The sequence below is a fragment of the Hemibagrus wyckioides genome, linkage group LG26 (assembly GCF_019097595.1).
Source record: "Hemibagrus wyckioides isolate EC202008001 linkage group LG26, SWU_Hwy_1.0, whole genome shotgun sequence".
NCBI classification, from domain to species: domain Eukaryota; kingdom Metazoa; phylum Chordata; class Actinopteri; order Siluriformes; family Bagridae; genus Hemibagrus; species Hemibagrus wyckioides.
In genome coordinates, this window is record NC_080735.1 from 8,629,752 (window position 1) to 8,762,568 (window position 132,817).

Sequence of the window (132,817 nt, forward strand, 5' to 3'; positions counted from 1 at the left end):
GGACAGCAGGAAGGGGAATTATGTCAAAATGCTGTTTGTCGACTACAGTTCAGTGTTTAACACCATAATTCCCTCCATACTCACCACTAAGTTGGAGATCCTGGGCCTTAGCCCATCCCTGTGTCGATGGATCTCCAACAACCTGCGAGACAGACCTCAGGCAGTATGGGTGGACAACCATGTCTCACCCTCACTCACCCTCAGCACTGGAGCCCCCCAGGGTTGTGTTCTGAGCCCCCTGCTGTACTCACTGTACACCTTTGACTGTGTGGCCACTTCCAGCTCTATGACGTAAGGTTGCTGTCAAAAAAGACGTGCATGTACCAGTAAACATTCGTACATATTGGCCTTAGGGTGTGCCTAAATGAATAAAATGTACACAAAAATGTGGTTTTGTAAACTCTCGTATGAGTCAAATCATACATAAAATATGTAGTGCGTGTTTTTATGTGAGAATACTATTCCAAAAAACTAAAAAAATAACTAAAATAATAATAATAATACGAAGCGCAATTTTACACTTGGGGATTCTCCTTTATGAATACGAATTGACAACCATGACTTTACTGTCAAAAATACGTCATGGGCTCGCAGGCATTATGTATCGAGCAGAAGATACATCGATTTCACAAACTGCGCATGCATTCGTTCTGTGTTTGACTTGGAGGCAGCAAGATGGCAGATGAGGAGAGTGCAACAGAGACGGGACGAAATCAGGTAAATAGCTTATGTATCCCACATTGTGTTGTAATATAATTTTCTTACTATATTGGTTTCGGAAACCGATGCAAAGTACATTGTTATATTGGCAAGAAAAACCTAGATAATGTATTTTGGCTCAAACTGTTGGTGAGTTTTAGTGCCGCTAAACTACCGTTGCCACAGCAACAGGCTTAAAAAAAGTTCAGATTGTAGTTATCATGGTGACGATGTACCTGTCTACACTTTGAACGGCAATGTTGCTTTTAAAATCGCGTGTATTTCTTTTCTTTTCTAATCTGGATTCAAAATATCTCGAGCAACCATGGACGCGTTCAAGACAGTCACCAATTAACATGGACATATGTTGACCTGAAGACAGATGTTATGGGTCAACTCGTTGCCAGGTTAACTGGGGACTGTCGATAGACTGCGTCAGTGTTCGATCATGGTGATGACATCAGTTTTTAATAAATATAAAGTATGTTTTTAAATACATAATTAAACCATCCTGCTCTTCTGGATAAACTGTTTGCTTTTAATGCAAAGTGACAAGTGGTCTGAGTCTTTACCTTTCTTTGAAACATATGAAAGATTACAGTTACTGCTCATGTTGACATTTCAGCTAGTTGTAATACATCTGAGTAAAGCTGTGGGGCTGTTTTTGAAAGTTTAATGAAAACAAATATATAGATATTCATTAGAAAAGCTAATTTACATTTTCACAAAAGCACATATTTACAAGTGTATAAAAAAGTACTTTATAAATAAATTAATTTACTGACCTGATATTTACAGGAATCACTGCAGACAGAATTACTAAGACGTCTTGCAGCAAGAATAAGTGAGGTATTGGCTCAACCAAAGTTGGATTTGGACTACTTCCAGTATGTGGTAAATCAGGAGGTGTTTATTATGACATCTGCATCCAGCATTCTTCATATACCCTCAGTTGTTGTGGAATGTATTTTAAGCCTGCAAGGGAAAATTCACACAGCCCTTTGTCAAGGTTGACACTGCGCTCTTGTTATAGAAGTGGGGAGTGGACGAGGGCGTCCAAAATTAAAGGTCTCTGAAGATCTGCTGGCCAACCTAATTGACATGCCTTTACCAGTGTCTTGTATTGCACACCTGCTGGGAGTTGAATCTACCATCTTTAGGCATATGCGTGAACTTGGCTTGTCAACAAGATCTTCATACAGCAACTTATCTGACACCGAACTTGACAATGCTGTGTTGTCAATAAAAATCAGGCTACCGAATGCAGGGTAAAGAATGATGAAAGGTTGCTTGCAAGCAGATGGACACAGAGTTCAATGGGAACACATCAGAGAATCTATGCACAGAGTCAACGCTGCTGGTGTTTTGGAAAGAATGATGCGGCTTGGGTGCATTGTCAGAAGGACATACTGTGTACAGCAGCCTTTGTCTTTAGTACACGTGGACTAAATGAACTAAATTGAACTAAAATGAACTAAATTTTATGGGGGACCACCTAACAAAGGCAAATGTATATACCCTATCATCTTCCCCTGGAACAAACAGTGGCAGACAAAGGTCTGGGTGTGTCTTCATAACTGCCAGCAGGTCATACAGCTGCAGGCCTTTTCTCAGCTGGTCAAGCATGGGGTTCAACTCTCATTCCAAATCTGTGACATCGGTGTTAGACACCTGTATGCTGTCTGAATCACCAGAACAGAGGTACCTGAAGCACCATTCACGCATGAAGTTGGGTAGAGCCATACTAGCCGCTATAACTTCTTCTGCAGTCCTAAATATCAGGAGAGTAAAGAATATTGCATTTCAGTTGAGATAACTTTGCAATGAATATAACTATATACAATAGACGTGGACAACATAATGCACCTGAAGTAGTTGACGGTAAAGTGGATTCTTCCCTTTCTTGTCAGTGCTGCCCAGGAAAAATTTCTTTTCAATCTCAGCAAGCATTTCTGAATAACAAAAATATAGTAAACTGAAAATCTGTCTCTACCAAAAAATGACAGCTTCCAAAATTACAGTGACATGCAGCTGTACCTGTTAGAAATTCTTTACTGAGAGCACCAGTGTCAATGCTGCTTTCCCCAAAAAAAGAAACTTTCACTCTGAATTTAGGGGAGGATTTTTTTTGGCGTTGCCACTGTTGCATTCCTCTACTGAAGATGTCACTTCGAGACACACAAAGGGAAAATGTGCTGCTTTCATCCACTTGGCAACTGATCCAGTTCAAGATATCTTCTGCACTTTAAATTGAAAATATGTATAAAAAAATATAAGTTGATGCTTTACTGAAGGGTAAAAATATTAGACCTTAACAATGATAATAATAATGTGAAAATAAAGCTATGCAAACACACAAATCATTCTGTAGTTATTTGGTTAATTTTTTTCTGGGAGCAATGGAGATTGTGGAGTCTGATGGTAACAGGGAGAGTAGGTTTTACCTTTGAAAGGAATTCATTGCCTTCATGGTCTGCTGTCCTACAGAGATATAAGTGTTACAAAATAATAATTAATAAGCAAACACAGCCTGAGTTAAAATAGTTTACTATTTTTAGTCCACATACCATAATCCACAGTCAGATGCATGAGTCTCAATTACATCAATGTTGAATGCACCTCTGCACACAGGACAATCAGCAGTCTAAAAATAATAACTTAATATATTATACTAGACTAGCAATGTTGGTTATTATAAAGATACATACATAGATAAATCTCACCAGCTCTGCCTTGTTTTCTGGGTACACTTGTGGCAAATGGTCCTGGGTGTAGGCTTCCTAGTAATAAAACACAAAACAGTAAGAAATAACTTCACTGTTTTACTCACAGAAAATTGTACTCAAAATCTGACACCCAAAGATTTAACATACATCCTCAGAAGTGCTGCACAGATCTATATTCTCCTTCCTGCAGCTCTTGATGTGTACTGGAAGAGCCTGAAGTGGAACCATCTTTCTGCAGATGGTGCATGAGGCTTTGGGCATGTTTTCAATTTTTTTGCTTCTGGTGGTAATGGATTAGTGTCAATTTGCTCTTGTAAAGGAGCTATGTACAGTGTACACTTTCCATTCCACTCACACCTTTTAGCTGCTGCCCATTGTATCCATTTGAGTCAGGAGGAATGACAACCAATTTGCGTTGCCCATCCCCACCTAGAAATGGAAAACAGCAATAGTAACAATGGGAACATTTCAATTAGGAAGAGTTGGTGCTTTAGAGTAAGTGTATACAAAAGCAATACATACCTGTGGATTTGTTTAGCAACCAGCCACCAAAGATACTTCCAAGTCCTGGATATGTGTTCAAAAGCAAATCTGTCAACTTGTGTAACACAGTAACATTTCACATGAGGTTACTGGTTCAATATAATAAATAGAATGTATGAATTAACACATTTCATCATACATACACATTTCAACAAAACTTAACTGTAGTGATGCCCAAATCATATCTGTTTAACAAAATAAATAAACAAATAAAACATACCTCTCAATGTGTGATGTTTTCAGTTACTGTTAGTGAACGTTTTCCAAGTCCAGCCAGTACTAGCTGGAGCTCCTCATCTCCTTTGGGTGTCTTTGGACATTGTTTATCAAGCAGAAAAAAGTTAACTAAAAAACTCTTTTGTGGTCATGCATAAGGTGCAAAACGTCTTTTGCCTTTGGCCTCTTTGCGGAAAAGTCCAGGAAATGATCTAAAATATAAAATGTCTGATTACCCAACTATGATACAGTTTTGATACATTTTCGGTTGCTTACATCAGAAATGAGTTAACGATAAAAGGAACACAATGTTTTGCATCCCAAGGATGCACATACCTAGCCATTTCTTGATGCACTGACTGTCCAAAGCCACTGCGCTGGGGCCTCGTTACTACTTGTCCTGTCTGTTGAGGCGACTCTGTTTGGGCTCCCGGGCCCTCAGGAGACTGACTATTTCCCTGTCTGACTGGCCTGACATTCCCTGACGAACTTAGCCTGCTGTTCAACATCAACACAAGACTGTGTGCCGTGTTTAAAATATCCGCTAACTGAACCTGATACAGAAAGAAACTGATAAAGTTGTGTGCCTTAAAACTAAAAACATACTAAAGTCAGAAGTAGGTTATCATCAATGTCATTAAGTCACCGTAAAGCACTGGTCTGGCCCACAATGTAACGGCAACTAGCTTTAAAATGTAGTATTTAACGAGTATTCTATTAGAACAATGTTTAATGAGGTACATAAGCTATTTACCTGATTTCATCCCATCTCTGTTGCACTCTCCTCGTCTGCCATCTTGCCGCCTCCAAGTCAAACACAGTACGAACGCACGCGCAGTTTGTGAAATCGATGTATCTTCTGCTCGATACATAATGCCTGTGACGTATTTTTAACAGTAAAGTCACGGTTGTCAATTCATATTCATAAAGGAGAAACCCCAAGCGTAAAATTGCGCTTCGTATTATTATTATTTTAGTTATTTTTTTAGTTTTTTGGAATTGTATTCTCACATAAGAACACACTACATATTTTATGTATGATTTGACTTATACGAGAGTTTACAAAACCACATTTTTGTGTACATTTTATTCATTTATGCACAACCTAAGGCCAATATGTACGAATGTTTATTAGTACACGCACGTCTTTTTTGACAGCAACCTTACCTCATACAGCTCCACCAACATCGTGAAGTTTTGCGGACGATACTGTGGTAGTGGGCCTGATCTCCAATAACGATGAGACGGTCTACCTAGAGGAGATTAAAAACCTGGAGACATGGTGACAGGTCAACAGTCTCCTCCTGAACGTCAGCAAGACTATGGAGATGATAGTGGACTTTAGAACAAAGCAGGAGAGGAATTACCGCAGTGGAATGACCCCAGTGGAGAGAGTGGACAGTTTCCGGTACCTAGGTATTTACATCATGCAGGACCTGACATGGACCGAGCTTCCTGACCTGGACACCATATACAGCAAGCGGTGTTGGACCAAAGCCAGGAAGATTATGAAGAACCTCAGCCATCCCAACAATGGACTCTTCTCTCTGTTGAGGTCAGGGAAATGTTTCTGTTCCTTGAAGGCGAACACAGAGAGAATGAGGAGGAGCTTCTTCCCGCAGGCCATTCAGGCCCTCAACCAGTACACCTAGAATATGGACTTTCTGGACTTACACCCACACGACATGACATTCTACCTCAGCTGATTGTTGCACATGCAAAAATCGCACTACTTTGTACTCTGCACTACTCTGTACACACAATAACACTCTCACTGTACATCTTTTCTGTACATCTTGTGTGCACACTGCACTGACACTTTACTCCCTGTTCAATTGGACATTTATATTTGCCTTATATATACTTCTACATATACACTATATTGCCAAAAGTATTCGCTCACCTGCCTTGAACTCGCATATGAACTTAAGTGACATCCCATTCCTAATCCATAGGGTTCAATATGACGTCGGTCCACCCTTTGCAGCTATAACAGCTTCAACTTTTCTGGGAAGGCTGTCCACAAGGTTTAGGAGTGTGTTTATGGGAATTTTTGACCATATATATATATGTGTGTGTGTGTGTGTGTGTGTATGTGTATGTGTATATGTGTGTGTCTATGTACACATAGACATATATATATACACATAGACATATATTTGCATATGCATATCTGACACTTGACGTTCAAGTTATTTTCATTTGTGACTTCTACCATTTAATTTTCCCTATATTTGTATGTATTCCCCTATTTTTGTATGTCCACACTTTAAATTTTTCTTTTTTACTCTTTCTTTTTATGTAAGACAGTCGTAAAAAGCATTTCACTACATGTCGTACTGTGTATGATTTCGTATGTGACAAATAAAATTTGAATTTGAATTTGAATAATCTGCAGTTTACTAAGTGTAGTTACTGAATGTTATCAGCTCTCCCCCACAGAGTCCCTCACAGTGTTTCAACCATGCAGGTACTTTATCTCTGACTTCATTTAAGAAAATAGTATGAAAGAACTGTTGGAACGCAGAGATTCCTCTGATCAGACACATCAAATTCAAATTCAAATTTTATTTGTCAAATACATATACATACACAGTACGACATGCAGTGAAACGTTTTTTCACGACTGTCCGGTATGTAAACATATATAAAACAAAAGTATTAAGAAAGAGATCCATAAAAATAAAGATAAAAATAAAACTAGATTATCTTAAAAGTATAAAAATAGAAAATAGAAAATAAAGTAATAATAATATAATAATAATATAGATAAATAAAAATAAAATATGAAAATAGGTGTAAAAATATGAAAATATAGGTACAAGTAGATAAATAATATATATATATATATGTGGCCTTCAGATTAGCTCAAGAACAGTATGCAGAGAACTTCATGGAATGGGTTTCCATGGCCGAGCAGCTGCATCCAAGCCATACATCACCAAGTGCAATGCAAAGCGTCGGATGCAGTGGTGTAAAGCACGCCGCCACTGGACTCTAGAGCAGTGGAGACGCGTTCTCTGGAGTGACGAATCGCACTTCTCCATCTGGCAATCTGATGGACGAGTCTGGGTTTGGCGGTGGCCAGGAGAACAGTACTTGTCTGACTGCATTGTGCCAAGTGTAAAGTTTGGTGGAGGGGGGATTATGGTGTGGGGTTGTTTTTCAGGAGCTGGGCTTGGCCCCTTAGTTCCAGTGAAAGGAACTCTGAATGCTTCAGCATACCAAGACATTTTGGACAATTCCATGCTCCCAACTTTGTGGGAACAGTTTGGAGCTGGCCCCTTCCTCTTCCAACATGACTGTGCACCAGTGCACAAAGCAAGGTCCATAAAGACATGAATGACAGAGTCTGGTGTGGATGAACTTGACTGGCCTGCACAGAGTCCTGACCTCAACCCGATAGAACACCTTTGGGATGAATTAGAGCGGAGACTGAGAGCCAGACCTTCTCGTCCAACATCAGTGTGTGACCTCACAAATGCGCTTCTGGAAGAATGGTCAAAAATTCCCATAAACACACTCCTAAACCTTGTGGACAGCCTTCCCAGAAGAGTTGAAGCTGTTATAGCTGCAAAGGGTGGACCGAAGTCATATTGAACCCTATGGATTAGGAATGGGATGTCACTTAAGTTCATATGCGAGTCAAGGCAGTTGAGCGAATACTTTTGGCAATATAGTGTATACATATTTCAGTTTTTTAATGTTTATCTCTTATTATTATTCCATTTATAAAAGTGTAAGCCAATTTTATTTGTTTTTGGTGTGGTAGTATAGATGGTGTTTTCCTAGTCAGTTTTTGAGGGTTCATTTAGGACTATTTATTAATTTATAATTTGTCTGGTACTCTACCTGTTACATCAACTAATAGGGTTAGCCTGGTGGATTACATGAACAGGGTGGCAATGATGGCAGCAGCAAAGGTGGCCTGGGATAGAATCAAATTCATGGCCTGAATTATTGTCCCAGTCCGCCAATGAACAGAAGCTTAACACAGAATCAGTGAAACAAATACACAAACTTGAATAAGGTGACTAATAAACCAACACAAAACAGGTGAGCATAATCAAGGGGGAAAATGGAACCAACAAAAAAAGATGTTCAGACCCTGTGTGTGTGTGGGCCTTGACATAGCTATCCCATAAAGTTGTGAAGTGCCCAAACTTAACAGGGCCTGGAAACCTGGGTGGAGTGGGAACACAGTGAGGCTAGGGACGGGAGTGATGAACACAGCAAAGTCTGAGAGTGGAGCGACAAACATGGTGTGGCAAGAGAGGGGAGCGACAACGACAACCAAGTGAGGAGGCAACATCCTCAACCAGGCAAGGACACAGAATGATATTTTCAGCCGAGCACAGGTGTTGTATGGCATCTTTGGCGGGACAGTGTGGAGGGTGAGCTCATCAGCTGGCTAAGGCAGGGGGTGATATCCTCTTCAGGAAATGAGGAGTAGAGTAACATCCTCCATGAAAAAAGGAAGCAAATTGACTCCCTCAGTAGAACAGGGAAATGGAGCAGTGTCCTCAGAAGAACAGGGAGGTTAAGAAATGTCCCCTGGAAAATAAAGAAAGCAGAACAACACCCTCAGTGGAGCAGGGAGGCAGAGCAATGTCCAAGGTGGGGCAGGGAGGGATGGAGACAGCTCCAGTCTGGAAGCCTGACCTTGGCCATGAGTTGATCATGGGGGTCACTGAGTCAAATAACCTCTAGTTATTTTAACTGAAGAAATTAAGTGAAAAATAGGAAAAAATAATAATAAAAGAAAAAGGAAAAATAACTTGGTTGCATTATTGTATGTTTATAATCGGGAATGTGGCTGGGGTCTGAATGAAATATTGACATTCAATCTCAAGTTCAAAAAGAAATTATCATACAGCTGTTGACAATGCGATTATTCTCATTAACCCCCCAAAGAGATCAACTGTTTCTGTAGAATTTTCTACTTTTCTTGGTTTCATCTGACTGTTGCAACCATAGTCCACAGAGAGTTTTCACACATGGTATCTCACTTCTGGTAAGATATTGATGAGGAGAGGGGATTAAAAGAATTTGCAAAACATTCAGATGCAGAATGGAACACTGTGAAGGCAATCATCAACAAAGATGGAGCACCAGAGTGACATCATCAAGAACAGGATGTCTTACCAAAATGGTAAATTTTTATCCTTTCATTTTTTATCCAAGAGACCTGCAGCAACATTAAAGGAGTTGCAGAAATATCTAACATGTACTTATGACTCTTTGCATGTATGTGCTATGGGTTAGGTGGCTAGACAGCACATTTCTCACAAAAAACTCGACTAAATCACCTGAAATCATGTGGCCAAATGTGTTATAGTCAGATTAAATCAAATACTAAAGGTACAACAATTCCATAATTCTAAAATGTATTTTCAATTAAAAAATGTGTGTGGCATTGTGGTGACTCCATTATGCTTTTGGGCCACTTGAACTGGGGTTTTTTATCAAAGTGGAGAGAGTCATGAACATCTACAAATAACAACTGATTATACTGCAAAACCTTCAGGTGTCTGATCGGAAGATAGTAAGTAAAAAAAAAATATATATATATATACACCTTTTTAATAAATAAAAATAATTTATTATTACATAATTACAATTTGTTATTAGTACAAATATATTTTGTTATAAAACCTAATATCGAGATTTGGTCAGAATCATGAATGTCAGTTGTATCTATACTTTCATTAAGAAGTCTTGCTACAGAATACAGTATATCTAAATAAACAACTACATGCCAAAATGACCCTTCTGTGAAATCTTCTGCTGTTTCTGTAGATCAGTGTTTTTAGTTCTGAAGGGTCACAACCCATGTGGAAAAGAGGTGTGCTTAACTGTATTGAAAGAGAACTTTTTGTGTGCTTAAAATCTGAAAAGTATACTTTTTAAAAAGTGCACTTGCAGATAATATATTATAACTAAAATTGAAGGTCACTTAAGTGAACTTCAGTAGAGTACACTTTAATGACAATATTTTTGAATACACTTAAGTGCACTTTTTAAAAATGCCCTTTGTAATAATGTCTAATTACATTTTACTTAAACATACATTTTAAATCATTATGTTTTTGTAGTGCTTTAAAGAAGTACATTTATTTTTGGTATGGATTAATGCACAAAAGCACATGTACAATAATTGATTTTAAATGCAACTTAAGTCTGTTGTCCAGAATTAAATTTCTTAATGTATTTTATGTGCTTAGTCAGAGTACAGTTTGTAATGGTAATGTGTTGTATTTCACATCTGTTTTCAAAATAAATAAAAAATCATTAACTTCAACTTCAACTTTCAACTTTGTCATTCATTTTTATGTCACAAGTACGCATATGAACGAAATTACGTTTGCATTACTCACAAGGTAGAGGAGAGGTAAAATAAGTGACGAAGAGGTAGAATATGTAATGAAAATAGAAAGGACAAACTTAATAAAAATAATAGATGAAATAAAATATGAATGAAATATGAATAAGATTACACTGCACATAACTTAGAAGTCCCAAATAAAAATACTGTACATGTACTATGTGAATATCACTAACGAGACTAAAAATAATTTCTATACAGACATACCATTGAATGATATTTATTGCACTTATTTCCCATGTATTGCAGTTTCATACTGTTATATTGTCTATACTGAGTTCAGGATTCTGATGGCCTGTGGAATGAAACTGTTACGGAACCTGGCTGTTCTGCATTTCAGACTGCGGTACCTCCTGCCAGAGGTCAGCAGAGAAAACAGTCTTCAATGGGGGTGTGAGCAGTCACTGATGATGCTGAGGACACGAGACAGGCAGTGTTTTTGTCCAATCTCCAGGACTGAAGGGAGAGAAGTGCTCTCTATGGTGCTTCGGTAGAAAGTGGTAAGAATCGGAGTGAGGAGATGTGATCTTCTCATCCTGCGGAGAAAGTGCAGTCGCTGCTGTGCTCTTTTCACCAGAGACGCGATGTTCTCAGTCCAGGTTAATCTGTCTTAAGCAGAAGACATAGTTGTTTGATATGCAGATTTTTTTAATGATCTCAGTACTTACACAAGAAAACACACACATCCATTTACTGATTACATTGAGTATCTAAAGCACACTTACAGAATACAAAGAATTGTTATAACATTTCTTTATAGCATTTAGCTTAAAGCTCAGTTTCAAGTCTTCATTCCTATAAAAAGCATGTTTCAGATGGTGTAAAACTAGATTCTATAGTATTCTTACCCAATTCAGCAATACTGTACAGACTATTCAGTCCCTTTCTACATTATTTGGGAGAGGTATGACATGTACTATCCTGTAATTTTGCCATTACACATTTACTTTTAAATGAGTCAGTGTTCACAGCATACACATCATTGGTTTCAGACACCTCATACACAAACTTGGATGAAATATTCAATTGAATGTCCCTATACAATGGTCTTCTTGACTTTACAAGCTTCTGCACAACTACACAGCATTTTTTTTCCACCATCACTGTCTGAGGCACTGTTCCTGTCAGTTTCAAAAGAAACTAAGCTCAAGACTTTACACAAGGTCCCATCTTTTAATTCTGCAATAGAATTATTTCTTAATCTTTTCTTTAATCTGCTGTAACCTGCTGCATGATAGAGTGACTCACCGCTTAGGAAACAACTGTAGGATGAACAGTTACACACTATACCACCATTCAGTTCTTCAATGGCAAAGACATGTGATGCACATACAGTGTCAGAAAGAGGACCAAACACCGTGACAATTCCAGTCAGATTTTTTGCTTTACAACTCATGGAATTACTATTTTGAAGTAGGGAGAAGAGGTCTTTTAGTTTATCGTCTATGTTGACTAAACATTTTTCCACTCTTTTTTGCAGACTCTTCCACCTAAGGAATGTCTTCACTATTTGAACAGGGACATGTATTGTCCCGCTGAAGTACTTTAATAAAGTACCATTGAACGATTCAGATGAAAACGCTGATGTTGCCCACAAAGGACCCCAGTTCCTAACACTTTCTGCAAGGTGTGTCAACAGGTGTACATTGAATGACACATGCTTAATACCATACAGTACCTCAAACTGAATCACAAACTTCTTCAGTGCTATTTCTGCTACACTGACTTCATAGAGCTTCAGCTGCTGTTGAAGAAATATATGCAAAGCAAAAACTTAAAGAAACAGGTGGTTCCAATACTTCTTCCTTAGAACACCATTTAGTATAGGCAAAGAATAGGAAAGAAGAAATGACCGCCATTCGGATGCTTTCCAATATTTCCTGTCTTGTAATGGGCGTTCTTGTTATCTCCACTGGAGGTTTTATAGCCAGCAGTTCTTGGTCAATTATGTCTGTTTTCGTGCCTATGTACCACTCTTTGTTGTGATTGGTTGAGTCCAGCCACAGAGTTGCCAGTTGTCGAGTGACACCAAGACAAACAGTATGCTGATATTCTGGGACAAAACCATTGATCATCTGAAACTTTTCTAATCTCATTAATTCCGACGGGCCTTTAACACCCTTGACTGGCAGTTATATATTAGCTGCCATAGCATGTTCATAATGTTTTCTTTCAGATCGGAGAAGAGGCTCTGGTCTTCTATATGGATAAGGACCTCCACCTATGTGATAGCAGAAATCACACCCATATTGTCCATTGAATTGTTTAGTGTTTCTTAGGAGTGGGCAGGCAACTGAGTCAGAGCTACATATTAGTGCATAGACCTTGGAAATATGCTCCAAATATCCAAATCAATCCATCGCTCTCAAGAGAACACAGCTCATTCACAACAGGGGTTAGCAAAACAGACATGGTAGGTTTCTTTTCACCAAACCAAATACATGGCACACATGTATTTTTTTCTGTCCTTTGGCTGTAGTTCTATGACCTGACATTGAATGGGTCACACCTGGTAATTTGAGCTTGTGAAAATGGGAATTCCATCAAAATTCCACAGTAAGCTTATGTCACAATCACCTAATTGCCCATTTTCTCTCAATTTTCTATGTTCAGCTCCAGACTGTATATCATTTAGAACATGTTTCTCAACTGTCATCTGCCTTGACAAAGTTAAACTTGGATTTTCAAGAATGTCTTTGAGTTGTGATGACAAGCTCAGTGCTAGAAAAAAAGCCATTTTTCAGATTAGCATCTGCATCAAATGCTGCCTGACAGACAACACATTCATCTGGCTTTTCTCTCTTGTTCCCAAGTAGTTACAACAAAACACACAGTAAAAATGAGGTTCGTAATGTCCAAACTCACCATAACGTTTGTTAAACAGGTATACTGTTTCTGGTACCAGTCCTGGATAATGTTCATTAAAATTTTTTAAAAGATGTTCTAAGGCAACTCCTGTTAGATTATGTTGCAACACATATGACATCAACAGCAGCAAACTCTGGCCTTTGGTAAGAGATGATCCAGGATACAGCAACTCATCACCGTTATGCAGATCCTAAAAAGGACATGTACAGAGATTTTTAGGCAGTTATTTTTCCATCTTTAAATTAGGTTTTTCACTAATTTTTTTTTGTTAAATGGTCTCATGAGAGGCCCTGCAATGGACTAGCAACCTGTCCAGGTTTTACCCCTGCCTTTTGCCCTATGTGTGCTGGGATAGGCTCCAGCAGACCCCCGTGACCCTAATTAGGAATAAAGTGGGTATAGACAATGGATGGATGGTCTCATGAGAGAAACATCACTATAGTTTTTTTTGCTTGTTGTTTTTTAATTCTTATTTTGATTTTTGAACATGCTGTGGTCCAGACTGGTTTGTCGCTTTGATTTGTACTTACAGCAATTATGGATTTTATCCTTCAATACCCTGAGATTAGAATAGCCAATAAGACATTTCCAGGTTTTGATTCAGAGTGCAGAATCTATTGTGACAGTGATGCTATAATCATTTGCGTTTACCTGTGATGTGCTGCTTTGAGACTCTACAGCTCTCTCTGGTAGTCTCTGGGTGTCATCAGATTGACTGCAATTTGTCTCATCACAGTGAAGCTCAGTTAAAGTTGTCTGTATGATTAATAACAAATAAAACAAATGTCAGTTGTATGTTTTGCATTAAAAATAAAAACACTTAGGGAATATTAAACATAATCAGGTTTGAGAAACACAGGTATGCTCTCTCCCTTTCTCTCCCTCTCTCTCTTTCTCACTCTCACATACACACACACACACACACAGACCACACACACACACACATTTGTTTCACTATATAACGTCTACACCTATATGTACCCATCACAGAAACTTGCAAAACACTAGATTTAAATAAGAACAAGCCTTATTAACTAGTGAGGACCAGTAAAATGTAACAATATCTATTATCATAATACTTGACTATATAATTGTGGACATTTGGCCCTCACAAATGTACTTAAACAATACACACACCAAAAACACAATCATGTCACAATACCTGTGATGTGCTGCTGTTACTACTTCAGTGTGATTTTTGTAAATGTTTCACAACCTGGAAAATTCATTGATATGTATGGGTAGCACCAGACTGACAGAAATTCTCCTCATTGCATGCATGCTCAAATAAGGTTGTCTTTATGATTGTATATATAGAAAAGGACATAATTAGCAACACATCAAATTTTTGATTAAAAAAAAAAAAATCAGTAAACTGTGTCACCAGTTAACACGTAAATACTCTGAGCTAAACGAAAAATACTATGGATCCATTTTGTAAAGACAATGAATGCAAGAACTCATTTCAGATCCTTGTATGTATTACATATCAAAAGATATAAACTGTGAAACATGTGAGATTTAAAGTAACTCTGTCAAACTGCATCTGGGATATTTAAAATTGGAAACATACTCACCCGTAGCACTGGGTTTCTACATGTGGTAAGGGATGACTCATTGTTAAGGGACTGATTTATTACCTACGACAAAAATGAGATAACATTTCTAAGATAAATTTATAACTTATTTGTGTGTATGTCTTTATGAAGTAATTTTATTGCATTTATAAATTATTAACATTAGCATTGTATTAATTGCATAACAATATGTATGAAACAAGAAGAACAGCATAAGTGGGCCTATCAAATAAATAAATAAATAAATAAATAAATAAATAAATAAATAAATAAATAAATAAATAAATAATCTTACCGTTCTATTTGAAATCTGAGATATTAAGAGATATTAGTCAGAGTTACACTCTATACTTTAACATCAACTAAAAGCATTTAGCCTCATAATAATAATAATAATAATAATAATAATAATAATGATAGAACTGAAAAATAACATCATCAACAACCACAACAACAAAATAATAATAATAACAATAATATAATAGTAATTCTAATTAATAATTACCTACCTTTTTTATTTGTAAATACTTGGTTGCCCTTGGTTCAGTGCCATCATCGCTTAGGTATGTTTTGTACTTTCTTTTTGAACGATTCATATTCAGCTGATAACTTACTAATAACAATTTGTAAATTCTTCTTTAATTATCTATGCAAAATAGGCCCAAATTTCCCGGTCAAAGTTTAAATACAAATCATTCAATGAGGAAACATTACGCAATTGGTCACGTTGAGACAGAACGACAAACTAACAATTGTGGGTATTTGAATCCTGGATAAGTCAACATATTTAGGTAAATACTACTATAAGTTTTGATAAAACAATCAATGTAAAAGAAAAAGACGTCAGCACATTCATCAATTTCACGTGAAGTACTTTATTTCTGTGATTTCTGTAAAGTACTTTATTTTGCTGAAACGATTTCGATTTGATTTCCAGTAACGTGGCAAACCAGTAAATTGTTTGGACATAATGAACAAGACTCAGAGGAAAGGAAATGTTTGTCAAATGCTTTAATATAAACTTTTTTGATATTTACACACCCTTCCCCTCCCTCGCATTGTTTCTTTGCATCATGTAAGTCTATGTACCGACTTCAGGTGAACAGTCTTGTCGGAACTTTAAGCTAACATTCAAGAAGTTGGCCACAAACATATTCTACTGAAGTACAGTCGATAACTTAAAATTTAAGAAGTGTATCAAAGTTAGTGCGGAAGTTTATGTTGTGTTTCTGCATTAAAATGTGTCCCATCACCTGCAAGGCCTAGGAAATTAGTTTTGCTGCAAAGTAATGCATTCAGGTCTTTTAAGAGAGCAGCCCTAATGGTAATATTTTGGACTGAAAAAAACTGTAATTTTGCATTAATGCAGAAAAAAGTTGTATTATAGGAATGTGTATTTATCTTAAAATGTCAGGATACAGTTTTTCACTCTAACAGACATATTTTGCTTTATCCCTACTTACAAGGAACATACAGATGTGAAATTTCCTGAAATGATAAGTGATTAAATAATGTAAATTGCCCTTTAGCTTCAGTAATCAGAAACTGTGATCCAACCGTGTGATTCCAGTGCATTATGTTTACATGTCAACTGCTTCTAATTAAGGTTCCCTTCAAAACTTCACATATGGAAGCCTCTACCCTCCGAACGAATCCAAAGAAATCAGCAAAGGTATTTGCATGTGTGCATAGAGGTTTTTATATATATATATATATATATATATATATATATATAAAACATTACATCTAAAACATTACTTTAAAGCAAGCTGGCATTGCTGAATTGAAAGGATTTGCAAAACTACATTTTCTTAAGTAATCTGAAACTATTACTACAAGTATTACTCTTAGAAGTTCACCCTACTAAATGAGTAGTCAACTAGTAAATCAGATACATTCTTTACAGCACTTTGTTACATCACAATCATACAGAAATATTTTGTACTAAGTATCATAGTTATACCTTTGCTTTAACTTAGGACAGCTTTTGCATGTATGGGTGAAGTATTCTTATAATGAATGGAGTCATAAAATTTTCTTGAATTCTTGACCTTTAAACTGCTTTTTGTGCTAAGACTCTGACAAAACAGGCAGCTACACACATAGTTGATGCTCTGAAGGAGGACCTGAGAAAACAAAAATGACCTGATCCTAACACAGCCCCACCACTTTATGACTCTGACTCAGACTCTGACAGAACAGCCATTGATGCAGAATCCTCTCCCATGCAGGAACCACTAAGAAATGTAAGTATTGCAATAACTAAATAATATAAAAGTAATACTTTTATATTAAAGCAAATGCTGAAACTTGTTATTCTGTGTGGACCAGGAGACAGCCATGGACAGAGCCACTTGGGGACTTTCACACCATCACAGATATGCCATTACATATGTCAGCCCGTGACAGCAAAGAACTAGTGTTTATAATGACCTTAGAAACTACAATGACCTAATAGTTCCTCATGGGTCATTGATTGCTGTTGTAGAAAGGACATTAATCAGCTACAGTTACATTATTTTCTGTTTAGTGTCACCCAAATGAGGATGGGTTCCCTTCTGAGCCTGGTTCCTCTCAAGGTTTCTTCCTTTCCATCCCAGGGAATTTTTCCTTGCCACCGTTGCCACAGGCTTGCTCATTAGGGATAAAATAGTCTAATTATAGAATTTAATAATTTATTCTTATTTCTAGTTAATTAGTTATTTTTTATTTTTTATTAATATTTTTCGTTCTCCCCTTCTCTTCTTTTGTAAAGCTGCTTTGAGACAATGTTTATTGTAAAAGGTGCTATACAAAATAAATTGAATTGAATTGAATTATTTTACAGCTTGAGTCAGAAAGCGAGGGTGACAGGTCATCACAGTGCCCAAAACAGAAACCAAGGATTGATGAAGACATTGCCAGTGATTTGAAAGGTATGTAAGATGAAGTGTAGTTTGTTTTATAGTTGATGAAGCAGATGAGATCAAAACCAATGTAATGTTCACCATCTTTGAATTACTAGATTTGCCAAATGTAGTGAAAACACTGAAGGATATAGTGGTGGCCATGAAGGTGGCTCCAGCCTCATCAAGTGAAGTGCATTATACAGAAGTGATATCACCACAAGCAGAAATGGTATGGATACACATGCACAGATATACTTCGAATGTTAACATTAAAAGTTCACACATTCAGTATGCTTAAATATAAGCAAACTATTAGTCGAGTATTAGAATAGAGTTAGTACAAGGGTCCATTAAGTATCCTAAGTTTTAACTGTTCCACAGTTGCATGTTCATTAATTGTTTATAAGTCATTGAACAAGCAAAACATTGTTTAAACACTACACCAAAAAAGATGTAAATTCACTTGAAAAAAAATCTTGGCAAAGTATTTTAATTTTAGTATCCTGAAAAGGCATAATTACTTAATTATATAATTAAGCCTCTGTTCATGTCATTGACGCACACATGCACTTCTGACACAATTTTTTGTTATCTAAATAGATCTCCCTGGGTGGAGAAATAACAATTCCTAAAAGGACATTTGATCGGTTGTCCAGGACAAAAATGTCAGTGTTTACCCAGGAGCTGGCAGTCATTATTTTTGGATGTGAGGTTCTGGCCACATCAAGTCTTACGGGCAAGAAAACCAACTAAACACCACTGGACTCCATCAAAGTTAATGTGGTATGTTGGTATGTTTGTTGTTTTCTTGATTTAAACAGGTTACAGCTTCACTTAAAATGGTGACCTAAAAAATTGTGCTTCATGTCCTTGCACATAAATTAATTCATTTTATTCAAATACAACATGTTAACTCCTTCACTGCCAGTGTTTTTTTTTTTTTAAGAAAAAAAAACACTTAACCCCCACCAGAATTTGGTGATTTTCACCTAACTTTCTTGGACCCCAGAATATTTTGTTGTATGAATATCTGCACAAACAATATATCAAAATAAAGTCCAGAGATTTTTATATGGTTGTATATATGCACTGATAAGAACAATCATTATCTCTATTCAGTCCTTAATTTCACATTTATTTTTAGCTTTCAGGGAAATGCCTTTCCAACACATTTTATGTGCAGAACTAGTATGCACTTTTTAAATTTGATTTTGTTCCTGTTTTTATCCAGCATTTTCTGAAGCTATATCAACAATCTGCATAAAAATTGTGTGGATGGTAACTCGTCTACTGCTGTTGAACTAAACACAGAACATTACAGGTTTATTTGGACAATTTATGTGCTATGAATAAAACAAAAGGAAGAAATATTGCATATATTTGCTTCCATATCTCTTTAATTTACAAATGTATGCCTTAGATGAACCAGTGGAGATTTAATTCTAAGCTTTTGTTTATCTGTTTGTTTCTTTGTTTTACTACGTTATTTATTTATTATTATTTATTTATTTTTTGACATATAAAAGTTCATAGTTCTTAATGTTACTTTGGCAATAAAATTGTTGGATTCATACTTTTACCAAAATTTGTTTTATTGTCAGTGTAAGCATTGTGGCTTAAATAACCATATTTCACATACAACAGAAGTTAAAAAAAAGTGATGAAGTGGGTCTAAAAAATCACTCAAACTTAAGTGGAACTAATTGCATTTAATATAAATTTAACCTGTGAGGTTTTTGAAATCAGCTACAAATATTATGCATTTAGGTGGTCTAACATATTACATTCAATTCACACCCAAGTGTATTGTTACCTAACATTAAAGTATATTTTAGTTATTTATTAATTGCTTGTCAGTACATTAAACAGTGCACTTTAAATATATTTTAAAGACATAAGAAGCAATTATGAAATTACATATAAATATGTACTAATGTCCCAATTAAGTGGTTTAAAAAAAACACTCAAAAGTTCAACTAATTGCATTTAATATAGATTTGAATCGAATTGAATTACAAATAAAATGCACTTAAGAGGTGAAAACATTACATTTAATTCACAGTTATGTGTGTTCTTTTAAAGTATATTATTTCCACAATAAGTACACTTTAGAAAAGTATACAAAAGTGCACTTACTTTTCATAAGGGAAACCTATAGAGTTTTTTAGTACTTTATCACATCACATTTAGGCATTGGTAATTAGCTGATAGGTTGAATCAGGCGGTAAACTTCTAAAAAGATGTAAAACCCTGATCTGCAGTGACCTTGTAGCTTCAGAGAAAGTTGCTGAGTTTCTCTTGAGCAAGAGTAAGACGGTCCACACTGGTCTGCATGTCAATGCGGCGTCTGCTGATATCCGAGTCTTCACGCAAAGCCTCGGCCACGTTGGCACCGTCCATTAAACCCAACATCTCACTGCACAGCAGCTGAGCAGATTCCTTCAGCATGAAGTATCTGATCAGCATGGGCACCTGATCAGCCAAGCGCTGCACCACGATCTGTCAAGAAAGGGATAAATCTGTAATTTGAACAATTGCCAGGTTTTAAGGTAAATGTTTAATGCATGTGTATTTTTCTCTATATTTTACATTTAGTAGCTCCAGTATAGTAGATCAATTTCACCCCCAAATTATGTACAGCATTAAATTAAATAATTATTCAAACCTTTTATTAATACAATAAGTATTTGTAAAAAGTTTTCTTAAAATAATTGAAAATAATACTGGAATATATTAGACAACATATTTGATTTGCATATAACACATTCTCTACTGTTTAAATAATAATAATAATAATAATAATAATAATAATAATAATAATTATTATTATTATTATTATTATTATTATTATTATTATTATAATAATTATTATTATTATTATTATTATTATTATTATTATTATTATTATTATTATTATTTTGAATGAAGCCAAACTAAAATGTACTTTATTAACCAATTGATTACTAAAATCTACCTCGTAATAAGCCCGCAGCATTTCAGGGTATTTGTTTCTGCTGTCAAACCCAGCAAAATTGTCTTCTGAAGCCTTCTGTCCATCAGGAGCGTGAATATCATTCAAGGTTTTGAAGTAGATGCCATCTTGAGTGTAGACCAGTTGCTCCATCTCAAACTGCTCACAGATCCTCTCCTCCACCTTGGCTTCCTGCTTTGACTGAATGTTGTCTATCTTGTTCTGGGATGTTGAATTGATGTAATTATACAATGACTGGATTTAACTATTTTCAAAACATTGATGGAATTATTTCCAGATGAACAACATGAGCTCGCCATGAATGCGCCAACAAACAGCAAAATATTTATGGCCATTCAATCATTTAAAGAGGATTTTGTTAAAAAATCAGCTGACATGTTGGAAGCAACTACTAGCATCAAGGGAGACTTACTGTCACACTCCAAGAGAATTGGGGAGGCCAAGGAGAGAATCTCGAAAACAGAAGAGGATGCCGTAGCACTTCAGGAAAAAGTTAAACAACTAGAGCGAATGGTAAAGTCCCTGAGCGATAAATTTCAAGATCAGGAGGACAGAGAAAGGCGCTCCAAGGCAGAGAGCTACATTCAAAGGATCCAAGTCACTCCACAATCTCCTTCTGAAATCAAGAGCTGAAGTTTAAACCTTTACGTTTACCTTTTTCTTTTCTTTTCTTGTAAAGTGGATACGAGGTATGTTTTATATTCATATACAGGGGAATAAACTGTCTGCATGGCAACATACAGTGAAACAGTTACAGAAAATCGCACTAATGGACAGAAAGGATACTATAAAAGCCCCATGACTTTACTTTATTTTATTTAGTTTTAGGTTTTATGTTCCCATGTCTTATAAGGAATGGTCGATTTATCCCTGTTTTGCTTAGTGAGCCTACACGCGAGGATGTGTATACAGTTATACGTTACCGCCCACAGTGTGGATGAAACGTTTTTCATAACCAAAGTCAGGTGTTCTGGCGGGTTTACATGTACATTTCATTTGGGGAAATGTGCAATGGTTGTGTGGGGTGGGGTCTACTCTCAGCATTTTTCTTTCTGTGATTTGTATATTTTTGTGAACTACTGTGAATTGCATCTAGAAGAGCAAAGGGTGAAAATACACCTAATAACCTTAACAGAAATGTTTTTTACTGCTTTATGTCTTATAGGTCTGATGTAAAAATCTCTAGTTGGAATGTAAGGGATCTGAATAAATTGGTAAAACTGAAACAAGTACTAGGCAGGATTAAACAGATGAAGTCCAAAATAGTTTTCCTACAGGAAACACACTTGGTAAAAAATGATGTCAACAGAATTAAATCTACCTCGAAATAAGCCCGCAGCATTTCAGGATATTTGTTTATGCTGTCAAACCAAGCAAATTTGTCTTCTAAAGCCTTCTGTCGATCAGCAGCGTGAATATCATTCAAGGTTTTGAAGTAGATGCCATCTTGAGTGTAGACCAGTTGCTCCATCTCAAACTGCTCCCGGATCCGCTCCTCCACCTTGGCTTCCTGCTTTGACTGAATGTTGTCTATCTTGTTCTGGGATGTTGAATTGACATAATTATACAATGACTGGATTTAATTATTTCCAAAACATTTCCTACTTTTAGGACACAAATGCTTTAAAACTTAAAAAATAACTTAAAATTATTTACCATTGGGGACTTCCGGTTATGGCGTGCTGGTAGGAGGTTGTGTGTATTAGGCTCGCATTTAAATTTCGGAAAGAATCCTTTTAAATTCGACTGTAATCGTTATATTTTTGCTCTGAGACGCTGGGAAAGTTTGACGAGAGGCTATGCCACCCAAAACCCCGAAACCTGGACAGCAATTACTGAAAGTAACGACACATTCTAATTCGGCTAATAATGGGGCTAACACCATCGCCATTGCTAAAACTGTTAAAGCTACAGATGAACAACATGAGCTCGCCATGAATGCACCAACAAACAGCAAAATATTTATGGTGATTCAGTCATTTAAAGACTATTTTGTTAAAAAATCAACTGACATGTTAGAAGCAATTACTAGCATCAAGGGAGACTTACTGTCACACTCCAAGAGAATTGGGGAGGCCGAGGAGAGAATCTCGAAAACAGAAGAGGATGCCGTAGCACTTCAGGAAAAAGTTAAACAACTAGAGCGAACGGTAAAGGCCCTGAGCGATAAAGTTCAAGATCAGGAGGACAGAGAAAGGCGCTCCAAGGCAGAGAGCTACATTCAAAGGATCCAAGTCACTCCACAATCTCCTTCTGAAATCAAGAGCTGAAGTTTAAACCTTTACGTTTACCTTTTTCTTTTCTTTTCTTTTTCACAGTGTGGATGAAACGTTTTTCATAACCAAAGTCAGGTGTTCTGGCGGGTTTACATGTACATTTCATTTGGGGAAATGTGCAATGGTTGTGTGGGGTGGGGTCTACTCTCGGCATTTTTCTTTCTGTGATTTGTATATTTTTGTGAACTACTGTGAATTGCATCTAGAAGAGCAAAGGGTGAAAATACACCTAATAACATTAACAGAAATGTTTTTTACTGCTTTATCTTATAGGTCTGATGTAAAATCTCTAGTTGGAATGTAAGGGGTCTGAATAAATTGGTAAAACTGAAACAAGTACTAGGCAGGATTAAACAGATGAAGTCCAAAATAGTTTTCCTACAGGAAACACACTTGGTAAAAAATGATGTCAACAGAATTAAAACTAGATGGCCAGGACAGGTTTTCTCAGCCAGTTTCACCTCACAGGCTAGAGGAGTGATAATATTAATTCATAATTCAGTCCCCTTTCAGTTAAAGAATGAATATATAGATCCCTCTGGAAGGTTTATTATACTTAGTGGCACTATAGTTTCCATCCAGGTTAATTTAGTTTCTGTATATGCTCCTAATGGAGATGATCCCTCTTTCTACCAACATCTCTTTCTTACTTTATCAGCCTTCAGTGGACACTACATAATAGGGGGCGATTTTAATTGTGCATTAGATCCAATAAATGATCGCTCGACTGGTACTGATAATACTCACCATCATACAAGAAAGACTATTAACAAATATACGATAGATCTAAATCTAACTGAGATTTGGAGACATTTGAACCCCAACAAAAGAGAGTACTCCTGTTTAACACATACAAAACATACTCCAGGATAGATTTCTTTTTAATCTCAACCAGCTTATTATCCAAAATAATAGAATGTTGGTATGATAGTATATTGATATCCAATCATGCTCCAATATCACTAACTATCCAAATATTTAAGATGCCTTTATCTCCACCCCTTTTTCGATTTCAATCGAAATGGCTTCAACATCCTGAATTTGTGAAATTCCTAGAGGGGAAAATATGTGAATACTTTTCTATAAATACAAATCAGATAAGTTCTTCAGTGAAATGGGAAGCATTCAAAGCTTATATAAGGGGTGAGATCATAAGTTATACTAGGCATAAATCTAAATTACATTATAGACAATTAGACTCTCTTGAAAAAGAAATTAAGAAGTTAGAACGAGAGTTATACCACAATAATAATACTGTAAAACAACAAAAACTGCTTTTATTAAAAACTAAATATAACAAACTAACTACTAATAAAATAGCTACCAGTTTGCTGTGGTTAAAGCAGTCATATTATGATCAGGGAGAAAAGGCTGGAAAACTACTAGCATGGAGAATCAAGAAAATACAGATTAACAGAGCTATTAACTCTGTTATACTGGATACTGGAGAGAGCCTTGTAGACCCAGTTGACATAAATAATGCTTTTACAAATTACTATGAAGATCTTTACAAATCTGGATATCCTGATAATGAAGAAAAACAAAATACTTTTTTAAATCAACTTGAATTTCCATTATTAGCTGAGGACATTAAAATTCATCTTGACAGGAACCTGAGTATTGAAGAACTTAAAGAAGCACTTAATCATATGGATAGTGGCAAAGCCCCTGGGCCAGATGGCTTACCAGTAGAAATTTATAACACATTTTCGGATAAATTATTGCCCCATATGCTTGAAATGTTTAATGAGTCCTATGAAGAAAGAATCCTTCCACAGTCCTTGAGATCAGCAATAATTACCCTTTTGATAAAACCAGGTAAATCTCCAATGGAAATGGCCTCCTATCGCCCCATATCCCTAATGTCATGTGACACTAAAATACTATGTAAGGCTTTGGCAAGGAGGATTGAATTACACATTCCAAGACTAATTGCAAATGATCAGAATGGATTTGTGCTTGGTAGAAAATCATACCATAATACTTGTAGATTATTAAACATATTGTATTCAAAACAAAATGCCAGGGACCATGCAATCCTGTTATTAGATGCTGAAAAGGCTTTTGATAGAATAGAATGGAGGTACCTTTTTGAAACTCTTAAAAGATTTGGTCTTGGAGAGAGATATCTCAAATGGATCCAGTTATTATATACGGATCCAAAAGCTAAAATTTCAACTAACAATCAAATTTCAAAATCTATCAGTCTTTGTAGATCTACACGGCAGGAATGTCCATTGTCCCCTTTATTATTTCTTTTCGCTATTGAACCCCTAGCTATGGCTATTTGTCAGTCCTCTGAGATTTCAGGTATCAGGATAGGGGACATTGAACATTGTCTATCTCTTTTTGCAGATGATATTGTCTTGTTTTTAACAAATATAGGAAATTCTGTGCCAGCTCTTACTCAGCTTCTCAACATTTTCAGAGAATTTTCTGGATATAAAATAAACAACAGAAAAAGTGCCCTGTTATTATTGAATGATCAGGAGAGAAAATACCCCCCAATAAACATGCAGTTCCCCTACACCCCTGAGGGTTTCACTTACCTGGGAATTAAAATAGCTCCCAACATAGATAAGATCATATCCATCAATTATGACCCTATGGTACAAAAAATATCTGAGAGATTAGAGACATGGAACTCATTACCCATTTCAATGATTGGACGTGTTAACATCATTAAAATGTCAATCCTGCCAAAGTTTTTGTATCTTTTCCAGTCTATCCCGCTTCCACTTCCAGATACTTTTTTTTCTACACTGAACAAAAACTTGACCAGATTCATTTGGAACAATAAACGGCCAAGACTTCGTCTTTCTCTTCTATACCTTCCCTACGACCCTGGCGGGCTTAGACTGCCCAACATGAAACTCTACTACTGGGCAGCTCAGCTATGTACAGCTATATATCACTTTTCAAATACAGATATCCCATCATGGGTAAATACTGAAAATAATTAATTAAAACTGCCATTACAGCTATACCTTTATTCAGCACAAATTCAAACACTTTCTAACAACACCCAAAATCCCTTTCTTAAGAATACCATTTTAGTTTGGTATCAAGCTCATACCTTTTTAAATGAGTCTCTTAAACTTTCATGTTTCTCACCAATTTGGGGTAACAATGAATTTAAACCAGGAAGAGCCGATATGGGATTCAGGTTTTGGTCAAATAAAGGATTAAATAAAATAAAAGATTTATATAGCGAGGGAATTCTAATGTCTTTTGAACAACTAGCTGACAAATATAACCTCCCTAGAAAACACTTTTATAAATATCTTCAAATTAGGAGTTTTATAAATAAACACATTGTCATCTTCTGAACCCCCGTAATCCTCTACTGAAAACTTCACCTTGAACCATTTACATACTAAAGGTCATTTATCAAAGTTTTATAATATACTTCTTACAGGTTCAAAGGAAAACTCCCTTTCATATCTATCTGCATGGAAACATGATCTTCAAACTGATATTTTAGTAGAGGCCTGGGAAGAGACCTGCCTCCTAGCCCAAACTCAAACTATTAATACTAGATTTAGGTTGTTACAATATAAATGGTTATTCAGAACATATATAACTCCAGTAAAACTCAATAAGTTTAACCCCAATATTCCTGATAATTGTGTTAAATGTAATAGTAAAATAGGTACACTGTTTCACTGTATGTGGGAATGTGAGAAAATTAAGAAATTTTGGAAGGAAATCTTGTACCTAACTTCTAGTATCATAGAAAGTGATGCTCCTGTAGATGCTAAATTGTGTATTCTGCATATGTTTCCTGAAAATCTTTTGTTGAATGGACAGAAGAAAAGGCTTATTAATTTCTGTTTGTTGCAAGCCAAGCATGTTATTGCCACAAAATGGAAAGATCCTCAAGGTCCTACTTCAGGTCAATGGATCAGGGAAATGTCTCATAACATGGCTTTGGAAAAACTTACTTATCTTGCAAAAGGGAAAATTGAGGACTTCTATGAGATCTGGACACCCTTTGTACAATTTATGACATCTGTATAAAAACTGAATCATTTCTGTCAGGAGTTTTTTTGTTGTTGAGAGTAGGATGTTGTTGGGTATGTGTGTAGGGGTGGGGGGTGGCTCAGGGGACGGGAGTTTTATTGTGTTTTTCATAAATTTAATGTAAAAATCAATAAAATATTTGTGGAAAAAAAATTATTTACCATTGCAACAGACTGGAGGTAAGGGTAGTTGGGAAAGCAGGTTTTGGACACATCTGAAAACTGTTTCTGAATGGTGTCTGAAACACACAAGTTCATACATTATATACAAGCACAGATTTACTACATACATGAATGCTTTGGTTTCTTGTGGGGTTTAAAATCCCATCATTTTTTCTTGTTCACATCAGCAGAGAAAAAAAGAGAGGCTTGTGGTATAATAGTATCAGAAGCTCTGCTTTGTGTCTTTGTGTTTAACCATATGAATGATATAACTCTAATATGAAACTATGACTGTTCTTGGTAGTGAGCTGTTTTGATGTATTGTTACTGGTCTACTAAACTTATTGAAAGTTGAGGAATGGATGTTGTGAAGGTTAACTGGTGGAAGCCTACCTCTGATGACCTTGAGTGTGTCAATGGCTGGTCCTTGTAGCTTGATCACTAGCTTCTGTACCCCCATCTCAAACATCTTGTATTCACAAAAGCCAGGCAACTCTCGTCCTCTGTGCTTCTTGTTATATTCAGCCACCGCTTTCTGGATCGTTTTGTAGACTGTATTGAGTATATAATTTGAACACAAATCATCTTTCCCATCAGTTCCCATAAATAGGCATCATTATAATTAGAGTTTCTACAAGGCTAATTTTATCTGCTCTGCACTAATTACTAGCTGGAATTTGGGGTGTCCAATCTTATCGGAAAGGGCCAGTGTGGGTGCAGGTTTTCATTACAACCAAAAAGAAGCCACACCAGTCTATTCTGGTTATTCATCCCCAGGTCAGGATTTTACTACTGCAACTCTCTGCTGGCAGGTCTACCTCTGAATGCAATTAATCCTCTGCAAATGATCCAAACGTCGGCTCGTGCATTTTTTCCCATTGGCGTGCACTGAATGGTTCGCAACATCGCGGCACGCACTTCAGTGTTCGTGACAGCACGGGGCTCAATCACGGACGGAGCACCTATGGGTTCACCACCCTTTGTGCACTCTGCCGCTATATAAACACACTGTCTGTGTGCCTTCCTCGCCAGATGATCTTTCCTGCTTGCTGATGAGTCATCCCACCCTTTGTCTCTGCCAGTCTTTTTCTGTTTTCTCACTTTGCGTTTTGGATTACCCTATTGAGATTTGTAGCCCAGGAGTATTCCTTTGCAAGGACCTTTGGCTGCTCGTGTTTCTCCTTTGCTGCACTCCTGTCTCTGTTTATCCTCCCTATATTAAAGACTCTTTACCTAGCTCCTATCACGTCTCGCACATGGGTCCTAAATCCATTCTTCCTGACAGTATCATCTAGCCAGTCATGGACCCATCGGCCATGTCAAACATGCAGAAACTCCTTCTTAACCTGTCGCAGACCTCACAAGCACTCGAGTGACAGCTCTAGGACCTATCCACTGCTACCGATGAGCTGATCCATCTCTCATTCGTCATCATCATAAACCCTGCAGCCCAAGCACCTTCAATGCCTGCGACACCTACGCCTTCGCCAGCCCCACCTTAAGAATCACATCTGCCTCATCCAGAGCATTTCAGTGGGGAACCTGGACTCTGTCAGCTGTTCCTAATGCAGTGTGCAGTGGTGTTTGAGCTACAGCTTTCTTCATATCCCTCTGAGTGCTCCAAGGTAGCCTATGTCAATTCTCTGCTTTCTGGCAAGCCCAGGCTGTGGGAAGCCACTGAGTGGGAGCCCCAGAGATCTGTGCAAGGTTTTCAACACCACCGTACCCCAGCAAGATGCTGTGCGGATGTTGTTCAACATGAGCCGGGGCAGCCACTCAGTCACAGAGTTCACAGTAGAGTTCTGTACAGCTGTATTCGAGAGTGAGTGGAATGCCACAGCCCTATACGACACATTCTCCATCCTCCCAGCCCATGGAGATTGACTGTTGTTACCTGCCCCCTGCTGAGAAGAAGAGACTCCGACCTAATGGACTTTGTCTATACTGTGGAGAGGCCTCCTGCCTGGTACCATACCCACACGAGGCTGCCTTTACTACTTGATGGCACCCGAAATGGAAGCCATGAACACATACATCTGCGAGTCTCTCACTGCCGGTTATCCTCCGTCCATACTCGTCCCCAGCCGGAGCCGGGTTCTTCATTGTCATGAAGAGGACAGAACTACTACTTTGTCCACATCAGAGAAGGAGATGAGTGGAAGACTGCTTTCAACTCCCCCACAGGACACTATGAATTCCTGGTTATGCCGTTTGGACTCACCAATGAGCCAGCGGTATTCCAGGCACTCGTCAATGTCTTTGTGTATCTGGATGACATACTCATGTTTTCCCACTCCCTGGAGGAACATGTCCATCATGTCTGTTCCGTGCTCCAGCACTTTCTCCAGAACTGTCTGTATGTGAAGGCCGAGAAGTATTAGTTCCATATCTCCAAAACCAGGTGAGGGACTTGCCACGGCCAGAGACCCGTAAGCAGCTCCAACAGTTCGTGGGTTAAGCTAACTTCTACCAGAAGTTCATCTGAAGCTACAGCACTGTCACTGCACCCCTACACCGGCTAACGTCCACCTTGCGAACATTCGTCTGGACCCCTGAAGCCGAGCAGGTCTTTACTAAACTCAAGGAACTGTTCACCTCTGCCCCCATCCTGACCCTGCCAGATCCCACTCACCAGATTATTGTGGAGGTGGATGCTTTCAACCTGGGCATGGGAGCCGTCCTGTCTCAGAGAAGCCCCAAGGACAACAAGCTTCACCCCTGCACTCTCTACTCATGATGCCTCAGCCCCTCCGAGTAGAACTATACCATCAGCGAATGTGAACTTAGCCTAATAACCTCAGCACCTCCTTTCGTTGGTCCATTCCCCATTTCCAAGGTGCTCAACCCCGTGGCTGTACGGGTGAAGCTACCCAGGGTCTTGTGCATTCATCATACTTTCCACGTCTCCAGACTTAAGCCTGTCCAAGCATTGTTCTTTCGTTGTGGCACGCACTGCTGGGTTTGCAACATTGCGGCGATCATTTCTGGTGTGACGGTCATCATGGAGCATTTCTGGGTTCACCACTCTTTAATAAACATGCTGTCGGCCTTTCTCGCCAGATGTTCTCTCTTGCTTTGCTATTGAGTCGTCTTGGCCTTTGTCTCCACCGGTCTTTTTCTGTTGTTGCCTTTCAGCTGGATTTTGGACTGCTTTCTCACTCTGTGTTTTGGATTACTCTATTTGGAGTCTTCCTTTGCAAGAACCTTTGACTGCTCACCTTTGTTTCTCTCCCCTGGTAATTGTTGGCTTGGACTTTACTGTGTTTTATGACATTTTGTTGTATTGCTTCACATTGTTGCTGATTTTGTCCTGGAGTACATTGGGTGAATGTTTTTGGGCTGCACTCCTGTCTCTGTTTATCCTCACTATATTAAAGACTCTTTACCAAGCTCATGTCATGTCTCGCACTTGGGTCCTAAATCCGCGTTTCCTGACACCAAAATGCAGCTGAGTGACTTGTTTTCAACCTACCTGTTTTTACACACCACCCCACTGCTGCACTCCCTCCACTGGCTTCCGGTAGCTGCATGCATCAGATTTAAATCACTGATGCTTGCCTACAAAGCCAAAAATGGACGAGCTTCCTCTTACCTCAGAGCTATTATCACTCACACTGCACCATGCTCCCTCCGATCTACTAGCACTGTTCAACTGGTCTCACTATCTCTTATGGTAAAGTGTAGGTATACATCAAGACTCTTTTCTGTTCTGGCACTGAGGTGATGGAATGAACTTTCCATCTAGATCAGCTGAGTCACTGGCCGTCTTTAAACTATGAGTGATGACCTTCCTCTTCCTGAAAAACTTATTTTCCCTGTTTGTTTAATGCATTTATAAAAAAGAGCTATAATTCTTAAAAACAGTATCTAGGCTAAAGTAAGTCTGTGAGCTAGTGAACCAGTCTTGATGTATTCATTGATAGAGACTTTAAAGCACTTTTCTACCTCGCTCTGGATAAGGGCGTCTGCCAAATCCTATAAATGTAAAGGTATTGAAAGTTAAGATCAACTGATTAAACAGGTGGAATCAGGTGTCACTCCTGCTTGATTGGTATGAAACCTGCACCCACACTGGTGTGCTTCTAAAGAAAATATATTTTGACTATTGAAAATTACTAAAATGATTTGGTATGGATTCTGCATATGGACTGTATACTCACATGATCCCTTTGTGTTGTCAAGAAGGTTTTTCCACTTTTTGAATTCAGACCGAAGCGTTACAAACAAGTTATCATCATTGACCACATCCCCAGATGCCAAGCGGTTGATCTTATCATTAAATTTCGTCAAGGTCTGAAAGAAAGGGTGAACATGAATATGATTTTTGCAGGCTAGTAAAGGGCTCTGGATTAAAATAAAACAGAATATTACAAACATCAATAAAAAAGAGCTTCCTCTTCTGTGGGTCCAGTGGTGGGCCGGATTCACACTGACTCAGTTCTTTTCTTAAGCTCCACAGCTTCTTCTTGATCTCTTCTGAGATCAGTGGTAAGGATTTCTGAAAATAAAATAAAAACAAACAAACAAAGGAAACAACAATAAAAACAGCAAAATTAGATCATAAACCCTACAATTATTGAACAAAAATTTTGTTACACAACCATTGATAGATATGTCCATTGAAGTTTTCTTGCTTCCAAGTCTACATTTTCTACTAAATTCTTTATAAGCTCAGACCACAGAGTCATGCAGTGTCATGTGTTCATGTTCATGTATCTAACTGAATGTTGTTGCTGAAAAGCAAAGTAAAAGAAAAGAGAAAATAAATTTGTCCACAAGCCTGAATAGCACCATCACGTCTACCTGTTGACATGAGTTTGGTTCCCCGGTTTGCTTCTTCCAACAGAATTTGAATCTGAGGTCAGTCAGATGGATGGAGGTGGTGCATATCAAAAATATAATCTTAATCTCCTAAATCCATGGAGAAGTATGGTTCCTGGTGAAGGTGGTTCCTGAAAGAGAGGAACTGGGACCAGGTGTAAGTCCAAAAAGTGCAGCCCAATTGACCTTGGTCGCCTGTGAAGACCACCTGTCACCATCAAGAGAGCATAGGTTGCTGGGATGCAATGAGAATTTTTGTGGCATTTAACCTCTACATGGGACATGAGTCTTGAGTCAAGGTTGTGTCCCATACCAGTTACCTGCACATAAAAATTGTGGTCGAGAGGAACCCAGGTGTGCAATTAGGCATGTGTAAGTATCTGGCCTTCTGCTTGGGCCATGGGCAGATGTGCTCCCAAATTTAAAAGACTGCAGTGGGCCTGCCCAACAAAAACCAAAAAGGGGGTGATCCAGTTCATGGGGTTGTTGGCTATTATAGAAGCCACTGCTGACTGAACTCACTAAAAAGGGGATGTCAGATCTGGTCTAGTAGATAGAGACGTTCACTTGAGCTTTCTGCCAGGTAAAAACGGTTTTGTGTGGGGGTTCTGCAGGACAAAGGGCTGGGGGCCATTTTGTCCCAGGCGGCGGAGGGGGAGAAGGGCCCCATATGATCAAGAAAGAGTGTCTTATGATCAAGTGGGTCCTCCTCACCCTCCAATACTACCTGCTGGAGTGCTGTTTTACCCCCTGTTCCAGTCAAGGCCTTCTCCAGTGGCTACACCATGTAAAGGATGCCAACATTCAAATTTGAGGTGGTCTACAGACTGTGGGCACAGATGGTGATGGCAGATCACCTCTTCTGCCTAAAAGGGCAGTCGTGTGGTGGTATGTGGCAGCACGGACATTGTCCAACACCAGCTGTGGACAGATAGAAGGTTCTCCAAACCAGCAGTGATGATTCTCAGCTATGTGTTTCTGTGTGCATAATTCAGACCCCAGTGATAGAGAACAGAGAGAGACAGAGAAAGGTGAGCAGCAAAGAGCCATGTGTATGAAAAGTGAAAGTAAAGAAAAAGGTAAATAAAGAATCCATCTGAGTTGTCCCAAGACTGCCTTCTGTCTCCTTATTCCTCACCCACTATAGTCATACATGTATCATCCTTTTTTTTCTTTTACAAAAATAATAATAAATAATAGTATAAAGAGTAAATAGAGTGGAAACTTACTTTAATGTGATCAACCAGGTCGTGAGTCAGTTTGGTGGCAAGGCACTGAACAGTTGCTTTCTCCTCATTCCAAAGGCAGCTGGCAATAAGACAATTACATTAAATTACCAGTTATTACTAGTGGGTTATCACATAGATCAGAAATAACAAATGTGTATTTCATACCTGAAATATTCATGACGTCTGAAGAATTCCCTCTCTAATCGAGTGGCCTCAGTCAGAGAGATCTTTTCATCAATTTGCTTTTGGCCACGGCACTTAACAATGATATAGCCTTTACTTAAGGGAATGACCTGATTTCGGACTATATCCAAGATGTTTTTTTCTGTTCCCTTGTCTATGAGGTCTGGCTTTGTAAGAATAGCTGTAAGAATACAAAAAAAGTATAATAATAATAAAAATAATAATAATAATAATAATAAATATAATTGCAAACAACGATTATTGGGCCCAAGCAACGACGCCATTGGACAAGACAAAGTGGGCACAGTGGGTACATGCATTTAAAAGAGAAATACCAAAAGGACAAGAGTGACAATTTGGGTGTAATGAAAGTTATCACAGCAATGTCCACTGATGGCAAAAAGACAACTGCCTCTCCATCTAAACTATATAAGGACAAAAGTGACAGTTTGGGTGTAATGAAACAGATCATAGCAATGTCCAGTGATGTCAAAAGGGACAATGACTCTCCCTCTAAACTATATCACTATAACAGTTTATATATACAGCATCTCACAAAAGTGAGTACACCCATCACATTTTTGTAAATATTTTATTATATCTGTTCATGTGACAACACTGAAGACATGACACTCTGCTACAATGTAAAGTAGTGAGTGTACAGCCTGTATAACAGTGTAAATTTGCTCTCCCCTCAAAATAACTTAACACACAGCCTAAACCGTTGGCAACAAAAGTGAGTACACCCCTAAGTGGAAATGTCCAAATTGGGCCCAATTAGCCATTTACCCTCCCCAGTGTCATGTGACTTGTTAGTGTTATAAGGTCTCAGGTGTGAATGGGGAGCAGGTGTGTTAAATTTGGTGTTATTGCCCTCACACTCTCTCATACTGGTCACTGGAAGTTCAACATGGCACCTCATGGCATAGAACTCTCTGAGGATCTGAAAAAAAAATTGTTGCTCTACATAATGATGGCCTAGGCTATAAGAAGATTGCCAAGACCCTGAAACTGAGCTGCAGCACGGTGGGCAAGACCATACAGCGGTTTTACAGGACAGGTTCCACTCAGAACAGGCCTCGCCGTGGTCGACCAAAGAAGTTGAGTGCACATGCTCAGCATCATATCCGGAGGTTGTCTTTGGGAAATAGATGTATGAGTGTTGCCAGCATTGCTGCAGAGGTTGAAGGGGTGGGGGGACAGCCTGTCAGTGCTCAGACCGTATGCCGCACACTGCATCAAATTGGTCTGCATGGCTGTCGTCCCAGAAGGAAGCCTCTACATACAGTTCATACAGTCGCATACAGTTTGCTGAAGACAAGCAGACTAAGGACATGGACTACTGGAACCATGTCCTGTGGTTCAATGAGACCAAGATAAACTTATTTGGTTCAGATGGTGTCAAGCGTGTGTGGTAGCAACCAGGTGAGGAGTACAAAGACAAGTGTGTCTTGCCTACAGTCAAGCATGGTGGTGGGAGTGTCATGGTCTGGGCCTGCATGTGTGCTGCCAGCACTGGGGAGCTACAGTTCATTGAGGGAACCATGAATGCCAACATGTACTGTGATGTACTGAAGCAGAGCATGATCCCCTCCTCCTTCGGAGACTGGGCCGCAGGGCAGTATTCCAACATGATAACAACCCCCAACACACCTCCAAGATGACCACTGCCTTGCTAAAGAAGCTGAGGGTAAAGGTGATGGACTGGCCAAGCATGTCTCCAGACCTAAACCCTATTGAGCATCTGTGGGGCATCCTCAAATGGAAGGTGGGGGAGTGCAAGGTCTCTAACATCCACCAGCTCTGTGATGTCATGGAGGAGTGGAAGAGGACTCCAGTGGCAACCTGTGAAGCTCTGATGAACTCCATGCCCAAGAGGGTTAAGGCAGTGCTGGAAAATAATGGTGGCCACCCAAAATATTGAAACCTTGGGTCCAATTTGGACATTTCCACTTAGGGGTGTATTCACTTTTGTTGCCAAGGGTTTAGACATTAATGGCTGTGATGAGTTATTTTGAGGGGACAGCAAATTTACACTATTATACAGGCTGTACACTCACTACTTTACATTGTAGCAGAGTGTCATTTCTTCAGTCTTGTCACATGAAAAGATATAATAAAATATTTACAAAAATGTGAGGGGTGTACTCACATTTGTGAGATACTGTATGTATATAAAGTCGCCCAGAAAAATGTATACACATTTCAGGAAAAGAAAAATTTGTATTAATTTTTTATTACTAAATTTATTGCTATATGTTATAGATTGATATATATATATATATATATATATATATATATATATATGGTGATATGATAATATTATTAATATTATACTAATATAATTTACATCATACAATTTTTCTTATATATATATATATATATATATATATATATATATATATATATATATATATATATATAATAATAATACGTTACTGTTTCTTTTAATGAACTTTATTGATACTTTACCCAGAGTCCTTTTTCCTTCAGGATCCACTTCCTCTGCCATTTTCAGAGCTTCTGTTGTTGCTATGTCAACATTACATGGTACTACGACCAAATTTATAGTTTGATCCTTCTCTATGTATTTCCTAATGAGCCTGTTAATCTAGACAAATATAAGACAATGTTACAATTCAACTAAAGGCCTTAACCTGATTAGCAAAAAGATCAAGTTACAGTTTACACTGACTTGTTGTCCAATGTCTTCAGGTTGACCTTTTACAGGAATTCTGGCAATCCCAGGGAGATCGATCAGTGTGAGGTCACATACATCAGGAGCCATGATCTCCAGAGTGATGAGTTCATCACAAATTCCAACTCCTTCTCCAGCCAGCTCATTCTGGGCTGTTACAGAGATGGAGTAAGCATTATAAAAAAAAATTAACATATCTTCTTCAAGTGTTACAAGACAAGACTGTTAAATAGTTAAATAGAAAATTATACAGAATTATATACATAGTAAATTTAGAGTAAAAACTTTTTGGATGATTTAATTTTTTTAATCTAATGACAGAAACCTGAAATTCTAAAGCAGAATCTGAAAGCAAGAACCTGACAGCAAGGTTACCATTTCAGAACCATAAGAAAGGAATTTTATATATTTGTATATTTGTTCTGTTTTTTTAACAAATGTTACTAACCTTTCTTAACATAACCCTCAACCAGTGATGGGTCATTAAACTTTTCTGTGAACTGTCCTTTGTAAGATATTACAGCTTGCCATTGAACACCACATTTTATCTTCCTCAGCCTTAGCTCCAGTGGACATCTTGTCACAATACCTAAAGTCGAAAAAGCACATTAAACATCTGCTTTTTCCTGCATCTATTAATATCAAACAGAGAAACATCACTTACAGTCTGTGTGTGTGTGTGTGTGTGTAAATAGAAGTGAGATTTTTGAATTTGAATTGAATTGCTAGAAATTTTTATAGTCAAATTCTAACATAAAAGTGGTAATATATGCAATGTGTTATATTTATTACTCTGTAAGAGAAATAAGAAATCACTCACCACTCCCTCTGGGCAGTGCCACCCCAGATAGTGCTTCTAACACAGAACTTTTTCCAGAACTCTGATCTCCAATTACAGCTATAGTTGGCAAAGCCAAATCTTTGTCAATACCAATCAGCCTCAAAGAGTCAATCAGATCGATATAAGGACGAACTCTCTCCTCTAAATGGCTGTGGAAAACCCCTTCCATTGGCTTACTGTGAAGAAGTAAAAGGCATTAAGTTTCACATTTGACAGTCACACAAGCTGATGACTGTTTGATCCCATTAAATTTATACTGACCTATTCTGACCATCATAAGTGAAATTTTCATAACTACTTTGTTCACTCCCCATCGTCTAGGAAACAAATTCCAAAAGTTTTTTTTTTACAAGAAGAACTATTTCATTTACTCTCACATCATAGAAATGAAGGCATTTCGCTTACCTAGCTGAGTACAGCAACTTGATTTCACAAGGGATGTGAATAAACTGAAAGTGATACTTGTGACTCTATTTATACACACACACACAAACACACACACTATAGGCCACACCTCTACCACGGATGTGGATGAAGAACTGTGTGACATAGTGAATGTATGTAAGTCAAAGAACCATACCACAATGTCTTGTTTAATATCACTTTATTTATTGATTTATTTTCATTTTTTCAGTCACATGGAAGGTGCACATTCCAGTGTGACTTATGTTTATTATTTTGGTGTTTTTGGATTGTAAAGAAGAAAGGGTAAATGAAGAGATGATTTGTTTGATAATGATGATTTTCTTTGCCTTACCTTTCCCTCTAGGGCTTCCTAGTAGGAGGGGCCGGCCCACAAACAGGAAGCTATATATATATATTCCATCCACAGGAGGGGTGGGGTGACTTAGTGTTGTCATTGGGCTGTTCGAATTTGTGGGGAGGGACTACACGGGGTTTTTTTTTAATATAGTGTCGTTATTGGGCTATTTGAATTTAAGGGGAGGGGAGTCTTTTGTGTGAGTTCTCTCCTCATTTTGTTTGTCTGTATTTTGTTTTTCCCTTTGTTATTTGTTGTTTGGAATTTACATTGGAGGACTCCTGTTCCATTGTTTGGTGCATGACCTGAAAAGATAATTAAAATAACCTCTAGAGGCTTCTGTTTTGTGTTTGTTTTGCTGCCTACTTTGCCACAGTCAAGAAGACCTTACAACAAACTGTAAAAAAAAAAATTGTACAAGAAATGAAAAACCTAATGTAAAACAACTAAATGTGTGGGTTTTCCCATGTTCCCTGTTCTGACTTTCCATGTTTTTATTAGGCTTCCTTATTTGTCACTTAAATCCCATAGTTTCCAGATTTTGTAACACTACAAAATAGAAAAAAGTAATTTTACAAGGCATAATGTGTGTTTGGATAAGATCTGACATTTAATCCAACAGCCTTCAGAGTCTCTACAGCTGGTAAAGCTGCATCCTACAGCGTATGCAGAGTAGTGAAGGAGGCGAAGTGGCATTATGGACAGAAACTAGAGTCACAATTTCAACAGAGTGGCTCTAGGAGTCTGTGTCAGGGACTAAGGACTATGATGGACTACAAAACACCATCTTTCAGATCAGTGAATGCGGACTCTTCTCTGGCAGAGGAGCTAAACACCTTTTATGCTCGCTTCGAGGCTACAGCTCATAGCGCTAATGGCGTTAGCAGTGCTAACAGTGCTATAGGCAGCACACACGAGGAGCAGGCCGGAGAGGACAATGCGTTCATCATCTCGGAGCACGACGTGAGAAAGGCATTCAGGAGAGTGAATACCAGGAAGGCAGCAGGACCAGATGGCATCACGGGTCGGGTCCTTGTCGGAACTCAGAGCCCCCTCCGAGTGGACATATCACAGGGTGGAATTTTTGTTTGTATCTATTTCTCTTAGCTTTCCCAATGACCTCCACGAGCTATAAAACTTAGCCAAAATAAAAGAGATCTCAGTCAACAGATGAGAAGAAGCAGGTTTCTTTATTCAGCCATGCAGTCAACAACATGCATATCTGAAGAGAGCAGCTGGTCTCAAAAACCCCGAAAAAGTCCCCTCTACTTATACCCCAGGCACCCCGGGGCGCCTCCTTTTCTCTAATTTAAATATTTCCAGCAATTTCCCATTATATTCAGTGTATGGCTACTTTAGTCCCTCCTTAGTTTACATACGTTTCCCAGTTCCCATTATTTTCGCATTTGTCCCGATACCACCCCTAAATTGATACCATCCTCCCCTTGATGACGTCAATTTTCCTCCTCTCCAGTTCCCCTTATTTTTAGGCTAAGTCAAAATTTTTAGATATAATAACTTCCTTATTGTCTTCTTTTGACCGTCACCTCTTAAAGGTGCTTCCTCGGCTCATCCTGACCTCGCGCGTTGCCCTCCACAACAATGTGTAAGTACCTTGCTCTCTTCCTCTATGTCATGATGACTTTTCCCTCTACCTACTTGATCTAAGTTTTATTTACTATTTTTAAAATAAGCTGTGCCATTAAGCTGCCTCATATCCTTTTCTCTTTTCATCACTGTTGATTGCTAGTATTCCAATGCTATTGTCTCCTCTACCCGCCTATCACTGTCATGTCACAGTGACCTGGCCTACTTCCCACACTGTGTTCCTTTTGCCTTAGTACACGCTCTCTTTTGCTGATTACATAGTCACGCAATATGCACTTCACTCATCTACACTCATCTCTCCCCACTTCCCATTTTTCCTTCCAGCTCAGTCAGCCCGCCGCGCTATCTTCTGGAGAGGTCCCAGGGGTGCTCTGCGACGCTATTGCCAGTATCAGCTGTCCTGTCTGGCCATCGAACTTACTGGTTTCCTGGAACACCTATCTGAATCCTCTATTCCTGAGTTTCCTTACCTCGCTCACCATATCGTGAGGGATACTGTCTGTCTTGATCAGAGCACCCAATTTCACCCCACAACCTGTCATCAGTCTACTCAGACCTTCTACTGGCATTGGACACGCACCACCTCTCAAGGCGTGCAGACTGAGGATTTCCCTGTTGAGATCTCCTCTAATGGTTCTTCCTCTGACTCTTCTTCATCTCCTAATTCCCCTGACATTCCCCAACTTTCTCCTGAATTTGTGCCTATGCCTTACAGTGTTCATGATATTCCTCAGTCTTCCCCTGACTATTCGCCCCCAACTTCTCCCACTGATTACTCTCCAACTTCTTCTCAGGATCCCGAGATTCCATCTTCTACAACTGACCCTCCGGTCCCACTGATCCCATTGGATAGGCTGGCTGACTGAGTTGTAACTCCTAATGTTCCAATAAATCTCTCCTCTTTTTCTGTTTCTTCAGTCCCAGTGTGGTTATTACGCTAGCATGCTGCCATTAATAATTCTGCATGATTATTATAAAGACTATGAGGCTATATCTGATTATTATAACTATTATTAATCAAAGTTAACTACTTAATCAATGGCTAAATAATTCTTGACCTCAGTGGTGATGAAGTGCTTCGAAAGACTCAGAGACTTCATCACTTCTTCCCTACCTGACACCTTGGACCCGCTACAGTTCGCGTACCGTCCTAACCGATCTACTGAGGACGCCATTGCAAACCTCCATCATGCAGCCCTGAGCCATCTGGACAGCAGGAAGGGGAATTATGTCAAAATGCTGTTTGTCGACTACAGTTCAGTGTTTAACACCATAATTCCCTCCATACTCACCACTAAGTTGGAGATCCTGGGCCTTAGCCCATCCCTGTGTCGATGGATCTCCAACAACCTGCGAGACAGACCTCAGGCAGTATGGGTGGACAACCATGTCTCACCCTCACTCACCCTCAGCACTGGAGCCCCCCAGGGTTGTGTTCTGAGCCCCCTGCTGTACTCACTGTACACCTTTGACTGTGTGGCCACTTCCAGCTCTATGACGTAAGGTTGCTGTCAAAAAAGACGTGCATGTACCAGTAAACATTCGTACATATTGGCCTTAGGGTGTGCCTAAATGAATAAAATGTACACAAAAATGTGGTTTTGTAAACTCTCGTATGAGTCAAATCATACATAAAATATGTAGTGCGTGTTTTTATGTGAGAATACTATTCCAAAAAACTAAAAAAATAACTAAAATAATAATAATAATACGAAGCGCAATTTTACACTTGGGGATTCTCCTTTATGAATACGAATTGACAACCATGACTTTACTGTCAAAAATACGTCATGGGCTCGCAGGCATTATGTATCGAGCAGAAGATACATCGATTTCACAAACTGCGCATGCATTCGTTCTGTGTTTGACTTGGAGGCAGCAAGATGGCAGATGAGGAGAGTGCAACAGAGACGGGACGAAATCAGGTAAATAGCTTATGTATCTCACATTGTGTTGTAATATAATTTTCTTACTATATTGGTTTCGGAAACCGATGCAAAGTACATTGTTATATTGGCAAGAAAAACCTAGATAATGTATTTTGGCTCAAACTGTTGGTGAGTTTTAGTGCCGCTAAACTACCGTTGCCACAGCAACAGGCTTAAAAAAAGTTCAGATTGTAGTTATCATGGTGACGATGTACCTGTCTACACTTTGAACGGCAATGTTGCTTTTAAAATCGCGTGTATTTCTTTTCTTTTCTAATCTGGATTCAAAATATCTCGAGCAACCATGGACGCGTTCAAGACAGTCACCAATTAACATGGACATATGTTGACCTGAAGACAGATGTTATGGGTCAACTCGTTGCCAGGTTAACTGGGGACTGTCGATAGACTGCGTCAGTGTTCGATCATGGTGATGACATCAGTTTTTAATAAATATAAAGTATGTTTTTAAATACATAATTAAACCATCCTGCTCTTCTGGATAAACTGTTTGCTTTTAATGCAAAGTGACAAGTGGTCTGAGTCTTTACCTTTCTTTGAAACATATGAAAGATTACAGTTACTGCTCATGTTGACATTTCAGCTAGTTGTAATACATCTGAGTAAAGCTGTGGGGCTGTTTTTGAAAGTTTAATGAAAACAAATATATAGATATTCATTAGAAAAGCTAATTTACATTTTCACAAAAGCACATATTTACAAGTGTATAAAAAAGTACTTTATAAATAAATTAATTTACTGACCTGATATTTACAGGAATCACTGCAGACAGAATTACTAAGACGTCTTGCAGCAAGAATAAGTGAGGTATTGGCTCAACCAAAGTTGGATTTGGACTACTTCCAGTATGTGGTAAATCAGGAGGTGTTTATTATGACATCTGCATCCAGCATTCTTCATATACCCTCAGTTGTTGTGGAATGTATTTTAAGCCTGCAAGGGAAAATTCACACAGCCCTTTGTCAAGGTTGACACTGCGCTCTTGTTATAGAAGTGGGGAGTGGACGAGGGCGTCCAAAATTAAAGGTCTCTGAAGATCTGCTGGCCAACCTAATTGACATGCCTTTACCAGTGTCTTGTATTGCACACCTGCTGGGAGTTGAATCTACCATCTTTAGGCATATGCGTGAACTTGGCTTGTCAACAAGATCTTCATACAGCAACTTATCTGACACCGAACTTGACAATGCTGTGTTGTCAATAAAAATCAGGCTACCGAATGCAGGGTAAAGAATGATGAAAGGTTGCTTGCAAGCAGATGGACACAGAGTTCAATGGGAACACATCAGAGAATCTATGCACAGAGTCAACGCTGCTGGTGTTTTGGAAAGAATGATGCGGCTTGGGTGCATTGTCAGAAGGACATACTGTGTACAGCAGCCTTTGTCTTTAGTACACGTGGACTAAATGAACTAAATTGAACTAAAATGAACTAAATTTTATGGGGGACCACCTAACAAAGGCAAATGTATATACCCTATCATCTTCCCCTGGAACAAACAGTGGCAGACAAAGGTCTGGGTGTGTCTTCATAACTGCCAGCAGGTCATACAGCTGCAGGCCTTTTCTCAGCTGGTCAAGCATGGGGTTCAACTCTCATTCCAAATCTGTGACATCGGTGTTAGACACCTGTATGCTGTCTGAATCACCAGAACAGAGGTACCTGAAGCACCATTCACGCATGAAGTTGGGTAGAGCCATACTAGCCGCTATAACTTCTTCTGCAGTCCTAAATATCAGGAGAGTAAAGAATATTGCATTTCAGTTGAGATAACTTTGCAATGAATATAACTATATACAATAGACGTGGACAACATAATGCACCTGAAGTAGTTGACGGTAAAGTGGATTCTTCCCTTTCTTGTCAGTGCTGCCCAGGAAAAATTTCTTTTCAATCTCAGCAAGCATTTCTGAATAACAAAAATATAGTAAACTGAAAATCTGTCTCTACCAAAAAATGACAGCTTCCAAAATTACAGTGACATGCAGCTGTACCTGTTAGAAATTCTTTACTGAGAGCACCAGTGTCAATGCTGCTTTCCCCAAAAAAAGAAACTTTCACTCTGAATTTAGGGGAGGATTTTTTTTGGCGTTGCCACTGTTGCATTCCTCTACTGAAGATGTCACTTCGAGACACACAAAGGGAAAATGTGCTGCTTTCATCCACTTGGCAACTGATCCAGTTCAAGATATCTTCTGCACTTTAAATTGAAAATATGTATAAAAAAATATAAGTTGATGCTTTACTGAAGGGTAAAAATATTAGACCTTAACAATGATAATAATAATGTGAAAATAAAGCTATGCAAACACACAAATCATTCTGTAGTTATTTGGTTAATTTTTTTCTGGGAGCAATGGAGATTGTGGAGTCTGATGGTAACAGGGAGAGTAGGTTTTACCTTTGAAAGGAATTCATTGCCTTCATGGTCTGCTGTCCTACAGAGATATAAGTGTTACAAAATAATAATTAATAAGCAAACACAGCCTGAGTTAAAATAGTTTACTATTTTTAGTCCACATACCATAATCCACAGTCAGATGCATGAGTCTCAATTACATCAATGTTGAATGCACCTCTGCACACAGGACAATCAGCAGTCTAAAAATAATAACTTAATATATTATACTAGACTAGCAATGTTGGTTATTATAAAGATACATACATAGATAAATCTCACCAGCTCTGCCTTGTTTTCTGGGTACACTTGTGGCAAATGGTCCTGGGTGTAGGCTTCCTAGTAATAAAACACAAAACAGTAAGAAATAACTTCACTGTTTTACTCACAGAAAATTGTACTCAAAATCTGACACCCAAAGATTTAACATACATCCTCAGAAGTGCTGCACAGATCTATATTCTCCTTCCTGCAGCTCTTGATGTGTACTGGAAGAGCCTGAAGTGGAACCATCTTTCTGCAGATGGTGCATGAGGCTTTGGGCATGTTTTCAATTTTTTTGCTTCTGGTGGTAATGGATTAGTGTCAATTTGCTCTTGTAAAGGAGCTATGTACAGTGTACACTTTCCATTCCACTCACACCTTTTAGCTGCTGCCCATTGTATCCATTTGAGTCAGGAGGAATGACAACCAATTTGCGTTGCCCATCCCCACCTAGAAATGGAAAACAGCAATAGTAACAATGGGAACATTTCAATTAGGAAGAGTTGGTGCTTTAGAGTAAGTGTATACAAAAGCAATACATACCTGTGGATTTGTTTAGCAACCAGCCACCAAAGATACTTCCAAGTCCTGGATATGTGTTCAAAAGCAAATCTGTCAACTTGTGTAACACAGTAACATTTCACATGAGGTTACTGGTTCAATATAATAAATAGAATGTATGAATTAACACATTTCATCATACATACACATTTCAACAAAACTTAACTGTAGTGATGCCCAAATCATATCTGTTTAACAAAATAAATAAACAAATAAAACATACCTCTCAATGTGTGATGTTTTCAGTTACTGTTAGTGAACGTTTTCCAAGTCCAGCCAGTACTAGCTGGAGCTCCTCATCTCCTTTGGGTGTCTTTGGACATTGTTTATCAAGCAGAAAAAAGTTAACTAAAAAACTCTTTTGTGGTCATGCATAAGGTGCAAAACGTCTTTTGCCTTTGGCCTCTTTGCGGAAAAGTCCAGGAAATGATCTAAAATATAAAATGTCTGATTACCCAACTATGATACAGTTTTGATACATTTTCGGTTGCTTACATCAGAAATGAGTTAACGATAAAAGGAACACAATGTTTTGCATCCCAAGGATGCACATACCTAGCCATTTCTTGATGCACTGACTGTCCAAAGCCACTGCGCTGGGGCCTCGTTACTACTTGTCCTGTCTGTTGAGGCGACTCTGTTTGGGCTCCCGGGCCCTCAGGAGACTGACTATTTCCCTGTCTGACTGGCCTGACATTCCCTGACGAACTTAGCCTGCTGTTCAACATCAACACAAGACTGTGTGCCGTGTTTAAAATATCCGCTAACTGAACCTGATACAGAAAGAAACTGATAAAGTTGTGTGCCTTAAAACTAAAAACATACTAAAGTCAGAAGTAGGTTATCATCAATGTCATTAAGTCACCGTAAAGCACTGGTCTGGCCCACAATGTAATGGCAACTAGCTTTAAAATGTAGTATTTAACGAGTATTCTATTAGAACAATGTTTAATGAGGTACATAAGCTATTTACCTGATTTCATCCAATCTCTGTTGCACTCTCCTCGTCTGCCATCTTGCCGCCTCCAAGTCAAACACAGTACGAACGCACGCGCAGTTTGTGAAATCGATGTATCTTCTGCTCGATACATAATGCCTGTGACGTATTTTTAACAGTAAAGTCACGGTTGTCAATTCATATTCATAAAGGAGAAACCCCAAGCGTAAAATTGCGCTTCGTATTATTATTATTTTAGTTATTTTTTTAGTTTTTTGGAATTGTATTCTCACATAAGAACACACTACATATTTTATGTATGATTTGACTTATACGAGAGTTTACAAAACCACATTTTTGTGTACATTTTATTCATTTATGCACAACCTAAGGCCAATATGTACGAATGTTTATTAGTACACGCACGTCTTTTTTGACAGCAACCTTACCTCATACAGCTCCACCAACATCGTGAAGTTTTGCGGACGATACTGTGGTAGTGGGCCTGATCTCCAATAACGATGAGACGGTCTACCTAGAGGAGATTAAAAACCTGGAGACATGGTGACAGGTCAACAGTCTCCTCCTGAACGTCAGCAAGACTATGGAGATGATAGTGGACTTTAGAACAAAGCAGGAGAGGAATTACCGCAGTGGAATGACCCCAGTGGAGAGAGTGGACAGTTTCCGGTACCTAGGTATTTACATCATGCAGGACCTGACATGGACCGAGCTTCCTGACCTGGACACCATATACAGCAAGCGGTGTTGGACCAAAGCCAGGAAGATTATGAAGAACCTCAGCCATCCCAACAATGGACTCTTCTCTCTGTTGAGGTCAGGGAAATGTTTCTGTTCCTTGAAGGCGAACACAGAGAGAATGAGGAGGAGCTTCTTCCCGCAGGCCATTCAGGCCCTCAACCAGTACACCTAGAATATGGACTTTCTGGACTTACACCCACACGACATGACAATCTACCTCAGCTGATTGTTGCACATGCAAAAATCGCACTACTTTGTACTCTGCACTACTCTGTACACACAATAACACTCTCACTGTACATCTTTTCTGTACATCTTGTGTGCACACTGCACTGACACTTTACTCCCTGTTCAATTGGACATTTATATTTGCCTTATATATACTTCTACATATACACTATATTGCCAAAAGTATTCGCTCACCTGCCTTGAACTCGCATATGAACTTAAGTGACATCCCATTCCTAATCCATAGGGTTCAATATGACGTCGGTCCACCCTTTGCAGCTATAACAGCTTCAACTTTTCTGGGAAGGCTGTCCACAAGGTTTAGGAGTGTGTTTATGGGAATTTTTGACCATTCTTCCAGAAGCGCATTTGTGAGGTCACACACTGATGTTGGACAAGAAGGCCTGGCTCTCAGTCTCTGCTCTAATTCATCCCAAAGGTGTTCTATCGGGTTGAGGTCAGGACTCTGTGCAGGCCAGTCAATTTCATCCACATCAGACTCTGTCATCCATGTCTTTATGGACCTTGCTTTGTGCACTGGTGCACAGTCATGTTGGAAGAGGAAGGGGCCAGCTCCAAACTGTTCCCACAAAGTTGGGAGCATGGAATTGTCCAAAATGTCTTGGTATGCTGAAGCATTCAGAGTTCCTTTCACTGGAACTAAGGGGCCAAGCCCAGCTCCTGAAAAACAACCCCACACCATAATCCCCCCTCCACCAAACTTTACACTTGGCACAATGCAGTCAGACAAGTACTGTTCTCCTGGCCACCGCCAAACCCAGACTCGTCCATCAGATTGCCAGATGGAGAAGCACGATTCGTCACTCCAGAGAACGCGTCTCCACTGCTCTAGAGTCCAGTGGCGGCGTGCTTTACACCACTGCATCCGACGCTTTGCATTGCACTTGGTGATGTATGGCTTGGATGCAGCTGCTCGGCCATGGAAACCCATTCCATGAAGCTCTCTGCGCACTGTTCTTGAGCTAATCTGAAGGCCACATGAAGTTTGGAGGTCTGTAGCGATTGACTCTGCAGAAAGTTGGCGACCTCTTCGCACTATGCGCCTCAGCATCCGCTGACCCCGCTCCGTCATTTTCCGTGGCCTACCACTTCGTGGCTGAGTTGCTGTCGTTCCCAAACACTTCCACGTTCTTATAATACAGCTGACAGTTGACTGTGGAATATTTAGGAGCGAGGAAATTTCACGACTGGATTTGTTGCACAGGTGGCATCCTATCACAGTTCCACGCTGGAATTCACTGAGCTCCTGAGAGCGACCCATTCTTTCACAAATGTTTGTAAAAACAGTCTGCATGCCTAGGTGCTTGATTTTATACACCTGTGGCCATGGAAGTGATTGGAACACCTGATTCTGATTTTTTGGATGGGTGAGCGAATACTTATAGTGTATAGTGTGGCAATATAGTGTATATTTATCTTACATATGCACACTATACATACTGTATTCATTTGCTACACCATTTCAAAGTTGACCATTTTATCTACATATATCAATAATACTGTATCTTCTATATATTATAGTCTACATATATATATATATTTATTTATATTATTTTTTCACATATACTATATATATACTATATTGTACTGTATTATTAGTGAATAATATTTTTGTTTTTATATTTAGTTTTATAAAGCAGTTTTATATTTGTAAACATTATATATTATATTACTATTTTTGTTACTATTTTTATTATTATTTTGAAAATAACTTGAACGTCAAGTGTCAGATATGCATATGCAAATATATGTCTATGTATATATATATATATATATATATATATATATATATATATACACACACACACATATACACATACACATATACACATACACACACACACACACACACACACACACACACATATATATATATATATATATATATATATATATATATATATATATATATATATATATATATATGTGTGTGTGTGTGTGTGTGTGTGTATGTGTATGTGTATATGTGTGTGTCTATGTACACATAGACATATATATATACACATAGACATATATTTGCATATGCATATCTGACACTTGACGTTCAAGTTATTTTCATTTGTGACTTCTACCATTTAATTTTCCCTATATTTGTATGTATTCCCCTATTTTTGTATGTCCACACTTTAAATTTTTCTTTTTTACTCTTTCTTTTTATGTAAGACAGTCGTAAAAAGCATTTCACTACATGTCGTACTGTGTATGATTTCGTATGTGACAAATAAAATTTGAATTTGAATTTGAATAATCTGCAGTTTACTAAGTGTAGTTACTGAATGTTATCAGCTCTCCCCCACAGAGTCCCTCACAGTGTTTCAACCATGCAGGTACTTTATCTCTGACTTCATTTAAGAAAATAGTATGAAAGAACTGTTGGAACGCAGAGATTCCTCTGATCAGACACATCAAATTCAAATTCAAATTTTATTTGTCAAATACATATACATACACAGTACGACATGCAGTGAAACGTTTTTTCACGACTGTCCGGTATGTAAACATATATAAAACAAAAGTATTAAGAAAGAGATCCATAAAAATAAAGATAAAAATAAAACTAGATTATCTTAAAAGTATAAAAATAGAAAATAGAAAATAAAGTAATAATAATATAATAATAATATAGATAAATAAAAATAAAATATGAAAATAGGTGTAAAAATATGAAAATATAGGTACAAGTAGATAAATAATATATATATATATATGTGGCCTTCAGATTAGCTCAAGAACAGTGTGCAGAGAACTTCATGGAATGGGTTTCCATGGCGGAGCAGCTGCATCCAAGCCATACATCACCAAGTGCAATGCAAAGCGTCGGATGCAGTGGTGTAAAGCACGCCGCCACTGGACTCTAGAGCAGTGGAGACGCGTTCTCTGGAGTGACGAATCGCGCTTCTCCATCTGGCAATCTGATGGACGAGTCTGGGTTTGGCGGTGGCCAGGAGAACAGTACTTGTCTGACTGCATTGTGCCAAGTGTAAAGTTTGGTGGAGGGGGGATTATGGTGTGGGGTTGTTTTTCAGGAGCTGGGCTTGGCCCCTTAGTTCCAGTGAAAGGAACTCTGAATGCTTCAGCATACCAAGACATTTTGGACAATTCCATGCTCCCAACTTTGTGGGAACAGTTTGGAGCTGGCCCCTTCCTCTTCCAACATGACTGTGCACCAGTGCACAAAGCAAGGTCCATAAAGACATGAATGACAGAGTCTGGTGTGGATGAACTTGACTGGCCTGCACAGAGTCCTGACCTCAACCCGATAGAACACCTTTGGGATGAATTAGAGCGGAGACTGAGAGCCAGACCTTCTCGTCCAACATCAGTGTGTGACCTCACAAATGCGCTTCTGGAAGAATGGTCAAAAATTCCCATAAACACACTCCTAAACCTTGTGGACAGCCTTCCCAGAAGAGTTGAAGCTGTTATAGCTGCAAAGGGTGGACCGAAGTCATATTGAACCCTATGGATTAGGAATGGGATGTCACTTAAGTTCATATGCGAGTCAAGGCAGTTGAGCGAATACTTTTGGCAATATAGTGTATACATATTTCAGTTTTTTAATGTTTATCTCTTATTATTATTCCATTTATAAAAGTGTAAGCCAATTTTATTTGTTTTTGGTGTGGTAGTATAGATGGTGTTTTCCTAGTCAGTTTTTGAGGGTTCATTTAGGACTATTTATTAATTTATAATTTGTCTGGTACTCTACCTGTTACATCAACTAATAGGGTTAGCCTGGTGGATTACATGAACAGGGTGGCAATGATGGCAGCAGCAAAGGTGGCCTGGGATAGAATCAAATTCATGGCCTGAATTATTGACCCAGTCCGCCACTGAACAGAAGCTTAACACAGAATCAGTGAAACAAATACACAAACTTGAATAAGGTGACTAATAAACCAACACAAAACAGGTGAGCATAATCAAGGGGGAAAATGGAACCAACAAAAAAAGATGTTCAGACCCTGTGTGTGTGTGGGCCTTGACATAGCTATCCCATAAAGTTGTGAAGTGCCCAAACTTAACAGGGCCTGGAAACCTGGGTGGAGTGGGAACACAGTGAGGCTAGGGACGGGAGTGATGAACACAGCAAAGTCTGAGAGTGGAGCGACAAACATGGTGTGGCAAGAGAGGGGAGCGACAACGACAACCAAGTGAGGAGGCAACATCCTCAACCAGGCAAGGACACAGAATGATATTTTCAGCCGAGCACAGGTGTTGTATGGCATCTTTGGCGGGACAGTGTGGAGGGTGAGCTCATCAGCTGGCCAAGGCAGGGGGTGATATCCTCTTCAGGAAATGAGGAGTAGAGTAACATCCTCCATGAAAAAAGGAAGCAAATTGACTCCCTCAGTAGAACAGGGAAATGGAGCAGTGTCCTCAGAAGAACAGGGAGGTTAAGAAATGTCCCCTGGAAAATAAAGAAAGCAGAACAACACCCTCAGTGGAGCAGGGAGGCAGAGCAATGTCCAAGGTGGGGCAGGGAGGGATGGAGACAGCTCCAGTCTGGAAGCCTGACCTTGGCCATGAGTTGATCATGGGGGTCACTGAGTCAAATAACCTCTAGTTATTTTAACTGAAGAAATTAAGTGAAAAATAGGAAAAAATAATAATAAAAGAAAAAGGAAAAATAACTTGGTTGCATTATTGTATGTTTATAATCGGGAATGTGGCTGGGGTCTGAATGAAATATTGACATTCAATCTCAAGTTCAAAAAGAAATTAGCATACAGCTGTTGACAATGCGATTATTCTCATTAACCCCCCAAAGAGATCAACTGTTTCTGTAGAATTTTCTACTTTTCTTGGTTTCATCTGACTGTTGCAACCATAGTCCACAGAGAGTTTTCACACATGGTATCTCACTTCTGGTAAGATATTGATGAGGAGAGGGGATTAAAAGAATTTGCAAAACATTCAGATGCAGAATGGAACACTGTGAAGGCAATCATCAACAAAGATGGAGCACCAGAGTGACATCATCAAGAACAGGATGTCTTACCAAAATGGTAAATTTTTATCCTTTCATTTTTTATCCAAGAGACCTGCAGCAACATTAAAGGAGTTGCAGAAATATCTAACATGTACTTATGACTCTTTGCATGTATGTGCTATGGGTTAGGTGGCTAGACAGCACATTTCTCACAAAAAACTCGACTAAATCACCTGAAATCATGTGGCCAAATGTGTTATAGTCAGATTAAATCAAATACTAAAGGTACAACAATTCCATAATTCTAAAATGTATTTTCAATTAAAAAATGTGTGTGGCATTGTGGTGACTCCATTATGCTTTTGGGCCACTTGAACTGGGGTTTTTTATCAAAGTGGAGAGAGTCATGAACATCTACAAATAACAACTGATTATACTGCAAAACCTTCAGGTGTCTGATCGGAAGATAGTAAGTAAAAAAAAAATATATATATATATATACACCTTTTTAATAAATAAAAATAATTTATTATTACATAATTACAATTTGTTATTAGTACAAATATATTTTGTTATAAAACCTAATATCGAGATTTGGTCAGAATCATGAATGTCAGTTGTATCTATACTTTCATTAAGAAGTCTTGCTACAGAATACAGTATATCTAAATAAACAACTACATGCCAAAATGACCCTTCTGTGAAATCTTCTGCTGTTTCTGTAGATCAGTGTTTTTAGTTCTGAAGGGTCACAACCCATGTGGAAAAGAGGTGTGCTTAACTGTATTGAAAGAGAACTTTTTGTGTGCTTAAAATCTGAAAAGTATACTTTTTAAAAAGTGCACTTGCAGATAATATATTATAACTAAAATTGAAGGTCACTTAAGTGAACTTCAGTAGAGTACACTTTAATGACAATATTTTTGAATACACTTAAGTGCACTTTTTAAAAATGCCCTTTGTAATAATGTCTAATTACATTTTACTTAAACATACATTTTAAATCATTATGTTTTTGTAGTGCTTTAAAGAAGTACATTTATTTTTGGTATGGATTAATGCACAAAAGCACATGTACAATAATTGATTTTAAATGCAACTTAAGTCTGTTGTCCAGAATTAAATTTCTTAATGTATTTTATGTGCTTAGTCAGAGTACAGTTTGTAATGGTAATGTGTTGTATTTCACATCTGTTTTCAAAATAAATAAAAAATCATTAACTTCAACTTCAACTTTCAACTTTGTCATTCATTTTTATGTCACAAGTACGCATATGAACGAAATTACGTTTGCATTACTCACAAGGTAGAGGAGAGGTAAAATAAGTGACGAAGAGGTAGAATATGTAATGAAAATAGAAAGGACAAACTTAATAAAAATAATAGATGAAATAAAATATGAATGAAATATGAATAAGATTACACTGCACATAACTTAGAAGTCCCAAATAAAAATACTGTACATGTACTATGTGAATATCACTAACGAGACTAAAAATAATTTCTATACAGACATACCATTGAATGATATTTATTGCACTTATTTCCCATGTATTGCAGTTTCATACTGTTATATTGTCTATACTGAGTTCAGGATTCTGATGGCCTGTGGAATGAAACTGTTACGGAACCTGGCTGTTCTGCATTTCAGACTGCGGTACCTCCTGCCAGAGGTCAGCAGAGAAAACAGTCTTCAATGGGGGTGTGAGCAGTCACTGATGATGCTGAGGACACGAGACAGGCAGTGTTTTTGTCCAATCTCCAGGACTGAAGGGAGAGAAGTGCTCTCTATGGTGCTTCGGTAGAAAGTGGTAAGAATCGGAGTGAGGAGATGTGATCTTCTCATCCTGCGGAGAAAGTGCAGTCGCTGCTGTGCTCTTTTCACCAGAGACGCGATGTTCTCAGTCCAGGTTAATCTGTCTTAAGCAGAAGACATAGTTGTTTGATATGCAGATTTTTTTAATGATCTCAGTACTTACACAAGAAAACACACACATCCATTTACTGATTACATTGAGTATCTAAAGCACACTTACAGAATACAAAGAATTGTTATAACATTTCTTTATAGCATTTAGCTTAAAGCTCAGTTTCAAGTCTTCATTCCTATAAAAAGCATGTTTCAGATGGTGTAAAACTAGATTCTATAGTATTCTTACCCAATTCAGCAATACTGTACAGACTATTCAGTCCCTTTCTACATTATTTGGGAGAGGTATGACATGTACTATCCTGTAATTTTGCCATTACACATTTACTTTTAAATGAGTCAGTGTTCACTGCATACACATCATTGGTTTCAGACACCTCATACACAAACTTGGATGAAATATTCAATTGAATGTCCCTATACAATGGTCTTCTTGACTTTACAAGCTTCTGCACAACTACACAGCATTTTTTTTCCACCATCACTGTCTGAGGCACTGTTCCTGTCAGTTTCAAAAGAAACTAAGCTCAAGACTTTACACAAGGTCCCATCTTTTAATTCTGCAATAGAATTATTTCTTAATCTTTTCTTTAATCTGCTGTAACCTGCTGCATGATAGAGTGACTCACCGCTTAGGAAACAACTGTAGGATGAACAGTTACACACTATACCACCATTCAGTTCTTCAATGGCAAAGACATGTGATGCACATACAGTGTCAGAAAGAGGACCAAACACGGTGACAATTCCAGTCAGATTTTTTGCTTTACAACTCATGGAATTACTATTTTGAAGTAGGGAGAAGAGGTCTTTTAGTTTATCGTCTATGTTGACTAAACATTTTTCCACTCTTTTTTGCAGACTCTTCCACCTAAGGAATGTCTTCACTATTTGAACAGGGACATGTATTGTCCCGCTGAAGTACTTTAATAAAGTACCATTGAACGATTCAGATGAAAACGCTGATGTTGCCCACAAAGGACCCCAGTTCCTAACACTTTCTGCAAGGTGTGTCAACAGGTGTACATTGAATGACACATGCTTAATACCATACAGTACCTCAAACTGAATCACAAACTTCTTCAGTGCTATTTCTGCTACACTGACTTCATAGAGCTTCAGCTGCTGTTGAAGAAATATATGCAAAGCAAAAACTTAAAGAAACAGGTGGTTCCAATACTTCTTCCTTAGAACACCATTTAGTATAGGCAAAGAATAGGAAAGAAGAAATGACCGCCATTCGGATGCTTTCCAATATTTCCTGTCTTGTAATGGGCGTTCTTGTTATCTCCACTGGAGGTTTTATAGCCAGCAGTTCTTGGTCAATTATGTCTGTTTTCGTGCCTATGTACCACTCTTTGTTGTGATTGGTTGAGTCCAGCCACAGAGTTGCCAGTTGTCGAGTGACACCAAGACAAACAGTATGCTGATATTCTGGGACAAAACCATTGATCATCTGAAACTTTTCTAATCTCATTAATTCCGACGGGCCTTTAACACCCTTGACTGGCAGTTGTATATTAGCTGCCATAGCATGTTCATAATGTTTTCTTTCAGATCGGAGAAGAGGCTCTGGTCTTCTATATGGATAAGGACCTCCACCTATGTGATAGCAGAAATCACACCCATATTGTCCATTGAATTGTTTAGTGTTTCTTAGGAGTGGGCAGGCAACTGAGTCAGAGCTACATATTAGTGCATAGACCTTGGAAATATGCTCCAAATATCCAAATCAATCCATCGCTCTCAAGAGAACACAGCTCATTCACAACAGGGGTTAGCAAAACAGACATGGTAGGTTTCTTTTCACCAAACCAAATACATGGCACACATGTATTTTTTTCTGTCCTTTGGCTGTAGTTCTATGACCTGACATTGAATGGGTCACACCTGGTAATTTGAGCTTGTGAAAATGGGAATTCCATCAAAATTCCACAGTAAGCTTATGTCACAATCACCTAATTGCCCATTTTCTCTCAATTTTCTATGTTCAGCTCCAGACTGTATATCATTTAGAACATGTTTCTCAACTGTCATCTGCCTTGACAAAGTTAAACTTGGATTTTCAAGAATGTCTTTGAGTTGTGATGACAAGCTCAGTGCTAGAAAAAAAGCCATTTTTCAGATTAGCATCTGCATCAAATGCTGCCTGACAGACAACACATTCATCTGGCTTTTCTCTCTTGTTCCCAAGTAGTTACAACAAAACACACAGTAAAAATGAGGTTCGTAATGTCCAAACTCACCATAACGTTTGTTAAACAGGTATACTGTTTCTGGTACCAGTCCTGGATAATGTTCATTAAAATTTTTTAAAAGATGTTCTAAGGCAACTCCTGTTAGATTATGTTGCAACACATATGACATCAACAGCAGCAAACTCTGGCCTTTGGTAAGAGATGATCCAGGATACAGCAACTCATCACCGTTATGCAGATCCTAAAAAGGACATGTACAGAGATTTTTAGGCAGTTATTTTTCCATCTTTAAATTAGGTTTTTCACTAATTTTTTTTTGTTAAATGGTCTCATGAGAGGCCCTGCAATGGACTAGCAACCTGTCCAGGTTGTACCCCTGCCTTTTGCCCTATGTGTGCTGGGATAGGCTCCAGCAGACCCCCGTGACCCTAATTAGGAATAAAGTGGGTATAGACAATGGATGGATGGTCTCATGAGAGAAACATCACTATAGTTTTTTTTGCTTGTTGTTTTTTAATTCTTATTTTGATTTTTGAACATGCTGTGGTACAGATTGGTTTGTCGCTTTGATTTGTACTTACAGCAATTATGGATTTTATCCTTCAATACCCTGAGATTAGAATAGCCAATAAGACATTTCCAGGTTTTGATTCAGAGTGCAGAATCTATTGTGACAGTGATGCTATAATCATTTGCGTTTACCTGTGATGTGCTGCTTTGAGACTCTACAGCTCTCTCTGGTAGTTTCTGGGTGTCATCAGATTGACTGCAATTTGTCTCATCACAGTGAAGCTCAGTTAAAGTTGTCTGTATGATTAATAACAAATAAAACAAATGTCAGTTGTATGTTTTGCATTAAAAATAAAAACACTTAGGGAATATTAAACATAATCAGGTTTGAGAAACACAGGTATGCTCTCTCCCTTTCTCTCCCTCTCTCTCTTTCTCACTCTCACATACACACACACACACACACAGACCACACACACACACACATTTGTTTCACTATATAACGTCTACACCTATATGTACCCATCACAGAAACTTGCAAAACACTAGATTTAAATAAGAACAAGCCTTATTAACTAGTGAGGACCAGTAAAATGTAACAATATCTATTATCATAATACTTGACTATATAATTGTGGACATTTGGCCCTCACAAATGTACTTAAACAATACACACACCAAAAACACAATCATGTCACAATACCTGTGATGTGCTGCTGTTACTACTTCAGTGTGATTTTTGTAAATGTTTCACAACCTGGAAAATTCATTGATATGTATGGGTAGCACCAGACTGACAGAAATTCTCCTCATTGCATGCATGCTCAAATAAGGTTGTCTTTATGATTGTATATATAGAAAAGGACATAATTAGCAACACATCAAATTTTTGATTAAAAAAAAAAAAATCAGTAAACTGTGTCACCAGTTAACACGTAAATACTCTGAGCTAAACGAAAAATACTATGGATCCATTTTGTAAAGACAATGAATGCAAGAACTCATTTCAGATCCTTGTATGTATTACATATCAAAAGATATAAACTGTGAAACATGTGAGATTTAAAGTAACTCTGTCAAACTGCATCTGGGATATTTAAAATTGGAAACATACTCACCCGTAGCACTGGGTTTCTACATGTGGTAAGGGATGACTCATTGTTAAGGGACTGATTTATTACCTACGACAAAAATGAGATAACATTTCTAAGATAAATTTATAACTTATTTGTGTGTGTATGTCTTTATGAAGTAATTTTATTGCATTTATAAATTATTAACATTAGCATTGTATTAATTGCATAACAATATGTATGAAACAAGAAGAACAGCATAAGTGGGCCTATCAAATAAATAAATAAATAAATAAATAAATAAATAAATAAATAAATAAATAAATAATCTTACCGTTCTATTTGAAATCTGAGATATTAAGAGATATTAGTCAGAGTTACACTCTATACTTTAACATCAACTAAAAGCATTTAGCCTCATAATAATAATAATAATAATAATAATAATAATAATAATAATAATAATAATAATAATAATAATAATGATAGAACTGAAAAATAACATCATCAACAACCACAACAACAAAATAATAATAATAACAATAATATAATAGTAATTCTAATTAATAATTACCTACCTTTTTTATTTGTAAATACTTGGTTGCCCTTGGTTCAGTGCCATCATCGCTTAGGTATGTTTTGTACTTTCTTTTTGAACGATTCATATTCAGCTGATAACTTACTAATAACAATTTGTAAATTCTTCTTTAATTATCTATGCAAAATAGGCCCAAATTTCCCGGTCAAAGTTTAAATACAAATCATTCAATGAGGAAACATTACGCAATTGGTCACGTTGAGACAGAACGACAAACTAACAATTGTGGGTATTTGAATCCTGGATAAGTCAACATATTTAGGTAAATACTACTATAAGTTTTGATAAAACAATCAATGTAAAAGAAAAAGACGTCAGCACATTCATCAATTTCACGTGAAGTACTTTATTTCTGTGATTTCTGTAAAGTACTTTATTTTGCTGAAACGATTTCGATTTGATTTCCAGTAACGTGGCAAACCAGTAAATTGTTTGGACATAATGAACAAGACTCAGAGGAAAGGAAATGTTTGTCAAATGCTTTAATATAAACTTTTTTGATATTTACACACCCTTCCCCTCCCTCGCATTGTTTCTTTGCATCATGTAAGTCTATGTACCGACTTCAGGTGAACAGCCTTGTCGGAACTTTAAGCTAACATTCAAGAAGTTGGCCACAAACATATTCTACTGAAGTACAGTCGATAACTTAAAATTTAAGAAGTGTATCAAAGTTAGTGCTGAAGTTTATGTTGTGTTTCTGCATTAAAATGTGTGTCCCATCACCTGCAAGGCCTAGGAAATTAGTTTTGCTGCAAAGTAATGCATTCAGGTCTTTTAAGAGAGCAGCCCTAATGGTAATATTTTGGACTGAAAAAAACTGTAATTTTGCATTAATGCAGAAAAAAGTTGTATTATAGGAATGTGTATTTATCTTAAAATGTCAGGATACAGTTTTTCACTCTAACAGACATATTTTGCTTTATCCCTACTTACAAGGAACATACAGATGTGAAATTTCCTGAAATGATAAGTGATTAAATAATGTAAATTGCCCTTTAGCTTCAGTAATCAGAAACTGTGATCCAACCGTGTGATTCCAGTGCATTATGTTTACATGTCAACTGCTTCTAATTAAGGTTCCCTTCAAAACTTCACATATGGAAGCCTCTACCCTCCGAACGAATCCAAAGAAATCAGCAAAGGTATTTGCATGTGTGCATAGAGGTTTTTATATATATATATATATATATATATATATATATATATATATATATATATATATATAAAACATTACATCTAAAACATTACTTTAAAGCAAGCTGGCATTGCTGAATTGAAAGGATTTGCAAAACTACATTTTCTTAAGTAATCTGAAACTATTACTACAAGTATTACTCTTAGAAGTTCACCCTACTAAATGAGTAGTCAACTAGTAAATCAGATACATTCTTTTCAGCACTTTGTTACATCACAATCATACAGAAATATTTTGTACTAAGTATCATAGTTATACCTTTGCTTTAACTTAGGACAGCTTTTGCATGTATGGGTGAAGTATTCTTATAATGAATGGAGTCATAAAATTTTCTTGAATTCTTGACCTTTAAACTGCTTTTTGTGCTAAGACTCTGACAAAACAGGCAGCTACACACATAGTTGATGCTCTGAAGGAGGACCTGAGAAAACAAAAATGACCTGATCCTAACACAGCCCCACCACTTTATGACTCTGACTCAGACTCTGACAGAACAGCCATTGATGCAGAATCCTCTCCCATGCAGGAACCACTAAGAAATGTAAGTATTGCAATAACTAAATAATATAAAAGTAATACTTTTATATTAAAGCAAATGCTGAAACTTGTTATTCTGTGTGGACCAGGAGACAGCCATGGACAGAGCCACTTGGGGACTTTCACACCATCACAGATATGCCATTACATCTGTCAGCCCGTGACAGCAAAGAACTAGTGTTTATAATGACCTTAGAAACTACAATGACCTAATAGTTCCTCATGGGTCATTGATTGCTGTTGTAGAAAGGACATTAATCAGCTACAGTTACATTATTTTCTGTTTAGTGTCACCCAAATGAGGATGGGTTCCCTTCTGAGCCTGGTTCCTCTCAAGGTTTCTTCCTTTCCATCCCAGGGAATTTTTCCTTGCCACCATTGCCACAGGCTTGCTCATTAGGGATAAAATAGTCTAATTATAGAATTTAATAATTTATTCTTATTTCTAGTTAATTAGTTATTTTTTATTTTTTATTAATATTTTTCGTTCTCCCCTCCCCTTTCTCAGTTTTCTTCTTTTGTAAAGCTGCTTTGAGACAATGTTTATTGTAAAAGGCGCTATACAAAATAAATTGAATTGAATTGAATTGAATTATTTTACAGCTTGAGTCAGAAAGCGAGGGTGACAGGTCATCACAGTGCCCAAAACAGAAACCAAGGATTGATGAAGACATTGCCAGTGATTTGAAAGGTATGTAAGATGAAGTGTAGTTTGTTTTATAGTTGATGAAGCAGATGAGATCAAAACCAATGTAATGTTCACCATCTTTGAATTACTAGATTTGCCAAATGTAGTGAAAACACTGAAGGATATAGTGGTGGCCATGAAGGTGGCTCCAGCCTCATCAAGTGAAGTGCATTATACAGAAGTGATATCACCACAAGCAGAAATGGTATGGATACACATGCACAGATATACTTCGAATGTTAACATTAAAAGTTCACACATTCAGTATGCTTAAATATAAGCAAACTATTAGTCGAGTATTAGAATAGAGTTAGTACAAGGGTCCATTAAGTATCCTAAGTTTTAACTGTTCCACAGTTGCATGTTCATTAATTGTTTATAAGTCATTGAACAAGCAAAACATTGTTTAAACACTACACCAAAAAAGATGTAAATTCACTTGAAAAAAAATCTTGGCAAAGTATTTTAATTTTAGTATCCTGAAAAGGCATAATTACTTAATTATATAATTAAGCCTCTGTTCATGTCATTGACGCACACATGCACTTCTGACACAATTTTTTGTTATCTAAATAGATCTCCCTGGGTGGAGAAATAACAATTCCTAAAAGGACATTTGATCGGTTGTCCAGGACAAAAATGTCAGTGTTTACCCAGGAGCTGGCAGTCATTATTTTTGGATGTGAGGTTCTGGCCACATCAAGTCTTACGGGCAAGAAAACCAACTAAACACCACTGGACTCCATCAAAGTTAATGTGGTATGTTGGTATGTTTGTTGTTTTCTTGATTTAAACAGGTTACAGCTTCACTTAAATTGGTGACCTAAAAAATTGTGCTTCATGTCCTTGTACATAAATTAATTCATTTTATTCAAATACAACATGTTAACTCCTTCACTGCCAGTGTTTTTTTTTTTTTAAGAAAAAAAAACACTTAACCCCCACCAGAATTTGGTGATTTTCACCTAACTTTCTTGGACCCCAGAATATTTTGTTGTATGAATATCTGCACAAACAATATATCAAAATAAAGTCCAGAGATTTTTATATGGTTGTATATATGCACTGATAAGAACAATCATTATCTCTATTCAGTCCTTAATTTCACATTTATTTTTAGCTTTCAGGGAAATGCCTTTCCAACACATTTTATGTGCAGAACTAGTATGCACTTTTTAAATTTGATTTTGTTCCTGTTTTTATCCAGCATTTTCTGAAGCTATATCAACAATCTGCATAAAAATTGTGTGGATGGTAACTCGTCTACTGCTGTTGAACTAAACACAGAACATTACAGGTTTATTTGGACAATTTATGTGCTATGAATAAAACAAAAGGAAGAAATATTGCATATATTTGCTTCCATATCTCTTTAATTTACAAATGTATGCCTTAGATGAACCAGTGGAGATTTAATTCTAAGCTTTTGTTTATCTGTTTGTTTCTTTGTTTTACTACGTTATTTATTTATTATTATTTATTTATTTTTTGACATATAAAAGTTCATAGTTCTTAATGTTACTTTGGCAATAAAATTGTTGGATTCATACTTTTACCAAAATTTGTTTTATTGTCAGTGTAAGCATTGTGGCTTAAATAACCATATTTCACATACAACAGAAGTTAAAAAAAAGTGATGAAGTGGGTCTAAAAAATCACTCAAACTTAAGTGGAACTAATTGCATTTAATATAAATTTAACCTGTGAGGTTTTTGAAATCAGCTACAAATATTATGCATTTAGGTGGTCTAACATATTACATTCAATTCACACCCAAGTGTATTGTTACCTAACATTAAAGTATATTTTAGTTATTTATTAATTGCTTGTCAGTACATTAAACAGTGCACTTTAAATATATTTTAAAGACATAAGAAGCAATTATGAAATTACATATAAATATGTACTAATGTCCCAATTAAGTGGTTTAAAAAAAACACTCAAAAGTTCAACTAATTGCATTTAATATAGATTTGAATCGAATTGAATTACAAATAAAATGCACTTAAGAGGTGAAAACATTACATTTAATTCACAGTTATGTGTGTTCTTTTAAAGTATATTATTTCCACAATAAGTACACTTTAGAAAAGTATACAAAAGTGCACTTACTTTTCATAAGGGAAACCTATAGAGTTTTTTAGTACTTTATCACATCACATTTAGGCATTGGTAATTAGCTGATAGGTTGAATCAGGTGGTAAACTTCTAAAAAGATGTAAAACCCTGATCTGCAGTGACCTTGTAGCTTCAGAGAAAGTTGCTGAGTTTCTCTTGAGCAAGAGTAAGACGGTCCACACGGGTCTGCATGTCAATGCGGCGTCTGCTGATATCCGAGTCTTCACGCAAAGCCTCGGCCACGTTGGCACCGTCCATTAAACCCAACATCTCACTGCACAGCAGCTGAGCAGATTCCTTCAGCATGAAGTATCTGATCAGCATGGGCACCTGATCAGCCAAGCGCTGCACCACGATCTGTCAAGAAAGGGATAAATCTGTAATTTGAACAATTGCCAGGTTTTAAGGTAAATGTTTAATGCATGTGTATTTTTCTCTATATTTTACATTTAGTAGCTCCAGTATAGTAGATCAATTTCACCCCCAAATTATGTACAGCATTAAATTAAATAATTATTCAAACCTTTTATTAATACAATAAGTATTTGTAAAAAGTTTTCTTAAAATAATTGAAAATAATACTGGAATATATTAGACAACATATTTGATTTGCATATAACACATTCTCTACTGTTTAAATAATAATAATAATAATAATAATAATAATAATAATAATAATAATAATAATTATTATTATTATTATTATTATTATTATTATTATTATTATTATTATTATTATTATTATTTTGAATGAAGCCAAACTAAAATGTACTTTATTAACCAATTGATTACTAAAATCTACCTCGTAATAAGCCCGCAGCATTTCAGGGTATTTGTTTCTGCTGTCAAACCCAGCAAAATTGTCTTCTGAAGCCTTCTGTCCATCAGGAGCGTGAATATCATTCAAGGTTTTGAAGTAGATGCCATCTTGAGTGTAGACCAGTTGCTCCATCTCAAACTGCTCACAGATCCTCTCCTCCACCTTGGCTTCCTGCTTTGACTGAATGTTGTCTATCTTGTTCTGGGATGTTGAATTGATGTAATTATACAATGACTGGATTTAACTATTTTCAAAACATTGATGGAATTATTTCCAGATGAACAACATGAGCTCGCCATGAATGCGCCAACAAACAGCAAAATATTTATGGCCATTCAATCATTTAAAGGATCCAAGTCACTCCACAATCTCCTTCTGAAATCAAGAGCTGAAGTTTAAACCTTTACGTTTACCTTTTTCTTTTCTTTTCTTGTAAAGTGGATACGAGGTATGTTTTATATTCATATACAGGGGAATAAACTGTCTGCATGGCAACATACAGTGAAACAGTTACAGAAAATCGCACTAATGGACAGAAAGGATACTATAAAAGCCCCATGACTTTACTTTATTTTATTTAGTTTTAGGTTTTATGTTCCCATGTCTTATAAGGAATGGTCGATTTATCCCTGTTTTGCTTAGTGAGCCTACACGCGAGGATGTGTATACAGTTATACGTTACCGCCCACAGTGTGGATGAAACGTTTTTCATAACCAAAGTCAGGTGTTCTGGCGGGTTTACATGTACATTTCATTTGGGGAAATGTGCAATGGTTGTGTGGGGTGGGGTCTACTCTCAGCATTTTTCTTTCTGTGATTTGTATATTTTTGTGAACTACTGTGAATTGCATCTAGAAGAGCAAAGGGTGAAAATACACCTAATAACCTTAACAGAAATGTTTTTTACTGCTTTATGTCTTATAGGTCTGATGTAAAAATCTCTAGTTGGAATGTAAGGGATCTGAATAAATTGGTAAAACTGAAACAAGTACTAGGCAGGATTAAACAGATGAAGTCCAAAATAGTTTTCCTACAGGAAACACACTTGGTAAAAAATGATGTCAACAGAATTAAATCTACCTCGAAATAAGCCCGCAGCATTTCAGGATATTTGTTTATGCTGTCAAACCAAGCAAATTTGTCTTCTAAAGCCTTCTGTCGATCAGCAGCGTGCATATCATTCAAGGTTTTGAAGTAGATGCCATCTTGAGTGTAGACCAGTTGCTCCATCTCAAACTGCTCCCGGATCCGCTCCTCCACCTTGGCTTCCTGCTTTGACTGAATGTTGTCTATCTTGTTCTGGGATGTTGAATTGACATAATTATACAATGACTGGATTTAATTATTTCCAAAACATTTCCTACTTTTAGGACACAAATGCTTTAAAACTTAAAAAATAACTTAAAATTATTTACCATTGGGGACTTCCGGTTATGGCGTGCTGGTAGGAGGTTGTGTGTATTAGGCTCGCATTTAAATTTCGGAAAGAATCCTTTTAAATTCGACTGTAATCGTTATATTTTTGCTCTGAGACGCTGGGAAAGTTTGACGAGAGGCTATGCCACCCAAAACCCCGAAACCTGGACAGCAATTACTGAAAGTAACGACACATTCTAATTCGGCTAATAATGGGGCTAACACCATCGCCATTGCTAAAACTGTTAAAGCTACAGATGAACAACATGAGCTCGCCATGAATGCACCAACAAACAGCAAAATATTTATGGTGATTCAGTCATTTAAAGACTATTTTGTTAAAAAATCAACTGACATGTTAGAAGCAATTACTAGCATCAAGGGAGACTTACTGTCACACTCCAAGAGAATTGGGGAGGCCGAGGAGAGAATCTCGAAAACAGAAGAGGATGCCGTAGCACTTCAGGAAAAAGTTAAACAACTAGAGCGAACGGTAAAGGCCCTGAGCGATAAAGTTCAAGATCAGGAGGACAGAGAAAGGCGCTCCAAGGCAGAGAGCTACATTCAAAGGATCCAAGTCACTCCACAATCTCCTTCTGAAATCAAGAGCTGAAGTTTAAACCTTTACGTTTACCTTTTTCTTTTCTTTTCTTTTTCACAGTGTGGATGAAACGTTTTTCATAACCAAAGTCAGGTGTTCTGGCGGGTTTACATGTACATTTCATTTGGGGAAATGTGCAATGGTTGTGTGGGGTGGGGTCTACTCTCGGCATTTTTCTTTCTGTGATTTGTATATTTTTGTGAACTACTGTGAATTGCATCTAGAAGAGCAAAGGGTGAAAATACACCTAATAACATTAACAGAAATGTTTTTTACTGCTTTATCTTATAGGTCTGATGTAAAATCTCTAGTTGGAATGTAAGGGGTCTGAATAAATTGGTAAAACTGAAACAAGTACTAGGCAGGATTAAACAGATGAAGTCCAAAATAGTTTTCCTACAGGAAACACACTTGGTAAAAAATGATGTCAACAGAATTAAAACTAGATGGCCAGGACAGGTTTTCTCAGCCAGTTTCACCTCACAGGCTAGAGGAGTGATAATATTAATTCATAATTCAGTCCCCTTTCAGTTAAAGAATGAATATATAGATCCCTCTGGAAGGTTTATTATACTTAGTGGCACTATAGTTTCCATCCAGGTTAATTTAGTTTCTGTATATGCTCCTAATGGAGATGATCCCTCTTTCTACCAACATCTCTTTCTTACTTTATCAGCCTTCAGTGGACACTACATAATAGGGGGCGATTTTAATTGTGCATTAGATCCAATAAATGATCGCTCGACTGGTACTGATAATACTCACCATCATACAAGAAAGACTATTAACAAATATACGATAGATCTAAATCTAACTGAGATTTGGAGACATTTGAACCCCAACAAAAGAGAGTACTCCTGTTTAACACATACAAAACATACTCCAGGATAGATTTCTTTTTAATCTCAACCAGCTTATTATCCAAAATAATAGAATGTTGGTATGATAGTATATTGATATCCAATCATGCTCCAATATCACTAACTATCCAAATATTTAAGATGCCTTTATCTCCACCCCTTTTTCGATTTCAATCGAAATGGCTTCAACATCCTGAATTTGTGAAATTCCTAGAGGGGAAAATATGTGAATACTTTTCTATAAATACAAATCAGATAAGTTCTTCAGTGAAATGGGAAGCATTTAAAGCTTATATAAGGGGTGAGATCATAAGTTATACTAGGCATAAATCTAAATTACATTATAGACAATTAGATTCTCTTGAAAAAGAAATTAAGAAGTTAGAACGAGAGTTATACCACAATAATGATACTGTAAAACAACAAAAACTGCTTTTATTAAAAACTAAATATAACAAACTAACTACTAATAAAATAGCTACCAGTTTGCTGTGGTTAAAGCAGTCATATTATGATCAGGGAGAAAAGGCTGGAAAACTACTAGCATGGAGAATCAAGAAAATACAGATTAACAGAGCTATTAACTCTGTTATACTGGATACTGGAGAGAGCCTTGTAGACCCAGTTGACATAAATAATGCTTTTACAAATTACTATGAAGATCTTTACAAATCTGGATATCCTGATAATGAAGAAAAACAAAATACTTTTTTAAATCAACTTGAATTTCCATTATTAGCTGAGGACATTAAAATTCATCTTGACAGGAACCTGAGTATTGAAGAACTTAAAGAAGCACTTAATCATATGGATAGTGGCAAAGCCCCTGGGCCAGATGGCTTACCAGTAGAAATTTATAACACATTTTCGGATAAATTATTGCCCCATATGCTTGAAATGTTTAATGTGTCCTATGAAGAAAGAATCCTTCCACAGTCCTTGAGATCAGCAATAATTACCCTTTTGATAAAACCAGGTAAATCTCCAATGGAAATGGCCTCCTATCGCCCCATATCCCTAATGTCATGTGACACTAAAATACTATGTAAGGCTTTGGCAAGGAGGATTGAATTACACATTCCAAGACTAATTGCAAATGATCAGAATGGATTTGTGCTTGGTAGAAAATCATACCATAATACTTGTAGATTATTAAACATATTGTATTCAAAACAAAATGCCAGGGACCATGCAATCCTGTTATTAGATGCTGAAAAGGCTTTTGATAGAATAGAATGGAGGTACCTTTTTGAAACTCTTAAAAGATTTGGTCTTGGAGAGAGATATCTCAAATGGATCCAGTTATTATATACGGATCCAAAAGCTAAAATTTCAACTAACAATCAAATTTCAAAATCTATCAGTCTTTGTAGATCTACACGGCAGGGATGTCCATTGTCCCCTTTATTATTTCTTTTCGCTATTGAACCCCTAGCTATGGCTATTTGTCAGTCCTCTGAGATTTCAGGTATCAGGATAGGGGACATTGAACATTGTCTATCTCTTTTTGCAGATGATATTGTCTTGTTTTTAACAAATATAGGAAATCCTGTGCCAGCTCTTACTCAGCTTCTCAACATTTTCAGAGAATTTTCTGGATATAAAATAAACAACAGAAAAAGTGCCCTGTTATTATTGAATGATCAGGAGAGAAAATACCCCCCAAGAAACATGCAGTTCCCCTACACCCCTGAGGGTTTCACTTACCTGGGAATTAAAATAGCTCCCAACATAGATAAGATCATATCCATCAATTATGACCCTATGGTACAAAAAATATCTGAGAGATTAGAGACATGGAACTCATTACCCATTTCAATGATTGGACGTGTTAACATCATTAAAATGTCAATCCTGCCAAAGTTTTTGTATCTTTTCCAGTCTATCCCGCTTCCACTTCCAGATACTTTTTTTTCTACACTGAACAAAAACTTGACCAGATTCATTTGGAACAATAAACGGCCAAGACTTCGTCTTTCTCTTCTATACCTTCCCTACGACCCTGGCGGGCTTAGACTGCCCAACATGAAACTCTACTACTGGGCAGCTCAGCTATGTACAGCTATATATCACTTTTCAAATACAGATATCCCATCATGGGTAAATACTGAAAATAATTAATTAAAACTGCCATTACAGCTATACCTTTATTCAGCACAAATTCAAACACTTTCTAACAACACCCAAAATCCCTTTCTTAAGAATACCATTTTAGTTTGGTATCAAGCTCATACCTTTTTAAATGAGTCTCTTAAACTTTCATGTTTCTCACCAATTTGGGGTAACAATGAATTTAAACCAGGAAGAGCCGATATGGGATTCAGGTTTTGGTCAAATAAAGGATTAAATAAAATAAAAGATTTATATAGCGAGGGAATTCTAATGTCTTTTGAACAACTAGCTGACAAATATAACCTCCCTAGAAAACACTTTTATAAATATCTTCAAATTAGGAGTTTTATAAATAAACACATTGTCATCTTCTGAACCCCCGTAATCCTCTACTGAAAACTTCACCTTGAACCATTTACATACTAAAGGTCATTTATCAAAGTTTTATAATATACTTCTTACAGGTTCAAAGGAAAACTCCCTTTCATATCTATCTGCATGGAAACATGATCTTCAAACTGATATTTTATTGAAGGGCTGGGAAGAGACCTGCCTCCTAGCCCAAACTCAAACTATTAATACTAGATTTAGGTTGTTACAATATAAATGGTTATTCAGAACATATATAACTCCAGTAAAACTCAATAAGTTTAACCCCAATATTCCTGATAATTGTGTTAAATGTAATAGTAAAATAGGTACACTGTTTCACTGTATGTGGGAATGTGAGAAAATTAAGAAATTTTGGAAGGAAATCTTGTACCTAACTTCTAGTATCATAGAAAGTGATGCTCCTGTAGATGCTAAATTGTGTATTCTGCATATGTTTCCTGAAAATCTTTTGTTGAATGGACAGAAGAAAAGGCTTATTAATTTCTGTTTGTTGCAAGCCAAGCATGTTATTGCCACAAAATGGAAAGATCCTCAAGGTCCTACTTCAGGTCAATGGATCAGGGAAATGTCTCATAACATGGCTTTGGAAAAACTTACTTATCTTGCAAAAGGGAAAATTGAGGACTTCTATGAGATCTGGACACCCTTTGTACAATTTATGACATCTGTATAAAAACTGAATCATTTCTGTCAGGAGTTTTTTTGTTGTTGCCGAGAGTAGGATGTTGTTGGGTATGTGTGTAGGGGTGGGGGGTGGCTCAGGGGACGGGAGTTTTATTGTGTTTTTCATAAATATAATGTAAAAATCAATAAAATATTTGTGGAAAAAAAATTATTTACCATTGCAACAGACTGGAGGTAAGGGTAGTTGGGAAAGCAGGTTTTGGACACATCTGAAAACTGTTTCTGAATGGTGCCTGAAACACACAAGTTCATACATTATATACAAGCACAGATTTACTACATACATGAATGCTTTGGTTTCTTGTGGGGTTTAAAATCCCATCATTTTTTCTTGTTCACATCAGCAGAGAAAAAAAGAGAGGCTTGTGGTATAATAGTATCAGAAGCTCTGCTTTGTGTCTTTGTGTTTAACCATATGAATGATATAACTCTAATATGAAACTATGACTGTTCTTGGTAGTGAGCTGTTTTGATGTATTGTTACTGGTCTACTAAACTTATTGAAAGTTGAGGAATGGATGTTGTGAAGGTTAACTGGTGGAAGCCTACCTCTGATGACCTTGAGTGTGTCAATGGCTGGTCCTTGTAGCTTGATCACAAGCTTCTGTACCCCCATCTCAAACATCTTGTATTCACAAAAGCCAGGCAACTCTCGTCCTCTGTGCTTCTTGTTATATTCAGCCACCGCTTTCTGGATCGTTTTGTAGACTGTATTGAGTATATAATTTGAACACAAATCATCTTTCCCATCAGTTCCCATAAATAGGCATCATTATAATTAGAGTTTCTACAAGGCTAATTTTATCTGCTCTGCACTAATTACTAGCTGGAATTTGGGGTGTCCAATCTTATCGGAAAGGGCCAGTGTGGGTGCAGGTTTTCATTACAACCAAAAAGAAGCCACACCAGTCTATTCTGGTTATTCATCCCCAGGTCAGGATTTTACTACTGCAACTCTCTGCTGGCAGGTCTACCTCTGAATGCAATTAATCCTCTGCAAATGATCCAAACGTCGGCTCGTGCATTTTTTCCCATTGGCGTGCACTGAATGGTTCGCAACATCGCGGCACGCACTTCAGTGTTCGTGACAGCACGGGGCTCAATCACGGACGGAGCACCTATGGGTTCACCACCCTTTGTGCACTCTGCCGCTATATAAACACACTGTCTGTGTGCCTTCCTCACCAGATGATCTTTCCTGCTTGCTGATGAGTCATCCCACCCTTTGTCTCTGCCAGTCTTTTTCTGTTTTCTCACTTTGCGTTTTGGATTACCCTATTGAGATTTGTAGCCCAGGAGTATTCCTTTGCAAGGACCTTTGGCTGCTCGTGTTTCTCCTTTGCTGCACTCCTGTCTCTGTTTATCCTCCCTATATTAAAGACTCTTTACCTAGCTCCTATCACGTCTCGCACATGGGTCCTAAATCCATTCTTCCTGACAGTATCATCTAGCCAGTCATGGACCCATCGGCCATGTCAAACATGCAGAAACTCCTTCTTAACCTGTCGCAGACCTCACAAGCACTCGAGTGACAGCTCTAGGACCTATCCACTGCTACCGATGAGCTGATCCATCTCTCATTCGTCATCATCATAAACCCTGCAGCCCAAGCACCTTCAATGCCTGCGACACCTACGCCTTCGCCAGCCCCACCTTAAGAATCACATCTGCCTCATCCAGAGCATTTCAGTGGGGAACCTGGACTCTGTCAGCTGTTCCTAATGCAGTGTGCAGTGGTGTTTGAGCTACAGCTTTCTTCATATCCCTCTGAGTGCTCCAAGGTAGCCTATGTCAATTCTCTGCTTTCTGGCAAGCCCAGGCTGTGGGAAGCCACTGAGTGGGAGCCCCAGAGATCTGTGCAAGGTTTTCAACACCACCGTACCCCAGCAAGATGCTGTGCGGATGTTGTTCAACATGAGCCGGGGCAGCCACTCAGTCACAGAGTTCACAGTAGAGTTCTGTACAGCTGTATTCGAGAGTGAGTGGAATGCCACAGCCCTATACGACACATTCTCCATCCTCCCAGCCCATGGAGATTGACTGTTGTTACCTGCCCCCTGCTGAGAAGAAGAGACTCCGACCTAATGGACTTTGTCTATACTGTGGAGAGGCCTCCTGCCTGGTACCATACCCACACGAGGCTGCCTTTACTACTTGATGGCACCCGAAATGGAAGCCATGAACACATACATCTGCGAGTCTCTCACTGCCGGTTATCCTCCGTCCATACTTGTCCCCAGCCGGAGCCGGGTTCTTCATTGTCATGAAGAGGACAGAACTACTACTTTGTCCACATCAGAGAAGGAGATGAGTGGAAGACTGCTTTCAACTCCCCCACAGGACACTATGAATTCCTGGTTATGCCGTTTGGACTCACCAATGAGCCAGCGGTATTCCAGGCACTCGTCAATGTCTTTGTGTATCTGGATGACATACTCATGTTTTCCCACTCCCTGGAGGAACATGTCCATCATGTCTGTTCCGTGCTCCAGCACTTTCTCCAGAACTGTCTGTATGTGAAGGCCGAGAAGTATTAGTTCCATATCTCCAAAACCAGGTGAGGGACTTGCCACGGCCAGAGACCCGTAAGCAGCTCCAACAGTTCGTGGGTTAAGCTAACTTCTACCAGAAGTTCATCTGAAGCTACAGCACTGTCACTGCACCCCTACACCAGCTAACGTCCACCTTGCGAACATTCGTCTGGACCCCTGAAGCCGAGCAGGTCTTTACTAAACTCAAGGAACTGTTCACCTCTGCCCCCATCCTGACCCTGCCAGATCCCACTCACCAGATTATTGTGGAGGTGGATGCTTTCAACCTGGGCATGGGAGCCGTCCTGTCTCAGAGAAGCCCCAAGGACAACAAGCTTCACCCCTGCACTCTCTACTCATGATGCCTCAGCCCCTCCGAGCAGAACTATACCATCAGCGAATGTGAACTTAGCCTAATAACCTCAGCACCTCCTTTCGTTGGTCCATTCCCCATTTCCAAGGTGCTCAACCCCGTGGCTGTACGGGTGAAGCTACCCAGGGTCTTGTGCATTCATCATACTTTCCACGTCTCCAGACTTAAGCCTGTCCAAGCATTGTTCTTTCGTTGTGGCACGCACTGCTGGGTTTGCAACATTGCGGCGCTCATTTCTGGTGTGACGGTCATCATGGAGCATTTCTGGGTTCACCACTCTTTAATAAACATGCTGTCGGCCTTTCTCGCCAGATGTTCTCTCTTGCTTTGCTATTGAGTCGTCTTGGCCTTTGTCTCCACCGGTCTTTTTCTGTTGTTGCCTTTCAGCTGGATTTTGGACTGCTTTCTCACTCTGTGTTTTGGATTACTCTATTTGGAGTCTTCCTTTGCAAGAACCTTTGACTGCTCACCTTTGTTTCTCTCCCCTGGTAATTGTTGGCTTGGACTTTACTGTGTTTTATGACATTTTGTTGTATTGCTTCACATTGTTGCTGATTTTGTCCTGGAGTACATTGGGTGAATGTTTTTGGGCTGCACTCCTGTCTCTGTTTATCCTCACTATATTAAAGACTCTTTACCAAGCTCATGTCATGTCTCGCACTTGGGTCCTAAATCCGCGTTTCCTGACACCAAAATGCAGCTGAGTGACTTGTTTTCAACCTACCTGTTTTTACACACCACCCCACTGCTGCACTCCCTCCACTGGCTTCCGGTAGCTGCATGCATCAGATTTAAATCACTGATGCTTGCCTACAAAGCCAAAAATGGACGAGCTTCCTCTTACCTCAGAGCTATTATCACTCACACTGCACCATGCTCCCTCCGATCTACTAGCACTGTTCAACTGGTCTCACTATCTCTTATGGTAAAGTGTAGGTATACATCAAGACTCTTTTCTGTTCTGGCACTGAGGTGATGGAATGAACTTTCCATCTAGATCAGCTGAGTCACTGGCCGTCTTTAAACTATGAGTGATGACCTTCCTCTTCCTGAAAAACTTATTTTCCCTGTTTGTTTAATGCATTTATAAAAAAGAGCTATAATTCTTAAAAACAGTATCTAGGCTAAAGTAAGTCTGTGAGCTAGTGAACCAGTCTTGATGTATTCATTGATAGAGACTTTAAAGCACTTTTCTACCTCGCTCTGGATAAGGGCGTCTGCCAAATCCTATAAATGTAAAGGTATTGAAAGTTAAGATCAACTGATTAAACAGGTGGAATCAGGTGTCACTCCTGCTTGATTGGTATGAAACCTGCACCCACACTGGTGTGCTTCTAAAGAAAATATATTTTGACTATTGAAAATTACTAAAATGATTTGGTATGGATTCTGCATATGGACTGTATACTCACATGATCCCTTTGTGTTGTCAAGAAGGTTTTTCCACTTTTTGAATTCAGACCGAAGCGTTACAAACAAGTTATCATCATTGACCACATCCCCAGATGCCAAGCGGTTGATCTTATCATTAAATTTCGTCAAGGTCTGAAAGAAAGGGTGAACATGAATATGATTTTTGCAGGCTAGTAAAGGGCTCTGGATTAAAATAAAACAGAATATTACAAACATCAATAAAAAAGAGCTTCCTCTTCTGTGGGTCCAGTGGTGGGCCGGATTCACACTGACTCAGTTCTTTTCTTAAGCTCCACAGCTTCTTCTTGATCTCTTCTGAGATCAGTGGTAAGGATTTCTGAAAATAAAATAAAAACAAACAAACAAAGGAAACAACAATAAAAACAGCAAAATTAGATCATAAACCCTACAATTATTGAACAAAAATTTTGTTACACAACCATTGATAGATATGTCCATTGAAGTTTTCTTGCTTCCAAGTCTACATTTTCTACTAAATTCTTTATAAGCTCAGACCACAGAGTCATGCAGTGTCATGTGTTCATGTTCATGTATCTAACTGAATGTTGTTGCTGAAAAGCAAAGTAAAAGAAAAGAGAAAATAAATTTGTCCACAAGCCTGAATAGCACCATCACGTCTACCTGTTGACATGAGTTTGGTTCCCCGGTTTGCTTCTTCCAACAGAATTTGAATCTGAGGTCAGTCAGATGGATGGAGGTGGTGCATATCAAAAATATAATCTTAATCTCCTAAATCCATGGAGAAGTATGGTTCCTGGTGAAGGTGGTTCCTGAAAGAGAGGAACTGGGACCAGGTGTAAGTCCAAAAAGTGCAGCCCAATTGACCTTGGTCGCCTGTGAAGACCACCTGTCACCATCAAGAGAGCATAGGTTGCTGGGATGCAATGAGAATTTTTGTGGCATTTAACCTCTACATGGGACATGAGTCTTGAGTCAAGGTTGTGTCCCATACCAGTTACCTGCACATAAAAATTGTGGTCGAGAGGAACCCAGGTGTGCAATTAGGCATGTGTAAGTATCTGGCCTTCTGCTTGGGCCATGGGCAGATGTGCTCCCAAATTTAAAAGACTGCAGTGGGCCTGCCCAACAAAAACCAAAAAGGGGGTGATCCAGTTCATGGGGTTGTTGGCTATTATAGAAGCCACTGCTGACTGAACTCACTAAAAAGGGGATGTCAGATCTGGTCTAGTAGATAGAGACGTTCACTTGAGCTTTCTGCCAGGTAAAAACGGTTTTGTGTGGGGGTTCTGCAGGACAAAGGGCTGGGGGCCATTTTGTCCCAGGCGGCGGAGGGGGAGAAGGGCCCCATATGATCAAGAAAGAGTGTCTTATGATCAAGTGGGTCCTCCTCACCCTCCAATACTACCTGCTGGAGTGCTGTTTTACCCCCTGTTCCAGTCAAGGCCTTCTCCAGTGGCTACACCATGTAAAGGATGCCAACATTCAAATTTGAGGTGGTCTACAGACTGTGGGCACAGATGGTGATGGCAGATCACCTCTTCTGCCTAAAAGGGCAGTCGTGTGGTGGTATGTGGCAGCACGGACATTGTCCAACACCAGCTGTGGACAGATAGAAGGTTCTCCAAACCAGCAGTGATGATTCTCAGCTATGTGTTTCTGTGTGCATAATTCAGACCCCAGTGACAGAGAACAGAGAGAGACAGAGAAAGGTGAGCAGCAAAGAGCCATGTGTATGAAAAGTGAAAGTAAAGAAAAAGGTAAATAAAGAATCCATCTGAGTTGTCCCAAGACTGCCTTCTGTCTCCTTATTCCTCACCCACTATAGTCATACATGTATCATCCTTTTTTTTCTTTTACAAAAATAATAATAAATAATAGTATAAAGAGTAAATAGAGTGGAAACTTACTTTAATGTGATCAACCAGGTCGTGAGTCAGTTTGGTGGCAAGGCACTGAACAGTTGCTTTCTCCTCATTCCAAAGGCAGCTGGCAATAAGACAATTACATTAAATTACCAGTTATTACTAGTGGGTTATCACATAGATCAGAAATAACAAATGTGTATTTCATACCTGAAATATTCATGACGTCTGAAGAATTCCCTCTCTAATCGAGTGGCCTCAGTCAGAGAGATCTTTTCATCAATTTGCTTTTGGCCACGGCACTTAACAATGATATAGCCTTTACTTAAGGGAATGACCTGATTTCGGACTATATCCAAGATGTTTTTTTCTGTTCCCTTGTCTATGAGGTCTGGCTTTGTAAGAATAGCTGTAAGAATACAAAAAAAGTATAATAATAATAAAAATAATAATAATAATAATAATAAATATAATTGCAAACAACGATTATTGGGCCCAAGCAACGACGCCATTGGACAAGACAAAGTGGGCACAGTGGGTACATGCATTTAAAAGAGAAATACCAAAAGGACAAGAGTGACAATTTGGGTGTAATGAAAGTTATCACAGCAATGTCCACTGATGGCAAAAAGACAACTGCCTCTCCATCTAAACTATATAAGGACAAAAGTGACAGTTTGGGTGTAATGAAACAGATCATAGCAATGTCCAGTGATGTCAAAAGGGACAATGACTCTCCCTCTAAACTATATCACTATAACAGTTTATATATACAGCATCTCACAAAAGTGAGTACACCCATCACATTTTTGTAAATATTTTATTATATCTGTTCATGTGACAACACTGAAGACATGACACTCTGCTACAATGTAAAGTAGTGAGTGTACAGCCTGTATAACAGTGTAAATTTGCTCTCCCCTCAAAATAACTTAACACACAGCCATTGATGTCTAAACCGTTGGCAACAAAAGTGAGTACACCCCTAAGTGGAAATGTCCAAATTGGGCCCAATTAGCCATTTACCCTCCCCAGTGTCATGTGACTTGTTAGTGTTATAAGGTCTCAGGTGTGAATGGGGAGCAGGTGTGTTAAATTTGGTGTTATTGCCCTCACACTCTCTCATACTGGTCACTGGAAGTTCAACATGGCACCTCATGGCATAGAACTCTCTGAGGATCTGAAAAAAAAATTGTTGCTCTACATAATGATGGCCTAGGCTATAAGAAGATTGCCAAGACCCTGAAACTGAGCTGCAGCACGGTGGGCAAGACCATACAGCGGTTTTACAGGACAGGTTCCACTCAGAACAGGCCTCGCCGTGGTCGACCAAAGAAGTTGAGTGCACATGCTCAGCATCATATCCGGAGGTTGTCTTTGGGAAATAGATGTATGAGTGTTGCCAGCATTGCTGCAGAGGTTGAAGGGGTGGGGGGACAGCCTGTCAGTGCTCAGACCGTATGCCGCACACTGCATCAAATTGGTCTGCATGGCTGTCGTCCCAGAAGGAAGCCTCTACATACAGTTCATACAGTCGCATACAGTTTGCTGAAGACAAGCAGACTAAGGACATGGACTACTGGAACCATGTCCTGTGGTTCAATGAGACCAAGATAAACTTATTTGGTTCAGATGGTGTCAAGCGTGTGTGGTAGCAACCAGGTGAGGAGTACAAAGACAAGTGTGTCTTGCCTACAGTCAAGCATGGTGGTGGGAGTGTCATGGTCTGGGCCTGCATGTGTGCTGCCAGCACTGGGGAGCTACAGTTCATTGAGAGAACCATGAATGCCAACATGTACTGTGACGTACTGAAGCAGAGCATGATCCCCTCCTCCTTCGGAGACTGGGCCGCAGGGCAGTATTCCAACATGATAACAACCCCCAACACACCTCCAAGATGACCACTGCCTTGCTAAAGAAGCTGAGGGTAAAGGTGATGGACTGGCCAAGCATGTCTCCAGACCTAAACCCTATTGAGCATCTGTGGGGCATCCTCAAATGGAAGGTGGGGGAGTGCAAGGTCTCTAACATCCACCAGCTCTGTGATGTCATGGAGGAGTGGAAGAGGACTCCAGTGGCAACCTGTGAAGCTCTGATGAACTCCATGCCCAAGAGGGTTAAGGCAGTGCTGGAAAATAATGGTGGCCACCCAAAATATTGAAACCTTGGGTCCAATTTGGACATTTCCACTTAGGGGTGTATTCACTTTTGTTGCCAAGGGTTTAGACATTAATGGCTGTGATGAGTTATTTTGAGGGGACAGCAAATTTACACTATTATACAGGCTGTACACTCACTACTTTACATTGTAGCAGAGTGTCATTTCTTCAGTCTTGTCACATGAAAAGATATAATAAAATATTTACAAAAATGTGAGGGGTGTACTCACATTTGTGAGATACTGTATGTATATAAAGTCGCCCAGAAAAATGTATACACATTTCAGGAAAAGAAAAATTTGTATTAATTTTTTATTACTAAATTTATTGCTATATGTTATAGATTGATATATATATATATATATATATATATATATATATATATATGGTGATATGATAATATTATTAATATTATACTAATATAATTTACATCATACAATTTTTCTTATATATATATATATATATATATATATATATATATATATATATATATATATATATATATATATATATATATATATAATAATAATACGTTACTGTTTCTTTTAATGAACTTTATTGATACTTTACCCAGAGTCCTTTTTCCTTCAGGATCCACTTCCTCTGCCATTTTCAGAGCTTCTGTTGTTGCTATGTCAACATTACATGGTACTACGACCAAATTTATAGTTTGATCCTTCTCTATGTATTTCCTAATGAGCCTGTTAATCTAGACAAATATAAGACAATGTTACAATTCAACTAAAGGCCTTAACCTGATTAGCAAAAAGATCAAGTTACAGTTTACACTGACTTGTTGTCCAATGTCTTCAGGTTGACCTTTTACAGGAATTCTGGCAATCCCAGGGAGATCGATCAGTGTGAGGTCACATACATCAGGAGCCATGATCTCCAGAGTGATGAGTTCATCACAAATTCCAACTCCTTCTCCAGCCAGCTCATTCTGGGCTGTTACAGAGATGGAGTAAGCATTATAAAAAAAAATTAACATATCTTCTTCAAGTGTTACAAGACAAGACTGTTAAATAGTTAAATAGAAGATTATACAGAATTATATACATAGTAAATTTAGAGTAAAAACTTTTTGGATGATTTAATTTTTTTAATCTAATGACAGAAACCTGAAATTCTAAAGCAGAATCTGAAAGCAAGAACCTGACAGCAAGGTTACCATTTCAGAACCATAAGAAAGGAATTTTATATATTTGTATATTTGTTCTGTTTTTTTAACAAATGTTACTAACCTTTCTTAACATAACCCTCAACCAGTGATGGGTCATTAAACTTTTCTGTGAACTGTCCTTTGTAAGATATTACAGCTTGCCATTGAACACCACATTTTATCTTCCTCAGCCTTAGCTCCAGTGGACATCTTGTCACAATACCTAAAGTCGAAAAAGCACATTAAACATCTGCTTTTTCCTGCATCTATTAATATCAAACAGAGAAACATCACTTACAGTCTGTGTGTGTGTGTGTGTGTGTAAATAGAAGTGAGATTTTTGAATTTGAATTGAATTGCTAGAAATTTTTATAGTCAAATTCTAACATAAAAGTGGTAATATATGCAATGTGTTATATTTATTACTCTGTAAGAGAAATAAGAAATCACTCACCACTCCCTCTGGGCAGTGCCACCCCAGATAGTGCTTCTAACACAGAACTTTTTCCAGAACTCTGATCTCCAATTACAGCTATAGTTGGCAAAGCCAAATCTTTGTCAACACCAATCAGCCTCAAAGAGTCAATCAGATCGATATAAGGACGAACTTTCTCCTCTAAATGGCTGTGGAAAACTCCTTCCATTGGCTTACTGTGAATAATTAAAATGCATTAAGTTTCACATTTGACAGTCACACAAGCTGATGATTGTTTGATCCCATTAAATTTATACTGACCTGTTGTGATCACCATGAGTGAAATTTTCATAACTACTATGTTCACTCCCCATCGTCTAGGAAACAAATTCCAAAAGTTTTTTTTTTTTACAAGAAGAACTATTTAATTTACTCTCACATCATAGAAATGAAACTTACCTAGCTGACTTGATTTCACAAAGGATGTGAATAAACTGAAAGTGATACTTGTGACTCTATTTATATACACACACACACACACACACACAAACACACACACTATAGGCCACACCTCTACCATGGATGTGGATGAAGAACTGTGTGACATAGTGAATGTATGTAAGTCAAAGAACCATACCACAATGTCTTGTTTAATATCACTTTATTTATTGATTTATTTTCATTTTTTCAGTCACATGGAAGGTGCACATTCCAGTGTGACTTATGTTTATTATTTTGGTGTTTTTGGATTGTAAAGAAGAAAGGGTAAATGAAGAGATGATTTGTTTGATAATGATGATTTTCTTTGCCTTACCTTTCCCTCTAGGGCTTCCTAGTAGGAGGGGCCGGCCCACAAACAGGAAGCTATATATGTATATTTCCATCCACAGGAGGGGAGGGGTGACTTAGTGTTGTCATTGGGCTATTTGAATTTGTGGGGAGGGACTACACAGGGTTTTTTTAAAATATAGTGTCGTTATTGGGCTATTTGAATTTAAGGGGAGGGGAGTCTTTTGTGTGAGTTCTCTCCTCATTTTGTTTGTCTGTATTTTGTTTTTCCCTTTGTTCTTTGTTGTTTGGAATTTACATTGGAGGACTCCTGTTCCATTGTTTGGTGCATGACCTGAAAAGATAATTAAAATAACCTCTAGAGGCTTCTGTTTTGTGTTTGTTTTGCTGCCTACTTTGCCACAGTCAAGAAGACCTTACAACAAACTGTAAAAAAAAAATTGTACAAGAAATGAAAAACCTAATGTAAAACAACTAAATGTGTGGGTTTTCCCATGTTCCCTGTTTGGACTTTCCATGTTTTTATTAGGCTTCCTTATTTGTCACTTAAATCCCATAGTTTCCAGATTTTGTAACACTACAAAATAGAAAAAAGTAATTTTACAAGGCATAATGTGTGTTTTGATAGGATCTGACATTAAATCCAAAAGCCTTCAGAGTCTCTACAGCTGGTAATCTGCAGTTTACTAAGTGTAGTTACTGAATGTTATCAGCTCTCCCCCACCGAGTCCCTCACAGTGTTTCAACCATGCAGGTACTTTATCTCTGACTTCATTTAAGAAAATAGTATGAAAGAACTGTTGGAACGCAGAGATTTCTCTGATCAGACACATCACATGGTGGTCCAGGGCCTTCTCCAATTACCTTTTACTTTTTTATTTACTTGCAAAAGCTAAACAACCTGATAAACAATAAAGACTCTTCCAATGAATCTTATCCATGTAAAACTTGGTTCACACTTAGATCTCATTGAGCTGAACAACTTTCACATTGCATGTCATTAAGTCTAATCTACAGGAAGTGAGTTATTTTGAGTTGTTTGCAAAACACACCCAATGGAACTTTTGATATCTCAAATATCTCAAAGCTGTGAGGAGATCTTAAACTTATGGCGAATAAAACAAAACAGGAAGTGGCTAATAACTTCTGTGTACATTAATTGATCTACATGAAACTTTAGGATTATGTTAAGCATAGAAAGCTGATCACATGGATATGACAACTATGAGTCTCTGTCATAGCGCCACCAACTGGCACCAGGAAGTGTGTCACTTTTTGAAATCTCTAATATTTTGTCCCTTACTTTCACCTGATTTGGTTCAAAATCAGTCAGAATAATGTCAAGACAGGGCTGATTTGAAGCTGTGAAGGAATTTTTGATACCTTGAATCGTGTTACTATTGCGATGATTTACATAAGAACATAATAGAAGAAAATGAATGTTCTCATATCTTATGAGTGGAAAGGCCTAATGTTCCAAAATATTTCACATAGAGAGTGTAAATGTTTATGAGAAAGGCCAGTGTGGCTGGTCCCTGGGCGTGGCACAGGGCTGTCACAGTGCCCCCTTTGTCAGAAATATAGCTGCACAGCTCATATTCACTTGCACGTATATGCATGAGAGCCGGTATACATTTAGATCTCATTCAGCTAAATGATGTTAATCCACCTGTCATGGGATCTGCTTAACAGGAAGTCAGTTATTTTGGGATGTTTGAAAAATGTACCCATTAGAATTTGATATACCCCTCCTAGGGGATTTATATGATTTTGATCAAACATGGTCCAATATGATCTGAAGACATTGAGGATCTAAAATTGTGAAGTGATTCTTGATATCTCAAACGGTTCAGCCGTGAGGTGCCCTTAAACTTTCCCTGTATTGATTACAGAAAACTAAATTCCCAAATGGTAAAGTTCGCTTACCCCCTTCCTCTAGTCCCTGCGGCACTCGAGGAACTCCAGGGGGCTCGCATTTTCACCAAGCTTGACTTACGGAGCACATACAACTTAATCCGAATCTGCTGTCATGATGAGTGGAAGACTGCTTTCATCACGCCTGCCGGACATTACGAATATAGAGTTATGCCCTATGGTCTTGCTAATGCACCCTCTGTATTCCAAAATTTTATGAATGAGATTCTGCGAGACATGCTTCATCGGTTAGTGATGGTTTATATCGATGACATTTTGATCTATTCCTCCAACCGAACCGAGCATGTCCGTCATGTTCGGCAGGTGCTAGCTCGTCTTCGCCGTCACCACCTCTATCTCAAGCTGGAGAAGTGCGAGTTTCACCGGCCCATAATACACTTTCTGGGGTACATCATCTCTGCCAAAGGGATTCAGATGGACCAAGCTAAGGTCAAGGTGGTAAAGGACTGGCCACTACCGCAAACGATTAAAGAGCTACCGGAGGGCAAGCTCGTTCCACTTCTAATTCCACATCGGCCCTGGTCACATGTGGGAATTGACTTCGTCACTGACTTGCCCCCCTCCGAGGGGTATACCACCATTCTCGTTGTGGTAGACCGGTTCTCCAAGGCGTGCAAACTACTCCCGCTCCGTGGCCTACCCACCACCTGGGAAACAGCGGAAGCCCTCTTCCACCAGATCTTCCAGCATCCCGGAAGACATCGTATCCAATAGAGGGCCCCAATTCATATCTAAGGTATGGCGAGCTTTCTTCAGAAAATTAAATGTATCTGTAAGTCTCTCTTCCGGTTACCATCCACAGACTAATGGCCAGACCGAGCGAAAAGTGCAGGAGATTGGACGTTATCTGCGCGCCTACTGCCGAGACCACCAGGAGGAGTGGAGCCAATACCTGCCCTGGGCCGAGTACGCGCAGAATTCACTCCGCCAAGAAGCCACAGGGCTCACACCGTTCCAGTGCGTACTCGGTTATCAGCCACCTCTGTTCCTGTGGTCAGGAGAACCGTCAGAAATCCCTGCTGTGGACTACTGGTTCAGAGAGAGTGAGAGGGTCTGGGAATCAGCGCACATGCACCTGCACCGCACCGTAAGCAGGCACAAAAGACAAGCCGATACTACCACTATATCAGGCAGGCGACATGGTTTGGCTCGCTACTCGAGACCTGCGGCTCAAGCTCCCTAGCAGGAAGTTAAGCCCCCGTTACATCGGGCCTTTCCCCATCCGTCGAGCCGTGAACGATGTGACTTATGATCGACTTATCAGATCGCGCCCACCTTCCACGTCTCACTTTTAAAACCGTACACTAACCCCCTTCTCCCTTCTTCCGCAGAGACAACAGAGTCGCAGCAGCCCGAGGTGGACCCAGACAGCACGGTCTACCGGGTCTGGGAAATCCTCGACTCGTGATGGCGGGGCGGCCGAATTCAATATCTAGCCGACCAGGAAGGCTATGGTCCGGAGGAGAGGTCCTGGGTGAACCGCGAGGACGTCCTCAACCCCACGCTCCTCTCCGAGTTCCATCTACGCCGATCGGACCGGCCCGCTCCCAGAGGCGAGTATTGTTTGTTATTAGTGTTAGAGAGGATTCCTGATTTCTTCTGCAGTGTCTATCACTTAAGCTTTTGAGTTCTCGTTTATCTCATCAGTTCTTCGTTCTGCATTATATTTAAGTCTGGCTGGTTGAAACTGATTCTCCTGAGTCTTCCTCTACAAACCGTGACAATACATATATATATAAACTGATAAGTAATATAGTTTAGAGGGAGAGTCATTGTCCCTTTTGACATCACTGGACATTGCTATGATCTGTTTCATTACACACAAACTGTCACATTTGTCCTTATATAGCTTAGACGGAGAGGCAGTTGTCTTTTGCCATCAGTGTACATTGCTGTTATCAGTTTCATTAAACCCCAATTGTCACTCGTTCTTTTGGTATTTCCCCTTTAAATGCATGTACCCACTGTGCCCACGTTGTCAGGTGTGCCTGGGTGGCGATGGCGCCGTTGCTTGTGGTAGCCCTGGGTGTTATCTCTGCATCCTAATTATTTAAAAATAGCTTATATCTGTTATACTATTCATAATAATTTTATGATTTATGAGATCATCAGTAGTAGGACTGTAATCATGGGAACATACAATTGATGACTGCACAATTAATATAATAAATTATTATATTATTATTATAATATAATAGATTATTGAATGTGTTTATTTCATACTGCAGAACAACTAGATGTGCAGAGAGAGAGAGAGAGAGAGAGATTCAGGGAAAGATGAAAGAGACAGTGAAAACCTTGATAATCTATTTGATTTTTTCGCCAGTCCTCAGTCCAAGGATTTTGATTTATAGTCTTGCTCCCACTCACTATGTGTGTGGAGTTTGCATGTTCTCCCCGTGCTTGGTGGGTTTCCTCCGGGTGCTCCGATTTCCTCCCACAGTCCAAAGACATGCTACTAGGCTGATTGTAGTCTCTAAATTGCCCGTAGTGTGTGATTGCATGAGTGAATAAGTGTGTGTGTGCCCTGCGATGGGTTGGCACTCCATCCAGGGTGTATCCTGCCTTGATGCCTGATGACACCTGATATAAGCACAGGCTCCCCGTGACCCAAGGATAGATCGGATAAGTGGTATAGACAATGAAATGAAATGAAAAAAATTACTGTTTACACTTTCTGGTCTGTTCTTATGTCATTGAGTGAACATTGAGTTTTTGAGGGTTCATTTAGGACTATTTATTAATTTATAATTTGACTGGTACTCTACCTGTTACATCAACTAATAGGGTTAGCCTGGTGGATTACATGAACAGGGTGGCAGTGATGGCAGCAGCAAAGGTGGCCGGGGATAGAATCAAATTCATGGCCTGAATTATTGTCCCAGTCCGCCAATGAACAGAAGCTAAACACAGAATCAGTGAAACAAATACACAAACTTGAATAAGGTGACTAATAAACCAACACAAAACAGGTGAGCATAATCAAGGGGGAAAATGGAACCAACAAAAAAAGATGTTCAGACCCTGTGTGTGTGTGGGCCTTGACATAGCTATCCCCTAAAGTTGTGAAGTGCCCAAACTTAACAGGGCCTGGAAACCTGGGTGGAGTGGGAACACAGTGAGGCTAGGGACGGGAGTGATGAACACAGCAAAGTCTGAGAGTGGAGCGACAAACATGGTGTGGCAAGAGAGGGGAGCGACAACGACAACCAAGTGAGGAGGCAACATCCTCAACCAGGCAAGGACACAGAATGATATTTTCAGCCGAGCATGGGTGTGGTATGGCATCTTCGGCGGGACAGTGTGGAGGGTGAGCTCATCAGCTGACCAAGGCAGGGGGTGATATCCTCTTCAGGAAATGAGGAGTAGAGTAACATCCTCCATGAAAAAAGGAAGCAAACTGACTCCCTCAGTAGAACAGGGAAATGGAGCAGTGTCCTCAGAAGAACAGGGAGGTTAAGAAATGTCCCCTGGAAAATAAAGAAAGCAGAACAACATCCTCAGTGGATCAGGGAGGCAGAGCAATGTCCAAGGTGGGGCAGGGAGGGATGGAGACAGCTCCAGTCTGGAAGCCTGACCTTGGCCATGAGTTGATGGAGCACCAGAGCGACATCATCAAGAACAGGATGTCTTACCAAAATGGTAAATTTTTATCCTTTCATTTTTTATCCAAGAGACCCGCAGCAACATTAAAGGAGTTGCAGAAATATCTAACATGTACTTATGACTCTTTGCATGTATGTGCTATGGGTTAGGTGGCTAGACAGCACATTTCTCACAAAAAACTCGACTAAATCACCTGAAATCATGTGGCCAAATGTGTTATAGTCAGATTAAATCAAATACTAAAGGTACAACAATTCCATAATTCTAAAATGTATTTTCAATTAAAAAATGTGTGTGGCATTGTGGTGACTCCATTATGCTTTTGGGCCACTTGAACTGGGGTTTTTTATCAAAGTGGAGAGAGTCATGAACATCTACAAATAACAACTGTTTATACTGCAAAACCTCCAGGTGTCTGATCAGAAGATAGTAAGTAAAAAAAAAATATATATATATACACACCTTTTTAATAAATAAAAATAATTTATTATTACATAATTACAATTTGTTATTAGTACAAATATATTTTGTTATAAAACCTAATATCGAGATTTGGTCAGAATCATGAATGTCAGTTGTATCCATACTTTCATTAAGAAGTCTTGCTACAGAATACAGTATATCTAAATAAACAACTACATGCCAAAATGACCCTTCTGTGAAATCTTCTGCTGTTTCTGTAGATCAGTGTTTTTAGTTCTGAAGGGTCACAACCCATGTGGAAAAGAGGTGTGCTTAATTGTATTGAAAGAGAACTTTTTGTGTGCTTAAAATCTGAAAAGTATACTTTTTAAAAAGTGCACTTGCAGATAATATATTATAACTAAAATTGAAGGTCACTTAAGTGAACTTCAGTAGAGTACACTTTAATGACAATATTTTTGAATACACTTAAGTGCACTTTTTAAAAATGCACTTTGTAATAATGTCTAATTACATTTTACTTAAACATACATTTTAAATCATTATGTTTTTGTAGTGCTTTAAAGAAGTACATTTATTTTTGGTATGGATTAATGCACAAAAGCACATGTACAATAATTGATTTTAAATGCAACTTAAGTCTGTTGTCCAGAATTAAATTTCTTAATGTATTTTATGTGCTTAGTCAGAGTACAGTTTGTAATGGTAATGTGTTGTATTTCACATCTGTTTTCAAAATAAATAAAAAATCATTAACTTCAACTTCAACTTTGTCATTCATATTTATGTCACAAGTACGCATATGAACGAAATTACGTTTGCATTACTCACAAGGTAGAGGAGAGGTAAAATAAGTGACGAAGAGGTAGAATATGTAATGAAAATAGAAAGGACAAACTTAATAAAAATAATAGATGAAATAAAATATGAATGAAATATGAATAAGATTACACTGCACATAACTTAGAAGTCCCAAATAAAAATACTGTACATGTACTATGTGAATATCACTAACGAGACTAAAAATAATTTCTATACAGACATACCATTGAATGATATTTATTGCACTTATTTCCCATGTATTGCAGTTTCATACTGTTATATTGTCTATACTGAGTTCAGGATTCTGATGGCCTGTGGAGTGAAACTGTTACGGAACCTGGCTGTTCTGCATTTCAGACTGTGGTACCTCCTGCCAGAGGTCAGCAGAGAAAACAGTCTTCAATGGGGGTGTGAGCAGTCACTGATGATGCTGAGGACACGAGACAGGCAGTGTTTTTGTCCAATCTCCAGGACTGAAGGGAGAGAAGTGCTCTCTATGGTGCTTCGGTAGAAAGTGGTAAGAATCGGAGTGAGGAGATGTGATCTTCTCATCCTGCGGAGAAAGTGCAGTCGCTGCTGTGCTCTTTTCACCAGAGACGCGATGTTCTCAGTCCAGGTTAATCTGTCTTAAGCAGAAGACATAGTTGTTTGATATGCAGATTTTTTTTAATGATCTCAGTACTTACACAAGAAAACACACACTTATCCATTTACTGATTACATTGAGTATCTAAAGCACACTTACAGAATACAAAGAATTGTTATAACATTTCTTTATAGCATTTAGCTTAAAGCACAGTTTCAAGTCTTCATTCCTATAAAAAGCATGTTTCAGATGGTGTAAAACTAGATTCTATAGTATTCTTACCTAATTCAGCAATACTGTACAGACTATTCAGTCCCTTTCCCATTATTTGGGAGAGGTATGACATGTACTATCCTGTAATTTTGCCATTACACATTTATTTTTAAATGAGTCAGTGTTCACAGCATACACATCATTGGTTTCAGACACCTCATACACAAACTTGGATGAAATATTCAATTGAATGTCCCTATACAATGGTCTTCTTGACTTTACAAGCTTCTGCACAACTACACAGCATTTTTTTTCCACCATCACTGTCTGAAGCACTGTTCCTGTCAGTTTCAAAAGAAACTAAGCTCAAGACTTTACACAAGGTCCCATCTTTTAATTCTGCAATAGAATTATTTCTTAATCTTTTCTTTAATCTGCTGTAACCTGCTGCATGATAGAGTGACTCACCGCTTAGGAAACAACTGTAGGATGAACAGTTACACACTATACCACCATTCAGTTCTTCAATGGCAAAGACATGTGATGCACATACAGTGTCAGAAAGAGGACCAAACACCGTGACAATTCCAGTCAGATTTTTTGCTTTACAACTCATGGAATTACTATTTTGAAGTAGGGAGAAGAAGTCTTTTAGTTTATCGTCTATGTTGACTAAACATTTTTCCACTCTTTTTTGCAGACTCTTCCACCTAAGGAATGTCTTCACTATTTGAACAGGGACATGTATTGTCCCGCTGAAGTACTTTAATAAAGTACCATTGAACGATTCAGATGAAAACGCTGATGTTGCCCACAAAGGACCCCAGTTCCTAACACTTTCTGCAAGGTGTGTCAACAGGTGTACATTGAATGACACATGCTTAATACCATACAGTACCTCAAACTGAATCACAAACTTCTTCAGTGCTATTTCTGCTACACTGACTTCATAGAGCTTCAGCTGCTGTTGAAGAAATATATGCAAAGCAAAAACTTAAAGAAACAGGTGGTTCCAATACTTCTTCCTTAGAACACCATTTAGTATAGGCAAAGAATAGGAAAGAAGAAATGACCGCCATTCGGATGCTTTCCAATATTTCCTGTCTTGTAATGGGCGTTCTTGTTATCTCCACTGGAGGTTTTATAGCCAGCAGTTCTTGGTCAATTATGTCTGTTTTCGTGCCTATGTACCACTCTTTGTTGTGATTGGTTGAGTCCAGCCACAGAGTTGCCAGTTGTCGAGTGACACCAAGACAAACAGTATGCTGATATTCTGGGACAAAACCATTGATCATCTGAAACTTTTCTAATCTCATTAATTCCGACGGGCCTTTAACACCCTTGACTGGCAGTTATATATTAGCTGCCATAGCATGTTCATAATGTTTTCTTTCAGATCGGAGAAGAGGCTCTGGTCTTCTATATGGATAAGGACCTCCACCTATGTGATAGCAGAAATCACACCCATATTGTCCATTGAATTGTTTAGTGTTTCTTAGGAGTGGGCAGGCAACTGAGTCAGAGCTACATATTAGTGCATAGACCTTGGAAATATGCTCCAAATATCCAAATCAATCCATCGCTCTCAAGAGAACACAGCTCATTCACAACAGGGGTTAGCAAAACAGACATAGTAGGTTTCTTTTCACCAAACCAAATACATGGCACACGTATTTTTTTCTGTCCTTTGGCTGTAGTTCTATGACCTGACATTGAATGGGTCACACCTGGTAATTTGAGCTTGTGAAAATGGGAATTCCATCAAAATTCCACAGTAAGCTTATGTCACAATCACCTAATTGCCCATTTTCTCTCAATTTTCTATGTTCAGCTCCAGACTGTATATCATTTAGAACATGTTTCTCAACTGTCATCTGCCTTGACAAAGTTAAACTTGGATTTTCAAGAATGTCTTTGAGTTGTGATGACAAGCTCAGTGCTAGAAAAAAAGCCATTTTTCAGATTAGCATCTGCATCAAATGCTGCCTGACAGACAACACATTCATCTGGCTTTTCTCTCTTGTTCCCAAGTAGTTACAACAAAACACACAGTAAAAATGAGGTTCGTAATGTCCAAACTCACCATAACGTTTGTTAAACAGGTATACTGTTTCTGGTACCAGTCCTGGATAATGTTCATTAAAATTTTTTAAAAGATGTTCTAAGGCAACTCCTGTTAGATTATGTTGCAACACATATGACATCAACAGCAGCAAACTCTGGCCTTTGGTAAGAGATGATCCAGGATACAGCAACTCATCACCGTTATGCGGATCCTAAAAAGGACATGTACAGAGATTTTTAGGCAGTTATTTTTCCATCTTTAAATTAGGTTTTTCACTAATTTTTTTTTGTTAAATGGTCTCATGAGAGGCCCTGCAATGGACTAGCAACCTGTCCAGGTTGTACCCCTGCCTTTTGCCCTATGTGTGCTGGGATAGGCTCCAGCAGACCCCCGTGACCCTAATTAGGAATAAAGTGGGTATAGACAATGGATGGATGGTCTCATGAGAGAAACATCACTATAGTTTTTTTTGCTTGTTGTTTTTTAATTCTTATTTTGATTTTTGAACATGCTGTGGTACAGATTGGTTTGTCGCTTTGATTTGTACTTACAGCAATTATGGATTTTATCCTTCAATACCCTGAGATTAGAATAGCCAATAAGACATTTCCAGGTTTTGATTCAGAGTGCAGAATCTATTGTGACAGTGATGCTATAATCATTTGCGTTTACCTGTGATGTGCTGCTTTGAGACTCTACAGCTCTCTCTGGTAGTTTCTGGGTGTCATCAGATTGACTGCAATTTGTCTCATCACAGTGAAGCTCAGTTAAAGTTGTCTGTATGATTAATAACAAATAAAACAAATGTCAGTTGTATGTTTTGCATTAAAAATAAAAACACTTAGGGAATATTAAACATAATCAGGTTTGAGAAACACAGGTATGCTCTCTCCCTTTCTCTCCCTCTCTCTCTTTCTCACTCTCACATACACACACACACACACAGACCACACACACACACACATTTGTTTCACTATATAACGTCTACACCTATATGTACCCATCACAGAAACTTGCAAAACACTAGATTTAAATAAGAACCAGCCTTATTAACTAGTGAGGACCAGTAAAATGTAACAATATCTATTATCATAATACTTGACTATATAATTGTGGACATTTGGCCCTCACAAATGTACTTAAACAATACACACACCAAAAACACAATCATGTCACAATACCTGTGATGTGCTGCTGTTACTACTTCAGTGTGATTTTTGTAAATGTTTCACAACCTGGAAAATTCATTGATATGTATGGGTAGCACCAGACTGACAGAAATTCTCCTCATTGCATGCATGCTCAAATAAGGTTGTCTTTATGATTGTATATATGGAAAAGGACATAATTAGCAACACATCAAATTTTTGATTAAAAAAAAAAAATCAGTAAACTGTGTCACCAGTTAACACGTAAATACTCTGAGCTAAACGAAAAATACTATGGATCCATTTTGTAAAGACAATGAATGCAAGAACTCATTTCAGATCCTTGTATGTATTACATATCAAAAGATATAAACTGTGAAACATGTGAGATTTAAAGTAACTCTGTCAAACTGCATCTGGGATATTTAAAATTGGAAACATACTCACCCGTAGCACTGGGTTTCTACATGTGGTAAGGGATGACTCATTGTTAAGGGACTGATTTATTACCTACGACAAAAATGAGATAACATTTCTAAGATAAATTTATAACTTATTTGTGTGTGTATGTCTTTATGAAGTAATTTTATTGCATTTATAAATTATTAACATTAGCATTGTATTAATTGCATAACAATATGTATGAAACAAGAAGAACAGCATAAATGGGCCTATCAAATAAATAAATAAATAAATAAATAAAAAATCTTACCGTTCTATTTGAAACCTGAGATATTAAGAGATATTAGTCAGAGTTACACTCTATACTTTAACATCAACTAAAAGCATTTAGCCTCATAATAATAATAATAATAATAATAATAATAATAATAATAATAATAATAATAATAATAATAATAGAACTGACATCATCAACAACCACAACAACAAAATAATAATAACAATAATATAATAGTAATTCTAATTAATAATTACCTACCTTTTTTATTTGTAAATACTTGGTTGCCCTTGGTTCAGTGCCATCATCGCTTAGGTATGTTTTGTACTTTCTTTTTGAACGATTCATATTCAGCTGATAACTTACTAATAACAATTTGTAAATTCTTCTTTAATTATCTATGCAAAATAGGCCCAAATTTCCCAGTCAAAGTTTAAATACAAATCATTCAATGAGGAAACATTACGCAATTGGTCACGTTGAGACAGAACAACAAACTAACAATTGTGGGTATTTGAATCCTGGATAAGTCAACATATTTAGGTAAATACTACTATAAGTTTTGATAAAACAATCAATGTAAAAGAAAAAGACGTCAGCACATTCATCAATTTCACGTGAAGTACTTTATTTCTGTGATTTCTGTAAAGTACTTTATTTTGCTGAAACGATTTCGATTTGATTTCCAGTAACGTGGCAAACCAGTAAATTGTTTGGACATAATGAACAAGACTCAGAGGAAAGGAAATGTTTGTCAAATGCTTTAATATAAACTTTTTTGATATTTACACACCCTTCCCCTCCCTCGCATTGTTTCTTTGCATCATGTAAGTCTATGTACCGACTTCAGGTGAACAGTCTTGTCGGAACTTTAAGCTAACATTCAAGAAGTTGGCCACAAACATATTCTACTGAAGTACAGTCGATAACTTAAAATTTAAGAAGTGTATCAAAGTTAGTGCGGAAGTTTATGTTGTGTTTCTGCATTAAAATGTGTGTCCCATCACCTGCAAGGCCTAGGAAATTAGTTTTGCTGCAAAGTAATGCATTCAGGTCTTTTAAGAGAGCAGCCCTAATGGTAATATTTTGGACTGAAAAAAACTGTAATTTTGCATTAATGCAGAAAAAAGTTGTATTATAGGAATGTGTATTTATCTTAAAATGTCAGGATACAGTTTTTCACTCTAACAGACATATTTTGCTTTATCCCTACTTACAAGGAACATACAGATGTGAAATTTCCTGAAATGATAAGTGATTAAATAATGTAAATTGCCCTTTAGCTTCAGTAATCAGAAACTGTGATCCAACCGTGTGATTCCAGTGCATTATGTTTACATGTCAACTGCTTCTAATTAAGGTTCCCTTCAAAACTTCACATATGGAAGCCTCTACCCTCCGAACGAATCCAAAGAAATCAGCAAAGGTATTTGCATGTGTGCATAGAGGTTTTTATATATATATTTATATATATATATATATATATATATATATATATATATATATATATATATATATATAAAACATTACATCTAAAACATTACTTTAAAGCAAGCTGGCATTGCTGAATTGAAAGGATTTGCAAAACTACATTTTCTTAAGTAATCTGAAACTATTACTACAAGTATTACTCTTAGAAGTTCACCCTACTAAATGAGTAGTCAACTAGTAAATCAGATACATTCTTTTCAGCACTTTGTTACATCACAATCATACAGAAATATTTTGTACTCTGACTCAGACTCTGACAGAACAGCCATTGATGCAGAATCCTCTCCCATGCAAGAACCACTAAGAAATGTAAGTATTGCAATAACTAAATAATATAAAAGTAATACTTTTATATTAAAGCAAATGCTGAAACTTGTTATTCTGTGTGGACCAGGAGACAGCCATGGACAGAGCCACTTGGGGACTTTCACACCATCACAGATATGCCATTACATATGTCAGCCCGTGACAGCAAAGAACTAGTGTTTATAATGACCTTAGAAACTACAATGACCTAATAGTTCCTCATGGGTCATTGATTGCTGTTGTAGAAAGGACATTAATCAGCTACAGTTACATTATTTTCTGTTTAGTGTCACCCAAATAAGGATGGGTTCCCTTCTGAGCCTGGTTCCTCTCAAGGTTTCTTCCTTTCCATCCCAGGGAATTTTTCCTTGCCACCGTTGCCACAGGCTTGCTCATTAGGGATAAAATAGTCTAATTATAGAATTTAATAATTTATTCTTATTTCTAGTTAATTAGTTATTTTTTATTTTTTATTAATATTTTTCGTTCTCCCCTCCCCTTTCTCAGTTTTCTTCTTTTGTAAAGCTGCTTTGAGACAATGTTTATTGTAAAAGGTGCTATACAAAATAAATTGAATTGAATTGAATTGAATTATTTTACAGCTTGAGTCAGAAAGCGAGGGTGACAGGTCATCACAGTGCCCAAAACAGAAACCAAGGCTTGATGAAGACATTGCCAGTGCATTGAAAGGTATGTAAGATGAAGTGTAGTTTGTTTTATAGTTGATGAAGCAGATGAGATCAAAACCAATGTAATGTTCACCATCTTTGAATTACTAGATTTGCCAAATGTAGTGAAAACACTGAAGGATATAGTGAAGGCCATGAAGGTGGCTCCAGCCTCATCAAGTGAAGTGCATTATACAGAAGTGATATCACCACAAGCAGAAATGGTATGGATACACATGCACAGATATACTTTGAATGTTAACATTAAAAGTTCACACATTCAGTATGCTTAAATATAAGCAAACTATTAGAGTCGAGTATTAGAATAGAGTTAGTACAAGGGTCCATTAAGTATCCTAAGTTTTAACTGTTCCACAGTTGCATGTTCATTAATTGTTTATAAGTCATTGAACAAGCAAAACATTGTTTAAACACTACACCAAAAAAGATGTAAATTCACTTGAAAAAAAATCTTGGCAAAGTATTTTAATTTTAGTATCCTGAAAAGGCATAATTACTTAATTATATAATTAAGCCTCTGTTCATGTCATTGACGCACACATGCACTTCTGACACAATTTTTTGTTATCTAAATAGATCTCCCTGGGTGGAGAAATAACAATTCCTAAAAGGACATTTGATCGGTTGTCCAGGACAAAAATGTCAGTGTTTACCCAGGAGCTGGCAGTCATTATTTTTGGACGTGAGGTTCTGGCCACATCAAGTCTTACGGGCAAGAAAACCAACTAAACACCACTGGACTCCATCAAAGTTAATGTGGTATGTTGGTATGTTTGTTGTTTTCTTGATTTAAACAGGTTACAGCTTCACTTAAATTGGTGACCTAAAAAATTGTGCTTCATGTCCTTGTACATAAATTAATTCATTTTATTCAAATACAACATGTTTACTCCTTCACTGCCAGTGTTTTTTTTTTTTTTTAAGAAAAAAAAAAAACACTTAACCCCCACCAGAATTTGGTGATTTTCACCTAACTTTCTTGGACCCCAGAATATTTTGTTGTATGAATATCTGCACAAACAATATATCAAAATAAAGTCCAGAGATTTTTATATGGTTGTATATATGCACTGATAAGAACAATCATTATCTCTATTCAGTCCTTAATTTCACATTTATTTTTAGCTTTCAGGGAAATGCCTTTCCAACACATTTTATGTGCAGAACTAGTATGCACTTTTTAAATTTGATTTTGTTCCTGTTTTTATCCAGCATTTTGTGAAGCTATATCAACAATCTGCATAAAAATTGTGTGGATGGTAACTCATCTACTGCTGTTGAACTAAACACAGAACATTACAGGTTTATTTTAGACAATTTAAGTGCTATGAATAAAACAAAAGGAAGAAATATTGCATATATTGCTTCCATATCTCTTTAATTTACAAATGTATGCCTTAGATGAACCAGTGGAGCTTATTAAATCAGATAACAGTGATTATCATAAAATAAAATATATTTTTTGTGTTCACAGATGCTGTGATTGCTCGTTTTCAAGGGACAACTCCATCCCAAGTCAGGGCTCTGCTTAGGCAGAAGTGTAACAATGAGAGCTATGCTAAAAAACATCAGGAAAGTGGTGTGGTTAAAGGTGATGATGAAAATTAATTGACCTTTGTATAACAGACTGAAGAGACCTACCAAAGGGGTAGTTCATTTAAAGTTCATGCAGTTCTTTATGTTATTTGTAATGTTAGTAGTTCTGTCTGATGTTAAAATGTACAATTCATGCTGCAAGTTTACTTTTTTTCAGTTTTTTATTTCTAACAGATTTGTGTAAGTTTGATATACTTTTATACTACTAATTTTACAATATTTAATTCTAAGCTTTTGTTTATCTGTTTGTTTCTTTGTTTTACTACGTTATTTATTTATTATTATTTATTTATTTTTTGAGATATAAAAGTTCATAGTACTTAATGTTACTTTTGCAATAAAATTGTTGGATTCATACTTTTAACTACCAAAATTTGTTTTATTGTCAGTGTAAGCATTGTGGTTTTTGTTTGCAGTGCATTGAATTGAAATAACCATATTTCACATACAATAGAAGTTAAAATAAAGATGTAGTGGGTCTAAAAAATCACTCAAACTTAAGTTGAACTAATTGCATTTAATATAAATTTAACCTGTGATGTTTTTGAAATCAGCTACAAATATTATGCATTTAGGTGGTCTAACATATTACATTCAATTCACACCCAAGTGTATTGTTACCTAACATTAAAGTATATTTTAGTTATTGTTAATTGCTTGTCAGTACATTAAACAGTGCACTTTAAATATATTTTAAAGACATAAGAAGCAATTATGAAATAAATGTACTAATGTCCCAATTAAGTGGTTTAAAAAAAACACTCAAAAGTTCAACTAATTGCATTTAATATAGATTTGAACTGTGATTCATTTGAATTGAATTACAAATAAAATGCACTTAAGAGGTGAAAACATTACATTTAATTCACAGTTATGTGTGTTCTTTTAAAAGTATATTATTTGCACAATAAGTACACTTTAGAAAAGTATACAAAAGTGCACTTACTTTTCATAAGGGAAACCTATAGAGTTTTTTAGTACTTTATCACATCACATTTAGGCATTGGTAATTAGCTGATAGGTTGAATCAGGCGGTAAACTTCTAAAAAGATGTAAAACCCTGATCTGCAGTGACCTTGTAGCTTCAGAGAAAGTTGCTGAGTTTCTCTTGAGCAAGAGTAAGACGGTCCACACTGGTCTGCATGTCAATGCGGCGTCTGCTGATATCCGAGTCTTCACGCAAAGCCTCGGCCACGTTGGCACCGTCCATTAAACCCAACATCTCACTGCACAGCAGCTGAGCAGATTCCTTCAGCATGAAGTATCTGATCAGCATGGGCACCTGATCAGCCAAGCGCTGCGCCACGATCTGTCAAGAAAGGGATAAATCTGTAATTTAAACAATTTCCAGGTTTTAATGTAAATGTTTAATGCATGTGTATTTTTCTGTATATTTTACATTTAGTAGCTCCAGTACAGTAGATCAATTTCACCCCCAAATTATGTACAGCATTAAATTAAATAATTATTCAAACCTTTTATTAATACAATAAGTATTTGTAAAAAGTTTTCTTAAAATAATTGAAAATACTGGAATGTATTAGACAACATATTTGATTTGCATATAACACATTCTCTACAGTTTAAATAATAATAATAATAATAATAATAATAATAATAATAATTATTATTATTATTATTATTATTATTATTATTATTTTGAATGAAGCCAAACTAAAATGTACTTAATTAACCAATTGATTACTAAAATCTACCTCGTAATAAGCCAGCAGCATTTCAGGGTATTTGTTTCTGCTGTCAAACCAAGCAAATTTGTCTTCTAAAGCCTTCTGTCCATCAGGAGCGTGAATATCATTCAAGGTTTTGAAGTAGATGTCATCTTGAGTGTAGACCAGTTGCTCCATCTCAAACTGCTCCCGGATCCTCTCCTCCACCTTGGCTTCCTGCTTTGACTGAATGTTGTCTATCTTGTTCTGGGATGTTGAATTGATTATAATTGATTAATTATACAATGACTGGATTTAACTATTTCCAAAACATTTCCTACTTTTAGGACACAAATGCTTTAAAACTTAAAAAATAACTTAAAATTATTTACCATTGGGGACTTCCGGTTATGGCGTGCTGGTAGGAGGTTGTGCGTATTAGGCTCGCATTTAAATTTCGGAAAGAATCCTTTTAAATTCGACTGTAATCGTTATATTTTTGCTTTAAGACGCTGGGAAAGTTTGACGAGAGGCTATGCCACCCAAAACCCCGAAACCTGGACAGCAATTACTGAAAGTAACGACACATTCTAATTCGGCTAATAATGGGGCTAACACCATCGCCATTGCTAAAACTGTTAAAGCTACAGATGAACAACATGGGCTCGCCATGAATGCGAAACAGCAAAACAGCAAAATATTTATGGCGATTCAGTCATTTAAAGACTATTTTGTTAAAAATTCAACTGACATGTTAGAAGCAATTACTAGCATCAAGGGAGACTTACTGTCACACTCCAAGAGAATTGGGGAGGCCGAGGAGAGAATCTCGAAAACAGAAGAGGATGCTGTAGCACTTCAGGAAAAAGTTAAACAACTAGAGCGAATGGTAAAGTCCCTGAGCAATAAAGTTCAAGATCAGGAGGACAGAGAAAGGCGCTCCAAGGCAGAGAGCTACATTCAAAGGATCCAAGTCACTCCACAATCTCCTTCTGAAATCAAGAGCTGAAGTTTAAACCTTTACGTTTACCTTTTTCTTTTCTTTTCTTTTTCACAGTGTGGATGAAACGTTTTTCATAACCAAAGTCAGGTGTTCTGGCGGGTTTACATGTACATTTCATTTGGGGAAATGTGCAATGGTTGTGTGGGGTGGGGTCTACTCTCAGCATTTTTCTTTCTGTGATTTGTATATTTTTGTGAACTACTGTGAATTGCATCTAGAAGAGCAAAGGCTGAAAATACACCTAATAACATTAACAGAAATGTTTTTTACTGCTTTATGTCTTATAGGTCTGATGTAAAATCTCTAGTTGGAATGTAAGGGGTCTGAATAAATTGGTAAAACTGAAACAAGTACTAGGCAGGATTAAACAGATGAAGTCCAAAATAGTTTTCCTAGGAAAACTATAGTTTTACAGGAAACACACTTGGTAAAAAATGATGTCAACAGAATTAAAACTAGATGGCCAGGACAGGTTTTCTCAGCCAGTTTCACCTCACAGGCTAGAGGAGTGATAATATTAACTCATAATTCAGTCCCCTTTCAGTTAAAGAATGAATATATAGATCCATCTGGAAGGTTTATTATACTTAGTGGCACTATAGTTTCCATCCAGGTTAATTTAGTTTCTGTATATGCTCCTAATGGAGATGATCCCACTTTCTACCAACATCTCTTTCTTACTTTATCAGCCTTCAGTGGACACTACATAATAGGGGGCGATTTTAATTGTGCATTAGATCCAATAAATGATCGCTCGACTGGTACTGATAATACTCACCATCATACAAGAAAGACTATTAACAAATATACGATAGATCTAAATCTAACTGAGATTTGGAGACATTTGAACCCCAACAAAAGAGAGTACTCCTGTTTAACACATACAAAACATACTCCAGGATAGATTTCTTTTTAATCTCAACCAGCTTATTATCCAAAATAATAGAATGTTGGTATGATAGTATATTGATATCCAATCATGCTCCAATATCACTAACTATCCAAATATTTAAGATGCCTTTATCTCCACCCCTTTTTCGATTTCAATCGAAATGGCTTCAACATCCTGAATTTGTGAAATTCCTAGAGGGGAAAATATGTGAATACTTTTCTATAAATACAAATCAGATAAGTTCTTCAGTGAAATGGGAAGCATTCAAAGCTTATATAAGGGGTGAGATCATAAGTTATACTAGGCATAAATCTAAATTACATTATAGACAATTAGACTCTCTTGAAAAAGAAATTAAGAAGTTAGAACGAGAGTTATACCACAATAATAATACTGTAAAACAACAAAAACTGCTTTTATTAAAAACTAAATATAACAAACTAACTACTAATAAAATAGCTACCAGTTTGCTGTGGTTAAAGCAGTCATATTATGATCAGGGAGAAAAGGCTGGAAAACTACTAGCATGGAGAATCAAGAAAATACAGATTAACAGAGCTATTAACTCTGTTATACTGGATACTGGAGAGAGCCTTGTAGACCCAGTTGACATAAATAATGCTTTTACAAATTACTATGAAGATCTTTACAAATCTGGATATCCTGATAATGAAGAAAAACAAAATACTTTTTTAAATCAACTTGAATTTCCATTATTAGCTGAGGACATTAAAATTCATCTTGACAGGAACCTGAGTATTGAAGAACTTAAAGAAGCACTTAATCATATGGATAGTGGCAAAGCTCCTGGGCCAGATGGCTTACCAGTAGAAATTTATAACACATTTTCGGATAAATTATTGCCCCATATGCTTGAAATGTTTAATGAGTCCTATGAAGAAAGAATCCTTCCACAGTCCTTGAGATCAGCAATAATTACCCTTTTGATAAAACCAGGTAAATCTCCAATGGAAATGGCCTCCTATCGCCCCATATCCCTAATGTCATGTGACACTAAAATACTATGTAAGGCTTTGGCAAGGAGGATTGAATTACACATTCCAAGACTAATTGCAAATGATCAGAATGGATTTGTGCTTGGTAGAAAATCATACCATAATACTTGTAGATTATTAAACATATTGTATTCAAAACAAAATGCCAGGGACCATGCAATCCTGTTATTAGATGCTGAAAAGGCTTTTGATAGAATAGAATGGAGGTACCTTTTTGAAACTCTTAAAAGATTTGGTCTTGGAGAGAGATATCTCAAATGGATCCAGTTATTATATACGGATCCAAAAGCTAAAATTTCAACTAACAATCAAATTTCAAAATCTATCAGTCTTTGTAGATCTACACGGCAGGGATGTCCATTGTCCCCTTTATTATTTCTTTTCGCTATTGAACCCCTAGCTATGGCTATTTGTCAGTCCTCTGAGATTTCAGGTATCAGGATAGGGGACATTGAACATTGTCTATCTCTTTTTGCAGATGATATTGTCTTGTTTTTAACAAATATAGGAAATTCTGTGCCAGCTCTTACTCAGCTTCTCAACATTTTCAGAGAATTTTCTGGATATAAAATAAACAACAGAAAAAGTGCCCTGTTATTATTGAATGATCAGGAGAGAAAATACCCCCCAATAAACATGCAGTTCCCCTACACCCCTGAGGGTTTCACTTACCTGGGAATTAAAATAGCTCCCAACATAGATAAGATCATATCCATCAATTATGACCCTATGGTACAAAAAATATCTGAGAGTTTAGAGACATGGAACTCGTTACCCATTTCAATGATTGGACATGTTAACATCATTAAAATGTCAGTCCTGCCAAAGTTTTTGTATCTTTTTCAGTCTATCCCGCTTCTACTTCCAGACACTTTTTTTTCTACACTGAACAAAAACTTTACCAGGTTCATTTGGAACAATAAACGGCCAAGACTCCGTCTTTCTCTTCTATAGCTTCCCTACAACCGTGGCGGGCTTAGACTGCCCAACATGAAACTCTATTACTGGGCAGCTCAACTATGTACAGCTATATATTACTTTTCAAATACAGATATCCCATCCTGGGTAAATATTGAAAGTAATTCATTAAAACTGCCATTACAGCTATACCTTTATTCAGCACAAATTCAAACACTTTCTAACAACACCCAAAATCCCTTTCTTAGGAATACCATTTTAGTTTGGTATCAAGCTCATACCTTTTTAAATGAGTCTCTTAAACTTTCATGTTTCTCACCAATTTGGGGTAACAATGAATTTAAACCAGGAAGAGCCGATATGGGATTCAGGTTTTGGTCAAATAAAGGATTAAATAAAATAAAAGATTTATATAGCGAGGGAATTCTAATGTCTTTTGAACAACTAGCTGACAAATATAACCTCCCTAGAAAACACTTTTATAAATACCTTCAAATTAGGAGTTTTATAAATAAACACATTGTCATCTTCTGAACCCCCATTATCCTCTACTGAAAACTTCACCTTGAACCATTTACATACTAAAGGTCATTTATCAAAGTTTTATAATATACTTCTTACAGGTTCAAAGGAAAACTCCCTTTCATATCTATCTGCATGGAAACATGATCTTCAAACTGATATTTTAGTAGAGGCCTGGGAAGAGACCTGCCTCCTAGCCCAAACTCAAACTATTAATACTAGATTTAGGTTGTTACAATATAAATGGTTATTCAGAACATATATAACTCCAGTAAAACTCAATAAGTTTAACCCCAATATTCCTGATAATTGTGTTAAATGTAATAGTAAAATAGGTACACTGTTTCACTGTATGTGGGAATGTGAGAAAATTAAGAAATTTTGGAAGGAAATCTTGTACCTAACTTCTAGTATCATAGAAAGTGATGCTCCTGTAGATGCTAAATTGTGTATTCTGCATATGTTTCCTGAAAATCTTTTGTTGAATGGAAAGAAGAAAAGGCTTATTAATTTCTGTTTGTTGCAAGCCAAGCATGTTATTGCCACAAAATGGAAAGATACTCAAGGTCCTACTTCAGGTCAATGGATCAGGGAAATGTCTCATAACATGGCTTTGGAAACACTTACTTATCTTGCAAAAGGGAAAATTGAGGACTTCTATGAGATCTGGACACCCTTTGTACAATTTATGACGTCTGTATAAAAACTGAATCATTTCTGTCAGGAGTTTTTTTGTTGTTGCCGAGAGTAGGATGTTGTTGGGTATGTGTGTAGGGGTGGGGGGTGGCTCAGGGGACGGGAGTTTTATTGTGTTTTTCATAAATATAATGTAAAAATCAATAAAATATTTGTGGAAAAAAAATTATTTACCATTGCAACAGACTGGAGGTAAGGGTAGTTGGGAAAGCAGGTTTTGGACACATCTGAAAACTGTTTCTGAATGGTGTCTGAAACACACAAGTTCATACATTATATACAAGCACAGATTTACTACATACATGAATGCTTTGGTTTCTTGTGGGGTTTAAAATCCCATCATTTTTTCTTGTTCACATCAGCAGAGAAAAAAAGAGAGGCTTGTGGTATAATAGTATCAGAAGCTCTGCTTTGTGTCTTTGTGTTTAACCATATGAATGATATAACTCTAATATGAAACTATGACTGTTCTTGGTAGTGAGCTGTTTTGATGTATTGTTACTGGTCTACTAAACTTATTGAAAGTTGAGGAATGGATGTTGTGAAGGTTAACTGGTGGAAGCCTACCTCTGATGACCTTGAGTGTGTCAATGGCTGGTCCTTGTAGCTTGATCACAAGCTTCTGTACCTCCATCTCAAACATCTTGTATTCACAAAAGCCAGGCAACTCTCGTCCTCTGTGCTTCAGGTCATATTCAGCCACCGCTTTCTGGATCGTTTCGTAGACTGTATTGAGTATATAATTTGAACACAAATCATCTTTCCCATCAGTTCCCATAAATAGGCATCATTATAATTAGAGTTGCTACAAGGCTAATTTTATCTGCTCTGCACTAATTACTAGCTGGAATTTGGGGTGTCCAATCTTATCGGAAAGGGCCAGTGTGGGTGCAGGTTTTCATTACAACCAAAAAGAAGCCACACCAGTCTATTCTGGTTATTCATCCCCAGGTCAGGATATTACTACTGCAACTCTCTGCTGGCAGGCCTACCTCTGAATGCAATTAATCCTCTGCAAATGATCCAAACGTCGGCTCGTGCATTTTTTCCCATTGGCGTGCACTGAATGGTTCGCAACATCGCGGCACGCACTTCAGTGTTCGTGACAGCATGGGGCTCAATCACGGACGGAGCACCTATGGGTTCACCACCCTTTGTGCACTCTGGCGCTATATAAACACACTGTCTGTGTGCCTTCCTCGCCAGATGATCTTTCCTGCTTGCTGATGAGTCATCCCACCCTTTGTCTCTGCCGGTCTTTTTCTGTTTTCTCACTTTGCGTTTTGGATTACCCTATTGAGATTTGTAGCCCAGGACTATTCCTTTGCAAGGACCTTTGGCTGCTCGTGTTTCTCCTTTGCTGCACTCCTGTCTCTGTTTATCCTCCCTATATTAAAGACTCTTTACCTAGCTCCTATCACGTCTCGCACATGGGTCCTAAATCCATTCTTCCTGACAGTATCATCTAGCCAGTCATGGACCCATCGGCCATGTCAAACATGCAGAAACTCCTTCTTAACCTGTCGCAAGCACCTCACTTAACCTCACAAGCACTCGAGTGACAGCTCTAGGACCTATCCACTGCTACCGATGAGCTGATCCATCTCTCACTCGTCATCATCATAAACCCTGCAGCCCAAGCACCTTCAATGCCTGCGACACCTACGCCTTCGCCAGCCCCACCTTAAGAATCACATCTGCCTCATCCAGAGCATTTCAGTGGGGAACCTGGACTCTGTCAGCTGTTCCTAATGCAGTGTGCAGTGGTGTTTGAGCTACAGCTTTCTTCATATCCCTCTGAGTGCTCCAAGGTAGCCTATGTCAATTCTCTGCTTCCTGGCAAGCCCAGGCTGTGGGAAGCCGCTGAGTGGGAGCCCCAGAGATCTGTGCAAGGTTTTCAACACCACCATACCCCAGCAAGATGCTGTGCAGATGTTGTTCAACATGAGCCGGGGCAGCCACTCAGTCACAGAGTTCACAGTAGAGTTCTGTACAGCTGCATTCGAGAGTGAGCGGAATGCCACAGCCCTATACGACACATTCTCCATCCTCCCAGCCCATGGAGATTGACCGTTGTTACCTGCCCCCTGCTGAGAAGAAGAGACTCCGACCTAATGGACTTTGTCTATACTGTGGAGAGGCCTCCTGCCTGGTACCATACCCACATGAGGCCGCCTTTACCACTTGATGGCACCCGAAATGGAAGCCATGAACACATACATCTGCGAGTCTCTCACTGCTGGTTATCCTCCGTCCATACTCGTCCCCAGCCGGAGCCGGGTTCTTCATTGTCATGAAGAGGACAGAACTACTACTTTGTCCACATCAGAGAAGGAGATGAGTGGAAGACTGCTTTCAACTCCCCCACAGGACACTATGAATTCCTGGTTATGCCGTTTGGACTCACCAATGAGCCAGCGGTATTCCAGGCACTCGTCAATGTCTTTGTGTATCTGGATGACATACTCATGTTTTCCCACTCCCTGGAGGAACATGTCCATCATGTCTGTTCCGTGCTCCAGCACTTTCTCCAGAACTGTCTGTATGTGAAGGCCGAGAAGTATTAGTTCCATATCTCCAAAACCACCTTCCTGGGGTTCATACTCTCGGCCGGTAGCATACAGATGGACCCTGAGCGGAAAAAGGTGAGGGACTTGCCACGGCCAGAGACCCGTAAGCAGCTACAACAGTTCGTGGGTTAAGCTAACTTCTACCAGAAGTTCATCTGAAGCTACAGCACTGTCACTGCACCCCTACACCAGCTAACATCCACCTTGCGAACATTCGTCTGGACCCCTGAAGCCGAGCAGGTCTTTACTAAACTCAAGGAACTGTTCACCTCTGCCCCCATCCTGACCCTGCCAGATCCCACTCACCAGATTATTGTGGAGGTGGATGCTTTCAACCTGGGCATGGGAGCCGTCCTGTCTCAGAGAAGCCCCAAGGACAACAAGCTTCACCCCTGCACTCTCTACTCATGATGCCTCAGCCCCTCCGAGCAGAACTATACCATCAGCGAATGTGAACTTAGCCTAATAACCTCAACACCTCCTTTCGTTGGTCCATTCCCCATTTCCAAGGTGCTCAACCCTGTGACTGTACGGTTGAAGCTACCCAGGGTCTTGTGCATTCAACATACTTTCCACGTCTCCAGACTTAAGCCTGTCCAAGCATTGTTCTTTCGTTGTGGCACGCACTGCTGGGTTTGCAACATTGCGGCGCTCATTTCTGGTGTGACGGTCATCATGGATGGAGCATTTCTGGGTTCACCACTCTTTAATAAACATGCTGTCAGCCTTTCTCGCCAGATGTTCTCTCTTGCTTTGCTATTGAGTCGTCTTGGCCTTTGTCTCCACCGGTCTTTTTCTGTTGTTGCCTTTCAGCTGGATTTTGGACTGCTTTCTCACTCTGTGTTTTGGATTACTCTATTTGGAGTCTTCCTTTGCAAGAACCTTTGACTGCTCACCTTTGTTTCTCTCCCCTGGTAATTGTTGGCTTGGACTTTACTGTGTTTTATGACATTTTGTTGTATTGCTTCACATTGTTGCTGATTTTGTCCTGGAGTACATTGGGTGAATGTTTTTGGGCTGCACTCCTGTCTCTGTTTATCCTCATTATATTAAAGACTCTTTACCAAGCTCATGTCATGTCTCACACTTGGGTCCTAAATCCGCGTTTCCTGACACCAAAATGCAGCTGAGTGACTTGTTTTCAACCTACCTGTTTTTACACACCACCCCACTGCTGCACTCCCTCCACTGGCTTCCGGTAGCTGCATGCATCAGATTTAAATCACTGATGCTTGCCTACAAAGCCAAAAATGGACGAGCTTCCTCTTACCTCAGAGCTATTATCACTCACACTGCACCATGCTCCCTCCGATCTACTAGCACTGTTCAACTGGTCTCACTATCTCTTATGGTACAGTGTAGGTATACATCAAGACTCTTTTCTGTTCTGGCACTGAGGTGATGGAATGAACTTTCCATCTAGATCAGCTGAGTCACTGGCCGTCTTTAAACTATGAGTGATGACCTTCCTCTTCCTGAAAAACTTATTTTCCCTGTTTGTTTAATGCATTTATAAAAAAGAGCTATAATTCTTAAAAACAGTATTTAGGCTAAAGTAAGTCTGTGAGCTAGTGAACCAGTCTTGACGTATTCATTGATAGAGACTTTAAAGCACTTTTCTACCTCGCTCTGGATAAGGGCGTCTGCCAAATCCTATAAATGTAAAGGTATTGAAAGTTAAGATCAACTGATTAAACAGGTGGAATCAGGTGTTACTCCTGCTTGATTGGTATGAAACCTGCACCCACACTGGTGTGCTTCTAAAGAAAATATATTTTGACTATTGAAAATTACTAAAATGATTTGGTATGGATTCTGCATATGGACTGTATACTCACATAATCCCTTTGTGTTGTCAAGATGGTCTTTCCACTTATTGAATTCAGACCGAAGCATTACAAACAAGTTATCATCATTGACCATATCCCCAGATGCCAAGCAGTTGATCTTATCATTAAATTTCGTCAAGGTCTGAAAGAAAAGGTGAACATGAATATGATTTTTGCAGGCTAGTAAAGGGCTCTGGATTAAAATAAAACAGAATATTACAAACATCAATAAAAAAGAGCTTCCTCTTCTGTGGGTCCAGTGGTGGGCCGGATTCACACTGACTCAGTTCTTTTCTTAAGCTCCACAGCTTCTTCTTGATCTCTTCTGAGATCAGTGGTAAGGATTTCTGAAAATAAAATAACAACAAACAAACAAAGGAAACGACAATAAAAACAGCAAAATTAGATCATAAACCCTACAATTATTGAACAAAAAATTTTGTTACACAACCACTGACTGATATGTCCATTGAAGTTTTCTTGCTTCCAAGTCTACATTTTCTACTAAATTCTTTATAAGCTCAGACCACAGAGTTATGCAGTGTCATGTGTTCATGTGTATCTAACTGAATGTTGTTGCTGAAAAGCAAAGTAAAAGAAAAGAGAAAATAAATTTGTCCACAAGCCTGAATAGCACCATCACGTCTACCTGTTGACGTGAGTTTGGTTCCCCGGTTTGCTTCTTCCAACAGAATTTGAATCTGAGGTCAGTCAAATGGATGGAGGTGGTGCATATCAAAAATATAATCTTAATCTCCTAAAACCATTGAGAAGTATGGTTCCTGGTGAAGGTGGTTCCTGAAAGAGATGAACTGGGACCAGGTGTAAGTCCAAAAAGTGACCCAATTGACCTTGGTCTCCTGTGAAGACCACCTGTCACCATCAAGAGAGCATAGGTTGCTAGGATGCAATGAGAATTTTTGTGGCATTTAACCTCTACATGGGTCATGAGTCTTGAGTCAAGGTTGTGTCCCATACCAGTTACCTGCACATAAAAGCTGTGGTCGAGAGGAACCCAGGTGTGCAATTAGGCATGTGTAAGTATCTGGCCTTCTGCTTGGACCATGGGCAGATGTGCTCCCAAATTTAAAAGACTGCAGTGGGCCTGCCCAACAAAAACCAAAAAGGGGGTGATCCAGTTCATGGGGTTGTTGGCTATTATAGAAGCCACTGCTGACTGGACTCACTAAGAAGGGGATGTCAGATCTGGTCTAGTAGATAGAGATGTTCACTTGAGCTTTCTGCCAGGTAAAAATGGTTTTGTGTGGGGGTTCTGCAGGATAAAGGGCTGGGGGCTATTTTGTCCCAGGTGGTGGAGGGGGAGGAGGGCCCCATATGATCAAGAAAGAGTGTCTTATGATCAAGTGGGTTGTCCTCACCCTCCAATACTACCTGCTGGAGTGCTGTTTTACCCTCTGTTCCAGTCAAGGCCTTCTCCAGTGGCTACACCATGTAAAGGATGCTAACATTCAAATTTGAGGTGGTCTACAGACTGTGGGCACAGATGGTGATGGCAGATCACCTCTTCTGCCTAAAAGGGCAGTCGTGTGGTGGTATGTGGCAGCATGGACGTTGTCCAACACCAGTTGTGGACGGATAGAAGGTTCTCCAAACCAGCAGTGATGATTCTCAGCTATGTGTTTCTGTGTGTATAATTCAGACCCCAGTGACAGAGAACAGAGAGAGACAGAGAAAGGGAGTGCTGAGCAGCAAAGAGCCATATGTATGAAAAGTGTTTGAAAAGTGAAAGTAAAGAAAAAGGTAAATAAAGAATCCATTTGAGTTGTCCCAAGACTGCCTTCTGTCTCCTTATTCCTCACCCACTATAGTCATACATGTATCATCCATTTTTTTTTTCTTTTACAAAAATAATAAATAATAGTATAAAGAGTAAATAGAGTGGAAACATACTTTAATGTGATCAACCAGGTCGTGAGTCAGTTTGGTGGCAAGGCACTGAACAGTTGCTTTCTCCTCATGCCAAAGGCAGCTGGCAATAAGACAATTGCATTAAATTACCAGTTATTACTAGTGGGTTATCACATAGATCAGAAATAACAAATGTATTTCATACCTGAAATATTCATGACGTCTGAAGAATTCCCTCTCTAATCGAGTGGCCTCAGTCAGAGAGATCTTTTCATTAATTTGCTTTTGGCCACGGCACTTAACAATGATATAGCCTTTACTTAAGGGAATGACCTGATTTCGGACTATATCCAAAATGTTTTTTTCTGTTCCCTTGTCTATGAGGTCTGGCTTTGTAAGAATAGCTGTAAGAATACAAAAAAAGTATAATAATAAAAATAATAATAATAATAATAATAATAAATATAGTTGCAAACAACGATGATTGGGCCCAAGCAACAACGCCATTGGACAAGACAAAGTGGGCACAGTGGGTACATGCATTTAAAAGGGAAATACCAAAAGGACAAGAGTGACAATTTGGGTGTAATGAAAGTTATCACAGCAATGTCCACTGATGGCAAAAAGACAACTGCCTCTCCATCTAAACTATATAAGGAAAAAAGTGACAGTTTGGGTGTAATGAAACAGATCATAGCAATGTCCAGTGATGTCAAAAGGGACAATGACTCTGCCTCTAAATTATATCACTATAACAGTTTATATATACACAGCATCTCACAAAAGTGAGTACACCCATCACATTTTTGTAAATATTTTATTATATCTGTTCATGTGACAACACTGAAGACATGACACTCTGCTACAATGTAAAGTAGTGAGTGTACAGCCTGTATAACAGTGTAAATTTGCTCTCCCCTCAAAATAACTTAACACACAGCCATTGATGTCTAAACCGTTGGCAACAAAAGTGAGTACACCCCAAAGTGGGAATGTCCAAATTGGGCCCAATTAGCCATTTACCCTCCCCAATGTCATGTGACTTGTTAGTGTTATAATGTCTCAGGTGTGAATGGGGAGCAGGTGTGTTAAATTTGGTGTTATTGCTCTCACACTCTCTCATACTGGTCACTGGAAGTTCAACATGGCACCTCATGGCAAAGAACTCTCTGAGGATCTGAAAAAAAAATTGTTGCTCTACATAATGATGGCCTAAGCTATAAGAAGATTGCCAAGACCCTGAAACTGAGCTGCAGCACGGTGGGCAAGACCATACAGCAGTTTTACAGGACAGGTTCCACTCAGAACAGGCCTCGCCATGGTCCACCAAAGAAGTTGAGTGCACATGCTCAGCATCATATCCAGAGGTTGTCTTTGGGAAATAGATGCCAGCATTGCTGCAGAGGTTGAAGGGGTGGGCGGACAGCCTGTCAGTGCTCAGACCATATGCCGCACACTGCATCAAATTGGTCTGCATGGCTGTCGTCCCAGAAGGAAGCCTCTACTAAAGATGATGCACAAGAAAGCCCGCATACAGTTTGCTGAAGACAAGCAGACTAAGGACATGTCCTGTGGTCCAATGAGACCAAGATAAACTTATTTGGTTCAGATGGTGTCAAGCATGTGTGGTAGCAACCAGATGAGGAGTACAAAGACAAGTGTGTCTTGCCTACAGTCAAGCATGGTGGTGGGAGTGTCATGGTCTGTGCCTGCATGAGTGCTGCCAGCACTGGGGAGCTACAGTTCATTGAGGGAACCATGAATGCCAACATGTACTGTGATGTACTGAAGCAGAGCATGATCCCCTCCCTTCGGAGACTGGGCCACAGGGCAGTATTCCAACATGATAACGACCCCAAACACACCTCCAAGATGACCACTGCCTTGCTAAAGAAGCTGAGGGTAAAGGTGATGGACTAGCCAAGCATGTCTCCAGACCTAAACCCTATTTAGCATCTGTGGGGCATCCTCAAATGGAAGGTGGGGGAGTGCAAGGTCTCTAACATCCACCAGCTCTGTGATGTCATGGAGGAGTGGAAGAGGACTCCAGTGGCAACCTGTGAAGCTCTGGTGAACTCCATGCCCAAGAGGGTTAAGGCAGTGCTGGAAAATAATGGTGGCCACACAAAATATTGAAACCTTGGGTCCAATTTGGACATTTCCACTTTGGGGTGTACTCACTTTTGTTGCCAACAGTTTAGACATCAATGGCTGTGTGTTAAGTTATTTTGAGGGGAGAGCAAATTTACACTGTTATACAGGCTGTACACTCACTACTTTACATTGTAGCAGAGTGTCATTTCTTCAGTCTTGTCACATGAAACGATATAATAAAATATTTACAAAAATGTGAGGGGTGTACTCACATTTGTGAGATACTGTATGTATATAAAGTCGCCCAGATATACACATGTATACACATTTCAGGAAAAGAAAAATTTATATTAATTTTTTATTACTAAATTTATTGCTATACGTTATAGATTATATATATATATATATATATATATATATATATATATATATATATATATATATATATATATATTATACTAATTAATTTAATTATAAATTATAAATTAATAAATTATACTAATATAATTTACATCACACTATTTTTCTTTTCCTGAAGTGTATATGCATTTTTGGTTGACTCTGTATATATAAATTGTGAAAATGAAGCCATATTTAAAAAAAAAATAAATAAATAAAGGGGAAAGAGCCTCTAGTGGACATAGTCTAGTACTGCAGGAGTCAGGTCAAAGCCATGTCTAGTCAATAGACTGATAAATGTAAAAATTTGTTGTGAGCCGTTATGAGCTGTGCAGCTATATTTCTGACAAAGTTCCAGGGGGCGCTGCGACAGCCCTGTGCCACACCCGGGGACCAGTCCCACTGGCTTTTCTCATAAACATTTGCACTTTCCATGTGAAATATTTTGGAACATTAGGCCTTTCCACTCGTAAGATATGACAAGATTCATTTTCTTCCATTATGTTCCCATGTATATCGTCGCCATAGTAACAATTTAAAGTATCAAAAATTCCTTCACTGTTTCACATCAGCCATGTCTTGACATTATTCTGACTGATTTTGACCCAAATCAGGTGAAAGTAAGGGACAAAATATTAGAGATTTCAAATAGTCACACACTTCCTGCTGCCATTTGGTGGCGCTATGACCAAGACTCACAGTTGTCATATCCACGTGATCAGCTTTCAATGCTTAACATAATTCTCAGGTTTCTTGCAGATCACTTAATGTACACAGACGTTATTAGCCACTTCCTCTTTCGTTTTATTCGCCATAAGTTTAAGGGTTCCTCGCAGCTGAATTGTTTGAGATATCAAAAATCCCTTCACAATTATGCATTATCAATGTCTTGGGATCATTTTAGTCTGGGTTTGGTGGCAGTTGTATCAATTCCCTAGGAGGAGTATTTCAAATTCCATTGGGTGTGTTTTGCAAACAACTCAAAATAACTGACTTCCTGTGAATTAGACTTAATGACATGCAATGAGAAAGTTGTTCAACTCAGTGAGATCTAAGTGTGTACCAAGTTTTACATGGATATGTGCAAGTGTGTATCAGCTATGTAGCAAGATTTTTCAGGGGGCGCTGCGACGGGTGTGTGCCACGCCCACGGCTGAGCCACAGTGACGTCCTAATTCCAACCTGTCTGCTGATTTTCATGAGTTTTTGTGCATGTTAAGACCCCCAAAAGTGCCCAGATGTTTGAAAAAAAATAATAATAATAATTATTCTTAGAACAACAAGAAGTCCCTTCACACTGCTAGTGCTTGGGCCCTAAATATGGTTGCAAGCAACGATGATCGGGCCCAAGCAACAGCGCCATCACCACCCAGGCGCACGAGACACAGTGGGTACAGTGGGTACCATGCATTTAAAGGGGAAATAACAAAAGGGCAAAAGTGATAATTTGGGTCTAACGAAACTGATAAAAGCAATGTACACTGATGGCAAAAAGAAAACTGCCTCTCCCTCTAAACTGTATAAGGACAAAAGTGACAGTTTGGGTGTAATGAAACATATCATAGCAATGTCCAGTTATGTCCAAAGGGACAGTGACTCTCCCTCTAATCTACAGTATCTTACAAAAGTGATTACACCCCTCACATTTCAGGAACCATTTTATTATATGTTCTCAAGGGACAATACTATAGAAATGAAAATTGGATATACTTTAGAGTAGTCAATGTGCAGCTTGTATAGCATTCCAATTTTACTGTCCTTTAACAGTAATTCAACATGAAGACTTTATTGTCTAAATAACTGGCAATGAAAATGAGTACACCCTAAGTGAACATCTCAAAACTGTGTCCAAAGTGTCAATATTTTGTGTGAGCACCATTGTTAGCTAGCACAGCCTCAATCCTCCTGGCCATGGAATTCACCAGAACTGCACATGTTGTTGCTGGGATCCTCTTCTACTCCTCCATAATGATATCACGGTGCTGCTGGATGTTAGACACATGGCACTTCTCCCCCTTCTGTGTGAGGATGCCCCACAGGTGCTCAATAGGGTTCAGGTCTGGAGACAGACTTGGCCACTTCATCACCTTCACCTTCAGCTTCCTCAGCAAAGCATTTGTCATCTTGGCGGTGTGTTTGGGGTCATTATCATGTTGGAAAATTGCCGTTTGGCCCAGTTTTTGTAGGGAGGGCATCAGGTTCTGCTTAAGAATGCTGGAATCCATGTCTCCCTCAATGAACCCCCCAGTACCAGCAGCATGCATGCAGCTCCAGACCATGATGCTACCATCACCATGCTTAACTGTAGGCAAGAGACAATTTTCTTGGTACTCCTCACCAGGGCATCACGACACATGCTGGACACCATCTGACCCCAACAAGTTTATCTTAGTCTCATCAGACCACGGGACATGGTTACAGTAATTCATGCTCTTGGACAAGTTGTCTTCAGCAAACTGTTTGTGGGCTTTCTTGTGAACCAGCTTCAGAAGAGGCTTCCTTCTGGGATGACAGCCATGCAACCCAACTTGGTGCAGTGTGCGACGTATGGCCTGAGCACTGACAAGCTATCCACCCACTTCTGCAACCTCTAAAGCAATGCTGGCAGCACTCATGCGTCTGTTTTTCAAAGGCAGCTTCTGCCCCTGACACATAGCACAAGGACTCAACTTTTTTGATTGACCCTTGCGAGGTCTGTTCCGAGTGGAACCTGTCTTGGAAAACCCTCTGTATGACCCTGGCCACTGTACTGTAACTCAGTTTCACGGTGTTACCGATCTTATTGCAGCCTAATCCATCCATGTGGACAGTAACAATTCTAATTCTCATATCCTCTGAGAGTTCTTTACCATGAGATGCCATGTTGATCATCCAGTGGTCAGTATGAGTGAATTGTACTCAAAGCACCAAATTTTAAATACTCTATAAGATACACAAATTTGTATGGTCCTTTCAAGCTGACAAACACATGAACATGATAAATAGGGCATGTGACTTTGCACGGTTAAACGATATACAGCTTTTATCACTTAGGGTGTACTCACTTTTGTTGCCAGCTATTTTGACAATAATGGCTGTATGTTGAGTTGTTTTCAGAGGACAGTAAATCTATACTGCTATACAAGCAGCACATTGACTACTCTAAAATATATCCAAGTTTCCTTTTCATAGTATTGTCCCTTGAGAAGACATATTAAAATGTTTGCTGTAATTAGAGGGGTGTACTCACTTTTGTGAGTTAATCTAGCCATGGGGGTCACAGTCCAGTGACTTCCGTGCCAGTCCCAAGCCCAGATAAATAGAGAGGGTTGCGTCAGGAAGGGCATCCGGCGTAAAACATTGCCAAATTTAACCATGCGAATCGTCAGTACTTTAAATTTCATACCGGATCGGTCGAGGCCCGGGTTAACAACGACCGCCATCGGCGCCATTGACCTACAGGGTGCTGGTGGAAATTGGGCTACTGTTGGTCGAAGAAGTAGAGGAGGGAGGAGAGTGCATAGACCGAGAGAGAAGAGGAAAGGTAAGAGTGTAGGACTGAGAATAGGAACTCTGAATGTTGGTACTATGACAGGGAAAGGTAGAGAGCTGGCTGATATGATGGAGAGAAGGAAGGTGGATATATTGTGTGTACAGGAGACCAGGTGGAAGGGTAGCAAGGCTCGTAGTATAGGAGCAGGATTCAAGCTGTTTTATTATGGTGTGGATAGTAAGAGAAATGGGGTAGGTGTGGTCCTGAAGGAGGAGTTTGTGAGGAGTGTTCTGGAGGTGATGAGAGTGTCAGACAGGGTGATGAGTCTGAAGTTGGAGATTGAAGGGGTGATGTTGAATGTTGTTAGTGGTTATGCCCCACAGGTAGGTTGTGAGTTAGAGGGGAAAGAGAGATTCTGGAGTGAATTAGATGAGGTGATAGAGAGTATTCCAACAGGTGAGAGAGTGGTGATAGGAGCAGATTTTAATGGACATGTTGAGGGGAACACAGGTGATGAGGAGGTGATGGGCAAGTTTGGAGTTAAGGAAAGGAACCTTGAAAGACAGATGGTAGTGGACTTTGCTACAAGGATGGACAGGGCTGTGGTTAACACATATATTTCAGAAGAGGGAGGAGCATAGAGTGACTTACAAGAGTGGAGGTAGGAGCACACAAGTAGACTACATCCTATGTAGAAGAGGCAATCTGAAAGAGATTCGTGACTGTAAAGTGGTAGTGGGAGAGAGTGTAGCCAGACAGCATATGATGTGTGGTGTGTAGGATGAATTTGATGGTCTGTAGAGGTGAAAGATAGAGATGGAGAAGAAAACCAAGTGGTGGAAGCTGTAAAAGGAGGAATGTTGTGAGGAATTTAGACAGAAGTTGAGGCAGGCTCTGGGTGGTCAGGTAGTGCTGCCAGATGACTGGGAAACTACAGCAGAAGTGATCAGGGAGGCAGGAAGAAAGGTGCTGGGTGTGTCATCTGGAAGGAGGAAAGAAGATAAGGCGACTTGTTGGGGGAATGAGGAAGTTCAGGATAGTATTCAAAGAAAGAGGTTAGCCAAGAAGAAGTGGGACATGGACAGGACTGAAGAGAATAGACAGGAATACAAGGAGTTACAGCACAGAGTGAAGAGGGAGGTGTCTAAGGCCAAGCAGAAGGTGTATGATGAGTTGTACAGGTTAGCTAGGCAGAGGGATCGAGATGGGAAGGATGTGCGGCAAGTTAGAGTTATTAAGGATAGAGATGGAAAAGTGCTCACAAGTGAGGAGAGTGTACGGAGGAGATGGAAGGAGTACTTTGAAGAGCTGATGAATGAGGAATATGAGAGGGAAAAAAGAGTAGAAGGGGTGAACTCTGTGGAACAGAAAGTAGATAAGATTAGAAAGGATGAAGTCAGGAAGGTTTTGAAGAGGATGAAAAGTGGAAAGGCAGTTGGTCCTGACGACATCCCGGTGGAGGTCTGGAAGTGTCTAGGAGAGGCAGAAGTGGAATTTTTAACTAGTCTGTTTAACAGGGTTTTAGAGAGTGAGAAGATGCCTGAGGAATGAAGTGTATTAGTGCCTATCTTTAAGAATAAGGGTGACGTGCAGAGTTGCAGCAACTATAGGGGGATAAAGTTGATGAGCCATACAATGAAGCTATGGGAAAGAGTAGTGGAAGCTAGGTTAAGGAAGGTAGTGGAAATTTGTGAGCAGCAGTATGGCTTCATGCCCAGAAAGAGCACAACAGATACAATTTTTGCTCTGAGAATGTTGATGGAGAAGTATAGGGATGGTCAGAGAGAGTTGCACTGTGTTTTTGTAGACTTGGAGAAAGCGTATGACAGGGTGCCAAGAGAAGAGCTGTGGTACTGTATGAGGAAGTCAGGAGTAGCAGAGAAGTATGTCAGAGTGGTGCAGGACATGTATGAGAGGAGCAGGACAGTGGTGAGGTGTGCTGTAGGTCAGACAGAGGAGTTCAAAGTGGAGGTGGGACTGCATCAGGGATCGGCTCTGAGCCCCTTCCTGTTTGCTATGGTGATGGACCAGGTGTCAGAGGAGGTCAGGCAGGAGTCTCCTTGGACAATGATGTTTGCAGATGACATTGTGATCTGTAGTGAGAGCAGAGAGCAGGTGGAAGAAAACCTGAAGAGGTGGAGGTTTGCACTGCAGAGAAGAAGAATGAAAGTCAGTCAGAGTAAGACTGAGTACATGTGTGTGAATGACAGGGAGGGAAGTGGAACAGTAAGATTACAGGGTGAAGAGGTGAAGAAGGTACAGGAGTTTAAGTACTTGGGGTCAACAGTCCAGAGTAATGGAGAGTGTGGGAAAGAGGTAAAGAAGCGAGTGCAGGCAGGTTGGAATGGGTGGAGAAAGGTGTCGGGAGTTCTGTGTGATAGAAAAATTTCAGCAAGAATCAAGGGGAAGGTGTACAGGACAGTGGTGAGACCGGCCATGCTGTATGGTTTAGAGACAGTATCACTGAGACAGAGACAGGAGTCAGAGCTGGAGGTAGCAGAGCTAAAGATGTTGAGGTTCTCTTTGGGAGTGACACGGTTGGACAGGATTAGGAACGAGTACATCAGAGGGACAGCTCATGTTGGACGATTGGGGGACAAAGTTAGAGTAAGATGGTTTGGACATGTCCAGAGGAGGGAGAGTGGCTATACTGGTAGGTGAATGTTGAACATGGAGCTGCCAGGCAGGAGGAAAAGAGGAAGGCCATGGATGTAATAAATGAGGATATGAAGCTAGTGGGTGTAAGTGTTGAGGATTAAGAAGATAGGGATAGGTGGAGAGAGATGAGTCGCTGTGGCGACCCCTGAAGGGAAAAGCCGAAAGAAGAAGAAGAAGAAGAAGAGTTACTGTATATTACTATATCAGTTTATATACATACATATACATACACTATATTGCCAAAAGTATTCGCTCACCTGCCTTGACTGGCATATGAACTTAAGTGACATCCCATTCCTAATCCATAGGGTTCAATATGACGTCGGTCCACCCTTTGCAGCTATAACAGCTTCAACTCTTCTGGGAAGGCTGTCCACAAGGTTTAGGAGTGTGTTTATGGGAATTTTTGACCATTCTTCCAGAAGCGCATTTGTGAGGTCACACACTGATGTTGGACGAGAAGGCCTGGCTCTCAGTCTCCGCTCTAATTCATCCCAAAGGTGTTCTATCGGGTTGAGGTCAGGACTCTGTGCAGGCCAGTCAAGTTCATCCACACCAGACTCTTTCATCCATGTCTTTATGGACCTTGCTTTGTGCACTGGTGCACAGTCATGTTGGAAGAGGAAGGGGCCAGCTCCAAACTGTTCCCACAAAGTTGGGAGCATGGAATTGTCCAAAATGTCTTGGTATGCTGAAGCAGAGTTCCTTTCACTGGAACTAAGAGGCCAAGCCCAGCTCCTGAAAAACAACCCCACACCGTAATCCCCTCTCCACCAAACTTTACACTTGGCACAATGCAGTCAGACAAGTACTGTTCTCCTGGCAACCGCCAAACCCAGACTCGTCCATCAGATTGCCAGATGGAGAAGCGTGATTCGTCACTCCAAAGAACGCGTCTCCACTGCTCTAGAGTCCAGTGGCGGCGTGCTTTACACCACTGCATCCGACGCTTTGCATTGCACTTGGTGAGGTATGGCTTGGATGCAGCTGCTCGGCCATGGAAACCCATTCCATGAAGCTCTCTGCGCACTGTTCTTGAGCTAATCTGAAGGCCACATGAAGTTTGGAGGTCTGTAGCGATTGACTCTGCAGAAAGTTGGCGACCTCTTCGCACTATGCGCCTGAGCATCCGCTGACCCCGCTCCGTCAGTTTACGTGGCCTACCGCTTCGTGGCTGAGTTGCTGTCGTTCCCAAACACTTCCACGTTCTTATAATACAGCTGACAGTTGACTGTGGAATATTTAGGAGCGAGGAAATTTCACGACTGGATTTGTTGCACAGGTGGCATCCTATCACAGTTCCACGCTGGAATTCACTGAGCTCCTGAGAGCGACCCATTCTTTCACAAATGTTTGTAAAAACAGTCTGCATGCCTAGGTGCTTGATTTTATACACCTGTGGCCATGGAAGTGGTTGGAACACCTGATTCTGATTATTTGGATGGGTGAGCGAATACTTTTGGCAATATAGTGTATATAGATATATATATATATATATATATATACATATACATATATATACACATATTATATACACATATATATATATATATATGAGAGAGAGAGAGAGAGAGAGAGAGAGAGAGAGAGTCACCCAGAAAAATGTATACACATTTCAGGAAAAGAAAAATTTGTAGAATAATTTAATTACTAATTTTATTGCTATATGTTATATATTGATATAAATGATGATATTATGATAATAATATGTTAATTTTAATAATATTATACTAATATAATATAGATCATACTATTTTTCTTTTCTTGAAGTGTATATAAATTTTTTGGCTGACTCTGTATATATAAATTGTATAATAATAAAAAAAAAATAAAAAAAATAAAAAAAAATCCTTAGAAAAACAAGAGGGCCCTTCACACTGCTTGTGCTTGGGCCCTTATAATCCTTAGAAGAACAAGAGGTCTCTTCACACTGCTAGTGCTTGGGCCCTAATAATAATAATAATATGTTACTGTTTCTTTTAATGAACTTTGTTGATACTTTACCCAGAGTCCTTTTTCCTTCAGGATCCACTTCCTCTGCCATTTTCAGAGCTTCTGTTGTTGCTATGTCAACATTACATGGTACTACGACCAAATTTATAGTTTGATCCTTCTCTATGTATTTCCTAATGAGCTTCTTAATCTAGACAAAAATAAGACAAGCAATGTTACAATTCAACTAAAGGCCTTAACCTGATAAGCAAAAAGATCAAGTTACAGTTTACACTGACTTGTTGTCCAATGTCTCCAGGTTGACCTTTTACAGGAACTCTGGCAATCCCAGGGAGATCGATCAGTGTGAGGTCACATACATCAGGAGCCATGATCTCCAGAGTGATGAGTTCATCACAAATTCCAACTCCTTCTCCAGCCAGCTCATTCTGGGCTGTTACAGAGATGGAGTAAGCATTATAAAAAAAAATTAACATATCTTGTTTTAACATATAAGTGTTACAAGACAAGACTGTTAAATAGTTAAATAGAAAATTATACAGAATTATATACATAGTAAATTTAGAGTAAAAACTTTTTGGATGATTTAATTTTTTTTAATCTAATGACAGAAACCTGAAATTCTAAAGCAGAATCTGAAAGCAAGAACCTGACAGCAAGGTTACCATTTCAGAACCATAAGAAAGGAATTTTATATATTTGTATATTTGTTCCGTTTTTTCACAAATGTTACTAACCTTTCTTAACATAACCCTCAACCAGTGATGGGTCATTAAACTTTTCTGTGAACTGTCCTTTGTAAGATATTACAGCTTGCCATTGAACACCACATTTTATCTTCCTCAGCCTTAGCTCCAGTGGACATCTTGTCACAATACCTAAAGTTGAAAAAGCACATTATACATCAGCTTTTTCCTGCATCTATTAATATCAAACAGAGAAACATCACTTACAGTGTGTGTGTGTGTGTAAAAAGAAGTGAAATTTTTGAATTTGAATTGAATTGTTGGAAATAAATAGTCAAATTCCAACATAAAAGTGGTAATATATGCAATGTGTTATATTTATTACTCTGTAAGAGAAATAAGAAATCACTCACCACTCCCTCTGGGCAGTGCCACCCCAGATAGTGCTTCTAACACAGAACTTTTTCCAGAACTCTGATCTCCAATTACAGCTATAGTTGGCAAAGCCAAATCTTTGTCAATACCAATCAGCCTAAAAGAGTCAATCAGATCGATATAAGGACGAACTCTCTCCTCTAAATGGCTGTGGAAAACTCCTTCCATTGGCTTACTGTGAAGTAAAAGGCATTAAGTTTCACATTTGACAGTCACACAAGCTGATGATTGTTTGATCCCATTAAATTTATACTGAACTGTTCTGACCATCATAAGTGAAATTTTCATAATTATCTTGTTTACTCCCCATCGTCTAGGAAACAAATTCCAAAAGTTTTTTTTTTTACAAGAAGAACTATTTAATTTACTCTCACATCATAGAAATGAAGGCATTTCGCTTACCTAGCTGAGTACAGCAACTTGATTTCACAAGGGATGTGAATAAACTGAAAGTGACACTTGTGACTCTATTTATACACACACACACACACACACACACACACAAACACACACACTATAGGCCATACCTCTACCATGGATGTGGATGAAGAACTGTGTGACATAGTGAATGTATGTAAGTCAAAGAACCATACCACAATGTCTTGTTTAATATCACTTTATTTATTGATTTATTTTCATTTTTTCAGTCACATGGAAGGTGCACATTCCAGTGTGACTTATGTTTATTATTTTGGTGTTTTTGGATTGTAAAGAAGAAAGGGTAAATGAAGAGATGATTTGTTTGATAATGATGATTTTCTTTGCCTTACCTTTCCCTCTAGGGCTTCCTAGTAGGAGGGGCCGGCCCACAAACAGGAAGCTATATATGTATATTTCCATCCACAGGAGGGGAGGGGTGACTTAGTGTTGTCATTGGGCTATTTGAATTTGTGGGGAGGGACTACACAGGGTTTTTTTAAAATATAGTGTCGTTATTGGGCTATTTGAATTTAAGGGGAGGGGAGTCTTTTGTGTGAGTTCTCTCCTCATTTTGTTTGTCTGTATTTTGTTTTTCCCTTTGTTATTTGTTGTTTGGAATTTACATTGGAGGACTCCTGTTCCATTGTTTGGTGCATGACCTGAAAAGATAATTAAAATAACCTCTAGAGGCTTCTGTTTTGTGTTTGTTTTGCTGCCTACTTTGCCACAGTCAAGAAGACCTTACAACAAACTAAAAAAAAATTGTACAAGAAATAAAAAACCTAATGTAAAACAACTAAACGTGTGGGTTTTCCCATGATCCCTGTTTGGACTTTCCATGTTTTTATTAGGCTTCCTTATTTGTCACTTAAATCCCATAGTTTCCAGATTTTGTAACACTACAAAATAGAAAAAAGTAATTTTACAAGGCATAATGTGTGTTTTGATAGGATCTGACATTAAATCCAAAAGCCTTCAGAGTCTCTACAGCTGGTAATCTGCAGTTTACTAAGTGTAGTTACTGAATGTTATCAGCTCTCCCCCACCGAGTCCCTCACAGTGTTTCAACCATGCAGGTACTTTATCTCTGACTTCATTTAAGAAAATAGTATGAAAGAACTGTTGGAACGCAGAGATTTCTCTGATCAGACACATCACATGGTGGTCCAGGGCCTTCTCCAATTACCTTTTACTTTTTTATTTACTTGCAAAAGCTAAACAACCTGATAAACAATAAAGACTCTTCCAATGAATCTTATCCATGTAAAACTTGGTTCACACTTAGATCTCATTGAGCTGAACAACTTTCACATTGCATGTCATTAAGTCTAATCTACAGGAAGTGAGTTATTTTGAGTTGTTTGCAAAACACACCCAATGGAACTTTTGATATCTCAAATATCTCAAAGCTGTGAGGAGATCTTAAACTTATGGCGAATAAAACAAAACAGGAAGTGGCTAATAACTTCTGTGTACATTAATTGATCTACATGAAACTTTAGGATTATGTTAAGCATAGAAAGCTGATCACATGGATATGACAACTATGAGTCTCTGTCATAGCGCCACCAACTGGCACCAGGAAATGTGTCACTTTTTGAAATCTCTAATATTTTGTCCCTTACTTTCACCTGATTTGGTTCAAAATCAGTCAGAATAATGTCAAGACAGGGCTGATTTGAAGCTGTGAAGGAATTTTTGATACCTTGAATCGTGTTACTATTGCGATGATTTACATAAGAACATAATAGAAGAAAATGAATGTTCTCATATCTTATGAGTGGAAAGGCCTAATGTTCCAAAATATTTCACATAGAGAGTGTAAATGTTTATGAGAAAGGCCAGTGTGGCTGGTCCCCGGGTGTGGCACAGGGCTGTCACAGTGCCCCCTTTGTCAGAAATATAGCTGCACAGCTCATATTCACTTGCACGTATATGCATGAGAGCCGGTATACATTTAGATCTCATTCAGCTAAATGATGTTAATCCACCTGTCATGGGATCTGCTTAACAGGAAGTCAGTTATTTTGGGATGTTTGAAAAATGTACCCATTAGAATTTGATATACCCCTCCTAGGGGATTTATATGATTTTGATCAAACATGGTCCAATATGATCTGAAGACATTGAGGATCTAAAATTGTGAAGTGATTCTTGATATCTCAAACGGTTCAGCCGTGAGGTGCCCTTAAACTTTCCCTGTATTGATTACAGAAAACTAAATTCCCAAATGGTAAAGTTCGCTTACCCCCTTCCTCTAGTCCCTGCGGCACTCGAGGAACTCCAGGGGGCTCGCATTTTCACCAAGCTTGACTTATGGAGCACATACAACTTAATCCGAATCTGCTGTCATGATGAGTGGAAGACTGCTTTCATCACGCCTGCCGGACATTACGAATATAGAGTTATGCCCTATGGTCTTGCTAATGCACCCTCTGTATTCCAAAATTTTATGAATGAGATTCTGCGAGACATGCTTCATCGGTTAGTGATGGTTTATATCGATGACATTTTGATCTATTCCTCCAACCGAACCGAGCATGTCCGTCATGTTCGGCAGGTGCTAGCTCGTCTTCGCCGTCACCACCTCTATCTCAAGCTGGAGAAGTGCGAGTTTCACCGGCCCATAATACACTTTCTGGGGTACATCATCTCTGCCAAAGGGATTCAGATGGACCAAGCTAAGGTCAAGGTGGTAAAGGACTGGCCACTACCGCAAACGATTAAAGAGCTACCGGAGGGCAAGCTCGTTCCACTTCTAATTCCACATCGGCCCTGGTCACATGTGGGAATTGACTTCGTCACTGACTTGCCCCCCTCCGAGGGGTATACCACCATTCTCGTTGTGGTAGACCGGTTCTCCAAGGCGTGCAAACTACTCCCGCTCCGTGGCCTACCCACCACCTGGGAAACAGCGGAAGCCCTCTTCCACCAGATCTTCCAGCATCCCGGAAGACATCGTATCCAATAGAGGGCCCCAATTCATATCTAAGGTATGGCGAGCTTTCTTCAGAAAATTAAATGTATCTGTAAGTCTCTCTTCCGGTTACCATCCACAGACTAATGGCCAGACCGAGCGAAAAGTGCAGGAGATTGGACGTTATCTGCGCGCCTACTGCCGAGACCACCAGGAGGAGTGGAGCCAATACCTGCCCTGGGCCGAGTACGCGCAGAATTCACTCCGCCAAGAAGCCACAGGGCTCACATCGTTCCAGTGCGTACTCGGTTATCAGCCACCTCTGTTCCTGTGGTCAGGAGAACCGTCAGAAATCCCTGCTGTGGACTACTGGTTCAGAGAGAGTGAGAGGGTCTGGGAATCAGCGCACATGCACCTGCACCGCACCGTAAGCAGGCACAAAAGACAAGCCGATACTACCACTATATCAGGCAGGCGACATGGTTTGGCTCGCTACTCGAGACCTGCGGCTCAAGCTCCCTAGCAGGAAGTTAAGCCCCCGTTACATCGGGCCTTTCCCCATCCGTCGAGCCGTGAACGATGTGACTTATGATCGACTTATCAGATCGCGCCCACCTTCCACGTCTCACTTTTAAAACCGTACACTAACCCCCTTCTCCCTTCTTCCGCAGAGACAACAGAGTCGCAGCAGCCCGAGGTGGACCCAGACAGCACGGTCTACCGGGTCTGGGAAATCCTCGACTCGTGATGGCGGGGCGGCCGAATTCAATATCTAGCCGACCAGGAAGGCTATGGTCCGGAGGAGAGGTCCTGGGTGAACCGCGAGGACGTCCTCAACCCCCGCTCCTCTCCGAGTTCCATCTACGCCGATCGGACCGGCCCGCTCCCAGAGGCGAGTATTGTTTGTTATTAGTGTTAGAGAGGATTCCTGATTTCTTCTGCAGTGTCTATCACTTAAGCTTTTGAGTTCTCGTTTATCTCATCAGTTCTTCGTTCTGCATTATATTTAAGTCTGGCTGGTTGAAACTGATTCTCCTGAGTCTTCCTCTACAAACCGTGACAATACATATATATATAAACTGATAAGTAATATAGTTTAGAGGGAGAGTCATTGTCCCTTTTGACATCACTGGACATTGCTATGATCTGTTTCATTACACACAAACTGTCACATTTGTCCTTATATAGCTTAGACGGAGAGGCAGTTGTCTTTTGCCATCAGTGTACATTGCTGTTATCAGTTTCATTAAACCCCAATTGTCACTCGTTCTTTTGGTATTTCCCCTTTAAATGCATGTACCCACTGTGCCCACGTTGTCAGGTGTGCCTGGGTGGCGATGGCGCCGTTGCTTGTGGTAGCCCTGGGTGTTATCTCTGCATCCTAATTATTTAAAAATAGCTTATATCTGTTATACTATTCATAATAATTTTATGATTTATGAGATCATCAGTAGTAGGACTGTAATCATGGGAACATACAATTGATGACTGCACAATTAATATAATAAATTATTATATTATTATTATAATATAATAGATTATTGAATGTGTTTATTTCATACTGCAGAACAACTAGATGTGCAGAGAGAGAGAGAGAGAGAGATTCAGGGAAAGATGAAAGAGACAGTGAAAACCTTGATAATCTATTTGATTTTTTCGCCAGTCCTCAGTCCAAGGATTTTGATTTATAGTCTTGCTCCCACTCACTATGTGTGTGGAGTTTGCATGTTCTCCCCGTGCTTGGTGGGTTTCCTCCGGGTGCTCCGATTTCCTCCCACAGTCCAAAGACATGCTACTAGGCTGATTGTAGTCTCTAAATTGCCCGTAGTGTGTGATTGCATGAGTGAATAAGTGTGTGTGTGCCCTGCGATGGGTTGGCACTCCATCCAGGGTGTATCCTGCCTTGATGCCTGATGACACCTGATATAAGCACAGGCTCCCCGTGACCCAAGGATAGATCGGATAAGTGGTATAGACAATGAAATGAAATGAAAAAAATTACTGTTTACACTTTCTGGTCTGTTCTTATGTCATTGAGTGAACATTGAGTTTTTGAGGGTTCATTTAGGACTATTTATTAATTTATAATTTGACTGGTACTCTACCTGTTACATCAACTAATAGGGTTAGCCTGGTGGATTACATGAACAGGGTGGCAGTGATGGCAGCAGCAAAGGTGGCCGGGGATAGAATCAAATTCATGGCCTGAATTATTGTCCCAGTCCGCCAATGAACAGAAGCTAAACACAGAATCAGTGAAACAAATACACAAACTTGAATAAGGTGACTAATAAACCAACACAAAACAGGTGAGCATAATCAAGGGGGAAAATGGAACCAACAAAAAAAGATGTTCAGACCCTGTGTGTGTGTGGGCCTTGACATAGCTATCCCCTAAAGTTGTGAAGTGCCCAAACTTAACAGGGCCTGGAAACCTGGGTGGAGTGGGAACACAGTGAGGCTAGGGACGGGAGTGATGAACACAGCAAAGTCTGAGAGTGGAGCGACAAACATGGTGTGGCAAGAGAGGGGAGCGACAACGACAACCAAGTGAGGAGGCAACATCCTCAACCAGGCAAGGACACAGAATGATATTTTCAGCCGAGCATGGGTGTGGTATGGCATCTTCGGCGGGACAGTGTGGAGGGTGAGCTCATCAGCTGACCAAGGCAGGGGGTGATATCCTCTTCAGGAAATGAGGAGTAGAGTAACATCCTCCATGAAAAAAGGAAGCAAACTGACTCCCTCAGTAGAACAGGGAAATGGAGCAGTGTCCTCAGAAGAACAGGGAGGTTAAGAAATGTCCCCTGGAAAATAAAGAAAGCAGAACAACATCCTCAGTGGATCAGGGAGGCAGAGCAATGTCCAAGGTGGGGCAGGGAGGGATGGAGACAGCTCCAGTCTGGAAGCCTGACCTTGGCCATGAGTTGATGGAGCACCAGAGCGACATCATCAAGAACAGGATGTCTTACCAAAATGGTAAATTTTTATCCTTTCATTTTTTATCCAAGAGACCCGCAGCAACATTAAAGGAGTTGCAGAAATATCTAACATGTACTTATGACTCTTTGCATGTATGTGCTATGGGTTAGGTGGCTAGACAGCACATTTCTCACAAAAAACTCGACTAAATCACCTGAAATCATGTGGCCAAATGTGTTATAGTCAGATTAAATCAAATACTAAAGGTACAACAATTCCATAATTCTAAAATGTATTTTCAATTAAAAAATGTGTGTGGCATTGTGGTGACTCCATTATGCTTTTGGGCCACTTGAACTGGGGTTTTTTATCAAAGTGGAGAGAGTCATGAACATCTACAAATAACAACTGTTTATACTGCAAAACCTCCAGGTGTCTGATCAGAAGATAGTAAGTAAAAAAAATATATATATATATATACACACCTTTTTAATAAATAAAAATAATTTATTATTACATAATTACAATTTGTTATTAGTACAAATATATTTTGTTATAAAACCTAATATCGAGATTTGGTCAGAATCATGAATGTCAGTTGTATCTATACTTTCATTAAGAAGTCTTGCTACAGAATACAGTATATCTAAATAAACAACTACATGCCAAAATGACCCTTCTGTGAAATCTTCTGCTGTTTCTGTAGATCAGTGTTTTTAGTTCTGAAGGGTCACAACCCATGTGGAAAAGAGGTGTGCTTAATTGTATTGAAAGAGAACTTTTTGTGTGCTTAAAATCTGAAAAGTATACTTTTTAAAAAGTGCACTTGCAGATAATATATTATAACTAAAATTGAAGGTCACTTAAGTGAACTTCAGTAGAGTACACTTTAATGACAATATTTTTGAATACACTTAAGTGCACTTTTTAAAAATGCACTTTGTAATAATGTCTAATTACATTTTACTTAAACATACATTTTAAATCATTATGTTTTTGTAGTGCTTTAAAGAAGTACATTTATTTTTGGTATGGATTAATGCACAAAAGCACATGTACAATAATTGATTTTAAATGCAACTTAAGTCTGTTGTCCAGAATTAAATTTCTTAATGTATTTTATGTGCTTAGTCAGAGTACAGTTTGTAATGGTAATGTGTTGTATTTCACATCTGTTTTCAAAATAAATAAAAAATCATTAACTTCAACTTCAACTTTCAACTTTGTCATTCATATTTATGTCACAAGTACGCATATGAACGAAATTACGTTTGCATTACTCACAAGGTAGAGGAGAGGTAAAATAAGTGACGAAGAGGTAGAATATGTAATGAAAATAGAAAGGACAAACTTAATAAAAATAATAGATGAAATAAAATATGAATGAAATATGAATAAGATTACACTGCACATAACTTAGAAGTCCCAAATAAAAATACTGTACATGTACTATGTGAATATCACTAACGAGACTAAAAATAATTTCTATACAGACATACCATTGAATGATATTTATTGCACTTATTTCCCATGTATTGCAGTTTCATACTGTTATATTGTCTATACTGAGTTCAGGATTCTGATGGCCTGTGGAGTGAAACTGTTACGGAACCTGGCTGTTCTGCATTTCAGACTGTGGTACCTCCTGCCAGAGGTCAGCAGAGAAAACAGTCTTCAATGGGGGTGTGAGCAGTCACTGATGATGCTGAGGACACGAGACAGGCAGTGTTTTTGTCCAATCTCCAGGACTGAAGGGAGAGAAGTGCTCTCTATGGTGCTTCGGTAGAAAGTGGTAAGAATCGGAGTGAGGAGATGTGATCTTCTCATCCTGCGGAGAAAGTGCAGTCGCTGCTGTGCTCTTTTCACCAGAGACGCGATGTTCTCAGTCCAGGTTAATCTGTCTTAAGCAGAAGACATAGTTGTTTGATATGCAGATTTTTTTTAATGATCTCAGTACTTACACAAGAAAACACACACTTATCCATTTACTGATTACATTGAGTATCTAAAGCACACTTACAGAATACAAAGAATTGTTATAACATTTCTTTATAGCATTTAGCTTAAAGCACAGTTTCAAGTCTTCATTCCTATAAAAAGCATGTTTCAGATGGTGTAAAACTAGATTCTATAGTATTCTTACCTAATTCAGCAATACTGTACAGACTATTCAGTCCCTTTCCCATTATTTGGGAGAGGTATGACATGTACTATCCTGTAATTTTGCCATTACACATTTATTTTTAAATGAGTCAGTGTTCACAGCATACACATCATTGGTTTCAGACACCTCATACACAAACTTGGATGAAATATTCAATTGAATGTCCCTATACAATGGTCTTCTTGACTTTACAAGCTTCTGCACAACTACACAGCATTTTTTTTCCACCATCACTGTCTGAAGCACTGTTCCTGTCAGTTTCAAAAGAAACTAAGCTCAAGACTTTACACAAGGTCCCATCTTTTAATTCTGCAATAGAATTATTTCTTAATCTTTTCTTTAATCTGCTGTAACCTGCTGCATGATAGAGTGACTCACCGCTTAGGAAACAACTGTAGGATGAACAGTTACACACTATACCACCATTCAGTTCTTCAATGGCAAAGACATGTGATGCACATACAGTGTCAGAAAGAGGACCAAACACCGTGACAATTCCAGTCAGATTTTTTGCTTTACAACTCATGGAATTACTATTTTGAAGTAGGGAGAAGAGGTCTTTTAGTTTATCGTCTATGTTGACTAAACATTTTTCCACTCTTTTTTGCAGACTCTTCCACCTAAGGAATGTCTTCACTATTTGAACAGGGACATGTATTGTCCCGCTGAAGTACTTTAATAAAGTACCATTGAACGATTCAGATGAAAACGCTGATGTTGCCCACAAAGGACCCCAGTTCCTAACACTTTCTGCAAGGTGTGTCAACAGGTGTACATTGAATGACACATGCTTAATACCATACAGTACCTCAAACTGAATCACAAACTTCTTCAGTGCTATTTCTGCTACACTGACTTCATAGAGCTTCAGCTGCTGTTGAAGAAATATATGCAAAGCAAAAACTTAAAGAAACAGGTGGTTCCAATACTTCTTCCTTAGAACACCATTTAGTATAGGCAAAGAATAGGAAAGAAGAAATGACCGCCATTCGGATGCTTTCCAATATTTCCTGTCTTGTAATGGGCGTTCTTGTTATCTCCACTGGAGGTTTTATAGCCAGCAGTTCTTGGTCAATTATGTCTGTTTTCGTGCCTATGTACCACTCTTTGTTGTGATTGGTTGAGTCCAGCCACAGAGTTGCCAGTTGTCGAGTGACACCAAGACAAACAGTATGCTGATATTCTGGGACAAAACCATTGATCATCTGAAACTTTTCTAATCTCATTAATTCCGACGGGCCTTTAACACCCTTGACTGGCAGTTATATATTAGCTGCCATAGCATGTTCATAATGTTTTCTTTCAGATCGGAGAAGAGGCTCTGGTCTTCTATATGGATAAGGACCTCCACCTATGTGATAGCAGAAATCACACCCATATTGTCCATTGAATTGTTTAGTGTTTCTTAGGAGTGGGCAGGCAACTGAGTCAGAGCTACATATTAGTGCATAGACCTTGGAAATATGCTCCAAATATCCAAATCAATCCATCGCTCTCAAGAGAACACAGCTCATTCACAACAGGGGTTAGCAAAACAGACATAGTAGGTTTCTTTTCACCAAACCAAATACATGGCACACATGTATTTTTTTCTGTCCTTTGGCTGTAGTTCTATGACCTGACATTGAATGGGTCACACCTGGTAATTTGAGCTTGTGAAAATGGGAATTCCATCAAAATTCCACAGTAAGCTTATGTCACAATCACCTAATTGCCCATTTTCTCTCAATTTTCTATGTTCAGCTCCAGACTGTATATCATTTAGAACATGTTTCTCAACTGTCATCTGCCTTGACAAAGTTAAACTTGGATTTTCAAGAATGTCTTTGAGTTGTGATGACAAGCTCAGTGCTAGAAAAAAAGCCATTTTTCAGATTAGCATCTGCATCAAATGCTGCCTGACAGACAACACATTCATCTGGCTTTTCTCTCTTGTTCCCAAGTAGTTACAACAAAACACACAGTAAAAATGAGGTTCGTAATGTCCAAACTCACCATAACGTTTGTTAAACAGGTATACTGTTTCTGGTACCAGTCCTGGATAATGTTCATTAAAATTTTTTAAAAGATGTTCTAAGGCAACTCCTGTTAGATTATGTTGCAACACATATGACATCAACAGCAGCAAACCTCTGGCCTTTGGTAAGAGATGATCCAGGATACAGCAACTCATCACCGTTATGCAGATCCTAAAAAGGACATGTACAGAGATTTTTAGGCAGTTATTTTTCCATCTTTAAATTAGGTTTTTCACTAATTTTTTTTTGTTAAATGGTCTCATGAGAGGCCCTGCAATGGACTAGCAACCTGTCCAGGTTGTACCCCTGCCTTTTGCCCTATGTGTGCTGGGATAGGCTCCAGCAGACCCCCGTGACCCTAATTAGGAATAAAGTGGGTATAGACAATGGATGGATGGTCTCATGAGAGAAACATCACTATAGTTTTTTTTGCTTGTTGTTTTTTAATTCTTATTTTGATTTTTGAACATGCTGTGGTACAGATTGGTTTGTCGCTTTGATTTGTACTTACAGCAATTATGGATTTTATCCTTCAATACCCTGAGATTAGAATAGCCAATAAGACATTTCCAGGTTTTGATTCAGAGTGCAGAATCTATTGTGACAGTGATGCTATAATCATTTGCGTTTACCTGTGATGTGCTGCTTTGAGACTCTACAGCTCTCTCTGGTAGTCTCTGGGTGTCATCAGACTGACTGCAATTTGTCTCATCACAGTGAAGCTCAGTTAAAGTTGTCTGTATGATTAATAACAAATAAAACAAATGTCAGTTGTATGTTTTGCATTAAAAATAAAAACACTTAGGGAATATTAAACATAATCAGGTTTGAGAAACACAGGTATGCTCTCTCCCTTTCTCTCCCTCTCTCTCTTTCTCACTCTCACATACACACACACACACACACAGACCACACACACACACACATTTGTTTCACTATATAACGTCTACACCTATATGTACCCATCACAGAAACTTGCAAAACACTAGATTTAAATAAGAACAAGCCTTATTAACTAGTGAGGACCAGTAAAATGTAACAATATCTATTATCATAATACTTGACTATATAATTGTGGACATTTGGCCCTCACAAATGTACTTAAACAATACACACACCAAAAACACAATCATGTCACAATACCTGTGATGTGCTGCTGTTACTACTTCAGTGTGATTTTTGTAAATGTTTCACAACCTGGAAAATTCATTGATATGTATGGGTAGCACCAGACTGACAGAAATTCTCCTCATTGCATGCATGCTCAAATAAGGTTGTCTTTATGATTGTATATATGGAAAAGGACATAATTAGCAACACATCAAATTTTTGATTAAAAAAAAAAAATCAGTAAACTGTGTCACCAGTTAACACGTAAATACTCTGAGCTAAACGAAAAATACTATGGATCCATTTTGTAAAGACAATGAATGCAAGAACTCATTTCAGATCCTTGTATGTATTACATATCAAAAGATATAAACTGTGAAACATGTGAGATTTAAAGTAACTCTGTCAAACTGCATCTGGGATATTTAAAATTGGAAACATACTCACCCGTAGCACTGGGTTTCTACATGTGGTAAGGGATGACTCATTGTTAAGGGACTGATTTATTACCTACGACAAAAATGAGATAACATTTCTAAGATAAATTTATAACTTATTTGTGTGTGTATGTCTTTATGAAGTAATTTTATTGCATTTATAAATTATTAACATTAGCATTGTATTAATTGCATAACTATGTATGAAACAAGAAGAACAGCATAAATGGGCCTATCAAATAAATAAATAAATAAATAAATAAAAAATCTTACCGTTCTATTTGAAACCTGAGATATTAAGAGATATTAGTCAGAGTTACACTCTATACTTTAACATCAACTAAAAGCATTTAGCCTCATAATAATAATAATAATAATAATAATAATAATAATAGAACTGACATCATCAACAACCACAACAACAAAATAATAATAACAATAATATAATAGTAATTCTAATTAATAATTACCTACCTTTTTTATTTGTAAATACTTGGTTGCCCTTGGTTCAGTGCCATCATCGCTTAGGTATGTTTTGTACTTTCTTTTTGAACGATTCATATTCAGCTGATAACTTACTAATAACAATTTGTAAATTCTTCTTTAATTATCTATGCAAAA

General features: G+C 38.5%; 3 protein-coding genes across 5 annotated transcripts; all 3 read right to left on the reverse strand.

The window, feature by feature from the left end:
- Positions 1-19,504: 19,504 nt before the first annotated feature.
- On the reverse strand, positions 19,505-37,559 carry LOC131346412 (interferon-induced GTP-binding protein Mx-like). Of its 2 annotated transcripts, XM_058379822.1 has the most exons (15): positions 37,532-37,559; positions 37,388-37,443; positions 37,106-37,302; positions 36,734-36,874; positions 36,283-36,437; positions 36,060-36,198; positions 33,570-33,768; positions 33,405-33,483; positions 31,730-31,852; positions 31,515-31,647; positions 27,748-27,906; positions 27,355-27,431; positions 22,216-22,434; positions 20,877-21,095; positions 19,505-20,401 (listed from the first exon to the last, which is right to left on the reverse strand). In XM_058379822.1, exons 2-15 carry the CDS (start codon positions 37,438-37,440, stop codon positions 20,177-20,179), a joined length of 2,118 nt encoding a protein of 705 aa, XP_058235805.1. In that variant the 5' UTR covers positions 37,441-37,443; positions 37,532-37,559; the 3' UTR covers positions 19,505-20,176. The 2 variants fall into 2 exon arrangements, with proteins under 2 accessions (XP_058235805.1, XP_058235806.1); XM_058379823.1 differs by lacking the exon at positions 37,388-37,443 and having other exon boundaries at positions 37,532-37,555.
- Positions 37,560-61,858: 24,299 nt separating this feature from the next.
- Positions 61,859-79,663, reverse strand: LOC131346423 (interferon-induced GTP-binding protein Mx2-like). Of its 2 annotated transcripts, XM_058379836.1 has the most exons (15): positions 79,641-79,663; positions 79,503-79,558; positions 79,221-79,417; positions 78,849-78,989; positions 78,398-78,552; positions 78,175-78,313; positions 75,656-75,854; positions 75,491-75,569; positions 73,816-73,938; positions 73,601-73,733; positions 69,834-69,992; positions 69,441-69,517; positions 64,299-64,517; positions 63,201-63,419; positions 61,859-62,755 (listed from the first exon to the last, which is right to left on the reverse strand). In XM_058379836.1, exons 2-15 carry the CDS (start codon positions 79,553-79,555, stop codon positions 62,531-62,533), a joined length of 2,118 nt encoding a protein of 705 aa, XP_058235819.1. In that variant the 5' UTR covers positions 79,556-79,558; positions 79,641-79,663; the 3' UTR covers positions 61,859-62,530. The 2 variants fall into 2 exon arrangements, with proteins under 2 accessions (XP_058235819.1, XP_058235821.1); XM_058379838.1 differs by lacking the exon at positions 64,299-64,517.
- Positions 79,664-95,985: 16,322 nt separating this feature from the next.
- Positions 95,986-120,668, reverse strand: LOC131347240 (interferon-induced GTP-binding protein Mx2-like). The gene is made up of 13 exons (XM_058381217.1): positions 120,611-120,668; positions 120,187-120,383; positions 119,825-119,965; positions 119,366-119,520; positions 119,139-119,277; positions 108,717-108,915; positions 108,554-108,632; positions 106,867-106,989; positions 106,652-106,784; positions 102,811-102,969; positions 102,418-102,494; positions 97,245-97,463; positions 95,986-96,838 (listed from the first exon to the last, which is right to left on the reverse strand). The coding sequence occupies exons 2-13, from the start codon at positions 120,374-120,376 to the stop codon at positions 96,614-96,616; spliced, it is 1,839 nt and encodes a 612-aa protein (XP_058237200.1). The 5' UTR covers positions 120,377-120,383; positions 120,611-120,668; the 3' UTR covers positions 95,986-96,613.
- Positions 120,669-132,817: the final 12,149 nt, after the last annotated feature.

Excerpts from the sequence above, each read along its gene's own strand:
- LOC131346412 (XM_058379822.1), bottom strand. The coding sequence starts at position 37,440 with ATGGGGAGTGAACAAAGTAGTTATGAAAATTTCACTTATGATGGTCAG. Across the intron at positions 36,199-36,282 it reads CTGAAGACATTGGACAACAA|ATTAACAGGCTCATTAGGAA; the intron begins GTCAGTGTAAAC and ends ATATTTGTCTAG. Across the intron at positions 31,648-31,729 it reads GGAAGCTCTTTTTTATTGAT|ACCTTGACGAAATTTAATGA; the intron begins GTTTGTAATATT and ends CCTTTCTTTCAG.
- LOC131346423 (XM_058379836.1), bottom strand. The coding sequence starts at position 79,555 with ATGGGGAGTGAACATAGTAGTTATGAAAATTTCACTCATGGTGATCAC. Across the intron at positions 64,518-69,440 it reads ACCTCCAGTCTGTTGCAATG|AACAAGATAGACAACATTCA; the intron begins GTAAATAATTTT and ends TCAACATCCCAG. Across the intron at positions 62,756-63,200 it reads TGCTGCGGGCTTATTACGAG|ATCGTGGTGCAGCGCTTGGC; the intron begins GTAGATTTTAGT and ends CTTTCTTGACAG.
- LOC131347240 (XM_058381217.1), bottom strand. The coding sequence starts at position 120,376 with ATGGAAGGAGTTTTCCACAGCCATTTAGAGGAGAGAGTTCGTCCTTAT. Across the intron at positions 108,916-119,138 it reads TGAAGGAAAAAGGACTCTGG|CTATTCTTACAAAGCCAGAC; the intron begins GTAAAGTATCAA and ends GTATTCTTACAG. Across the intron at positions 106,990-108,553 it reads ACCTGGTTGATCACATTAAA|AAATCCTTACCACTGATCTC; the intron begins GTATGTTTCCAC and ends TTTTATTTTCAG.